The sequence below is a fragment of the Triticum urartu genome, chromosome 5A, assembly GCF_056163025.1.
Source record: "Triticum urartu cultivar PI428250 chromosome 5A, HENAU_Tu73, whole genome shotgun sequence".
Taxonomy (NCBI): domain Eukaryota; kingdom Viridiplantae; phylum Streptophyta; class Magnoliopsida; order Poales; family Poaceae; genus Triticum; species Triticum urartu.
The window spans coordinates 4,420,685-4,564,863 of NC_141877.1; the positions used below are offsets into that span (position 1 = coordinate 4,420,685).

The 144,179-nt window shown below is 42.4% G+C and overlaps 2 protein-coding genes and 3 pseudogenes across 2 annotated transcripts; 3 read left to right on the forward strand and 2 right to left on the reverse strand.

Moving 5' to 3' along the window:
- Positions 1–2,461: 2,461 nt before the first annotated feature.
- On the reverse strand, positions 2,462–3,691 carry LOC147967335 (transcription factor TEOSINTE BRANCHED 1-like). Its single transcript, XM_087522446.1, has one exon. The coding sequence runs from the start codon at positions 3,611–3,613 to the stop codon at positions 2,792–2,794; it is 822 nt and encodes a 273-aa protein (XP_087378572.1). The 5' UTR covers positions 3,614–3,691; the 3' UTR covers positions 2,462–2,791.
- Positions 3,692–25,331: 21,640 nt separating this feature from the next.
- LOC147967336 (uncharacterized) lies at positions 25,332–26,186 on the forward strand (annotated as a pseudogene).
- A 10,123-nt stretch (positions 26,187–36,309) lies between these two features.
- Positions 36,310–37,539, reverse strand: LOC125528578 (transcription factor TEOSINTE BRANCHED 1-like). Its single transcript, XM_048693027.2, has one exon. The coding sequence runs from the start codon at positions 37,459–37,461 to the stop codon at positions 36,640–36,642; it is 822 nt and encodes a 273-aa protein (XP_048548984.1). The 5' UTR covers positions 37,462–37,539; the 3' UTR covers positions 36,310–36,639.
- A 15,399-nt stretch (positions 37,540–52,938) lies between these two features.
- LOC147967337 (uncharacterized) lies at positions 52,939–54,890 on the forward strand (annotated as a pseudogene).
- A 2,735-nt stretch (positions 54,891–57,625) lies between these two features.
- On the forward strand, positions 57,626–71,046 carry LOC147967338 (uncharacterized; annotated as a pseudogene).
- Positions 71,047–144,179: the final 73,133 nt, after the last annotated feature.

A 144,179-nucleotide genomic window follows, 5' to 3' on the forward strand; every position in this document is an offset into this window, starting at 1 on the left:
CTTGCTCGCACTACAATGACATGACTAGATATGTACAGAAATCGTTTACACTGACCCCACATAGTACATCTTAATCACATGAACTCTTGAAAACAGATTATTTAGATTACATGATTTGTTTTCATATTTCTTGCAGCAAGCGAACTGTCTCCTGTGAAATTCCTTCATTCCGAACAGTTTAACAGCCGCTTATCCTTTGATGTTATTTACTATATACGTTTTATATGCATGGAAAAATTAATCGCTTTAACAATCAAGGGGCATGTCCTTCACTGCATTATCTTCTGGAAGAGACATGTGTCATGACTGGTGCAATGCAGGCCTGCAAGAGTTGTATGTGAAGGTTTGGAAAAGGCAGTGACGAAGGTTGTGAAAAGACATAGTTTTCTTTATTGTGATGAAAAAGGACACATGTGTTCTTTGTTAAAAAATAGAAATTTTTGAATGAAAAATGTGGTAACTAGAGCCCCAAATATTTGAATGCTAATTTGGGACCTAAGGGGTACCCTCTGACCCTTCTTAGTTCAACCAATGAACTAATTTTTCAGAAGTGAGGTGGATTCTGAAAATTTAGTTCATTCAGTTGAACTAAGTAGGGTCGGAGGGCATCCTTGAGGTTCCAAATTGGCATCCTAACAAATATACTATGGTACATATATATGTGGTTATACTGCCACTTGGCGCGAAAATATATAGAAATTCTTGATCTGCATGCTATGCTAGTTCCTACTCCATTGTGTAATTCAGTCTGACAGACACACTGATCTGAATCATATGTACTGAGCGTGTGGTGATTCTGCTCTCAAGAAAGATCACAGGCATAATCTAATTATTAGCCAATGGGTTAGTGTTTTTCTATTACACAACCAATTAAAGCCCCGTTTTCTGGAATTTCTGAAAAATAGCTTTCACGTAGAGCATGGCTGCTAGTTTATTAAATCAACGTATTTACTATTGGTACAGATACCTCAGTAGTATTTTGTCATGCCTGTAAGATCAGAGGTTAAGATTATGTACTAGGATTTGTGGTACTACTAGTGTACGAGTACTTTTTATGTTTCTGGGAAGTGATATGCATGCATGTCTCCATACAAAAAATATACAAGGTAATTTAAGTCACAGTTTAATGCATGATAAGAATTAGGTCAACTATAGATGTTTACTCAAGAATTATTGTTGACTGATCATTTTATGCAGAATCTGGCGAAAACAGGAAGGGCTTGAGGATACCGTATTACTACTGTATATTGGACAAACTAGTTAACTAGTATATTATTATCTACTTAATTCTTCTCAGACATTGTCAATTGTTGTGCTGATGTGTGTGAAGGTACTACTGATGAGCGCATGCATGTATAGATAAGGGTTGATGGTGTCTTTGAATGCTGTTTGACATGAAACCCAACCCATAGTAGTACATGTGCATGTGGATGACAAACTGATCTGCCAGCAACATGGACACTTTAAGCTAGTGTTGTGTTGTTATCGCCTGTCCTTGGTACTAGTTCTGTCGGCTGCTCGTACTTGCCAATCAGTTATGATGCAAATAATGGATTTTGTTTTTGCATAACAGTATAATAGTGTGTGCAATGATCTATCTTACACTGTGAATTGTACTAGTTTTGGTCTTAGCCCCTGTTTGGATGCACATGTCTTGTCGACATGTATTAATGGCCTATCTGCTGTGCAACTGCAAACAGAGCTATCCAATAGTACAACAAATAGATGTTTCTAGCAAATGAAACATATAGCATCATTTGAGAAGGACACAACATATTATGTCTTTTTCGATAATGTAACAAGGGAAACTTGCATGACACTATAAATTCCTTAATTGGTGGAATCTTGCTGTAGTATTTGGTTAAATGTGTATCCGTATGATTTTGTGATGTAAAATTCTGTTGCCAAACATTTTCATGTCATCAAAATTGTATACATCTAGCTAAGCTAACGTTAGGCGGCACTGAACATTTTTCATGTGATATGAAATGTATACAACTATACATGCTGCTTTGTTAACTATTATTTGCACACTAATTACTTGATTGAACGCAATTTTTTTTTCAAATATCTTTGGGATTAAGGATCAACTGATAGAACAAACAGGAAAATTTTGGAAAAATAGTTGATGGCAATGTAGAAAGTGAGGACATATATATCTAAGGAACTAAGGTAAACCAATGAATTATTATCATGTAATTATGTGCTGCAAACGAAACTAGGAATATCTTGTAGCCGTATTCGGGTTTGGTCCGTAATAAACATATGCTATATGTGCTGGGGGAGGGGGGGGGGGGTTGTAATATTACATTTTCCATTCTGAACTTGTTAAAAAAAACTTCCCTCCCCACAAAAAAAATAAGGGCGGTTCTCTAGAAGTGATACATATATCTGTAAACGCTAGGAAGGTAGCTCAACCAATATTACATCAATCATCTTCTTACCCATATATAGAGAAGGATTGCAAGTTAGTTATAATGGTTACAAAGTAGTAACTCACATCAAACAAATTAAAGCACCGGACGGTCGATCCTCGTTCAGAAATTAATTACTAATAAACCGTTTAGAAATTACTAATAAACAAAAGCAAGCAAAAGAGGAACATGGCATGTGATGACTGATTAATCCATTATTCATCACTGGTGGATGGATGAAGTTGTTGGATAGAAGAAAAACGGCAAGATCGAGATAGAAAAGCAATCAGTTAATGGAAACACACGTACTACGTACGATCGAAGATAGAGGAGCCTCTGCAAGTACCGATTTGGATGGCCTTTATTCGACTGGATGGTCAGTACTGGATGCGTGGTTTGGCAAAGACAACTCCTCCCAGCTCCCATGGCTCTTGCTCCCCCTCCTCGTAGTAGTTGTTGCTGCAGGTTACTGCCGGAACCACTGGCTGCCTCGCCGGCGCCGGTGCCGGAGCCTCCGACCGGAGGCGGTTCCTCTCCTTGGTCCTCTCTCTGGCCCTCTCCCTGGCCCTTGCCCTGGACGCCTTGTCTGGGAGGAGAACAGGGGCGCTGCCATTGCTGCTCTTCTTCCTTGGACTTGGAACAGCAGGAGCTGATCTTCTTTTTGCCTTGGCCGTCTGATGCTCCTGCTCCTGCTGCTTGTTTGTTTCAGCATCGGCCGCCATGGCCATGGCGTGGTCGTTGTTGTCCAGGTCCAGGAGAACAGACCCGTCCACGTCCTCCTCCGACAAGGACATGGAGGCGGACATGGAGGCGGCGAGGTGGTTGATGCCGGCGGTGGACCTGTCGAGGAGCCACTGCACCGTCTTGCTGGCCTTGTCGAAGCCCAGCTTGTCCTGGAGGGCGAAGAAGCGCCGGGCCACGTCCAGGGACAGCCGCATCCGCCGGTCCCTCATCCCACCGGCCGTGCATATCTTGCTGTGTCTGTCTTTCCTCGCCGCGGCCCTAGATCTTGACGCCCTTGACCTTGAAACTGCCGGAGGCGTTGGGTTGTCCGTCGTAGCGGCCGCGGCTGCGGCAGCGGCCAACGGAGGGTAATAGTAGTAGGAGGAGAAGGCATCTGGTACTTCTGAGGAAGGAGGAAGAGGAGGAGGGTGTTGATGGTGAGGCCAAAGAGAGTCCATCCCCATTTCCATTTCCATCACTATCTCCTGCTAGTTAGCTCCCTTCTGAGCTCGAAATAATTCACACATCATCTCATGGTCATATATACCTGCAGATGTAGGGCTGCACTGACCTGCTGGCCGCCCTTCCCCTCCTACTACAGTGCTTACTACTTGACGATCAGAGGGGCCATGCTGTTCTTCTAGTGTATGCTTGTTCAATACATACCTACACATCATACATACTGGTAGGAAACATCTTTTTTTTTTTGCTATAAGGAAAAGAATCATTACAAGGCATGGCAATTATTTGATAAAAGGAAACAAATTAATGGCCTCCAGCCAGCCGTAAAAAAATCTAGCAAATGAAGTGACAAAACATGCATGGACCAACTAAGTTGAACTTTTTTTCCTGGTAAAGGACATTTTCGTTCAAACGTTAAAAAATGTTGATAGAAGCACAATGTGTTAATGTCCGACATCTGCATAACAAGATGCACACATCCAACAACTCCAAACAAAAAACATTAAAAACATCGTTTTACAGCAATAGTACCTGGTCATATGCGCAACCGGGTAGGATGTCGTCATAATAAGATTTGTGTCCTCCAGCCTCTGTAGGATAGACCAAGTACGGAGCCAATAAGTACAAGCATGAATAACCTGCAAAGGTGGGAAACACATTTTTAAAAAAAAAAATCCACATCATTCCTGGGAAGCCACAGAGTCCAAAATATGGTTTCCGCCCCCACGAGGGTATGTGTGGAATTTATTTGTCAATCCCCTCAACAACTTACCAAAATTATTATCCACACTACATGGTGCTATAGGTTAGAAGCTACCTGAAAAATAATAGACCGTAATGTATGAGTAACCTTATACTAAAAATAGGTGTTTAATTCACATGTGATGGTGAAAAAAGACAAAACGCTTATTACCCTGCCAATGTTAGTGTGCAAGGTTGTCTCTAGTCAAGACCACACCCGATTTAAAAACCATAGGAATTCTTCACGTGCAAAGGTATTTTTGAGATTACATATTTTGTCACTGTCCATAGCGACATCACTACGGGCAAGTGACATGTACATAGAATGGACTGAGGACTAACTAAGATGAACGTGCCCAATAAGATCACCCTCAACACTCAGAAGCCTATCGGTGGGCATGCCGTCCAAACAGGGATCTAAACCGGTGATTCACTCCAACTTCTTTGTACCAAGCTCCATCATCTCAGTATGTCACACCTGTAGTAACATCCATAATTGGTAGTACATGAGAGTGGCGACTGTAGACAAGAATGAACTTTATTCATTTCAAAAGATGACATTATTTCTGCATTGCCATTTAGACCAAAACACCGCTGAAATTAAAGATCATAAAGAGTTGTCAACACACCCCGTGGCCAAGACACAAAAGTATGTGGAGTACTCCTTCAGAAAATAAGTATGTGGAATACTACAAGGAATGTGATATTAAAGGATAAATACACGGCTCATCATACAAGACATGCCAGATATCACTCAAAAAAGAAACATTGGATGGACTTTTGCTGTAATAAAATTCTGATTTATCTCTAATAAACTATTTTCTTGCTCATTTTTTCCCCAAATCTTTCTTGTCTCACTTATATCCTGTCTAGAGTGCTTTAGCCCCTAGCTGGTTTCCATAACATAAAATCTGTCTATGGAAAATACATAAAATACCAAAAAAAATTCATATACTCTATGTAGGTTGATGCGTGGATTTTTTTGTTCGCGCATATTTTTTTTGTAAAAAGAAAATTATGATACTTGAAAAAATGTAACACATTCAATATTTTAATTTTGGCACAGATAGCCATACTTTGTGTGCAAAATTTACATGCATATACTTCATCAGGTGCAAAAATACAACATGCTATAGGTTGTAAACTTGTAATACACGATTACTTTGGAAGAAACTGAGAGGGGATAGGGAGAATTGGTGCAGTGCTTAGAGATATAGGTACTTAATCATCTACACCGGTATCTGAAAGACAAGATTTTGTTTTAGAAAATAGAATATATATATATATATATATATATATATATATATATATATATATATATATATTGCCTCTAATATTTGCATCACATATGCGCACAACCAAATTTCTTACAAGCTAAAAATAATAAAATGTCCAAATCACATGATTTCAGCCAGACAATAGCCTATTATATTATGATTGCCATCTAAACAAAGACATAAATTCCTCCATAAGCCACTCCAAGTGCTTGGTCCCAGATTCCATTGCTTCATGTGTTCAATTTTGTGAGAAGCCCAATATCGCAACAAATTGATATACGAGAATAGCAGTTGCCTGAAAGAGTGAACATTTTTTTATTAAGAATGAAATCAATTCAGCACAACCAACTATCCAAAAATCGATGGTGGTGCTAATATGACTTTAAGGACGAAGACACTTCTGCACACCACATAGCCATGCACCAAAATTTTTGTGACAAGCTACATGATAGAGGTATTTAAACACACAATTTATAGCTTGCCAAGCAATTCAAGCAATTGTGCATGTATCGAAAATATAATTTAAACTGTCTCTTGCTCAAAGCAGAAGCAACATTGTGCCCCCACCTCATGTTTCTCCTTTAGTCTAATTATCCATAGTACACCATAAAAATCTTTCTTTTTTAAGCAAGTTTCAAATTTGTAGTCCCTTAAGAGAGATTTTTTTATTGAAGTTAATGAAATGCCATTCCCTTTACAAAAAATGCGAGGTGTGAACTATATATATTTGCTCCAAGTGTCCAAAACATATACCGGTGTTGGCCACACAAAAATTAATGCAAAAAATTAACATAAAACAAACATACATTTCTTATTTCCCTAGGAACAAAATATGCACAGCTTGATTAGTTGGCATGAATTTGTATGGATTGAATAATGCAATAAATTGTCAGAGGGAAAACATGCACGACCTATGATGAAATTCATGATTGGTGATGTGGCATGCTTGCATGGAGAGGAAAATTTTGTAGTGGGTTGCTAATATTTAGAAATAGATGATGCGGAAGTGCTTCGCTTCTGGGAGGATCAATTGTTAGAGGCGGCTCCACTCTACAGAACATTCCCCTCCATTTTAATATTGTGTGCAATAGACATGCCACGGTTGTTAGCATGTTGTGATCAGTACCTTTAAATGTAAAGTTTTGATAAACCCTATTGGGGTAGATGATGAGAAAACACCATTAAGTGGTATGTAAATTAGTTGAGACTACACTAACTTGGACAAGACACATTTATATGGATCCTACATGTGTCTCATGAGCTTAACTCCTGGCACAAAAAATGTACAATAGATTAGCAATCCTCTGTCTTAATCCACTCAACTATCTCTTCCCGTTCCACATCAAAAGGTTTCCATGACATATAGAGGCAAGAAATAACAGTTGCAAAGAAAACCTTTTTTCATTCGAGAAAAACGTTATTTCAATCTACCTTTTCCTTCTCTCCCTTGAAAATATAACTCAACAAAAATCCAATTGTTTACTCAACAAATCTTGCTTGTAAGCTTTTGAGATAATAGAAACATGTTACCATTTGATTCTGGCCACAAGAAACTCTTTTTCCTAATGGCAGAAAACAAAAAGTTATGTTGGTTATCTTGAAGCTATTCTAATCTCGGACAGACACAAATTTGCAATTATTCCACAAACGACAAAAATCCCTCTTTTGCCTACCTCTATGTCAATGAAAGAAGACAAAAGCTCTTTCTACTGTTTGGGTAAAAATTAAATTTTGAAAATCCTTTCAATGCAATGGAAAAAATCCAAAAGGTTTCTATTTAATGATGAAATTAAAGTGATAAATAAAAAAGGCTTTTAGAATATATGTTTGCTGAAATGTTAATAAGCAAGACATGCTTTATTCATCGAGCATATCTTTCGTTTTGTTCAAGCAAGATCAGAGGTATCTGCTTTGGATTTCTAAACAAAATTATCTTGTCATTTTTGTTCGACCTAGAATCGCATATGAAATAGACGAAGGAAGAAATTTAGCAACATGTTTCCCACAAGCAACTCTTTCTTGGATTTTTCGTTGATTATTTGCGATGGTTTGGTGAAATAACAAAAACACTAGTTCCTATATATCATTATGGATTGACGTGACATGAGCATGAAATAGGTTCAAGAATATGTTTTCTTTTTATAAGTGGTAACATCACTTATCTTTATAACCAGTCTTTCCGGTTAAGAGCTCATTCTTACACTTCACTTTCTAAGAGGGCATTTGATGCATCAATCCCCCTTCTAGTAGCCTTTTTCCCTAGAGATGGACAATTCGTCCACCCAGCTTTATTAATCATGTACTAATAAACAAGAAATATAATATATTGGCATTTCCATTCGATCATTCAACATCACTTTTTTCACATACTTTGTATAGTTTATTGTATTTCAAATGTAAATCACAAACTCTCTTATTTGCTTTGCATTAGTATTAGTTATTTTTGTAGCATCTAATTTTAACAAGTTTCCTGCAACAATGTGCGAGCTATCATCTAATTTCGGATATGAAAAGACTGAAACTAGAAAAAAATATCCTTAACCTTCGAAAAGAAGGCGAAATAGCTGGGCATACTTGCCTCGTCGAAACAATATATTTAACTTCCACGAAAATTAATTTAAAAGCATGACGGCTACTAAATGACGCTAAGAATGAGCTTCATGTTCATGGCACGCAACCACGAAAATAATGGTATCATCTGCATACCACAGGAGGAAGAAACTGTCATTATCATCAACAGGGCGGGAAATGACACCACTAACAAATTTGTCATCGTCCCGGGCTTGCTCTGTTAATTAGTACTACTAGTGTCCAAAACATATGTTTGATTGGGCAGTAGGTATTTAGAGTAACCAGTCATTAACCAAACTAAGGCCAGAGACAGTAAAGTAGTACTAGCTACTCCAGATAAGTAGGAGTTAGGTAGGGGGGAGGTGGATGGGTGATAGTGGAGCACCATATGCCGTTGCCATCGTCAGTCACAGATCCCAGCCCTTATTAGTGGAGCTGTCGGAGCACACGTTTCGGACGCCAGGCGCAAACAGCTCCTGTAGCCATGGAAAGTGACCGGCCTCCGCCCTCAGCTAGCTGTGGCTAACAAAGAGATGAGATGCACATCCGTATGTGTGATATGTGCATGCACCTGCACTGCTGTGCATCTGCATCCTATCATTCCAAGGTGGAAGTTGGGGACCAAATTAACCTCTAGCTAGGCTAGACCTGCAGCTTGACCCCAGCACTAACTGGCTGGCTACTTGAGGGTGGAGGACAATGGCTTTTAGGGGGTATCTCTTTCTCTGTCGTGTCGCTATTGGGGAGCAGTAGTGATGCTTTGGATTTATCATATTCATCTCAGTTAAGTAACCTGGTATGTAGTACCATGCATATATATGGCCCATGGTAGTACTGCCGATGGTGGTACCTGACCAAGAGCACGGGTGCACAGCTAGTTTTCCATGATGGAGGCTTTTTGTTGATGGCCCTCCCCTCTTCTTAGGGCATCTCCAACATTGTACCGTAAATCAGACTTACTATTCGTGCATCCGCGGATATGGATACGGAAACGGTCATCCAACCGCATTGCCCTAAACGTCCGTTCGTATTTCAAACCTAAATTAAGCAAACCGGACGAATTTGATGCAAACCAAACAATTTTCGTCCAAAGCAAACCTAATTCATACAAAGTTTGGAATATTACAACTAAACAGGACAAGTTCAACTAAAAATTAAAAAAAAATAGAAAAAACTAAGCGAGGTACCAGACGGTAACCTCGTATGCATGCCTGCCCTGGCCGATGGAGCCTCCGTCGCTGTTGCCGTCGGAGTCGGAGTCGTCATTGTCCTTCCAACGACTTCCGCATAGGGACTGCGGGCAGCCCTAATTGGCCGCCGCTTGCTACTCGCGGCGCAGACGGCAACACGATATCAAGTGCTAGTCAAAACATAAAAAATGCACAAAATCAAATTACTAGAAAAAGAAAAGCAACCGTGTGATCCATGGAAGGAAACACCGACCATTCCTTGATAACACATGCACTGACTTTTCTTTCTTGTAGCTCACATGCTTGGGATTATCGATCTCTTCACAGCGAGATAGGTAGCTATATGTATTTTGCTTATAACTCTCTTTTTTTCAAGTAACAAAATTCTTGCATACTAAAGAAAATTGTTAGATGTCTAAATTCGACACCATCTACTTCCACCATAGATACAATGTGCTTAGGTTTTTTTTTCTGGTTTCGTCATTTTCCATGAATAAATATAATTAAGTATTTTTCTACAAATACTATTTTTGAGGGTACTACAAATACAACAATTTCTGTTGGTAACTCAAATTTTTGATCTCGGGCCATGGGCTCCCATTCAGCAGTAGACGGGGCCAGCGACCTTACCTAGCTACCTTTTTTTTGGGTCTTTTGTAACACGAGAGAGTGCTGTTGTGTTAGGTTTCCCAATCTGACCATAGGGTATCTGCCCATATTTATTTATTTTTTGAAAAGGAGGATATACCTTGGGCCTCTGCATCTAGGCAATGCATGCATCCATTTTATTAATTATTCATAAAAACCTTACAAAGTAATACATCAGCAAGCCTGAAGCTACCATCTTAGCAACACATGTCGCTACTCTTATTCACTAGTAGAAAAGAGGGCTTTGGTTCAGGCCGGGTCAGCCCATTAGTCCTGGTTCAGTCCAGAATCGGGACCCATGGGGGCATTGGTCCCGGTTCGTGAGGCCAGGGACCTGCCGGGCCTCGTGGGGGCATTGGTCCCGGTTCATCTGGCCCCTTTGGTCCCGGTTGGTGGGACAAACCGGGACCAATGGGCCTCGCTCCTGGCCCACCATCATTGGTCCCGGTTGGTGGCTTGAACCGGGACCAAAAACTTCCCTTTAGTCCCGGTTCATGTCACGAACCGGGACCAATGAGGTGCCTATATATACCCCTCGCCCGCGAGCAGAGCACTCCACAGTGCTTTGTTTTTCTCTGGCCGGTGAGGGGAGGGCTTTGTGGTGCTCTAGCTCACCTCCAATGCACATGAGGTGTTCGATGAAATGCCCGAGCCACACTAGTTAAGCTTTCTTCTCTCGAAGCTCGACCTCAAAGCTCCATTTTCCTCAAGATTTGTCTAGGTTTAGCGACCCGTCACGTCCCATTCCCGTCTTCACCGCCGTCGATCGCCCGCGGCGATCTCGTCGCCGGCACCACCGTGGTGAGCCTCTTGTTCTTATCTTCTTTCTGAAAGAAAGAAAATTGTTACTTTAGATAGATACTTGTCTAATTTTCTTACTTTTATTATTGCTTGTTATTATATATATAGTGCGATGGTTTTGGTATCTGCCCCCGTCGGCCCTCGTCCTGGCTATGATTCGGATGTGGTATATATATTATCTTTTTATAACTATTTGGTTCATTTATTGTTTATGAAAATTATGCCGACCAACGTGACATAGTTTTTATTTATGTAGGAGGTAGTTAAACCGGAAATTCCAACCGACCCTATTGTCGAGAGGTTAAATTTAGTTGAAGAAGAAAACAATTACTTGAAGGAAAAAATAAAAAAATTGAGGAGGAGAAGATGATATTGGAGTTGCATGTTGCGGATGTCGTCGATGATCACAAGATCAAGATGAATGCAATGCGGTTGAAGATGAGAAAGATTAGAAAATATGCCATTCATACCGAGGCTTGATATCATTATGCCGTTGGATCAATTGTTACCTTGGTTGCGATTATGATCGCATTTGTTTTCGCATTGAAATGTTTTACATAGTTTCAATGTATGATTTAATTAATTAGATGCTCTGGAGAGCTATATGTTGTTAGATGAGAACTATGTATGTACTTTGGTTTTAATGTGATGATGAACTTCTATTAATTTGGTCACTTAATTATCTATTCATGATGTTCTGTAATGGTTTTTGACACACTTAATTATATATAATGTACGCAGATGAACCGGCAATGGATGTACGGTGACAGACACACCTCCGAGTACATTAAGGGCGTGCATGATTTTCTCGAAGTGGCTGAGGCAAACAAGCAGAATGGTTTTATGTGTTGTCCATTCCCTAAATGTGGGAGTACGAAGTCTTACTCTGACCGGAAAATCCTTCACACCCACCTGCTTTACAATGGTTTCATGCCACACTATAATGTTTGGGCGAGGCACGGAGAAATAGGGGTTATGATGGAAGACGGCGAAGAGGAAGAGGACGATGACAACTATGTGCCCCGTGAATACGGTGATGCTGCAACGGGGGAAGCTGCTGAAGATCAAGAGCAACCAGACGATGTGCCAATGATGCTGCAACGGGGGAAGCTGCTGAAGATCATGAGGAACCAGACGATGTGCCCGATGATGATGATCTCCACCGGGTCATTGTCGATGCAAGGATGCAATGCGAAAGTCAAAAGGAGAAGCTGATGTTCGATCGCATGTTAGAGGATCACAAAAAAGGGCTGTACCCCAATTGCGAAGATGGCAACACAAAGCTCGGTACCATACTGGAATTGCTGCAGTGGAAGGCAGAGAATGCTGTGCCTGACAAAGGATTTGAGAAGCTACTGAAAATATTGAAAAGAAGCTTCCAAAGGATAACGAATTACCCGACAGTACATACACAACAAAGAAGGTCGTATGCCCTCTAGGATTGGAGGTGCAGAAGATACATGCATGCCCTAATGACTGCATCCTCTACCGCGGTGCGTACAAGGATCTGAATGCATGCCCGGTATGCGGTGCATTGCGGTATAAGATCAGACGAGATGACCCTGGTGATGTTGACGGCGAGCCCCCCAGGAAGAGGGTTCCTGCGAAGGTGATGTGGTATGCTCCTATAATACCACGGTTGAAACGTCTGTTCAGAAACGAAGAGCATGCCAAGTTGATGCGATGGCACAGTGAGGACCGTAAGAAAGACGGGAAGTTGAGAGCACCCGCTGACGGGTCGCAGTGGAGAAAAAATTGAGAGAAAGTACTGGCCTGAGTTTGCAAGTGGCCCAAGGAACGTATGGTTTGGTTTAAGCGCGGATGGCATTAATCCTTTTAGGGAGCAGAGCAGCAATCACAGCACCTGGCCCCGTGACTCTATGTATGTATAAGCTTCCTCCTTGGATGTGCATGAAGCGGAAGTTCATTATGATGCCAATTCTCATCCAAGGCCCTAAGCAACGCGGCAATGACATTGATGTGTTCCTAAGGCCATTAGTTGAAGAACTTTTATAGCTGTGGAATGGAAACGGTGTACGTACGTGGGACGAGCACAAACGGGAGGAATTTAACCTGCACGCATTGCTTTTTGTAACCATCAACGATTGGCCCACTCTGAGTAACCTTTCAGGACATACAAACAAGGGATACCACGTATGCACGCACTGTTTAGATGAAACTGAAAGTATATACCTGGACAAATGCAGAAAGAATGTGTACCTGGGCCATCGTCGATTTCTTCCGACCAACCATCAATGTCGAAAGAAAGGCAAGCATTTCAAAGGCGAGGCAGATCACCGGAAGAAGCCCGCCATGCGTACCGGTGATCACGTACTTGCTATGGTCAATGATTTACACGTAATCTTTGGAAAGGGTCCCGGCGGACTAGCTGTTCCGAATGACGCTGAGGGACACGCACCCATGTGGAAGAAGAAATCTATATTTTGGGACCTACCCTACTGGAAAGACCTAGAGGTTCACTCTTCAATCGACGTGATGCACGTGACGAAGAACCTTTGCGTGAACCTGCTAGACTTCTTGGGCGTGTATGGGAAGACAAAAGATACACATGAGGCACAGGAGGACCTGCAACGTTTGCACAAAAAAGACGACATGCCTCCAAAGCAGTATGAAGGTCCTGCCAGCTACGCTCTTACGAAAGAAGAGAAAGAAATCTTCTTTGAATTCCTGCTCAGTATGAAGGTCACGACTGGCTTCTCGTCGAATATAAAGGGAATAATAAATATGCCAGAGAAAAAGTTCCTGAACCTAAAGTCTCATGACTGCCACGTGATTATGACGCAACTACTTCCAGTTGCATTGAGGGGGCTTCTACCGAAAAATGTCCGATTAGCCATTGTGAAGCTATGTGCATTCCTCAAAGCAATCTCTCAGAAGGTGATCGATCCAGAAATCATACCAAGGCTAAGGAGTGATGTGGCGCAATGTCTTGTCAGTTTCGAGCTGGTGTTCCCACCATCCTTCTTCAATATCATGACGCATGTCCTAGTTCATCTAGTCGATGCGATTGTCATTCTGGGGCCCGTATTTCTACACAATATGTTCCCCTTTGAGAGGTTCATGGGAGTTCTAAAGAAATATGTTCGTAACCACGCTAGGTCAGAAGGAAGCATCTCCATGGGCCATCAAACAGAGGATGTTATTGGGTTTTTTGTTGACTTCATTCTTGGCCTTAAGAAGATAGGTCTCCCTAAATCGCGGTATGAGGGGAGACTGACTGGAAAAGGCACGCTGGGAGGGGACTCAATAATATGTAGGGACGAATATTCTTGGTCTCAAGCACACTACACAGTTCTACAGAACTCTACCTTGGTGACCCCGTATGTCGATGAACACAAGATCAGTCTGCGCTACAAACACCCGGAGCAGTGCGACGAGTGGATTACATGTGAACACATCAGGGCTTTCAGCAGTTGGTTGGAAACACGTCTCGGAGGTGACAACACTGTTTGTGATGAGCTGTACTTGTTGTCCAAGGGACCATCTTTGACTGTATTGACTTACAAAGGATACGAGATAAATGGGAATACATTTTACACGATCGACGTGATGCAATCCAGACATTTTGAGTATGTGCTCACTGAAAGAACTATTTTCCTCCATCTTACAGCTGAAGAACTTGTCGGAGACTTCATATCTCTCGACCCGGGCATGAGCTTGGAAAACCATTTTCAGCTCTTCGAACATCTCATATGCTCCGTGTCTCTCAAAACGCTTTTGGAGCCCCGATTCTAAGCTGTAAAGCATGCCGCACTGAACGAGGGAGTAATCATCAGCACGTGACTGCCAAGCGTTCATAACGTCTTGGTTCTCTGGGATGGGTGCGTCACCTAGCGGTGCTTCTAGGACATAATCTTTCTTGGCAGCTATGAGGATGATCCTCAGGTTCCGGACCCAGTCCGTATAGTTGCTGCCATCATCTTTCAGCTTGGTTTTCTCTAGGAACGCGTTGAAGTTGAGGGGAACATTAGCATGGGCCATTTGATCTACAAGACATAGTGTAAAGATTTTTAGACTAATTTCATGATAATTAAGTTCATCTAATCAAATTATTCAATGAACTCCCACTCTGATAGACATCCCTCTAGTCATCTAAGTGAAACATGATCCGAGTCAACTAGGCCGTGTCCGATCATCACGTGAGACGGACTAGTCAACATCGGTGAACATCTTCATGTTGATCGTATCTTCTATACGACTCATGCTCGACCTTTCGATCTTCTGTGTTCCGAGGCCATGTTTGTACATGCTAGGCTCGTCAAGTCAACCTAAGTGTATTGCATGTGTAAATCTGGCTTACACCCGTTGTATTTGAATGTTAGAATCTATCACACCCGATCATCACGTGGTGCTTCGAAACAACGAACCTTCGCAACGGTGCATAGTTAGGGGGAACACTTTCTTGAAATTATCATGAGGGATCATCTTATTTAAGCTACCGTCGTTCTAAGCAAATAAGATGTAAAACATGATAAACATCACATGCAATCAAATAGTGACATGATATGGCCAATATCATTTGCTCCTTTTGATCTCCATCTTCGGGGCTCCATGATCATCGTTGTCACCGGCATGACACCATGATCTCCATCATCATGATCTCCATCATCGTGTCTTCTTGAAGTTGTCTCGTCATCTATTACTTCTACTACTATGGCTAATGCTTTAGCAATAAAGTAAAGTAATTACATGACGTTTATGTTGACACGCATGTCATAAATAAATAAATAAAGACAACTCCTATGGCTCCTGCCGGTTGTCATATTCATCGACATGCAAGTCGTGATTCCTATTACAAGAACATGATCAATCTCATACATCACATATATCATTCATCACATCCTTTTGGCCATATCACATCACACGGCACATGCTGCAAAAACAAGTTAGACGTCCTCTAATTGTTGTTGCAAGTTTTTACGTGGCTGCTATAGGTTTCTAGAAAGAACATTTCTTACCTACGCCAAAACCACAACGTGATATGCCAATTTCTATTTACCCTTCATAAGGACCCTTTTCATCGAATCCGATCCGACTAAAGTGGGAGAGACAGACACCCGCAGCCACCTTATGCAACTAGTGCATGTCAATCGGTGGAACCAGTCTCACATAAGCGTACGTGTAAGGTCGGTCCAGGCCGCTTCATCTCATGATGCCGCCGAATCAAGATAAGACTAGTAACGGCAAGCAAATTGACAATATCGACGCCCACAACTACTTTGTGTTCTACTCGTGCATAGAAACTACGCATAGACCTAGCTCATGATGCCACTGTTGGAGAACGTAGCAGAATTTTAAAATTTTCTACGCATCACCAAGATCAATCTATGGAGTCATCTAGCAACGAGGGAGAGAGGAGTGCATCTACATACCCATGTAGATCACGCATGGAAGCGTTCAAGAGAACGGGGTTGATGGAGTCATACTCGTCGTGATCCAAATCACCGATGACATAGCGCCGAACAGACGGCACCTCCGCGTTCAACACATGTACGGTTGGGAAGACGTCTCCTCCAACTTGATCCAGCAAGGAGGAAGTAGAGGTTGATGAAGATCCAGCAGCACGACGGCGTGGTGGTGGAAGCAACGGTGATCTCGGCAGGGCTTCGCCAAGCACAGGGAGACGGAGGAGTGTCACGGGAGGGAGAGGGAGAGGCCAGGGGCTAGGGTGCGGCTGCCCTCCCTCCCCCCACTATTTATAGGACCCCTAGGGGGGCGCCGGCCCTAGGAGATCCAATCTCCAAGGGGGTGGCTTGCCCCCCAAGGCAAGTGGGGCGCCCCTACCCCTAGGGTTTCCAACCCTAGGCGCAAGGGAGGCCCATGGGGGGAGCACTAGCCCATCTGGGGCTGGTTCCCCTCCCACTTCAGCCCATGGGGCCCTCCAGGATAGGTGGCCCCATCTGGTGGACCCCCGGGACCCTTCTGGTGGTCCCGGTACAATAACGATTACCCCTGAAATTTTCTGGATGGCCGAAACTTGACTTCCTATATATAAATCTTCACCTCCGGACCATTCCGGAACTCCTCGTGACGTCCAGGATCTCATCCGGGACTCTGAACAACTTTCGGCTTACTGTATACTAATATCTCAACAACCCTAGCGTCACCGAACCTTAAGTGTGTAGACCCTACGGGTTTGGGAGACACGTAGACATGACCGAGACGACTCTCCGGTCAATAACCAACAGTGGGATCTGGATACCCATATTGGCTCCCACATGCTCCTCGATGATCTCATCGGATGAACCACGATGTCGAGGATTCAATCAATCCGTATACGATTCCCTTTGTCAATCGGTACGTTACTTGCCCGAGACTCAATCGTCGGTATCCCAATACCTCGTTCAATCTCGTTACCGGCAAGTCACTTTACTCGTACCGTAATGCATGATCCCGTGATCAACCACTTGGTCACATTGAGCTCATTATGATGATGCATTACCGAGTGGGCCCAGAGATACCTCTCCGTCATACGGAGTGACAAATTCCAGTCTCGATTCGTGCCAACCCAACAGACACTTTCGGAGATACCTGTAGTGTACCTTTATAGTCACCCAATTATGCTGTGACGTTTGGCACACCCAAAGCACTCCTACGGTATCCGGGAGTTGCACAATCTCATGGTCTAAGGAAATGATACTTGACATTCGGAAAAGCTATAGCTAACGAACTACACGATCTTTGAGCTATGCTTAGGATTGGGTCTTGTCCATCACATCATTCTTCTAATGATGTGATCCCGTTATCAATGACATCCAATGTCCATAGTCAGGAAACCATGACTATCTTTTGATCAACGAGCTAGTCAACTAGAGGCTCACTAGGGACGTGTTGTGGTCTATGTATTCACACATGTATTACGATTTCCGGATAACACAATTATAGCATGAACAATAGACAATTATCATGAACAAAGAAATATAATAATAACCATTTTATTATTGCCTCTAGGGCATATTTCCAACAGAAGAAACTATGGAAGGCGGGTGTACCACCAACGACCAGGAATTTCGCTTGGAGACTAGCAAAGAACTCCATCCCAACTGCTGAAACCCTTGTTCGCGACCTATAGGGGACTCAGATGTATGTGAAATTTTCTACAGAGCTAGTGATACATGGAGACATGCACTCATAGAATGCCAAATGTCTAAGTAAGTTTGGTCCTTGGTAGATGAGGAACTAGTAGAACATGTTATCTCATGTCACACTGGGGATGCCAAGCTCTGGCAAGCTAGCAACGATCCAAGATTCTATGGAGGAAAAGAAGTTGGCAAAAGTACTTGTAACCATGTGGGGAATTTGGTAGGCGAGGCGTAAAGCAAAGTATGAACAGTTATTTCAAACCCCAGTTTCCACAATGCATTTTATAAACAAGTATATATATGGAGGATCTAGGGATGATTCCGAGCAGGAAATATATGGGGCCAAATCCGAAGACTAAAGTGGAAAAAATGGACGAGGGCTCTGAGGGTACTACCCAAGATCAATGTTAATGCTTCCATATCTAGGACTGAGGAGGGAGTCGCAGAGACAATGAAGAAAATTATCTGGGAGAGTCTGTGACATGCTATGAGTTGATCATCGATCCGGAAATTCTTGAAGCTTATGCTTGCTTTCTATCTAGCTGTAGATTTGAATCTCTCGAGTGTGCACATAGCTAAGCCACCGATTGTGTTGCCACCGTCAATCACTTGAAGGGCGAGTTCAAGGAGATTCAAGTGAGACGGAGGAATTACATCGAAGAAAATATTGTGCATGAAGGAAGGGACGCAAACTACGAAGTGCATGATCTTGTGAACGCGGCAACTACTCTAGCTAGGGGTTGCCATGTTTGTCTTATTACCATTCCTGACATTCTTGTATTGAGCAACAATATTAGTGCTTAAATAAAGTGGTAATTTCTCAAGAAAAAAAAATGACCAAGCCAGTCTCTGTCCATGGTGGACCAAATACGGAGAATAAATCAGCAACCAAACATGAAAGAGGCCAACTCATATGATGGAGGCGATCGGCCGTCCAAATTATGTTGTCAGATTAGCCAGGTGAAAAATGTAATCTTTAGTGGCACCAAATTGTTTCATATGGCCAATTTCATGAATGTAGGGTGTTGCGCATCATACTTTTTATCTAATTGATGCTACATTTTGAGTTAATAAAATCGCTTTTATTGAAAATTAACAAATCATACACATGGAAACTTGCAACATAGATACTAAACATGGAGACACAATAACAAATCATACACATTTCAAACATTTAAATGTACATGTATTAGAATTTGCGTTTATATTCATGTGCTTGTATTAGAATATACGTTTGAAAATTTAAATCAAATTGTACATATTTTTGTTCCCAACAAAAACACATATCATGTCATATGTATCAACAAATAAAATGACATATAATATCCATCCGGTTTTCAATAGGGAAGAATAAGTCAGAGTAATCTAGCATACGACAAAATCCCATCCGACTTTGGTACGATTAGCTGATGAACCATGTGGATGTCAATCAATGATGTAATCAACGGTGTGTATCATCCACATCATACAAAATTGGACATTTTTTATCGTATACTGACAAAAGAGAATGTCCACACCATGTCTTAAGAGAATGTTATGGGCTATGGAAAAATGATCATTATAATTTATTTTCTTAACTAATGTTTGACTTTACTGTTTCCATGTTTGCACCTAATACAATGTTCATGTTAACGCTACGGAAAATAAATGACATAACTACTCGCTTTTTTTAGTTATCTGTAATTTTATTCATACTCATAAGAATTATAGGTATACTGATTTGGATCTAAGATCCAAGAAAATACAAAGTAACCCTTATGACTAAGAATTACAATGATATCTCTTGTAAACACCTTCTTTGCGGTATCAATCTCTGCTAGAAGAAATACTCCAAGACTTAGGTAAGGACGTTGCAATTACACTGGAGCAACAATGTTGCCACTCTTTCACCCGCATGAATATTACCAATAATGGTTTTTGAAAATGCCTTGAGTCGCCCAGCCAAAAAGATTGGAAGCCTTGATCGATGACCGTACTTGGACCGGAGATGATCCCCTAAAAGTGTAGGCCGTCGGATCACAATATTTTCACCGTGGTATCGATGAAAGATTTCATCTTCACAAAGAATCAAACCAACAAAAAAAAAATGACACACGAACATACACTCATCATATTTGAATAATTGGATCAGCGAGGACAAAAACATCTCTAACCTCATGGCAGAGTCAAAAGAATGAGAGTAAATTTATTCTCACAAAATACGACGACCACTAAATGAAGACGAAGAACATAGAACTCTTAAAGATGCGACCCCCCCCTCCCCCACCTCCCAGCGCCAAGATGGCAGCAAGAGGCAGGGGACCAAAAATCCCTGGCGGCGGCTTCAACCCTAAACAAAACCCTCCCGACACCCCACAGTTGATATTCAATTCTTTTTGTTGTGTATAGGGAAGTGTACCAGTACATTTTCAAGGCCTGGCCCGGTCCAAGCGCAAGAGATGACCCGGTAGCCATCGCTATGATCCTCCTACTGGGAACTCCTATACAACGCCTTCGGCGCCAGTTGCGGCATTTGGTGGTCACGAGTCGCGGCCTTGGGCCAGCCCTACAAACACAACAGATCCTTTCGGGTAGGTCATCCTTCGGTCGCCCCTTCGATCGATTGGCTATAGATTGACTGGTCAACAGTGGACCTTATACAAGTCAACTGGTGACATAGGACAAGTTGAGACTGCCATTGACTTTCAAAGAAAAAGGTTCACAAAATGAAAAAAGTTCATCGATTTTGAAAAAGTTCATAAATTTGAAAAAAAAGTTCATCGATATTGAAAACAATGTTCAAACAAGTTGGATTTTTTTCATAGATCATGGAAAAAGTTCAAGAATTTGAAAAAAAAGGTTTTTGAAAAAAATCACGAATTTGGTATTTTTTATCAATTTTTTGAAAAAAAATGAAAAATTAAAAAATTGCATCAAATTTGAAGAAAAATAACAAATACTAGAAAAAGTTCATACATTTTGAAAGAAAGCTCATAAATGTTTACAACATTTGACGCATTTAAAAATAGAAAAAAGTAAAAGAAAGGAAAGAAAACCCATGTGGAAACGCAGAAACAAAAACGAACATAAAAGAATATGGGCTGGCCCGCTACTAGACCTAGTGTAAACTGGTGCGTGCGCATTGTACAAAATGGCCTTTAAGCGGCGGCATAGTCGCCGAACAGGTTTTGGCCCAGCGGGAGGAAATATCCTATTTGACGCGCTTTGTGTCATGGGAGCTCCTATAGGGCGCCTTATGCGCCGGCTGGCACAAGTGGTGCCCACTGCAGCTCGTCAGTGGGCCGGCCCATAAACAGCAGGGGAAGTGCAAAAAATGTATTCATGTCACAAAAAACCCAACGAAAATGATACTTCCGTGAGGATTCAAACCAAAATCACTAATTAAGGAGTGCTCGTTGCAAAGAACACTCCACTTTCTCCGGTCGCGACAAGTGACGCACATGCAACGCACCACTTGTCGCAACCTGGGAGTTTTCCCTTTTTTCGTAGATTCGTTTATTCAAAACGCTTTAATCTTTTAAACCGTGCGTTCAAAAATCTCAAATTATTTTCATCATTGGATTCCTCATGTCGAGACCTTCAAAACTAGATCCCGTGTTAATAGATTTTGACGAACTTTATTTTCACGAAAAAACCGGACGAAAAAACCGGGTGAAAAAACCGAACCGGGAGCACGGTTTTTTCCTTTCCGAAAAAGGCACACCCGTGCCTCTCGCGAAATCACACCCGTACCTCTCATGGAAGCAAAACCGTGACTCTCGTGAAAGGAAAAAAAAACAAAAAACGTGTTTTTTTCGTTTCCGAGAGGCACGGCCGTGACTCTCGTGAAAGCACAACCGTGCCTCTCACGAAAGCAATACCGTGACTCTCACTAAAGAAAAAAAAACAGAAAACACGTATTTTTTCCCTTTCTGAGAGGCACGGTCGTGACACTCGCAAAAGCACAACCGTGCCTCTCGCGGAAGCAAAATCGTGACTCCCGCGAAAGAAAAAAAAACAGAAAACACGTTTTATTTTTCCCTTTCCGAGAGGCACTGCCTTGACTCTCGCGAAAGCACAACCGTGCCTCTCGCGTAAGCAAAACCATGACTCTCGCGAAGAAAAAAAATAGAAAATACGTTTTTTTCGTTTTTGAAAGGCACGGCCGTGACTCTCGCTAAAGCACAAGCGTGCCTCTCGTGGAAAAAAACCTTGACTTTCGCGAAGAAAAAAAACGCATTTTTTCGCGCAATTTTTTTTTATTTCGAAAAGCTAAGGAAGACCGGTGAAAAACCAAAACGTCGAAAAAAGCCGAAAAAAACTGTTTAAAAAGCCGAAAATGTGTGCGGAAAAATATAAAAACAAAATTCAAAGGAAGCGCGACATGTGGTGAATGGCTGAGAGCGCACCAAATGCGCTGATCGTTGTGAGGCTCCCGAAGGAGCGCTCGTTAACTAGTTGCTCCCATATTAAGCTGTCGAACTTCTTTTCTCTTTGGAAGGCAGGAAAAACACGTAGATACGCTGGCCACTGTCGGCGCTTCACACAGGTGAGCGATCGAGCAGCGACGCGATGGGCCTACTTAGTTATATGTAGACAGTCCATTTACAACCGTAAGAAGCGAGCCGGTTTTGGTATCTTTTACAGGTTTTTCTGTTTCTTTTTTTCTGGTTTTCTATTTCTGTTTCTTTTCCTTCTTTGTTTTTCTTTCCTTTTTTCGTTTTCTGTTTCTTTTTCCCCTTTTTTCAAGCTCATTTTATCTTTTCTAACTAACGTCATGTTCGAAAATTAAACGTTTGAAATTTCAAAAAATGGTCGTTTTTCAAAATAGGTCATAAATTCGAAAAATGTCCGAATTTTTCAAAAAATATTGCGAATGTTTTAGTTTAAATTTTTCACAACTTTTCCATAAATGTTTAGGTGTACAAAAAATTGGTCCTGTTTTCAAAAATTGTTCGCAAATTGCAAAAAATGTTCATGTTTTTCGGAGTTTCAAAAATTGTCCTAGTTTCATAAATTGTCCACAAGTTTCAACAAATGTTCATGTTTTCAAATTTTGTTTGGACTTTCAAAATATGTCGGCTTCTACAAATTTTGTTTTGGAATTTTAAAAAATGTTCCCGTTTCAAAAGAATCTTTATTATTTTCAACAGAAGTTCCTGTTTTTCGAAAATGTTATATTAAAAAAAAATTGTTCAGAAATTGGGAAAGTGTTTGCGTTTTGTAGAACATTCCATTTTCTGTCTAAAACTTTTGGAACTTCAAATTTTGTTCATTCTTTTGTAATATGATCGGGGTTCAAAATTTATACATTTTTGTTAAAAAATTTGAAAAATGTGCTCTAATATTTTTTTAAATTGTTCCAAACTAAAAAAACTCCCTTATAGATTATGTTCTTGTATTTTGAAGTTCAATTTTTGAAAATCTGTTTGAGATTTCAAATTTTCTTCATGTTTTTCAATCACTACTTTGGAATTCCAAATTTTGGTCACATTTCTTGAAAATTCTTTCATGTTTTTCTGAAATGTGTTCAATTTTCAAAAATATATAAGCTGTTGTACATGCACAGAAAATAACATCCAATTGGGAATATCCCGCAACGGTACGGTCCTAAATAAGTTTGTGAGGCGTGTTTGTTCACATGTGGCCATTTCCTCTAGTGGCTAGCAGCACGCTGGAGCAGAGCGATGTCGCGTGCTCTATGCCTTGCGGCGTCTCTTTTGATTAATTTTTTTCAATTTTTACTGTTGTTGACAACTCGCGGTGCCTCTTACTGGGTAGGCCCAGTCATACGGCACATGTGTGCGTTGCGCTCCCTATTAGCCGCAAAAATGCGGCGCATAAGAGCACCCTCCTATAGGACGCACGTTGCGTTGAATGAAGTGTGCGCTGCACAGGGGGATCCATGATTGGGTCGGCCCACTGGAACAAAATCGAGTTGAATGCAAAATAGGACGACACAAAAATTCCGAAAAATAGAACTATGGGCAGGACTAGAACACGCGATCTGCTACCTTCTAACGCGCTAATGTTTCACACGTACCTTTAAGAACAGAGAGCAGCGGAAGATTTGAAACATTTATTCATTTTTCTAATACTTTCTTGAAACTATAATTTTTTATTGATATTACGACTCTTTTTAAAATCGGCAAGTAGTTTTTTATAAACACGAACAAATTTTGTAATTCCAAAAAAGTTTCGAGAAGCATAAAGAATATGAACAAAATATTAAATTATAAACATTTATTTCAATGCATAAAAATTCTGTACATTTGTGTAAAAACAAGAACAAATTTTGAAATATAAAGTTTTTATGAAAATAAGAATAAATTTCAAAGGAAGGAACAAAAATATGGAAACATGAACATGTTTTGAAGTCCGGAACATTTTTTCAGTAAGTAGACAATTTTTCAATTTTTTTATTTTTTTGAAAAATATGAACAAATTCTGGAAACACGAACATTTTCCGAGTTTGAGAACAAACTTTGTAATCACGAACATATTTTTGAATATGAGAAGAAATTTGAAATCCTGAGCAGTTTTTGAAATTCCAAACAAAATTTCAAAAATGCCAATATTTTTATAAAAATGATTTAAAAAATATATTATAATTGTTTGGAGAAGAAGCAAAAAATAGAGGAGAAAGAAAAAAAGAACAATTTCCCACATTTAAACTACTTTCAAACCTTTGATCTATCAAGGAAAATAGCACAAATATTTATCTTACAAAATTCTTTCCTTCCCTTATACAATTTTGATAAAAAATAAACTCAAAGGAAATCCTCATGACCATTGATTAAACTCTAAATTGACTTAGGTTTTAAGAATGGGTCATGTTTGATTTTCAAAAATCAAATATGCAATGAAATCATGGATGCAATGCTTCTAAATACACATCCTAAATTTAGGGAAACTTTGGGATGTGACACCTTGCCGGACGACACTGGACTTGACGCATGTCCGGCTTGGCGACGAAGAGGAACTCGCCAAGGGTGGTGCGTGCAGGAGGTTCGAAGAGCTCATCCTCCATCTCCATCGAGTCCTCGTCTCTAAGAGCATCTCCAGCCGTTGGCCCCTCCAGAACGCATAAAAATCGCCCCCTGGGGGCGAGCCGGCGACACAACCGGCGCTGTGGGCGGTTTTGCGCCCAGTCGTCGCCCCCAGGCGTCGATATTGGCCCACTTTTCAGCCCCCTTTCGGCGAATAAAGGGTCCATATGGGCGAGAATAGGCTCATATTCGGCGTGGTTCGCCGTGGCTCGTCGTTGAATTATGAACATAAATATTTTTTATCACATATTTAATCATAGAAAAATCAAATAGTTCAACAAAAAAGTACAACAACAAATAGTTCAATACAAATTATATAGTTCAATAAATAGTGCAATCCATCTTGCACTTGAAGTAGTTGTTGAACTTCCGGATGGAATTCACAATCCTTGTCGCCGTGAAGTGGAGCATCGGCGAAGTAGTCGGAGTAGAGCATGCAGTATCCTTCGAGACGATGCCGGTTCTTTGCTTTCACCCGCCCCGACGCCGAGCCACCTCGCCGCGGCTTTTCATTGCTCGCCAGCAGCTGGGCGAGGGCGGCGAGCACCATGAGATGCTCTTCTTCCTGGACGTCGGCCTCGGCTTCCTCCTCCAGCAGCGCGGCGAGCGCTTCCTCGTCATCCGAGTCCATCGCCGAGGCAGGCAAATCGCCAAACACCTTGCGCCCGGTGGGTGTGTCCCCGCCGCTAAACTGCCCCTCCGCGGCCGGAAACGGCGGCCGGAAACGCCCAGCTGCTGTTGGAGGGGCTGCCGCGGCGAAGCTCTGCTATTTTTCCGGCGTGGAATGGCTATCTAGTGGTGAAAGGCGGCGGGCGGCGCCGGGATATAGCTACTGGCGGCCGAGGGCGCGGGCGGTGGGAGGCGAGTCGGGGAAGAAAACTTGACTTTTCCCCTGACGGCGTGGGCTAGCCGCGCTTTTCCCTTGCGCCGGAGCCCCCAACTGCCCCCCAGTGCGCCGGGTTCGGTCTGTGACCGCCGGGCGGAAAAAAGGGCCGAACCGGCATTTTTCGACGTCCTGGAGGCGCGACTGGGGCGTTCTTTTGGCGCCGGCGCCGAAAAAGTGGCCTGGGGGCCTGTTGGGGACGCGGCTGGAGATGCTCTTAGCATTAAATGGTCGGTGCCCGCATCCGTGTCCACAGACAGTTCCGCCTGTCCGCGGACGGAACCCGGAGAGAATTTGCAGGTCACCATTGGAGATGCCCTTACATATTTGCTTGTAAAGCTTTGATAGCTGCTCCCTACCTTCTGGTTTATATGGCTCAAATCTCAAATCTCATCAACCAAGGCATTTTCTGAGTGGAGGAATGTATTTCATATTTTACAAAACTACCCCAAATAAACGCATGCATTAATTTGAATTAATTATAGTGCATGCATACTTAGCCACTAGATGAGTAGGAACATTACATGCATTGGTGTGTTCCTTTTTAATTCTTGCATGCAAAGATCTAATGCGCATTGAAAACTAAAAATGAAATGAAGATGAGCCCTCTAAATTGAAAAAACAAAAAAGTTGAGATAAGTCTTATAAACCGAAAAGGAGGGAGTAGATATTATCGGATGAGAAGAATATTAATTACTTGCTAGTAGTACAATTTTGGAAATGGGCATTTGTTGTGTGTGACAATAGTTTTAAGTATTAAGGAGCAATGGCCAAGCCAGCCGCTAATCTTTAAAATTATGTTCTTCATAGTGCAGTTTGCAGTTTGTGCACAGAATTGCCCCCCCCCCCCCCCCCCTCTAAAAAAAAGACACTACAAGTAAGTAGTGGAAACAGCAAATAAAGCAGAAGACAGTGGGATGCTTGAGCCGAAATGCCCCTAGTGTTCATTTACTACTAGTAGTATTAGCTGCTAAGGACAAGAAGAGATGGAATGTACTAACTAAAATTTGTTAGAGGATGGATAGGTGGATTCCTCCTCTGTTGTGTTTGGACGGCTGAAAAGGCTCCCCCTTCCCGCCTATAAATACCCTCCCAACCCCCCTCACCACCTCACTCATCTCACTCACTCATTCCTCCAGCAAGCTTCATCTCCACCTTCGGCTGCGATCTTTTTTAGATCGTTCGAGATGACGGTGGCGGTGTGCCATGTCATGCCGGCGATGGACGTCCCTCCTCCTCACACTCGCACTCGCATGCCGGCGCCGATGCCACCGTCGCAGCAGCTGGACATGTGGAGCGCCATCCAGGCCCCGGCCGACGACGACTGCGCCACCAAGGCCCCGCCCACGCCGGCCAAGGCCAAGGCGACCTACCCGATGGCGACGGTGCGGCGGTCCATGAGCCACGTGTTGGCATGCTTAAGAAAGTCTTACCATACTCACTTCGTCCCAAAATATAGTATGTACAGATTTTCTCAAATTCAGGCTTTGTAAAGTTTGGCAAGGTTATATAAAGACAAACATAACAATATCCATAATGCTCATTGAATATAATATAAACAATATTTTTACATTGTATGTAATGGTATTTATTGGGTGTTATAGATGTGTATATCCCCCCCCCCCCCCCCCCCCCCCCTATAAACTTAGTGAAGCTTTATGAAGTTTGACCTGAAAAGAAAAAAAAGCAGACTCTGCTTTTTATAATGGGAAGGAGTGACGGTGGCTAACCAAGTTGGTGAGATACTGTCCTAAATTTGACGTGGCAACCTTGGGCAAACAAAACAGTCCCTGTGATGTATTTTCCTTTGATTTTCCAGGCGGCATAGGGTTGCATATTGTTCCATTCAGAAAGGGAGAAAAAAAGGAAAATTTGCAGATTGATGGGAGAGTGCAGATGAAGGACGATGCGGTGGGACCAAAGAAAAGGTGGGCATGCAGCACGCGCTGTCACTCATCAGCCGCCTAGCTAGCCGGGCCTGGCCGGGCCGGGCCCCCCAACACTTACGTGTCAGCCAGCCAGCCATCATGGGTGTCCCACTGTGTTTTGGCTGCGCCAAACTGTTTGAGAGAGAGCGCGCGCGTAGCACGAGAAAATCTTCTTCCTGTTTGGTTTCTTTCAGGCGTCACTGCACTTGTCTGTAAACCTTGTTCAGCAATAGCGAATAGCCAGCTCATACTGTTCTAGTAGTAGTAGCTACGAGGCTAGTTTAAATCTATTTTCGGTAAAAATGTTAATATATTGTACTCCTTTTGTTCCTAAATATTTGTCAGATGTATCTAGGACACATCTAGATGTGCTCTAGTTATTGCACATCTAAGTGAGTGAATCAAGCATAAACTTGAAAAAGAAAAAAAAAGAGGAAAATATCCATACGAATCTCGATGTAAAATCAATGATATAGGATTTAGATGTGCAATACTTATGACACATCTAGATGTGCTTTAGCAAAACTGATATTTGTCTTTTTAGAGATTTCAACAAATGACTATATACGGAGCAAAAGCAATGAATCTACACTCTAAAATATGTCTATATACATCTGCATGTGGTATTCCATTTGAAATCTTTAAAAAGACAAATATTTAGGAACAGAGAAAAGACGGCCAATATGCTTTTGGTGTAATTTTATTTTCTACATGTCGTTTTGCTTCTTATTGTCCTTTGTTTGTGTTGCCTATTTTTCCCCTTGATATGAGATGCTCTTTCGGTGTCTTTTCTAAACAAAACATTCTTGCCTATTCCAACTGCGCAGTGCAAACAATTATTGGAGTTCCTATTGCTCAAGAATAGATAGCGAGCAGAGCAAGTGCATACACGGATGCATAATCTACAGAAGAGAGGAGAATTTTCCATTAAAAACCATGTCATTACTACAGTGAGGGCAACCAAATCAAGGTTGCCGCTCCCACTCTTATAACTCAGCTCAACTTGCTGGAAATACCCTTTGGTTCCTGGGTGGATATGCACTCTATATAGAAAAAAAATAATTACAAAAAACTTTAGAATTCTTTTTAAATAAACTTGACTTTCTTTTGCACTAGTATATAAATTTTTGCAAAAAAAAACCCAGCCTTGACTTCAGGGCAAAAGAAATATTATTTCCTACTATAGGTCACTATTCACACTATTTTAGCCGAAAATTTTGTTTTTAAGAAGTCGGAGAGGTTTTTTATTTTTGTGGAATTTATCTTGCAAATAAAATGGAAGATCAACTTTATTTCAGAAATATTTTCAGAATTTATTGATTTTTATTTAGTTTCCATATAGGGTGTATATATATCCATAGACCAAAAGTTCTCCTCCCTTAACATGTGATATATACTACGTAGCCAGTGGCGGAGCCAGGATTCGAGTATAGGGGGGGGGGGGGGGGGCGAGTACGTATATTGATCGAATCTTGTTGATAATTACTAGTTGCTTCTACTAAAATTGTTGATCGTTGGGGGGGGGGGGGGGGGGGGGGCAGGCCCCTGCTCGTGCCCCCTGGCTCCGCCCCTGCACGTAGCCAATTACCGTGCCCGTTGCACCGACCAAGATTGCCTTCTGTTAGAGTTACCACGAAAACAAAAGGCATGACCAGATAAAGGGTTGCTGAAGCGACCGACGACACATAAAACAAGCAAAGCCAACCATCGGCTTTGGCAACATATGAACCGTGAGAGAGTTGTTCAAAAGCAATGCCTTCAACAAGAAAACGATGCACGAACGACGTTGTTGCCGGATCAAACCACATACAGGCGCCATACTAGCCACTACCGCACTGCATCCCCGCGCCATGCTACACCACCACTCTTGTGCTCTGCTACCATGCCGCTAATGTGACTCATGCCACCTTCGTGCCTCGCTCCACGTCTGCGCATTGCATCGCCAAACGGCATGAAGCTCCACCATCGCCATCAGGCGCACACGCTTTGCTCGGCGACGGCGAGGCAGCGCAATTGAAGTAGGACACCGGATCGCGTTGCCAATTAGGCGCGGCTAGGTTAAGATGTACAGTACAAATTAATATAGCGGTGTTTAAATGCAACGACAAGATGCTGCTGCAATGCTAGGTTAAGTTTGTAAGAGGTGCTTAAATTTCACTTGACCAACACCAGCGAGCGCTAGGAGCACAAGCAGCAGGGACAAGACAGGGCAGTAAAGTAGGTTTGCGGCTAGTTTTTGGGTTGGGTCCGTTAGTACAGCTCTGTACTGTTTGCGTGCAGTGCGTGTCCTCTTTCGACCCAATCCAACCCATCCACACTGCACCGGATACATGCTTCTTTCTTTCTTTGTCTTCTCTCTTCCTGCCTCTCCCTCTTTCTCTCTCTCCCCAGTCTGCGCAAAGAGAAAGACAGAAAGAAAAGTCACAGCCCTCCCCTTCCCCATTGGCCGGCATGGCCATGGATGGATTTCCCAATCCCAGCCAGCCACATCTCCTCTCAAAACCGAACCCCACTCACACACAGACACCATTGTTTCCCTATCTAGATCCGGCACCGACCATGGACGGATGGCTCCGGCTCTGTCCTTGAGCCGAGTTGGAGTAGAAGCGTTAAGCAGCTGGGGGCAGCCATGGCCGACCAGGAGGGAGGAGATCAGTCAAGGATCCATCCATCCATCTCCAACTTTGCCGGCCAGTATATGTCAAAATGTAAGGTTAAACTGCATGCCCCTTCCGTTTCTGCCACTCCGGTTTCTACCTATTTCGGGCGTCGTTAATATATGTATGTTCTCCACGAGATCTCAATCTCATCCACCATACTGGCTAGCTAGCTCCTTCCTCTCCAGGGCTTTCATTTGCTTTACTACCTTGTGCCACACAAATCAAACCAACGGCCAAGGATACCTAAACTGACTGCCAACTTTGAGTCTGGATCTAGCTATGTGAGGATAACTCTACATTTATTTGTTTTTGCACAACTAATGTAAATATATGAGTATCTCGTTTCCGGTTGAATCCCTAGGACCTAGCTAGCTAGTTATTTTCCTGGATTCAAGTACTACATGCATATATTCCTGTAGGAGCGAGGAGTAAACCGAACCGCAGAAAAGCAAATCTTGAGATTTGACACTTTGACATACTCTCCTACAGTAAATGCCAACCAATATATCAAACTCCAACAGCTTCCCTCACTATTTTGCATTACCTTGTATACTGTGGAGTACGCTGCATCTGTACTAGTAACGAAAATTTATGTGTGCATCCTTTACACCAAAATAAAATGCCATGGATCAGTGGTAGTGATTTTCTCAGGGTAACTCGGCAAGCGGAGACTGCATTTGGTTTGTATTTGTTATTACTTACTATATTGTAAAGTTTGTGCCTATTCTAAAAAAAACATTACAAAGTCCTGTTTTTTTAAACACATACTCACGCACCAGTACTACTTATTATTTCCTTGGCACTCAACTGATGCCAATAATGACACATTTGATTTCACATTAGTGGCAAACAGTTTATTAGATTTTGGAGTCCCAAAAATGCAAGATGGATCCCGGCTCCAGTGAGCCTGTTTTTTTTTTCAAAAATCTAGAGCCCCCCCCCCCCCCCCCCCCCCCCCCCCCCCACACACACATGTAGATCTGCATTTGCGTGATATGAATCTGTTAGTAATAATCAATAAACCATTCATGTATGGGCTACACAAAAAGACAATCCTATGGATCTACAATAGATGTATTCTTTGACATTATAAATCCGCGAATATGTATTTTTGTGTCTTAATGAACTGTACATATATATGCCCACAAAAATGTATTTTTGTGTAGCCCATACATTATTTTTGGACACCTAGTTAGGGGTTCACATAGGCTAGCAGGTCATAGACCTGATGTCTTACTACCTATTATCAGGACAAAAGCTAGTACTGATTTGGTTTACATCTCTGACCTACCAGATAATTAGATTAGCCTTTTTTCTATAAAATATACTAGAAGATACCGATCTAGCAAATGAATGTGTTTAACACATATGAAGCTTCTTCCCGATATCTTTATGTAAATAGAGGCAACAAATTAACACACTGTACCAGAAAAAACCTAGTTTGCTTGTCAGAATAGTGGAAACAGTTCCTTCTGTTATTTTGAATCACATCATCTGATGAATGCCATGCATGGAACACTTGCTGACACTCTAATTTTGGCCATATCGTATGTATGCTTCAGTGAAGAAAGCATATTATTTTAATCGTGAACCATTTCAAGTATCAACCAATTGTATGAGGTAGGGAAAAAAGTGATAGACATCATGCATAAATGTTGGCCATCCTGGATATGGATTCATGCATGTTGCCAAAAGAAAATGAGCACCTACATGAAATGGCCACACATTCACGTACCCAATACGGTCTAATTTAGGTGCTTTTATATTAAGAAATGTCAAGCTACATTCTGTAAATTACTATTTTTTTATCTGGTCTCCATGACTATGTAAGAATTTTATTATCATATTTTTTTATTCGTACATGCTTGACGTCCAAGAAAGAAGGCAGCCAGGGTTCTCTAGCTTTGACTCACAATAGATAACAAAATATTTTGGAAGCTCAACTAAATATAGAGTTAAAATTTCATGATTTGTTTTTTCATAGTTCGTAATTTTCTGTGACACTAAATTAAATGTCAAAGTTGCATTTTAGGTATTATCGTCATGTCTAGCAAATAGAGGGAGTACTATATAGAAGATTTTGCTTCACTTCCATGCCATCGGTATATACTCATTGTATGCATATAAGTACTCCCTCCGACCTAAAATAAATTTCGCAGTTTAGAACTGGGGTTAGTTCAAAACTGCAACACCTATTATGGATAGGAGATAGTACTAGTTATTATTTTTTGTTTAATGTTGGTCCAGTAAGGATTGCCCTCAAATGCAATTTTACATTCAATACCTAGATAATAACCTCACAAATAGATATGCTTAGCCAATTTGAAGCATCGGTATATCTTCATGTAAACTAGAAACATCAAATTAACAAACTGAAGAAAACTGGTTTGCTTTTCAGAAAAGTGGAAACTGTTTCTTTCTTTGCGAAAATTTACGTGTTGGTATCATCTTATGAATGGCATGTGGAACACTTGCTGAAACAGTCATTGGCTATATAGCATGCATGTGCTTCACTGAACAAATAATATACTTTAGCTAGGAACAATTTCAAGTACACTCCAATTTTATGTGCTAGAAGAAATTATAGGCATCCTTCATAATTGTAGGCATTTTATGATCTGTATGCATGCACTGGCCAAAGAACTTAAATTATATGGAACCTACATGAATTTGAAACACATTTGCGTACCCAATACGGTCTAGTTTTGGTGCTCCTGTATTCAGAAATGTCAAACTACATTCTGCTGGTTGCCATCTATGTTATCTCCTCTCCATGAATATGTGTAAGAATTTTCGAATAATATGATGTATTATACTTCCATTCATAAATTCATGGTGTCCAAAGAACGTAGCCAGGGTTCTCTAACTTGGACTTATTATACATAAGTAAATAGTTTGACTGTTTAGCTAAAACATATTTAATTTTTTCATGAATTTCGTTCATAGTATCAAGTTCATCTTTTTATGTAACATTAATATTAAAAGCAAAGTTGCAAGATAGAGATTATCGTCATGTGTAGAATGACATCTATTTGTGAATAGAGGGATGCTATATAGAAGATTGTGTTCACTTCCATGCCACAGATATATTATGTGTAGAATGTGATATAAGTAGTGCTGTTTATGAATTTCTTATATTTCTGAATATTGAAATAAAAGATTTATAAAAAAGTTGGTGTTCTGTTCTATCTATGCCATTTCTATAGGCGACGGAAGTTTGGTTTATTATTTTGCCTCATCTCTTTAAACTGACGTGTCTCGCTTTATTTTTATGTTAGCGAACTAAGGAATTGATTTAGTTCTCGCTTTACTTTGCTGTTAGTGAACTCTGTTATAAAGAACAAGACATGAGCTAACTCCGAAATATTTTAATGAAACCTTTTATGTCTATGCATGCTCCGTTTTGGTTCTAGTCTCTTCTTGCTCGCACTACAATGACATGACTAGATATGTACAGAAATCGTTTACACTGACCCCACATAGTACATCTTAATCACATGAACTCTTGAAAACAGATTATTTAGATTACATGATTTGTTTTCATATTTCTTGCAGCAAGCGAACTGTCTCCTGTGAAATTCCTTCATTCCGAACAGTTTAACAGCCGCTTATCCTTTGATGTTATTTACTATATACGTTTTATATGCATGGAAAAATTAATCGCTTTAACAATCAAGGGGCATGTCCTTCACTGCATTATCTTCTGGAAGAGACATGTGTCATGACTGGTGCAATGCAGGCCTGCAAGAGTTGTATGTGAAGGTTTGGAAAAGGCAGTGACGAAGGTTGTGAAAAGACATAGTTTTCTTTATTGTGATGAAAAAGGACACATGTGTTCTTTGTTAAAAAATAGAAATTTTTGAATGAAAAATGTGGTAACTAGAGCCCCAAATATTTGAATGCTAATTTGGGACCTAAGGGGTACCCTCTGACCCTTCTTAGTTCAACCAATGAACTAATTTTTCAGAAGTGAGGTGGATTCTGAAAATTTAGTTCATTCAGTTGAACTAAGTAGGGTCGGAGGGCATCCTTGAGGTTCCAAATTGGCATCCTAACAAATATACTATGGTACATATATATGTGGTTATACTGCCACTTGGCGCGAAAATATATAGAAATTCTTGATCTGCATGCTATGCTAGTTCCTACTCCATTGTGTAATTCAGTCTGACAGACACACTGATCTGAATCATATGTACTGAGCGTGTGGTGATTCTGCTCTCAAGAAAGATCACAGGCATAATCTAATTATTAGCCAATGGGTTAGTGTTTTTCTATTACACAACCAATTAAAGCCCCGTTTTCTGGAATTTCTGAAAAATAGCTTTCACGTAGAGCATGGCTGCTAGTTTATTAAATCAACGTATTTACTATTGGTACAGATACCTCAGTAGTATTTTGTCATGCCTGTAAGATCAGAGGTTAAGATTATGTACTAGGATTTGTGGTACTACTAGTGTACGAGTACTTTTTATGTTTCTGGGAAGTGATATGCATGCATGTCTCCATACAAAAAATATACAAGGTAATTTAAGTCACAGTTTAATGCATGATAAGAATTAGGTCAACTATAGATGTTTACTCAAGAATTATTGTTGACTGATCATTTTATGCAGAATCTGGCGAAAACAGGAAGGGCTTGAGGATACCGTATTACTACTGTATATTGGACAAACTAGTTAACTAGTATATTATTATCTACTTAATTCTTCTCAGACATTGTCAATTGTTGTGCTGATGTGTGTGAAGGTACTACTGATGAGCGCATGCATGTATAGATAAGGGTTGATGGTGTCTTTGAATGCTGTTTGACATGAAACCCAACCCATAGTAGTACATGTGCATGTGGATGACAAACTGATCTGCCAGCAACATGGACACTTTAAGCTAGTGTTGTGTTGTTATCGCCTGTCCTTGGTACTAGTTCTGTCGGCTGCTCGTACTTGCCAATCAGTTATGATGCAAATAATGGATTTTGTTTTTGCATAACAGTATAATAGTGTGTGCAATGATCTATCTTACACTGTGAATTGTACTAGTTTTGGTCTTAGCCCCTGTTTGGATGCACATGTCTTGTCGACATGTATTAATGGCCTATCTGCTGTGCAACTGCAAACAGAGCTATCCAATAGTACAACAAATAGATGTTTCTAGCAAATGAAACATATAGCATCATTTGAGAAGGACACAACATATTATGTCTTTTTCGATAATGTAACAAGGGAAACTTGCATGACACTATAAATTCCTTAATTGGTGGAATCTTGCTGTAGTATTTGGTTAAATGTGTATCCGTATGATTTTGTGATGTAAAATTCTGTTGCCAAACATTTTCATGTCATCAAAATTGTATACATCTAGCTAAGCTAACGTTAGGCGGCACTGAACATTTTTCATGTGATATGAAATGTATACAACTATACATGCTGCTTTGTTAACTATTATTTGCACACTAATTACTTGATTGAACGCAATTTTTTTTTCAAATATCTTTGGGATTAAGGATCAACTGATAGAACAAACAGGAAAATTTTGGAAAAATAGTTGATGGCAATGTAGAAAGTGAGGACATATATATCTAAGGAACTAAGGTAAACCAATGAATTATTATCATGTAATTATGTGCTGCAAACGAAACTAGGAATATCTTGTAGCCGTATTCGGGTTTGGTCCGTAATAAACATATGCTATATGTGCTGGGGGAGGGGGGGGGGGGTTGTAATATTACATTTTCCATTCTGAACTTGTTAAAAAAAACTTCCCTCCCCACAAAAAAAATAAGGGCGGTTCTCTAGAAGTGATACATATATCTGTAAACGCTAGGAAGGTAGCTCAACCAATATTACATCAATCATCTTCTTACCCATATATAGAGAAGGATTGCAAGTTAGTTATAATGGTTACAAAGTAGTAACTCACATCAAACAAATTAAAGCACCGGACGGTCGATCCTCGTTCAGAAATTAATTACTAATAAACCGTTTAGAAATTACTAATAAACAAAAGCAAGCAAAAGAGGAACATGGCATGTGATGACTGATTAATCCATTATTCATCACTGGTGGATGGATGAAGTTGTTGGATAGAAGAAAAACGGCAAGATCGAGATAGAAAAGCAATCAGTTAATGGAAACACACGTACTACGTACGATCGAAGATAGAGGAGCCTCTGCAAGTACCGATTTGGATGGCCTTTATTCGACTGGATGGTCAGTACTGGATGCGTGGTTTGGCAAAGACAACTCCTCCCAGCTCCCATGGCTCTTGCTCCCCCTCCTCGTAGTAGTTGTTGCTGCAGGTTACTGCCGGAACCACTGGCTGCCTCGCCGGCGCCGGTGCCGGAGCCTCCGACCGGAGGCGGTTCCTCTCCTTGGTCCTCTCTCTGGCCCTCTCCCTGGCCCTTGCCCTGGACGCCTTGTCTGGGAGGAGAACAGGGGCGCTGCCATTGCTGCTCTTCTTCCTTGGACTTGGAACAGCAGGAGCTGATCTTCTTTTTGCCTTGGCCGTCTGATGCTCCTGCTCCTGCTGCTTGTTTGTTTCAGCATCGGCCGCCATGGCCATGGCGTGGTCGTTGTTGTCCAGGTCCAGGAGAACAGACCCGTCCACGTCCTCCTCCGACAAGGACATGGAGGCGGACATGGAGGCGGCGAGGTGGTTGATGCCGGCGGTGGACCTGTCGAGGAGCCACTGCACCGTCTTGCTGGCCTTGTCGAAGCCCAGCTTGTCCTGGAGGGCGAAGAAGCGCCGGGCCACGTCCAGGGACAGCCGCATCCGCCGGTCCCTCATCCCACCGGCCGTGCATATCTTGCTGTGTCTGTCTTTCCTCGCCGCGGCCCTAGATCTTGACGCCCTTGACCTTGAAACTGCCGGAGGCGTTGGGTTGTCCGTCGTAGCGGCCGCGGCTGCGGCAGCGGCCAACGGAGGGTAATAGTAGTAGGAGGAGAAGGCATCTGGTACTTCTGAGGAAGGAGGAAGAGGAGGAGGGTGTTGATGGTGAGGCCAAAGAGAGTCCATCCCCATTTCCATTTCCATCACTATCTCCTGCTAGTTAGCTCCCTTCTGAGCTCGAAATAATTCACACATCATCTCATGGTCATATATACCTGCAGATGTAGGGCTGCACTGACCTGCTGGCCGCCCTTCCCCTCCTACTACAGTGCTTACTACTTGACGATCAGAGGGGCCATGCTGTTCTTCTAGTGTATGCTTGTTCAATACATACCTACACATCATACATACTGGTAGGAAACATCTTTTTTTTTTTGCTATAAGGAAAAGAATCATTACAAGGCATGGCAATTATTTGATAAAAGGAAACAAATTAATGGCCTCCAGCCAGCCGTAAAAAAATCTAGCAAATGAAGTGACAAAACATGCATGGACCAACTAAGTTGAACTTTTTTTCCTGGTAAAGGACATTTTCGTTCAAACGTTAAAAAATGTTGATAGAAGCACAATGTGTTAATGTCCGACATCTGCATAACAAGATGCACACATCCAACAACTCCAAACAAAAAACATTAAAAACATCGTTTTACAGCAATAGTACCTGGTCATATGCGCAACCGGGTAGGATGTCGTCATAATAAGATTTGTGTCCTCCAGCCTCTGTAGGATAGACCAAGTACGGAGCCAATAAGTACAAGCATGAATAACCTGCAAAGGTGGGAAACACATTTTTTAAAAAAAAAATCCACATCATTCCTGGGAAGCCACAGAGTCCAAAATATGGTTTCCGCCCCCACGAGGGTATGTGTGGAATTTATTTGTCAATCCCCTCAACAACTTACCAAAATTATTATCCACACTACATGGTGCTATAGGTTAGAAGCTACCTGAAAAATAATAGACCGTAATGTATGAGTAACCTTATACTAAAAATAGGTGTTTAATTCACATGTGATGGTGAAAAAAGACAAAACGCTTATTACCCTGCCAATGTTAGTGTGCAAGGTTGTCTCTAGTCAAGACCACACCCGATTTAAAAACCATAGGAATTCTTCACGTGCAAAGGTATTTTTGAGATTACATATTTTGTCACTGTCCATAGCGACATCACTACGGGCAAGTGACATGTACATAGAATGGACTGAGGACTAACTAAGATGAACGTGCCCAATAAGATCACCCTCAACACTCAGAAGCCTATCGGTGGGCATGCCGTCCAAACAGGGATCTAAACCGGTGATTCACTCCAACTTCTTTGTACCAAGCTCCATCATCTCAGTATGTCACACCTGTAGTAACATCCATAATTGGTAGTACATGAGAGTGGCGACTGTAGACAAGAATGAACTTTATTCATTTCAAAAGATGACATTATTTCTGCATTGCCATTTAGACCAAAACACCGCTGAAATTAAAGATCATAAAGAGTTGTCAACACACCCCGTGGCCAAGACACAAAAGTATGTGGAGTACTCCTTCAGAAAATAAGTATGTGGAATACTACAAGGAATGTGATATTAAAGGATAAATACACGGCTCATCATACAAGACATGCCAGATATCACTCAAAAAAGAAACATTGGATGGACTTTTGCTGTAATAAAATTCTGATTTATCTCTAATAAACTATTTTCTTGCTCATTTTTTCCCCAAATCTTTCTTGTCTCACTTATATCCTGTCTAGAGTGCTTTAGCCCCTAGCTGGTTTCCATAACATAAAATCTGTCTATGGAAAATACATAAAATACCAAAAAAAATTCATATACTCTATGTAGGTTGATGCGTGGATTTTTTTGTTCGCGCATATTTTTTTTGTAAAAAGAAAATTATGATACTTGAAAAAATGTAACACATTCAATATTTTAATTTTGGCACAGATAGCCATACTTTGTGTGCAAAATTTACATGCATATACTTCATCAGGTGCAAAAATACAACATGCTATAGGTTGTAAACTTGTAATACACGATTACTTTGGAAGAAACTGAGAGGGGATAGGGAGAATTGGTGCAGTGCTTAGAGATATAGGTACTTAATCATCTACACCGGTATCTGAAAGACAAGATTTTGTTTTAGAAAATAGAATATATATATATATATATATATATATATATATATATATATATTGCCTCTAATATTTGCATCACATATGCGCACAACCAAATTTCTTACAAGCTAAAAATAATAAAATGTCCAAATCACATGATTTCAGCCAGACAATAGCCTATTATATTATGATTGCCATCTAAACAAAGACATAAATTCCTCCATAAGCCACTCCAAGTGCTTGGTCCCAGATTCCATTGCTTCATGTGTTCAATTTTGTGAGAAGCCCAATATCGCAACAAATTGATATACGAGAATAGCAGTTGCCTGAAAGAGTGAACATTTTTTTATTAAGAATGAAATCAATTCAGCACAACCAACTATCCAAAAATCGATGGTGGTGCTAATATGACTTTAAGGACGAAGACACTTCTGCACACCACATAGCCATGCACCAAAATTTTTGTGACAAGCTACATGATAGAGGTATTTAAACACACAATTTATAGCTTGCCAAGCAATTCAAGCAATTGTGCATGTATCGAAAATATAATTTAAACTGTCTCTTGCTCAAAGCAGAAGCAACATTGTGCCCCCACCTCATGTTTCTCCTTTAGTCTAATTATCCATAGTACACCATAAAAATCTTTCTTTTTTAAGCAAGTTTCAAATTTGTAGTCCCTTAAGAGAGATTTTTTTATTGAAGTTAATGAAATGCCATTCCCTTTACAAAAAATGCGAGGTGTGAACTATATATATTTGCTCCAAGTGTCCAAAACATATACCGGTGTTGGCCACACAAAAATTAATGCAAAAAATTAACATAAAACAAACATACATTTCTTATTTCCCTAGGAACAAAATATGCACAGCTTGATTAGTTGGCATGAATTTGTATGGATTGAATAATGCAATAAATTGTCAGAGGGAAAACATGCACGACCTATGATGAAATTCATGATTGGTGATGTGGCATGCTTGCATGGAGAGGAAAATTTTGTAGTGGGTTGCTAATATTTAGAAATAGATGATGCGGAAGTGCTTCGCTTCTGGGAGGATCAATTGTTAGAGGCGGCTCCACTCTACAGAACATTCCCCTCCATTTTAATATTGTGTGCAATAGACATGCCACGGTTGTTAGCATGTTGTGATCAGTACCTTTAAATGTAAAGTTTTGATAAACCCTATTGGGGTAGATGATGAGAAAACACCATTAAGTGGTATGTAAATTAGTTGAGACTACACTAACTTGGACAAGACACATTTATATGGATCCTACATGTGTCTCATGAGCTTAACTCCTGGCACAAAAAATGTACAATAGATTAGCAATCCTCTGTCTTAATCCACTCAACTATCTCTTCCCGTTCCACATCAAAAGGTTTCCATGACATATAGAGGCAAGAAATAACAGTTGCAAAGAAAACCTTTTTTCATTCGAGAAAAACGTTATTTCAATCTACCTTTTCCTTCTCTCCCTTGAAAATATAACTCAACAAAAATCCAATTGTTTACTCAACAAATCTTGCTTGTAAGCTTTTGAGATAATAGAAACATGTTACCATTTGATTCTGGCCACAAGAAACTCTTTTTCCTAATGGCAGAAAACAAAAAGTTATGTTGGTTATCTTGAAGCTATTCTAATCTCGGACAGACACAAATTTGCAATTATTCCACAAACGACAAAAATCCCTCTTTTGCCTACCTCTATGTCAATGAAAGAAGACAAAAGCTCTTTCTACTGTTTGGGTAAAAATTAAATTTTGAAAATCCTTTCAATGCAATGGAAAAAATCCAAAAGGTTTCTATTTAATGATGAAATTAAAGTGATAAATAAAAAAGGCTTTTAGAATATATGTTTGCTGAAATGTTAATAAGCAAGACATGCTTTATTCATCGAGCATATCTTTCGTTTTGTTCAAGCAAGATCAGAGGTATCTGCTTTGGATTTCTAAACAAAATTATCTTGTCATTTTTGTTCGACCTAGAATCGCATATGAAATAGACGAAGGAAGAAATTTAGCAACATGTTTCCCACAAGCAACTCTTTCTTGGATTTTTCGTTGATTATTTGCGATGGTTTGGTGAAATAACAAAAACACTAGTTCCTATATATCATTATGGATTGACGTGACATGAGCATGAAATAGGTTCAAGAATATGTTTTCTTTTTATAAGTGGTAACATCACTTATCTTTATAACCAGTCTTTCCGGTTAAGAGCTCATTCTTACACTTCACTTTCTAAGAGGGCATTTGATGCATCAATCCCCCTTCTAGTAGCCTTTTTCCCTAGAGATGGACAATTCGTCCACCCAGCTTTATTAATCATGTACTAATAAACAAGAAATATAATATATTGGCATTTCCATTCGATCATTCAACATCACTTTTTTCACATACTTTGTATAGTTTATTGTATTTCAAATGTAAATCACAAACTCTCTTATTTGCTTTGCATTAGTATTAGTTATTTTTGTAGCATCTAATTTTAACAAGTTTCCTGCAACAATGTGCGAGCTATCATCTAATTTCGGATATGAAAAGACTGAAACTAGAAAAAAATATCCTTAACCTTCGAAAAGAAGGCGAAATAGCTGGGCATACTTGCCTCGTCGAAACAATATATTTAACTTCCACGAAAATTAATTTAAAAGCATGACGGCTACTAAATGACGCTAAGAATGAGCTTCATGTTCATGGCACGCAACCACGAAAATAATGGTATCATCTGCATACCACAGGAGGAAGAAACTGTCATTATCATCAACAGGGCGGGAAATGACACCACTAACAAATTTGTCATCGTCCCGGGCTTGCTCTGTTAATTAGTACTACTAGTGTCCAAAACATATGTTTGATTGGGCAGTAGGTATTTAGAGTAACCAGTCATTAACCAAACTAAGGCCAGAGACAGTAAAGTAGTACTAGCTACTCCAGATAAGTAGGAGTTAGGTAGGGGGGAGGTGGATGGGTGATAGTGGAGCACCATATGCCGTTGCCATCGTCAGTCACAGATCCCAGCCCTTATTAGTGGAGCTGTCGGAGCACACGTTTCGGACGCCAGGCGCAAACAGCTCCTGTAGCCATGGAAAGTGACCGGCCTCCGCCCTCAGCTAGCTGTGGCTAACAAAGAGATGAGATGCACATCCGTATGTGTGATATGTGCATGCACCTGCACTGCTGTGCATCTGCATCCTATCATTCCAAGGTGGAAGTTGGGGACCAAATTAACCTCTAGCTAGGCTAGACCTGCAGCTTGACCCCAGCACTAACTGGCTGGCTACTTGAGGGTGGAGGACAATGGCTTTTAGGGGGTATCTCTTTCTCTGTCGTGTCGCTATTGGGGAGCAGTAGTGATGCTTTGGATTTATCATATTCATCTCAGTTAAGTAACCTGGTATGTAGTACCATGCATATATATGGCCCATGGTAGTACTGCCGATGGTGGTACCTGACCAAGAGCACGGGTGCACAGCTAGTTTTCCATGATGGAGGCTTTTTGTTGATGGCCCTCCCCTCTTCTTAGGGCATCTCCAACATTGTACCGTAAATCAGACTTACTATTCGTGCATCCGCGGATATGGATACGGAAACGGTCATCCAACCGCATTGCCCTAAACGTCCGTTCGTATTTCAAACCTAAATTAAGCAAACCGGACGAATTTGATGCAAACCAAACAATTTTCGTCCAAAGCAAACCTAATTCATACAAAGTTTGGAATATTACAACTAAACAGGACAAGTTCAACTAAAAATTAAAAAAAAATAGAAAAAACTAAGCGAGGTACCAGACGGTAACCTCGTATGCATGCCTGCCCTGGCCGATGGAGCCTCCGTCGCTGTTGCCGTCGGAGTCGGAGTCGTCATTGTCCTTCCAACGACTTCCGCATAGGGACTGCGGGCAGCCCTAATTGGCCGCCGCTTGCTACTCGCGGCGCAGACGGCAACACGATATCAAGTGCTAGTCAAAACATAAAAAATGCACAAAATCAAATTACTAGAAAAAGAAAAGCAACCGTGTGATCCATGGAAGGAAACACCGACCATTCCTTGATAACACATGCACTGACTTTTCTTTCTTGTAGCTCACATGCTTGGGATTATCGATCTCTTCACAGCGAGATAGGTAGCTATATGTATTTTGCTTATAACTCTCTTTTTTTCAAGTAACAAAATTCTTGCATACTAAAGAAAATTGTTAGATGTCTAAATTCGACACCATCTACTTCCACCATAGATACAATGTGCTTAGGTTTTTTTTTCTGGTTTCGTCATTTTCCATGAATAAATATAATTAAGTATTTTTCTACAAATACTATTTTTGAGGGTACTACAAATACAACAATTTCTGTTGGTAACTCAAATTTTTGATCTCGGGCCATGGGCTCCCATTCAGCAGTAGACGGGGCCAGCGACCTTACCTAGCTACCTTTTTTTTGGGTCTTTTGTAACACGAGAGAGTGCTGTTGTGTTAGGTTTCCCAATCTGACCATAGGGTATCTGCCCATATTTATTTATTTTTTGAAAAGGAGGATATACCTTGGGCCTCTGCATCTAGGCAATGCATGCATCCATTTTATTAATTATTCATAAAAACCTTACAAAGTAATACATCAGCAAGCCTGAAGCTACCATCTTAGCAACACATGTCGCTACTCTTATTCACTAGTAGAAAAGAGGGCTTTGGTTCAGGCCGGGTCAGCCCATTAGTCCTGGTTCAGTCCAGAATCGGGACCCATGGGGGCATTGGTCCCGGTTCGTGAGGCCAGGGACCTGCCGGGCCTCGTGGGGGCATTGGTCCCGGTTCATCTGGCCCCTTTGGTCCCGGTTGGTGGGACAAACCGGGACCAATGGGCCTCGCTCCTGGCCCACCATCATTGGTCCCGGTTGGTGGCTTGAACCGGGACCAAAAACTTCCCTTTAGTCCCGGTTCATGTCACGAACCGGGACCAATGAGGTGCCTATATATACCCCTCGCCCGCGAGCAGAGCACTCCACAGTGCTTTGTTTTTCTCTGGCCGGTGAGGGGAGGGCTTTGTGGTGCTCTAGCTCACCTCCAATGCACATGAGGTGTTCGATGAAATGCCCGAGCCACACTAGTTAAGCTTTCTTCTCTCGAAGCTCGACCTCAAAGCTCCATTTTCCTCAAGATTTGTCTAGGTTTAGCGACCCGTCACGTCCCATTCCCGTCTTCACCGCCGTCGATCGCCCGCGGCGATCTCGTCGCCGGCACCACCGTGGTGAGCCTCTTGTTCTTATCTTCTTTCTGAAAGAAAGAAAATTGTTACTTTAGATAGATACTTGTCTAATTTTCTTACTTTTATTATTGCTTGTTATTATATATATAGTGCGATGGTTTTGGTATCTGCCCCCGTCGGCCCTCGTCCTGGCTATGATTCGGATGTGGTATATATATTATCTTTTTATAACTATTTGGTTCATTTATTGTTTATGAAAATTATGCCGACCAACGTGACATAGTTTTTATTTATGTAGGAGGTAGTTAAACCGGAAATTCCAACCGACCCTATTGTCGAGAGGTTAAATTTAGTTGAAGAAGAAAACAATTACTTGAAGGAAAAAATAAAAAAATTGAGGAGGAGAAGATGATATTGGAGTTGCATGTTGCGGATGTCGTCGATGATCACAAGATCAAGATGAATGCAATGCGGTTGAAGATGAGAAAGATTAGAAAATATGCCATTCATACCGAGGCTTGATATCATTATGCCGTTGGATCAATTGTTACCTTGGTTGCGATTATGATCGCATTTGTTTTCGCATTGAAATGTTTTACATAGTTTCAATGTATGATTTAATTAATTAGATGCTCTGGAGAGCTATATGTTGTTAGATGAGAACTATGTATGTACTTTGGTTTTAATGTGATGATGAACTTCTATTAATTTGGTCACTTAATTATCTATTCATGATGTTCTGTAATGGTTTTTGACACACTTAATTATATATAATGTACGCAGATGAACCGGCAATGGATGTACGGTGACAGACACACCTCCGAGTACATTAAGGGCGTGCATGATTTTCTCGAAGTGGCTGAGGCAAACAAGCAGAATGGTTTTATGTGTTGTCCATTCCCTAAATGTGGGAGTACGAAGTCTTACTCTGACCGGAAAATCCTTCACACCCACCTGCTTTACAATGGTTTCATGCCACACTATAATGTTTGGGCGAGGCACGGAGAAATAGGGGTTATGATGGAAGACGGCGAAGAGGAAGAGGACGATGACAACTATGTGCCCCGTGAATACGGTGATGCTGCAACGGGGGAAGCTGCTGAAGATCAAGAGCAACCAGACGATGTGCCAATGATGCTGCAACGGGGGAAGCTGCTGAAGATCATGAGGAACCAGACGATGTGCCCGATGATGATGATCTCCACCGGGTCATTGTCGATGCAAGGATGCAATGCGAAAGTCAAAAGGAGAAGCTGATGTTCGATCGCATGTTAGAGGATCACAAAAAAGGGCTGTACCCCAATTGCGAAGATGGCAACACAAAGCTCGGTACCATACTGGAATTGCTGCAGTGGAAGGCAGAGAATGCTGTGCCTGACAAAGGATTTGAGAAGCTACTGAAAATATTGAAAAGAAGCTTCCAAAGGATAACGAATTACCCGACAGTACATACACAACAAAGAAGGTCGTATGCCCTCTAGGATTGGAGGTGCAGAAGATACATGCATGCCCTAATGACTGCATCCTCTACCGCGGTGCGTACAAGGATCTGAATGCATGCCCGGTATGCGGTGCATTGCGGTATAAGATCAGACGAGATGACCCTGGTGATGTTGACGGCGAGCCCCCCAGGAAGAGGGTTCCTGCGAAGGTGATGTGGTATGCTCCTATAATACCACGGTTGAAACGTCTGTTCAGAAACGAAGAGCATGCCAAGTTGATGCGATGGCACAGTGAGGACCGTAAGAAAGACGGGAAGTTGAGAGCACCCGCTGACGGGTCGCAGTGGAGAAAAAATTGAGAGAAAGTACTGGCCTGAGTTTGCAAGTGGCCCAAGGAACGTATGGTTTGGTTTAAGCGCGGATGGCATTAATCCTTTTAGGGAGCAGAGCAGCAATCACAGCACCTGGCCCCGTGACTCTATGTATGTATAAGCTTCCTCCTTGGATGTGCATGAAGCGGAAGTTCATTATGATGCCAATTCTCATCCAAGGCCCTAAGCAACGCGGCAATGACATTGATGTGTTCCTAAGGCCATTAGTTGAAGAACTTTTATAGCTGTGGAATGGAAACGGTGTACGTACGTGGGACGAGCACAAACGGGAGGAATTTAACCTGCACGCATTGCTTTTTGTAACCATCAACGATTGGCCCACTCTGAGTAACCTTTCAGGACATACAAACAAGGGATACCACGTATGCACGCACTGTTTAGATGAAACTGAAAGTATATACCTGGACAAATGCAGAAAGAATGTGTACCTGGGCCATCGTCGATTTCTTCCGACCAACCATCAATGTCGAAAGAAAGGCAAGCATTTCAAAGGCGAGGCAGATCACCGGAAGAAGCCCGCCATGCGTACCGGTGATCACGTACTTGCTATGGTCAATGATTTACACGTAATCTTTGGAAAGGGTCCCGGCGGACTAGCTGTTCCGAATGACGCTGAGGGACACGCACCCATGTGGAAGAAGAAATCTATATTTTGGGACCTACCCTACTGGAAAGACCTAGAGGTTCACTCTTCAATCGACGTGATGCACGTGACGAAGAACCTTTGCGTGAACCTGCTAGACTTCTTGGGCGTGTATGGGAAGACAAAAGATACACATGAGGCACAGGAGGACCTGCAACGTTTGCACAAAAAAGACGACATGCCTCCAAAGCAGTATGAAGGTCCTGCCAGCTACGCTCTTACGAAAGAAGAGAAAGAAATCTTCTTTGAATTCCTGCTCAGTATGAAGGTCACGACTGGCTTCTCGTCGAATATAAAGGGAATAATAAATATGCCAGAGAAAAAGTTCCTGAACCTAAAGTCTCATGACTGCCACGTGATTATGACGCAACTACTTCCAGTTGCATTGAGGGGGCTTCTACCGAAAAATGTCCGATTAGCCATTGTGAAGCTATGTGCATTCCTCAAAGCAATCTCTCAGAAGGTGATCGATCCAGAAATCATACCAAGGCTAAGGAGTGATGTGGCGCAATGTCTTGTCAGTTTCGAGCTGGTGTTCCCACCATCCTTCTTCAATATCATGACGCATGTCCTAGTTCATCTAGTCGATGCGATTGTCATTCTGGGGCCCGTATTTCTACACAATATGTTCCCCTTTGAGAGGTTCATGGGAGTTCTAAAGAAATATGTTCGTAACCACGCTAGGTCAGAAGGAAGCATCTCCATGGGCCATCAAACAGAGGATGTTATTGGGTTTTTTGTTGACTTCATTCTTGGCCTTAAGAAGATAGGTCTCCCTAAATCGCGGTATGAGGGGAGACTGACTGGAAAAGGCACGCTGGGAGGGGACTCAATAATATGTAGGGACGAATATTCTTGGTCTCAAGCACACTACACAGTTCTACAGAACTCTACCTTGGTGACCCCGTATGTCGATGAACACAAGATCAGTCTGCGCTACAAACACCCGGAGCAGTGCGACGAGTGGATTACATGTGAACACATCAGGGCTTTCAGCAGTTGGTTGGAAACACGTCTCGGAGGTGACAACACTGTTTGTGATGAGCTGTACTTGTTGTCCAAGGGACCATCTTTGACTGTATTGACTTACAAAGGATACGAGATAAATGGGAATACATTTTACACGATCGCCCAAGTTCAAAAGAGCACCAACCAAAACAGCGGTGTCTGCTTTGATGCAGCAACCGAGAGGGGAAAGGACACATATTATGGTTACATAGTGGACATATGGGAACTTGACTACGGACATGATTTTAAGGTCCCTTTGTTTAAGTGCAAATGGGCCAATCTGTCAGGAGGCGGGGTACAGGTAGACCCACAGTACGGAATGACAACAGTGGATCTGAAAAATCTTGGGTACACTGACGAACCGTTCGTCCTAGCCAATGATGTGGCACAGATTATCTATGTGAAGGACATGTCTACCAAACTGAGAAAAAGAAAAGATAAGGAAGCGAATACATCATACGATGAGCCAAAGCGCCACATAGTTCTTTCAAAAAAAGGGACATCGTGGGAGTGGAGGGCAAGACAGACATGTCTGAAGATTATGAAAAGTTTCATGAAATTCCTCCCTTCAAAGTCAAGACTGACCCAATCATCCTGATAAACGATGAAGATTATCCATGGTTACGGCGCAATAAGAAAATTACACAAGCGAAGAAAAAGTGAAGACTTTCTCCTGCAACTATTATGATGATACCATGCCAACTTTGTAACAGATGAGTATGATACTATTGTCCGTTTTGTACATGCACATGCTATGTGGGTGAAATTATGATACCATGCCAACTTTCAACTTTTTCTGACCTAATACCATTATTCAAATTTGAAAACTAATGACACTAACATAAAATTTATAATTTTTCTAAAACTAATGGCACTAATAGAAAGTTTATAATTTTTCTGATCTAAAAGCAAAAAGTATTAAAAAATAAAGCAAAAAATAAAAGAAAATAAATAATGCAAAAAACAAAACAAAAAAAAACTATTTTTATAGTAAAGATAATCAAAAACTTGTGATTCACACAAATATCAAAGAATTCAAATTTTAACTATTCAAATTTGAAAACTAATGGCACTAACAGAAAGTTTATAATTTTTGTGACCTAAAAGAAAAATAATTAAAAATAAACTTTAATAAAATAAATAAAAATAGAAATAATAAGTATTTTTTTGTAAGTAGAAACAAAACAAAATAAATAAAGCAACAAAGAAAACGAAAAAAGTGCCACCTACTGGGCCCCCACGGCCTGAATACGACTAGAAACCCTACCATGGGCCAAGATTCAGGCCCACAGGTGGCCCAGTAGGCCCACAAGCACATAGCGTATGGTTAGGCCCGAAAGCCTACAATTGAGAGGAGCTCGAGAGGGTGGGTGAAGCAGTGCTTATAGACCACTCTCGAGCTCTCTCAGCTAGCGAGGTGGTACTAAACTTTTGACGTGGGGCAGCACAAGGCCTTTGGTCCCGGTTGGTACCACCAACCGGGACTAAAGGGGGCATTGATCCTGGTTCGTGGCACCAACCGGGACCAATGCGCCTCGCCGCTGGCCCATGAACATTAGTCCCGGTTTGTGCCACAAATCGGGACTAAAGGGTTGGTCCTCGTTGCGGTTCAGAGTTTAGTCCCACCTCGCCAACCGAAGGGGGCTCACACCGGTTTATAAGCCCTTCCCTCTCTGCCTTGTTGAGCTCCTCTCAAAATGAAAATAGATGCCCTTATACAGGAAATTTGACCTAAATTCAGAGTGAATTTCTCTGAAATTCATAGAAATTTACTATGAATTTAGGTTGAATTTTCTCTATAAGCGCATCTATGCTCATTTTTTTAGTAAAGTTAATCACAAACTTGTGATTCACACAAATTTCAAAGAATTCAAATTTTAACTATTCAAATTTGAAAACTAATGGCACTAACAGAAAGTTTATAATTTTTCTAAAACTAATGGCACTAACAGAAAGTTTATAATTTTTCTGACATAAAAGCAAAAAGAATTAAAAAATAAAGCAAAAATAAAAGAAAATAAATAATGCAAAAAACAAAACAAAAAATGGAAAAAAACTATTTTTATAGTAAAGTTAATCACAAACTTGTGATTCACACAAATTTCAAAGAATTCAAATTTTAACTATTCAAATTTGAAAACTAATGGCACTAACAGAAAGTTTACAATTTTTCTGACCTCAAAGCAAAAAGAATTAAAAATAAACTTTAATAAAATAAATAAAAATAACAACCATAAGTATTTTGTTGTAAGTAGAAACAAAATAAAATAAATAAAGCAACAAAGAAATCAAAAACAAATTTGAAAACTAATGGCACTAACAGAAAGTTTATAATTTTTGTGACCTAAAAGAAAAATAATTAAAAATAAAATTTAAGAAAATAAATAAAATAGCAACAATAAGTATTTTGTTGTAAGTAGAAAAATAAAATAAAATAAATAAAGCAACAAAGAAAACAAAAAAAACAAATTTGAAAACTAATGGCACTAACAGAAAGTTTATAATTTTAGTGACCTAAAAGAAAAAATAATTAAAAATAAACTTTAATAAAATAAATAAAAATAGCAACAATAAGTATTTTGTTTTAAGTAGAAACAAAATAAAATAAATAAAGCAACAAAAAAAACAAAAAAGTGCCACCTACCGGGCCCCCACGACTTGAATACGACTAGTAACCCTACCATGGGCCAGGATTTAGGCCCACAGTAGGCCCACAGGCACACAGCGTACGGTTAGGCCCGAAAGCCTACAATTCAGAGGAGCTCGAGAGGGTGGTCGCAGCAGCGCTTATAAACCACTCTCGAGCTCTCTCAGCTAGCGAGGTGATACTAAACTTTTGACGCGGGGCAGCACAAGGCCTTTGGTCCCGGTTGGTGCCCACCAACCGGGACTAAAGGGGGGGCATTGGTCCCGGTTGGTGGCACCAACCGGGACTAAAGGCTTTGCTATATAAGATGACACTTAGGAAATTTTCACTTCTCATTCGCAGTTGCCCTCGACGACGCCGACGACATCGACGCCGCCAGGCTGCCCCGACGCCGCCCGCTGTCGCCGTCGCCCACCGTCGCCGTCGCCCGGGCCTCGCCGTGGCCCACGCCCTCGCCCGACGCCGTCGCCGCTCGCCGCCCCTGCCCTGACGCATGCTGCCCCGGCCTTGCCCTGACGCGCGCCGCCCCGGCCCGCCTCGTCGTCGCGGCCGCCCTGCCCCGCCCCCTTCGTCGTAGTCGCCCCCTGCCCCGAGCACGCGCCCCTGCCCTGTCGACGTCATCGTCGTCGCCATCCTCGCCGCCGACCCCGCGCCCCTGCCCCTCCTCTCCTTGGTCTGGCCGGCGCCCTCCCTGTCCTATGCTTGTTTTTTTTCATATATATATATATGATGTTATATATATGCTTGTTTGTTTTTCATGTATATATGCTTGTATTTTTTGTTATATATGATGATGTATATGCTTGTTATCATAATTGTTTTTGTTCATATATATGATGATTTTTATATAGAATATGATGTTTTTTTGGTTCATAGATGATCATATATATGATGTATGCATGGATGTGGATGAAATGAGATGAGATGTGTTTTCTGTTGGAGAAGAAAACATTTTGTTCCATGCAAAAGTTAAATTTTTAGAAAAGTTTTATATATCTAGCTAGGAAAGGAAGAAGAAGAAAAAGAATAAGAGGAAAAAGGAAAATAAGAAGAGGAAGAAAGGAGAAGAAGAGGAGACGAAGAAGAGGAGAAATAAATAAGAAGAAGAAAAGAGAAGAAAAATAAGAGGAGAAGAAGAAAGGAATAGAGGAGAAGAAGAGAAAATAGAATAAGAAAAAGAAGAGGAGAAGAAGAAAGGAATAGAGGAGAAGAAGAGAAAATAGAATACTATTCTATTTTCTCTTCTTCTCCTCTATTCCTTTCTTCTTCTCCTCTTTTTTTCTTCAATCTTCTCCTCTATTAATATCTTCTTCTCCTCTTTTTATTTCTTCTTCGTCTTTTTATTTTTTATCGGATATGTCGTTGTCGATATACCCCGTGTCCCGATAACTTCAACACGAGGGGGGGGGTCGACCTACCCCTCCCCGATAACATTATTTTCCCATGTATGTATGCAAAAGTTACATTTTTAGAAACGTTTTATATATCTAGCTAGGAAAGGAAGAAGAAGAAAAAGAATGAGAGGAAAATGGAAAATAAGAAGAGGAAGAAAGGAGAAGAAGAGGAGATGAAGAAGAGGATAAATAAATAAGAAGAAGAAAAAAGAAGAAAAAGAAGAGGAGAAGAAGAAAGGAATAGAGGAGAAGAAGAGAAAATTGAATATTCTTCTTCTCCTCTATTCCTTTCTTCTTCTCCTCTTTCTTCTTCTTTTTTTATTCTTTTTTCTTCAATCTTCTCCTCTATTAATATCTTCTTCTCCTCTTTTTATTTCTTCTTCGTCCTCTTATTTTTTATCGGATATGTCATTGTCGATATACCCCGTGTCCCGATAACTTCAACACGAGGGGGGGGGGGGTTCGACCTACCCCCTCCTCGATAACATTATTTTCCCATGTATGTATGTCGTCGTTGTCGATATAACCCCCTCCCGGATAACTTCGACCGTGATAACTTATACCACGGGAGCACCCCTCGGCCCTCTCGCTCGACCAAAACTCTCGAGGACACCCAAACCCTAGAAAAAACGATGTCGGTCTCCTACCCCCTCCCGCCGCCCCCTACCCTTGAAGCGTTGCCGAGGCCACCCCAAACCAGGAATAAGCTAGGTCTATGTTTGCCACTAATATGTCCACATGCTGTCATGTTTGTGTAATAATTGCTATGTTGTAATATTTGCAGGAACAATGGAGCACGGACGAGACGAGGAAGCAGAACAGGTGTTGGGGGACATAATATTAGCCGGAGGTGATGTCTCGTCGTATCTTAACGACAATGATGGTCTGGAAGAACAGGGTGAAGAAGAAGCAGGCTACAGTGATCGAAGAATGGAGGAGGAAAGACATGATTATGATGGCTCTGGTGACCCAATGCTGGTGCAAGAAGGAGCCCGTGGTGACGGCTCCGGTGACCGAACAGAGTCCGGCCAGGTAAATATATTAGTTAAGCCTGTGATGACTAGCTAATTGATGCATTCATTGTTTTGGTATGTACACATATTAATTAACTCTTGTCTAATTCTTCTTTTTTCTAGCCCTCTAGATCGAGCACAACTTCAGTAAAGAGACGAGGCCCAAAGAAAAAGTTGCGCTCGGATGAAAGGTTTGAGATCACAGCAATCACACGCGATGGCATGCCGATTGAACCCATCCGGACAAAGGAAGCATTTGCTGCTCAGTGCGGGGTTCTTGTTAGGGACAAGATCCCGATCAGCATCCAGCAATGGTATAAGCCTAAGAACGAAGACCCTGAGGTGTCTTATGTCAATGATATGCAGAAAGATGATCTTTGGACTGAGCTGAAGGCAAATTTCACCCTACCGCCAGAGGAGGATCTGGAGAAGCCAGTTAAAGAGCAATTAATCAAGTCTCATGCTCTTAAGAAGATGACAGACCTATTCAGGAGGTGGAAGGATGAGCTGAAAACGTTTGTCGACAAAGAAGAGACACCAGAATTCATCGGCAGATATGAGAAGATTAGAGATCACTGGCCCGCATTTGTGGCCTACAAGACATCGGAAAAGAGTAAGAAGATGTCGGCGACAAACAAGAAAAATGTTGCAAAGAAGAAGCTTCACCATCGCACGGGGTCAGGTGGCTACCTCAAAGCCCGACCTAAGTGGGCCAAGGTTGAGAATGATCTGCTTGATAAAGGGATCGAACCAGAGACAATGAACTGGCCAGACTGTTGCCGGACTTGGTTCTTCGGGGCTGGCGGAACCTTGGACCCTTTATCAGGGAAATGCGTTTGGACGGACGAGCAAATGAACATACCAGTCAAGAGGCTTAAGCACTATATCGATGCAGCGCAGCAAGGGACGTTCGTTGTAGACAGAGAGAACGACGAGCTCACAATGGCCCTCGGGAATCCTGAGCACCCTGGACGGACACGAGGCACGCCAGGCTCCGTTCCGTGGAAGGCTGGTTTTCTGGACGCAAGCGGTTACAAATGCCAGGAGAGGAGGAAAAAAGTGGAGCATGCCCAAATTCAGACGCTGCACGAAAGGGTTCAAGCGCTAGAGGAACGAGAAGTAGCTCGCAGCAAGCGACCTGCCAAAACTACCCCCGAAGCTACCCCGCCATCTCAGCGGAGAAGCAGCGTGGCTTCCACCGAGCTGCTTCAGCCAGAGCATGTCTTGACAGCTCCTGCTAGCTACCCCGTGGATGCTATCACGGAGTCTCAACATTGCCACCTTATGACGCAATGGCAGAACTTCAAAGTCAAGGCGGCTGTCAGCTCTGTTCGACCTCCTGAACCTGGCGCAACTTTTCATTGTAGTCCGATTCCAGAAGGATATGGCAGGGTGATGGTGGATGAAATAACTGAGGGATTTGAGGACCTCCAGCTTGACTACCCTACCGGTGAAGGGGAGACTCGGCTGGGTTCTTGTCTATTGACTCCATGCCTATGGCGGAAGGAGCTCATCAAGCTTCTGAACTGGACGCCTCCGCCTCCTCCTCCTCCTCCGGCGAGTTAGTGCACTCCGCCTCCTCCTCCGGCGAGTGATCAGGGCACTCAGCCTCCTTCTCCGGCGCGTGGCGGCACTCCGCCTCCTTCTCCGCCTGTGCCGGCGCGCCCGAGCAGCCATCCTCCTCCTTCTTCGCCTCGTCAGCAAGGGAGTTTAATCATTTCATTTTGATCACAAAAATAGCACCTGGAGTTACCAACCCAATTCCTTTTCACCAAGTTATCTTTGGTTAGAATGACTTCTTTATGGACGAACCACATAAAGATTTTATTTTGAAGCGTAACTTTAATCTTCCAAATGTGCAAAGACCTCGACAATGGCCCAAAATCAATTAGGTCCGAATACATGGATTTCACTGAGAAGATTCCATTTGTGGTTAACTTTCAGCGAATTGTATCCGCCTGATCGGACATGTGAACATCCATCAACCTACGGACCAGGTGCAACCAAGTATTCCAACGTTCCCCTACTAGGGATCTCCTTATTTGGATATTAAACTGTATCGAGTTTAATATTGTGGCGACATAATCCTCCTTACGTTGCACAATATTATATAAGGAGGGATATTGCAAAGCCAAAGGCATCTCCCCTAGCCATGTATCCTCCCAGAATCTAGTAGTGGTACCATTACCAACTAGGAACTTCATCCGTTGGAAGAAAGCTACTTTCGTCCTCATTAACCCCTTCCAAAAGGGTGATTCTGTTGGCCTAGCAGTCACTTGGGCCAAAGTCTTAGAGTGTAGGTACTTATTCTGCAAGATTTGTACCCACATATCCTCGGTCTCAACAGATAATCTATATAGCCATTTGCTAAGCAGACATCTATTCTTACCTCTAAATTTTTGATCCCTAACCCGCCATGGTCTTTTGGTCTACAAATGATATCCCATCTAGCCAATATGCAGTATTTCTTCTTGGCCTCATCACTTAATTTGCCAAAAGAATCGAGATCTATAGAAGTCTAGTCTTTTCCGTACCCCTAGCGCTACTTCAAAGAAAGATAGAAGGAACATCCGCAGACTCGTCAAAATTGAATTTATCAAAACTAGCCGACCTCCATAAGACATTAGCTGGCCCTTCCAGCAGCTTAGTTTCTTTTCAAATCTATCTTCTATACATTTCCTTTCCTTGTTCGTTAAACGTCTATGATGTATTGGGATCCCTAGATAACTAAAAGGTAAGGATCCCATTTCACAACCAAACAAATTTCTCTAGTCATCTTGTTCCTCTTTGGCTGTCCCAAAGCAAAACAATTCGCTTTTATTGAAGTTGATTTTGGGCCGAGACAATTGCTCAAAAAGACATAATACAAGCTTCATATTCCTAGCTTTTGCAAGATCGTGTTCCATGAATATAATAGTATCATCCGCGTATTGTAGAACGGAGACATCCCCCTCCCCCCCTCTACAAGGTGGGGGACGAGTCCTCCTACTTGGCCACTCTCTTTGGCCCGACCAATAAATACTGCCAACATATCCGCTACAATGTTAAACAACATAGGAGACATGGAGTCTCCTTGTCGTAATCCCTTACATGCCTGGAAATAATGTCCGGTATCATCATTAACTTTTGCATCTCGATGTCTTGACTAGATCCTTGTATCATGTTGGCGCGGAGGCCATATGTAACTGATATATTCTTTGTATTAATATATTCCTTCGTCAAAAAGGAATAAATTGTACTATGACATTTGCTTCCATCTGGTTACTTCAAAGTTAGGGGCTTTTCAGCCGCGAGTAAAAGCAGGCCAACATCACACTAAAAGTGCATGGAGATATGGCTATAAAAGAAAGGAAGACAGGTCAAACGAATAAACAACAATGTTCTATCCTCACTTACTTTCATGCTAAAAAAGGAATATAACCACTTACTTCATTCATCCTTTTTCATCATTCTAGATGCAAATAGATTTAATCCAATAATATATTTAACATCAGTGTTGGTCTTGTTTGACTTGTGAATCATGAGGTCACATCTCGCTTTGAAGGGAATTAGTGGCATGTTAAATCCTTGAAAGGTTATTTGATTCACATTGAACTGAGTGGCGTATTACACCACTTTTGTGAACCCGCCCCTACAAATAGAATCTATATAAACTAGGTGATTTCCCCATGCGTTGCTGCGGGAGCTTGAAGATTAATTTTGGACACATTATATATGAATGAAATGGCCTAAATCGAAAGCTATTACTTTTGAAAGTAATTATATGTGAACAAAGGGTATGCATGTATGTTGGACTATTAGAGATGGAACAATTAAATTGGCGTATGTATGTCCTACAAAATAGTCCTAATGGATGATGAGGTGGCATATTTGATGATGTGGAGGACTACATGTTGAGAGAATTAGACTTAGTGGAGATCAACTATATTTATGTATTAGAGATAAATTGGACGATGCAATGGAAAGGCCTACAAACAATACGACACGATATGATTTGCGAAATATGTAGGGGAGAACAGGCTTCATGTGGGCTTAACCGTGGGCGAACGATGGGTTGTTGATTAGTTGGAGCCTCTGTAGGCAAGATCTAGGACGATGTTGGTAAGATCGATGGTGGAGAGAAATAGGGTGCAGGTAGACCTACGACAACACTGGCTCGGTTAGAGCATCTTCAATAGAAAATGTAGATGCAAAAAAACCTAACTTTTACATCTCTAAAGCCCTAAAACCCCTCTCCAGCAAATGATGTAAATACAAAAAAATTACTTCTCCATCTCCCGACGATGTAAAATACAATATCTTGCAGTGCGAATTTGCATCTCCACCGACCGTAGATGTAAAAAGGGCAGTCACGTGCCAACTGCCTATCTGCCTTCCGTTTCCTTCTGCGCGACAGGCCGCCGCCCGTCCAACTCCGCTGCCGGCTTATTTCAGCAAAAATCGACGCCGTTGCCACCCGCCTGATGGCTGGAGGCCCCACCGCAACTTCACCCCTGTCCCCTGCCGCCCGCAGCCGCCAATTTCCTTTCGGCCGCCGCTTCGAATCAAAGCTTCTCCGGCGGTCCGGCTGCTGTAATGCCTTCCACGGCGAGGTCTTTCATGGGCTAGACTTCTTCCTAGCCAAGAACCCCCCCCCCCCCGGCGGAGGTAGGGGAGGTGTGCGACGCCTCCCGGGCGGACATTCTTCTGGCTGCACGAAGCCGGCTGCCTGCAGCACTAAGCTCCCATGTTCTTCTCTGTCAAGCTGCGGCCATCTCCTCTCCCAAGCCGTCGCCACCGCCCACACCCGCCGCCGCCGAACGGCTGCGCAACCCGCAGCCGGCCGATTTTGTCCACCCCGCAAGTCCGCAAGCAAGGTGTTCGACAAAATTCCCCAAGGTAAAAAATCAATGAAACTTGACGGGTTTTTATTGGGGTCGGAGTGGTAGTTCGACAGTGATTTTCCACATTGACGAGCTCGTGTGACTCCTCTTTCATGGACAATTCCTCATCCAATGAGGAATTTGATTTTAACAAAGAAGAGGAAATTGCTATGCTAGTGGTGATGCACAAGAGGAAGAAGCCGAAACACGGTGGTTCCATGTATGGATGTGCGTTCATTCGGAGAGAACGGGTTGAGGCGCACAAGAGGCTAATGCATCCGCAACTATTTTGGTTCACCACCCGTTTTTCCGAAGAGGTACTTCTGACGCCGGTTCAGAATGTCCAAAGACTTGTTCATCCACCTTTGAAATTCCGTGCAGAAGCATGATCGATTATTTGTGCACAGGAGGAATTGTGCCAGCTTTCTTGGACATAGCACCGAACAGAAGGTCACTGTAGCTTTGTGCATGATGGCCTACGGTGTTTTAGCAGACTACATTGGTGACAACTTGGTGATGGCAGAGAGCGCTTCTATTTCTATGTCAAACAATTTGCGAAGACTATGGTAGAGGCTGTTGGATATGAACAAAGCTCGTGGCTTTCCAGGTATGTTAGGGTCCGTTGATTGCATGCATTGGAAATGGAAAAATTGCCCAAAAGCATGGCATGGACAGTTGAAGGGTTGTAGGAAGGATGCCACTAGCATTCTTGAGGCCGTTGCCGATCAAGAAACATGGTTTTGGCATTCATATTTTGGGATGTCTAGATATTTCAATGACATCAGCGTGCTCGACGGGTCACCTCTTTTTGCCAAGTTAGCAAATGGAGAAGCACCACCGGCGACCTTCAAAGCAAATGGTTGCACATACAACTATGTGTACTATCTTGCGGATGGGATCTGTAACACCCCGAGAATCATGCTACAGTAACTCCACACTAATGATGCCAAGTCATCATCATCATGCCCTACCAAAAATAGTTAAGAATACTTCAACCTCATTTTTAAATTTAAAATGCAAGTCAAATATTTATTTCTTCAAGCAGTAAAACAAAAATGTTCACATTGTCCTATAAATTCCCCTGACCATTTTCATGTTGGAGCCAGACTCTTTTGAATTCCCAAAATCCCACTGGGAATTAATTTATTGCTACATCAGCAATTCAATTGGCCTTTTCAATTTCTAATGATGGTTAGACAACTCCTTTGACTCCAAACTTTTTGTTCCATCTCAAGATATTGTGCTAGAATTATGTGACAAGTTTTGTTCAAAACAAAACTCAATTGGTACTAAGATTTTTTTTGCAAAACAGAGCAAATAAAAGAAAACAGAAAGAAAAAGGAAAAGCAGGAGAGAGAGAAAGCCCCTCTGCCCCCTGGGCCTTAGCCCGATTGCACTGGCCCGACCCACCTTACCCTCCTTTTCTTTTTTCCCTCCCCACTGTATGAGCGACCGCGCACGCGCTTCTCCACCGGACCCCCCCTCACCGGCTCTGATGAGGGGATAAGGTAGGTCGTGCCCCCTCGATCCCCTCTCCCACTCCCCCACTCACCTACCCCCTGGTCCTCTCTCTCGCCCGCGCTCTCTCTCCCTCCAGATCCATCGCCACCCAGTGTCATCTCCGCCGAGCACCGCGCTCCACCGCGGCCACCGGTGCCCATTCCTCCCTTCGAGGTGTCCAGGAGGTCCATGGTGGACTGCTCCTTCCTCCTCGTCACCAGATCGAGCCCGAGGAGCGCCACCGACGTCGCTCGTGTCTTCTTCCCCAATTGCGGCCACCGCTACGCCGCCATTCGATCCGCCTCGAGTCTGCAGCTACTAAACCACCAAGGGCCACCGTGTGTGTTGCTCGGTGAGCCCCTCATCTTCTCCCCTCGCTCCCATGGCATCTTGCGCTCCCGTAGCCACCGCGCCGCCATGGCCGAGCTCGGCTCCACCAAGTAGCTCACCGCCGTCGTTGTGGGCATCGTCATGCTCACCCGAGCACACGAGCGTGCTCAGGACCGCTCGCTGAAGCCGCCCGTGCCACTTGCTTCCCTTCCCGTGCCCCTTAGCACCTGCCTCGATGAGCGCCTGAAAGCGTCGCCACCTCCGCTCGCCACCAGCGTGCTATCGGTGACCAAATGGTCATGGGATCGCGACCGTTGGCCTCGCCACAACGCGTACACCTTGCCCAGCCTCTCAATTTGCTCGCTAGCGCGCCCGCATCGCCAATCGTCATCTCTCCCGAGCGCCGTAGTCCGCTGATGAGCTCACCGTCGTCGCTACGGTGCTCCTCCGGCCACACCACCGCCGCGGATCACCTCTCCGTTGCACACTCTTTCCAACGCACCCACGCGCGACCCTCCCCGTGCTCTGTGCGCGATTTCTGGTGATGTCCGATGTGCGCCACCGCGTGAAATGGTCGTCGGCGTTGCTCCGGCATCGGCGCTGACCTGGCACCGATAGGGCCCACCTCTGGGTCGCTGCCCGTGGGCCCTCTGGACCCAGTTGACCATGTTGACCGTGGTCAACTTTGCTGACTAGGCACTCAGTGCCACTAACACGTGGGCCCCCCGCATAGTTAAACTAATTAAAACATTTTCCTAAATAAAAATAATTAGGTAAACTAATGAGTCACTGACAGGTGGGGTCCAGTCACTAATTACTCTGTTTAAATTAAAATGAACTGTTGTTAGCCCAGTACCAATGATAGGTGGGCCCCACTGGTCAGGTTTGACCTGGTCAGTGCGGCTGTTCACTGCTGACGTCATCCCCATGCAATGTTGACATCATAATTAATTTCTTTTTTAATAAATCTAGAAAATGTTGAAATCTTTTAAAATTCATAGAAAATAAACCCTAGCTCAGATGAAAATGTTTTCTACATGAAAGTTGCTCAGAAAAATCCTACGAACCCGTATACGCTACCCAGATACCTGTCAGATGCCTCTAACTATCTGAACATGGAACATTCCCCTCCGGTCATCTGTCTGACACAGGTTCGGAACCCGGAAAACATTCCCGGTTGTTTCCCCCTTTACCTATATCGTGTAGCCATACGTTAGGTCACACCCGGCACAACATATTGCCATGTTATGATTTGTGATGCTTTTTTGCTTTATATTTATTGTTTCTTCCCCCTCTTTTCTTCGGTAGATCCCGAGACCGATGCCGCGTCTGTGATCGACTCCGTCGACGACGACACTTCTTCCTTTACAGCAGAGCTTCCAGGCAAGCCCCCCTTTGATCATCACGATATCGCCCATTTCATTCTCTCATGCTTGCATTAGATTTTGCTACTGTTATTGTTTGCTCCTATTCTGACGCATAGCTTGCTTTTGTAACCTGCTTTTTGTTACCTTACCTGCTTATCCTAAATTGCTTAGTATAGGTTGGTTAGTGATCCATCAGTGACCCCCACCTTGTCCCAGTTGCCCCGCTTTATGTTCGATGACTCGATCAACGTGATCGACTTCCAGGCCCCAACACCGCACATCACCCCCTAGTTGTACGACTCTGCAGAGTTACTATCGAGTGCCGAGGGTGACACCTCATACATCACTCCTGATGAGATCTCTATAGTGTAGATATTCGGTCGTGGTCATCAAGGGTGATTTCCTCCTTAACCACTTTCGATACGACTCTGTCGTGCAACCCCTCAAGTGTGAACCTCGAGGTTGGTTCCTCTTATGTTCACCTTGATGATTACATCGAGTGGAATCCATCGAGGGTGGTTCCTCAGGGTTCCCCTTGGTGTTAGAAACACGATTACTATGGTTACTATGACTTTACCCTGAACCAGGTTACTAAAGACAGGTCGGCCTTAAGGGGTACCCGCGCGAGCTTAATTGCGAGTGATGTGGAGTCAGGTTGACCCGGAGGGTGCCCGCGAGATAATTACGAGGCGTGTCCGGGCATTCTTAGCCCTTGCCACAAGTCCTCGAGACGAGGCGATGGGGTCACAAATTTCATGAGTCTCTGCTTGTTACCGCACGTTCCTAATCCACTATGATTTGGATATTTGATCCGAGGCGCCTCTGGCCTGATAGAACTAACCATCACGTGGGCATTGAATGGGCGTTCTGCGTCGTATGCATCAGCTGAAGCTTATTAGACGTCAGCGACTGAGCGGCGCGCACTGGGTTGGACCGGTAAGCTCCTGCCTTTTTAAGGAGGTAGCTAGGTCTGCTCCACTGGCCGCTCACGCAACGTGCATGAGTTCCCGGGGCGATGGCCCATAACCCCTGGGGGCATAGGTTTAGTCCGGCGTGCTGACCTCTCTATTAAGCCTAGGTCGGCTTGCGGCTTATTGTTTGGCCGAGGCCGGGCATGACCCAGGAAAGTGTGTCCGGCCGGAGTTAATCGTGCGTGGTGGGTAAGTTGGTGCACCCCTGTAGGGAAGAAAACATCTATCGATAGCCTTTCCTACAGTAACTGACACTTGGAGTTGTATGCCAATCGATACAACTAGAACTGGATACTTGAGGTGATAACTGGATAGTACGGCTCTGGGATTGCTTTCTCGCAGGGGGTCGAGGAAGGATCTCTGGGCGAGGTTGATGACACTACTACTACTTTACCTTATGTCAATCTGCACTCTTCTAATGCCGCAAGACCGCTAAATATGTTGAAGATGCTAGTCTTCGATAGGACTAGGCTCTCCCCTCTATTCTGGCATTTCTGCAGCCCAGTCCACATATATAGCCTTCCTTTGATAATGTTGCATATGTAGTGTAGAACCTTGCTTGCGAGTTATTTGGATGAGTACTCACGATTGCTTTGCTCCCCCTTTCCCCCTTTCTTCTTCTTTCCGGTTGATGCAACCAGATGTCGGAGCCCAGGAGCCAGATGCCACTGCCGATGCCTACTACTACGTGGAGACCACCGACGACCAGGAGTAGTTAGGAGGCTCCCAGGCAGGAGGCCTTGCCTTTTCGACCGTAGATGCTTTTGTGCTGGCCTTCTTAAGGCAAACTTGTTTAACTCATGTTTGTACTCAGATAATGTTGCTTCCGCTGACTCGTTTGTATTCGAGCTTATGTATTCGAGCCCTCGAGGCCCCTGGCTTGTAATATAAAGCTTGTATTATTTTTAATTTGTGTCTAGAGTTGTGTTGTGATATCTTCCCGTGAGTCCCCGATCTTGGTCGTACACATGTACGTGTATGATTAGTGTACGATTGAATCGGGGGCAACACAGGATCTACCCGAGGTGGGGTACTTTTGTTAAACCAATTGCGAAACCCCAAGGAAACAAAGAACTCATCTTTCACAATGCACAAGGGGCATCTAGGAAAGATGTTGAGAGGGCTTTTGGAATTTTGCAATCCCAACACTAGTAGAAAATGGGCCTTTAGTCCCGGTTCCAAAGGGCCTTAATTTAGCCCCGATTTTGGAACCGGGACAAAAAGGTCGGGACTAAAGCCCAAAACCTTTAGTCCCGGTTCGCTTACGAACTGGGACTAAAAGGGGCTCCATGTGGCCGCTGTCTGGAGCTCCACCTTTAGTCCCGGTTGGTAACACCAACCAGGACTAAAGGATTTTTTTTTGAAAAAATTGATTTTTTTTATTTTTTCCTGATTTTCAAATTTCCAAATTATTTGACAATTTAATCTATAATAACCCCTCATCACTGCGCAGGTGTGGAGCACTCATTCCAATTCATCTAACTTCCCGTCCGATCACCCATCCTCTCACTACTCCAGTCTGAGCATGCTTAACTTCCGAGTTCTATTCCCCCTCGTTTCCAAGTCTGCACTTGTTGTTTTCTTGACAATAGTAAGCTATCAATCCTATTAACCCTTAGGAGTTGAACTTGAGCTTGAAGTCACACGTTTCACCGTTTGAGTTTTGAAACTATTATTCTAAAAACCAATAATTATTTAGTAACATAAATTTGAGGATAACTTTTTTTCCTTTCAGAATTTTAGGATTCTAAAAATTTGCAAAACGGCCTACAGCCGTCGAAATCGGAACTGGCTTTTCGTGGTGAACATTTTGATATATTATAATTTTTTCTCAACATCGTATGCAAAAGTTATAGCCGTTTTACTTTTTCATAACACTTTTTTGCAAAACATGTCCAAAATTAAGTTTTTAAATTTTCCTAACTACTAGATGTAGTAACATAACTACATCTTGTAGGATTTTAATTTTTGAAGTTTTTTTCATTTTTTCTTGTTTTTTTTCAAAACTGTATGGCCATACATGGGGGGGGGGTAGAGTTTGAACCCCTTTAGTCCGGGATGGTTTCCATCCAATCCTACCGTCGACTACATCTGCTAGCACCATCCCAGCCAGAGTCATAACTAAGGTTAACCAAGCCAGAGTCACGTTCTATTAAAACGGCAAAAGAATTACTTTTTAATAAAGCAAAACTTATTCTATCAACTATCATTAAAGGCTAAATAACTATTAATACAAAATAGTAGCAAAATTAATATTAATTAACTATAAAAAATCATCTACTGTTGTCTAACAGAAGCATACTACAACATGTTAAAATCTATAGAAAGAACTAACTAAAAATAATTGAAAACAACAATTAAAGGAGTAAAACAACTATATAAGCAAAGTTGTATTGTTTTAATTAAAATCCTAATTTAAATTATTCTAAAAATAACAAAATAAATCTTACTATGACAACAATCTAACATGTGACTAGGAGCAAAAATAATTTAATTAAAAACTATTTTTAAACTTAAATTATTCACAATCTTGGGTTTGAAGTAAATTTGAACAAATTCGTATTTAAATCACCCCAATTTGAAAACTAATGGCATAAACAGAAACTAGACAAAATTTTGAATCTAATGAAAAAAGAATCACTCAAAAACATCAAATATCCTAAAAGATATAAGCAATTAAAAACAGAAACTAAAAACAAAAAAACAAATTTTAGAACCCCTTTAGTCCTAGTTTGAGACACGAACCGGGACTAAAGGTCATCGCACCCTTTAGTTCCGGTTCGTGTCACAAACCGGGACTAAAGGCCTCCCTTTAGTCCCGGTTCATGTCTCAAACCAGGACTAAAGGTCCCATTTGAACCGGGACTAATGCCTTCCCGACGCCCTAGCCGCTCGAACCGGGACTAATGCTCATTTCAGTCCCGGTTCGTAATGCAACCGAGACTAATGTGTACATTGAGCTTGGTCCAAAGACCTGTTTTCTACTAGTGCAATTTTCTATTGTGCGAGGACCATCCAAATTATGGGATCAAAAAACCCTTCGGTATATCATGACTACTTGCGTGATCATGCATAATATGATCATTGAGAATGAGCATGGATAGGATTTAGATTACACCTTCTATCACTTGATGGGAGTACGCGTTATGCTGATAAGAAGAGAGGAGCAAATCAAACGCTTCATGAAGGTATACCATTAATTAGAGACTCCTATGCACACGATCAACTTCGGAAGGATTTGATGAAGGAGTACTGGAAATGGCATGGCAAAAGAGCCGCCTAGTTTCATTATTTGTTTGTTGTATTATGCAAAACTATGTTGTATGTGTGTTGCATTTGATCTTGTGGATTTGATGAATTATGTAACATTTTGAGATTGTGGACATGTGAAAGTCTGAAGTTATTTTCTGGATGTTTATTTCAATTTCTATGACTGAACAACAGATGTACAGCAGATTCTACTTCTCTAGTTTGCATATTCTCTTGCAGTTGCTTTTTTACATATCTGTTTTGCATCATCTGTTTGAGTTGGCTATTTTTTGGAGATGCAAAAGGCACTTTTCCAAGATGTAAATTTTTACATGTCTTTTTTTACATCTTCAAATTTGCATTTTCTATTGGAGATGCTCTTATGGTGGAAACAAGAAATGAAGTGGTTGGAAGAGGTGGCGATGATGGAGGAGGACATGTGGGATGAAGCATGATTAAGAGGGGAGAGAAAAAAAGTTTATTTGAATCTGCAGCAGGAGAGAAAGAGATACAAGCAACATGAGGAGCATTAAAGTCAGATAGGTCGAAGAATCAAAGAGTGTCGCCTCTTAAAACTATATCGGTGGCACAACGTCTAGGCAATGTCAAAGTCCACCGACCTCTTGCATATTTAGAATTTGAGAGACTCAAGCTATATGTCTTGGGTTTTTTTAGGTTGGAAAAGAGAGATCTGGAAAATTCATAAACTTGGGGAATTTTTTTAAGTCAATGACCACGTCACAAATGAGCGAAAAACAACAAGATGCATGAAACCAACATGAACAGAAACAAATGACAAATTGCTGACGTGCTTAAACTTTGTGATCATGCTAGCTAAGCAAAAGAAATAGTTAGTGGTTGTGGGTTATATTTTTTTTCTAGAAAAGGAGGTTAAACCCCCAGCCTCTGTATCAATCGATGCATGCAACCATCTTTATTAATTATTCCACAAAGGTCTGACAAGAACATATATCAATCCACCCGAAGCCACCACTCATACCACTAGTAGAAAACATGGCTTTGGTCCAGGCCTAAAAAGGGCATTAATCCCGGTTCCCCTATGAACCGGGACTAATGGGTGCATCAGTCCAGGTTCGTAAGGCCAGGGCATCGGCCGGGCCTCGGGGGCCATTGGTCCCGGTTCACCTAACCCTTTTGGTCCTAGTTCCAGACACGAACCGGGACCAATGCCCCTCGCTCCTGGCCCACAGCCTTTAGTCCCGGTTGGTGGCTGGAACTGGGACCAAATGGGGTCCTTTAGTCCCGGTTCTAGCCACAAACCAGGACAAAAGAGAGGCCTATATATACCCCCTGCCCGCGAGCAGAGCAGTGCACTACTCTATTTTTATCCGGTCGTGGGAGAGCTTTGTGGTGCTCTAGCTCACCTCCTATGCATATGAGGGTTCGATGAAATGCCCGAGCCACACTTACGCTTTCTCCTCTCGAAGATCCTTGTCGAAACTCCATTTTCCTCAAGATTTGTCCAGGTTTGGCAGTCCGTCCTCACCGCCGTCGATCGCTCGTGCCGATCTCGTCGCCGGCACCACCGTGATGAGCCTTTTGTTCTTATCTTCTTTCTAAAAGAAAAAGGTATTACTTGTATGATTCAGATAGATACTTGTATAATTTTCTTACTTTTATTATTGTCTTTTATTATATAGTGCGATGGTTTTGGTATGCGCCTCCGTCGGCCCTCGTCCTGTCTATGATTCGGATGTGGTATACATATTATATTTTATAACTATTTGATCCATTTAGTGTTTATGACAATTATGCCGACCAACTTAACATAGATGTTTTTACCTAGGAGGTATGTGAATCGGAAATTCCAATCGACCCTGTTGTGGAGAGGTTAAATTTAGTTGAAGAAGAAAACAATTACCTGAAGAAAAAATTGAGAAGAATTGAGGAGGAGAAGATGAGATTGGAGTTGCATGTTGCGGATGTCGTCGATGATCACAAGATCAAGATGGATGCAATGCGCTTGAAGATTAGAAAGATTAGAAAATATGCCATTCATACCGAGGCTTGGTATCATTATGCCATTGGATCAATTATTACCTTACTTGCGATTATGATCGCATTTGTTGTTGCATTGAAATGTTTTACATAGTTTCAATGTATGGTTTAATTAGATGCTCTAGAGAGCTATATATGTGTTGTTCAATGAGAACTGTATATGTATGAACTTTATGTTTTATTTTTTAGTAATAACATTTGATCACTACTATAATTTGGTTTTAATCTGATGATGAACTTCCGTTAATTTGGTCACTTCTCTGTTCATGATGTTCTGTAATGGTTTTTGACACACTTAATTATATATAATGCATGCAGATGAACCGGCAATGGATGTACGGTGACAGACGCACCTCCGAGTACATTAAGGGCGTGCATAATTTTCTCGAAGTGGCTGAGGCAAACAAGCAGAATGGTTTTATGGGTTGTCCATGCCCTATATGTGGGAATACGAAGTCTTACTCTGACCGGAAAATCCTTCACACCCACCTGCTTATGATGGGTTTCATGCCACACTATATTGTTTGGACCAAGCACGGAGAAAGATGGGTTATGATCGAAGACAACGAAAAAGAAGAGGATGATGACAACTATGTGCCTCCTGAATACGGTGATGCTAAAACGGGGGAAGCTGAAGATCAAGAGGAACCATACGATGTGCCCGATGATGATCTTTGCTGGGTCATTGTTGATGCAAAGAGACAATGCGAAAGTGAAAAGGAGAAGTTGAAATTCGATCGCATGTTAGAGGATCACAAAAAAGGGTTGTACACAAATTGTGAAGGTGGCAACAAAAAGCTCGGTACCACATTGGAATTGTTGCAGTGGAAGGCAGCCAATGGTGTATCTGACAACAGATTTGAGAAGCTATTGAAAATATTGAAGAAGAAGCTTCCAAAGGATAACGAATTGCCCGATAGTACATACGAAGCAAAGAAGGTTATATGCCCTCTAGGATTGGATGTGAAGAAGATACATGCATCCCCTAATGACTACATCCTCTACCGCGGTGCGTACGAGGATTTGAATGCATTGCAGTATAAGATCAGACGAGATGACCCTGGTGATGTTGAGGGCGAGCGCCCCGGGAAGAGGGTTCCTGCCAAGGTGATGTGTTATGCTCCTATAATACCACGGTTGAAACATCTTTTCAGAAACTAAGAGCATGCCAAGTTGATGCGATGGCACAAAGAGGACGGTAAGAAAGATGGGAAGTTGAGAGCACCCGCTGATGGGTTGCAGCGGAGAAAAATCGAGAGAAAGTGGGGGGACTTTGTAGGTGATGCAAGGAACGTATGGTTTGGTTTAAGCGCGGATGGCATTAATCCTTTTGGGCAGCAAAGCAACAATCATAGCACCTGGCCCATGACTCTATGTATCTATAACCTTCCTCCTTGGTTGTGCATGAAGCAGAAGTTCATAATGATGCCAGTTCTCATCCAAGGCCCTAAGCAACCCGGCAACGACATTTATGTGTACCTAAGGCCATTAGTTGAAGAACTTTTACAGCTGTGGAATGGAAAAGGTGTACGTGTATGGGATGAGCGAGACCAACACGAATTTGACCTACATGCGTTGCTGTTTGTAAAGATCAATGATTGGCCTGCTGTCAGTAACCTTTTCAGGACAGGCAAACCATGGATACCCCGCATGCACGCACTGTTTAGATGACACCGAAAGTATATATTTGGACAAATGCAAGAATAGTGTGTACCTGGGGCATCGTCAATTTCTTCCGACCAACCATCAATGTCGAAAGAAAGGCAAGTATTTCAAAGGCGAGGAAGATCACCGGAGGAAGCCCTCCGTCCGTACTTGTGATCACATACTTGCTATGGTCAATGGTTTACAAGTAATCTTTGGAAAGGGTCCCGGTGGACTATCTGTTCCGAATGACGTTGAGGGACGCGCACCCATGTGGAAGAAGAAATCTATATTTTAGGACTTACCCTATTGGAAAGACCTAGAGGTCCACTCTACAATCGACGTGATGCACATGACGAAGAATCTTTGCGTGAACCTTCTAGGCTTCTTGGGCTTGTATGGGAAGACAAAAGATACACCGGAGGCATGATAGGACCAACAACATGTGCACGAAAAAGACGGCATCCCTCCAAAGTAGTATGAAGGTCTTACCAAAGACGAGAAGGAAATCTTCTTTGAATGCCTGTTGAGTATGAAGGCCCCGTCTGGATTCTCGTCCAATATAAAGGGAATAATAAATATGGCAGAGAAAAAGTTCCAGAACCTAAAGTCTCATGACTGCCACGTGATTATGACGCAGCTGCTTTTGGTTGCATTGAGGGGGCTTCTACGGGAAAACGTTCGACTAGCCATTGTGAAGCTATGTGCATTCCTCAATGCAATCTCTTAGAAGGTGATCGATCCAGACATCCTACCAAGGTTAAGGAGTGATTTGGCGCAATGTCTTGTCAGTTTCGAACTGGTGTTCCCACCATCCTTATTCAATATCATGACGCACGTCCTAGTTCATCTAGTCGACGAGATTGCCATTCTGGGCCCTGTATTTCTACAAAATATGTTCCCCTTTGAGAGGTTCATGGGATTCTTAAAGAAATATGTTCGTAACCATGCTAGGCCAGTAGGAAGCATCTCGATGGGCCATCAAACAGACGAGGTCATTGGATTTTGTGTTGACTTCATTCCTGACTTTAAGAAGATTGGTCTCCCTCAATCGCGGTATGAGGGGAGACTAACTTGAAAAGGCACGCTAGGAGCGGACTCAATAATATGTAGGGACGGGCATTCTTGGTCTCAAACACACTACACAGTTCTATAGAATTCTACCTTGGTGACCTTGTATGTCAATGAACACAAGAATATTCTACGCTCCAAACACCCGGAGCAGTGTGACGACTGGATTACATGTGAACACATTAGGACTTTCAACAGTTGGTTGCAAACAAGTCTCATGGGTGACCACACTGTTTCTGATGAGCTGTACTCGTTGGCTAGGGGACCATCTTTCACTGTATTGACTTACAAAGGGTACGAGATAAATGAGCATACATTTTAAACGATCGTCCAAGATCAAAAGAGCACCAACCAAAACAGTGGTATCCGCTTTGATGCAGCAACCAAGAGGGGAAATGACACATATTATGGTTAGATAGTGAACATATGGGAACTTGACTATGTACATGATTTTAAGGTCCCTTTGTTTCAGTGCAAATGGGTCAATCTGTCAGGAGGCGGGGTATAGGTAGACCCACAGTACAAAATGACAGCAGTGGATCTGAACAATCTTGGGTACACAGATGAACCATTCATCCAAGCCAATGATGTGGCACAAGTTTTCTATGTGAAGGACATGTCTACCAAACCGAGAAAAAGAAAAGATAAGGAAGCGAATACATCATACGATGAGCCAAGGCGCCACATAGTTCTTTTAGGAAAAAGAGACATCATGGGAGTGGAGGACAAGACAAACATGTCTGAAGATTATGAAAAGTTCCATGAAATTCCTCCCTTCAAAGTCAAGGCTGATCCAAGCACCCTATTAAACGACGAAGATTATCCATGGTTACGGTGCAATAAGCAAAGGACACAAGCGAAGAAAAAGTGAAGACTTTCTCTCCACAACTATTATGATGATGCCTTTTGTTACAGATGAGTTTTTGTATGAAACCCTGATACTTTGAAAGAGATTGTCTGTTTTGTACACGAAGTGCATCTACGTTTTGCTGCCCGTAACCCTCTCAAATTTTTAGCACATGCTATGTGGGTGAAATGATGATACCATGCCAACTTTCAACCTTTTCAGAGTTTGTTTGAAGTGCTTTTCAATTTCAGGGTCATTTAGCTCAAAAAATATCAGTAAATGCATGAAAAATACCAAATGAAGTGAGAAAGGATTGAAAATTGATGATGTCACTTTGAATGGTGCATTTTGAACACACAAAAAGTCCGGAGTTCAAATAAGTTCAAAAAAATGAAATCCCTTTGTAACATATGAGTTTTCGTCCAAAACCCTGATACTTCGAAAGTGATTGTCCATTTTGTACACGAAGTGCATCCAGTTTTTGTCGTAACCCTCTCAACTTTTTAGCACATGCTATGTGGGTGAAATGATGATGCCATGCCAACTTTCAACCGTTCCACAGTTCATTTGAAGTGCTTTTCAATTTCAGGGCCATTTAGCATAAAAAAATCAGTAAATGCATGAAAAGTACCAAATGAAGTCAGAAAGGGTTGAAAATTGAAGATGTGGCTTTGAATGGTGCATTTTGAACATACAACAAGTCTGGAGTTCAAACAAGTTCAAAAAATCCCTTTGTAACAGATGAGTTTTCGTGCGAAACCCTGATACTTCAAAAGAGAATGTGCATTTTGTACACGAACTCCATCTAGTTTCTGCCGTACACTGGTGCGAGTCGGTCCTAAACAAACGGTTTAAAACCCCTTTTCGCGACGAAATGTGGAACCATTGCCAAGTGAGTGTGGGCGATAGGGGGTTCCTTTCCACACGACCCAGAAACCGTCTGGAATATGCCATCCTGGCACACACGTTTGGCAAAATGAGGTTGTGTGCGACCGGAGAGCACTCAAATACGGAAATACGTACAGTAGAGCTAAAAAATATAATTATACGACGAAATTGTTTCCGGCCACAAGTACATCCCACACAGTCACTCCCCGCTAAACGTTTTCGTTCGTATGCACATCCCATACAGTCACACCAAGGAAAACGTTTCCGTTCACAGGTACATCACACAAATTTTTCCCGTTAAATCGTCTGCGTTATTGAATGTATCACACACGTTCCGTAGAAGAAACTGTGTGGCAAAGGCTGTCCATCACACACAGCTTTTATGTGGCAAACGTTTGCGCAAGGTGGTCTAACACAAAAAGTTTTCAAGAGAAAGTCGTGTGTGATTGTTCATTGATCTAACACGGTTTATTCCTAGATACTCCGGTATTTTTCAAACAACCGTTTGCAATAGCAAAACACAATTAGCAGGCTAATTCACCATTAGCAGGCTAATTATCCGGTTATTCATAATCCATTCATTAATCTAATTGAAATTTCATATTAAGCACACAATATATTTCATTTCATATTAAGGAAGTAGAATTTCATAATTGAAATACATCAGAGTACAACATGATATAGCTTCAGCACTCAGCAACCCCATTACAGAACTGCACCAGCAGCAAGTTCCACACGCAACATGCAGAACCTTTCGAAATTAGCATCATAGACGGTATATAGACAGATGCATCTCATCTGGAAAACTGCTGAAGTGGAAGGCGAATATTGAGCCTTCATTCATGTTGAAGGTCTTCGTAACTTTAGGCCAGTGCCTATGGATGATTGACCGTCCGTCTTTCTTCCTCTTCAGGAACACTTCAATATTGAACCGTGGGTGTTGTATGAAAACCTTCCTCGCCTCTTGACCATAGAGGTGGTTTGAGAGGTAATCATCAATGAACTGCTTTGGAAAGGCCTAAAAACAAGGACGTGCATAAATATCTTCTATATATTGGAAATGGGGCAAAGGAATAAAAAAAAGGCAAGGTATAATAGTTAGTACCATCTTGTAGTGAAATGATGTCTTCTTCATTGTGCAGACAAAGATCTTGTTATTTTTTGTCACTAATTTATTTATCCTAACAATCCTTCTGAGTTTCTTGATTTGATTGATATTCATGGACAACTCATTTCCCCATATGCAAAAAGGGTCGAATAGTGGGTCAAAACCTCTGACAGCAGGACCTACATGTGCAAGACTAAATTGTTAAAAGCCAAAATATTAGAATGGTTCCTGCAATTGCGCAACAATGTGCTATTAGACAACGGACCATGCACGTGCTAACCTCGATTGTAAACCTCAGCGCTTCCCATTGTTTCCTTGCAACACATATAAGGTAGTTAGTCATCAGGTTAAGTAAGGGTTCACATGCTATTAGTAAAATATCTTGATGAAAACTAAGCACATTGCAGATTCATCATATTAATTGAAGCCACACGGAAAACCCATTTACCCAAACCAAGCATGATTAAGAACTAGGAAATATAGCACTTGTATATGTTTCTCATGTATTAAGTGCAGCCAAATTCGATTTATTCCTCACATGCACAACAATACAAAATTCTACCCACGACAATTGGACATTGCATTGCAGAATTGAACCAAGCAGTTAACTAAACACTACAACAAATGAACCAAGCATTAACTGAGCACCACATTGCACAATATAACATACTCCTAATAGAAGATCAGAGAGTTAACCAAATAGTTAACTAAAGCCAATTGTAGCAATTGTATTTGTTTCTCATGTATTTACTACAACCAAATTCAATTTATTCCTCACATGGTATACAATAACAGAATGCACCCACAATTTTGTAAAGATAAATTCGATTTATTTCTCACATGGAAGACAATACAAAATTGCAGCCTGAAGAATTGAACATCACATTTGCAGAATTGAACCAAACAGTTAACTGAAGACGACAACTAATTAACAAAATGGTTAACAAGTGAGCACCACACTGCATGACATATATAACATGTACACTAGAGCAACAGATTGCATGGTGAAATTAGATAGCATAATTCACTAGAATTTGTGAAGGAAAGGCAGGAGCAGCACACGCAACGGGTAAACCGACCATGCTTAACCAGTGTAGCTAGAAATTGGCAAGGTGCTCCTTCAAGATCTGGGGGTCGCCACGAATGGCAGCCATCGCGACCTCGTCCGCGCGTGCGGCCGCGATTTGCTTCTCCGCTGCCAAATGCTCCCTGAGGTCCTGGCTATATTGTGTGCACCATGGCTTAGGCCAGCGATTTTTTGGTGGAGGGGTCAGTGATTTGGGTGGAAGGTGTCGCGCTCGCGCCGGCGGTCGGGGCATGTGGGATGTGGAAGGAGGAGGAGGATGGGGGTCAGGTGTGGATTACCTGCCTGGATAGAGGAGGCCGAGCAGCGTGAAGGAGCATCGCCGGTGAGGAGGCGGCGGCGCTGCAAGCAAGGAGTGAAGGTTTCAACTTGGAAAGGAAAGCGGAAAGAGGGGAAATGTTGCTTTTGGTAAGGGGGAGGGGGCGGGGAGGTAGATATTTTTGTGGAAGCTAAAAATTTGGAATCACTTCAGCCAAAAAACTGGCGCGCAAAGTGTCATCAGACACGGTCCCTTATTCGGAACTGTGTATGATATGTAGACATCACAAATGATTCAGATAGCTTAACCCGTGTGTGATGAGTTTGAACGTCAAACGTTTTGGTTCGAATTTCCATGGTTATAGTGGTCATCCACATCATTGCATAAGTTGGGTACACAAAGGATACTACAGCACACCCACACTTCCTAATCGAGCAAGTTCAGCAATTAAACCGAGATAGCTGACCTAAACATTACCCTCACAAATTAAAGACCACCACTATAAATTAAACAAAACAAAGAGTACTACTACGGCTGGTTCTCGTCGATCTCCGCCGCTGCCTCCATGTCCAGCTCGCGCTCGACGGTCTCCTGGGGAAGGGGCTCCATGGCATCCATCGCACCATACTCGTCAAGAATCTCGCCATCCGCGTCCGCCATCTCTTTGGAAAAGGCCGCCATGAGCTGGGCGTGGGCGGACGCGATCTGGGCTTGGATGGGCTCCGTCGTTGCAAGGTATGCGGTGGAGGAACGGACGGCTGCTCGAACGCTCTCGGCGATTGCCAGCTCTTCGGCTGTGGGTTGCCGACCATTGTCGGAGAAGCTTCGTTTGATTTGTGCGGTGATCGTCAGGAGCTGGGCGTTGGCGGCCTCGACTAGGCGGCCTCCATCAGGGCTAAGGCCGCCTTTGCGGAACGGACAGCTGCTGTGCCGCTCTCGCCAGTTGCTATCCCCGAGGCAGATGTTGCTGCCGCCACCTGAGAAGCAACAACAGCCGTTTGGGCTGCCTTTGCCGCCTGGTCGCAGATTGCGGCCGCGCTCATGCACCTTGTTAGCACGCGCAAGGCGGCTGCGGCCGCGCTCTTGCTGGAGTGGGCCACCAAAGTTGCCCTCACGACGTGGCCACGTGCCCATCTTTCACCAGCGACGATTGAACATTAAATGATATTTGGGGAGCGAGCTAGAGTTCTTGAGACGCCGGCTGTGGACTATAGACGACGCACCATCTCGCGTAAGCCATAGGCGTACTATACACCGACAATGCTCCAAGATATTTTGTACTACATCTCACATGGTTGCTGATAATAAACTGTGTGCGAACTACTTGATTTTTCATCTTGATTTGAATTACATAATGGGGTCACAGCGGCAATGGACGGTGTTTGAATTGCTAGACCTTTTATCTAGAGTGAACATGCAACTATATGTTTGTCGTAAAAGAATTGGAATTATTCGGGGTTCATTTGAACATTTTATACATTAAAATGGTTTTCTAGCCATTTCAGGTGAACAATTCAAATTTGAACTACATGCACATGCTCCAGTGCATATAAATTGGTTGAAAAATCAAATCTGTGTCCTTGGGTGCATGCTTAGGTCCCATGCAAGAAATGGGAATGAATTTCAAACACCGGGGCAGCGTTGATTGCCGGCAAAACATTAAGATGCCTGGTTTTTAAATTCTAGTAAATCCAAAACTCATCTGAAATTCATGAAACTTGGCATGCTATCATGGAGCGGCATCAACATGCCGTGGTACAAATTTTGTCCCATTTGGGCAGGTTTCGGTATATGCTTCTCACAAACCGCATCTTCTCACAACAAGCTTGATGGTTTTCGGTAGGGAACGTCCCACGTTTGGGGACGAAATGATATCCATTCCCTCTTATTGCTTTCAAGTTTTTCTCTCGTGTCAACATAGAACAACAGGAGTGTTGTGTGAATTTTTGTGATTTTCGGGGTTCCTTTGGACATTTTTATGCATTAACTGAGTTTTCAATGCATTTTATGTGCATAATTAAAATTTGAACTACATGCACATGCTCCAGTGCATATAAATTGCTTGAAAAATCAAATATGTGTCCTTGGGTGCATGCTTAGATCCCATGCAAGAAATGGGAATGAATTTCAAACACCGGGGCACCGTTGATTGCCGGCAAAACATTAAGATGCCTGGTTTTTAAATTCTAGTAAATCCAAAATTCATCTGAAATTCATGAAACTTGGCATGCTATCATGGAGCGGCATCAACATGCCGTGGTACAAATTTTGTCCCATTTGGGGCAGGTTTGGGTATATGCTTCTCACAAACCGGAGCTTCTCACAACAAGCATGATGGTTTTCGGTAGGGAACGTCCCACCTTTGGGGACGACACGATATCCATTGCCTCTTATTGCTTTCAAGTTTTTTTCTCATGTCAACAGAGAACAACAGGAGTGTTGTTTGAATTTTTGTGATTTTTCAGGGTTCGTTTGCACATTTTTATGCATTAACTGAGTTTGCAATGCATTTTATGTGCATAATTCAAATTTGAACTACATGCACATGCTCTAGTGCATATAAATTGGTTGAAAAATCAAATAACTGTCCTTCGGTGCATGCTTAGGTCCCATGCAAGAAATGCGAATGAATTTCAAACACCGGGGCACCATTGATTGCCGGTAAAACATTGAGATGCCATGTTTTTAAATTCTAGTAAATCCAAAACTCGTCTGAAATTCATGAAACATGGCATGCTTTCATGGAGCGGCATCAACGTGTCGTGGTAGAAATTTTGTCCCATTTGGGGCAAGTTTGGGTATATGCTTCTCACAAAATGGAGCTTCTCACAACAAGCATGATGGTTTTCGGTAGGGAACGTCCCACCTTTGGGGACGAAACGATATCCATTGCCTCTTATTGCTTTCAAGTTTTTTTTGAAGGAAATATGCCCTAGAGGAAACAATAATGTTATTATTTTATTTCCTTATATCATGATAAATGTTTATTATTCATGCTAGAATCGTATTATCCGGAAACATAATACTTGTGTGAATACATAGACAAACTAAACGTCACTAGTATGCCTCTACTTGACTAGCTTGTTAATCAAAGATGGTTATGTTTCCTAACCATAGACATGTGCTGTCATCTGATCAATAGGATCACATTATTAGAAGAATGATGTGATTGACATGACCCATTCCATTAGCTTAGCACCCGATCGTTTAGTATGTTGCTATTGCTTTCTTCATGACTTATACATGTTCCTATGACTATGAGATTATGCAACTCCCGTTTGCCGGAGGAACACTTTGTGTGCTACCAAATGTCACAACATAACTGGGTGATTATAAAGGAGCTCTACAGGTGTCTCCAAAGGTAAATGTTGGGTTGGCGTATTTCGAGATTAGGATTTGTCACTCCGATTGTCGGAGAGGTATCTCTGGGCCCTCTCGGTAATGCACATCACATAAGCCTTGCAAGCATTGCAACTAATGAGTTGGTTGTGAGATGATGTATTACGAAACGAGTAAAGAGACTTGACGGTAACGAGATTGAACTAGGTATTGAGATACCGACGATCGAATCTCGAGCAAGTAACATACCGATGACAAAGGGAACAACGTATGTTGTTATTCGGTCTGACCGATAAAGATCTTCGTAGAATATGTGGGAGCCAATATGAGCATCCAGGTTCCGCTATTGGTTATTGACCGGAGACATGTCTCGGTCATGTCTACATTGTTCTCGAACCCGTAGGGTCCGCACGCTTAAGGTTTCGATGACAGTTATATTGTGAGTTTATGAGTTTTGATGTACCGAAGTTAGTTCGGAGTCCCGGATGTGATCACGGACATAACGAGGAGTCTCGAAATGGTCGAGACATAAAGATTGATATATTGGATGACTATATTTGGACACAGGAAGTGTTCCGGGTGATTTCGGAGAAAACCGGAGAGCCGGAGGGTTACCGAAACCCTACCGGGAGTAGTAATGGGCCATATGGGCCTTAGTGGAGAGAGAGAAGGGCGCCAGGGTGGGCCGCGCGCCTCCTCCCCCCCTTGGTCCGAATTGGACTAGGAGAGGGGGGCGGCGCCCCCTTTCCTTCTCCCTCCCCACTTCTTTCCCCCTCCTAGTAGGAGTCCTACTCCTACTAGGAGGAGGACTCCTCCTAGCGCGCCTATAGGGGCCGGCCGGCCTCCTCCCCTTGCTCCTTTATATACGGGGGCAGGGGGCACCCCTCGACACACAAGTTGATCCACGTGATCATATTCTTAGCCGTGTGCGGTGCCCTCTTCCACCATAATCCTCGATAATATTGTAGCGGTGCTTAGGCGAAGCCCTGCGACAGTAGTACATCAAGATCGTCACCACACCGTCGTGCTGACGGAACTCTTCCCCGACACTTTGCTGGATCGGAGTCCGGGGATCGTCATCGAGCTGAACGTGTGCTAGAACTCGGAGGTGCCGTAGTTTCGGTGCTTGATCGGTCGGGCCATGAAGACGTACGACTACATCAACCGCGTTGTGCTAACACTTCCGCTGTCGGTCTACAAGAGTACGTAGATCACACTCTCCCCTCTCGTTGCTATGCATCACCATGATCTTGCGTGTGCGTAGGAATTTTTTTGAAATTACTACGTTCCCCAATAGTGGCATCAGAGCCTAGGTTTTATGTGCTGATGTTATATGCACGAGTAGAACACAAGTGAGTTGTGGGCGATATAAGTCATACTGCTTACCAGCATGTCATACTTTGGTTCGGTGGTATTGTTGGACGAAGCGGCCTGGACCGACATTACACGTACGCTTACGCGAGACCGGTTCTCCCGACGTGCTTTGCACAAAGGTGGCTAGCGGGTGACAGTTTCTCCAACTTTAGTTGAACCGAGTGTGGCTACGTCCTGTCCTTGCGAAGGTTAAAACAGCACCAACTTGACAAACTATCATTGTGGTTTTGATGCGTAGGTAAGATTGGTTCTTGCTTAAGCCCGTAGCAGCCACGTAAAACTTGCAACAACAAAGTAGAGGACGTCTAACTTGTTTTTGCGGGGCATGTTGTGATGTGATATGGTCAAGGCATGATGCTAAATTTTATTGTATGAGATGATCATGTTTTGTAACCAAGTTATCGGCAACTGGCAGGAGCCATATGGTTGTCGCTTTATTGTATGCAATGCAATTGCGCTGTAATGCTTTACTTTATCACTAAACGGTAGTGATAGTCATGGAAGCATAAGATTGGCGAGACGACAACGATGCTACGATGGTGATCAAGGTGTCACGCCGGTGACGATGGTGATCATGACGGTGTTTCGAAGATCGAGATCACAAGCACAAGATGATGATGGCCATATCATATCACTTATATTGATTGCACGTGATGTTTATCTTTTATGCATCTTATCTTGCTTTGTTTGACGGTAGCATTTTAAGATGATCTCTCACTAATTATCAAGAAGTGTTCTCCCTGAGTATGCACCGTTGCGAAAGTTCTTCGTGCTGAGACACGACATGATGATCGGGTGTGATAGGCTGTACGTTCAAATACAACGGGTGCAAAATAGTTGCACACACGAAATACTCAGGTTATACTTGACGAGCCAAGCATATACAGATATGGCCTCGGAACACGGAGACCGAAAGGTCGAGCGTGAATCATATAGTAGATATGATCAACATAGTGATGTTCACCATTGAAACTACTCCATCTCACGTGATGATCGGACATGGTTTAGTTGATTTGGATCACGTGATCACTTAGAGGATTAGAGGGATGTATATCTAAGTGGGAGTTCTTAAGTAATATGATTAATTGAACTTTAATTTATCATGAACTTAGTCCTGGTAGTATTAGCATATCTATGTTGTAGATCAATAGCTCGCGTTGTTGTTTTCATATGTTTATTTTGATATGTTCCTAGAGAAAATTGTGTTGAAAGATGTTAGTAGCAATGATGCGGATTGGATCCGTGATCTGAGGTTTATCCTCATTGCTGCACAGAAGAATTATGTCCTTGATGAACCGCTAGGTGACAGACCTATTGCAGGAGCATATGCAGATGTTATGAACGTTTGGCTAGCTCAATATGAAGACTACTTGATAGTTTAGTGCACCATATTTAACGGCTTAGAATCGGGACTTCAAAGACGTTTTGAACGTCATGGACCCTATGAGATGTTCCAGGAGTTGAAGTTAATATTTCAAGCAAATACCTGAGTTGAGAGATATGAAGTCTCCAACAAAGTTCTATAGCTAAAAGATGGAGGAGAATCGCTCAACTAGTGAGCATGTGCTCAGATTGTCTGGGTACTACAATCGCTTGAATCAAGTGGGAGTTAATCTTCTAGATAAAATAGTGATTGACAGAATTCTCTAGTCACCATCACCAAGTTAGTAGAACTTCGTGATGAACTATAATATGCAAGGGATAACGGAAACGATTCCCAAGCTCTTCATGATGTTAAAATCGACGAAGGTAGAAATCAAGAAAAACATCAAGTGTTGATGGTAGACAAGACCACTAGTTTCAAGAAAAGGGCAAAAGGAAGAAGGGGAACTTCAAGAAGAACGGCAAGCAAGTTGCTGCACAAGTGAAGAAGCCCAAGTCTGGTCCTAAGCTTGAGACTAAGTGCTTCTACTTCAAAGGGACTGATCACTGGAAGCGGAACTACCCCAAGTGATTGGCGGATAAGAAGGATGGCAAAGTGAACATAAGTATATTTGATATACATGTTATTGATGTGTGATTTACTAGTATTTAATAACAACCCCTTAGTATTTGATACTACTTCAGTTACTATGATTAGTAACTCGAAATGGGAGTTGCAGAATAAACAGGGACTAGTTAAGGGTGAAGTGACGATGTGTGTTGGAAGTAGTTCCAAGATTGATATGATCATCATCGCACACTCCCTATACTTTCGGGATTAGTGTTAAACCTAAATAAGTGTTATTTGGTGTTTGCGTTGAGCATGAATATGATTTTATCATGTTTATTGCATTACGGTTATTCATTTAAGTTAGAGAATAATTGTTGTTCTGTTTACATGAATAAAACCTTATATGGTTACACACCCAATGAAAATGGTTCATTGGATCTCAATCGTAGTGATACACATATTCATAATATTGAAGACAAAAGATGCAAAGTTAATAATGATAGTGCAACTTATTTGTGGCACTACTGTTTAGGTCATATTGGTGTAAAGCGCATGAAGAAACTCCATGCTGATGGGATTTTGGAATAACTTGATTATGAATCACTTGATGCTTGCGAACCATGCCTTATGGGCAAGATGACTAAGACTCCGTTCTTCGGAACAATGGAGCGAGCAACTGACTTATTGGAAATAATACATACCGATGTATGTGATCTGATGAGTGTTGGAGCTCGCGGCGGGTATCGTTATTTTCTGACCTTCACAGATGATTTGAGCAGATATGGGTATATCTACTTGATGAAACATAAGTCTGAAACATTTGAAAAGTTCATATAATTTCAGAGTGAAGTGGAAAATCATCGTAATAAGAAAATAAAGTTTCTACGATCTGATCATGGAGAAGAGTATTTGAGTTACGAGTTTGGTCTTCAGTTAAAACAATGTGAAATAGTTTCACTACTCATGCCACCTGGAACACCACAGCATAATGGTGTGTCCGAACGTCGTAACCTTCTTACCGATTTACCAACATCGTTTTGGGGTTATGCATTGAAGACAACTGCATTCACGTTTAAAAGGGCACCATCTAAGTCCGTTGAGACGACACAATCTGAACTATGGTTTGGCAAGAAACCAAAGTTGTCGTTTCTTAAAGTTTGGGATTGTGATGCTTATATGAAAAAGTTTCATCCTGATAAGCTCAAACCCAAATCGGAGAAATATGTCTTCATAGGATACCCAAACGAATTTGTTGGGTACACCTTCTATCACAGATCCGAAGGCAAATTCGTTGCTGAGAATGGATCCTTTCCAGAGAAGGAGTTTCTCTCGAAAGAAGTGAGTGGAAAACTTGATAAGGTAATTGTACCTGCTCCCTTATTGGAAAGTAGTTCATCACAGAAATCCGTTCCTGTGACTACTAGACCGATTAGTGAGGAAGCTAAAGATGATGATCATGTAACTTTGGATCAAGTTACTACCAAACCTCGTAGGTAAACCAGAGTGAGATCCGCACCGGAGTGGTACGGTAATCCAGTTCTGGAGGTCATGTTACTTGACCATGACGAGCCTACGAACTATGAGGAAGCGATGATGAGCCCAGATTCCACGAAATGGCTTGAGGCCATGAAATCTGAGATGAGATCCATGTCTTGCCCATTAATCGGCGAGCCATTGAGATTAAATGGATCTTCAAGAGGAAGACGGACACTGATAGTAGTGTTACTATCTACAAAGCTAGACTTGTCGAAAAAGGTTTTTGACAAAGTTCACGGTGTTGACTACGATGAGATTTTCTCACTTGTACCGATGCTTAAAGTCTGTCCGAATCATGTTAGCAATTGCCGCATTTTATGAAATCTGGCAAATGGATAACAAAACTGCAATCCTTAATGGATTTCTTAAAGAAGAGTTGTATATGATGCAACCAGAAGGTTTTGTCAATCCTAAAGGTGTTAACAAAATATGCAAGCTCCAACGACCCATCTATGGACTAGTGCAAGCATCTCGGAGTTGGAATATACGCTTTGATAAGTTGATCAAAGCATATAGTTTTATACAGACTTGCGGTGAAGCCTGTATTTACAAGAAAGTGAGTGGGAGCACTACATCATTTCTGATAAGTATATGTGAATGGCATATTGTTGATCGGAAATAATGTAGAATTATTCTGCAAAGCATAAAGGAGTATTTTGAAAGAAGTTTTTCAAAGAAAGACCTCGGTAAAGCTGCTTACATATTAAGCATCAAGATCTATAGAGATAGATCAAGACGCATGATAAGTTTTTTCAATGAGTACATACCTTGACAATATTTTGAAGTAGTTCAAAAATGGAACAGTCAAAGAAAGAGTTCTTGGCTGTGTTACAAGGTGTGAAATTGAGTAAGACTCAAAGCCCGACCACGACAGAAGATAGAAACAGAATGAAAGTCATTCCCTATGCCTCAGCCATAGGTTCTAGAAAGTATGCCATGCTGTGTACCAGATCTATTGTATACCCTACACTGTGTTAAGCAAGGGAGTACAATAGTGATATAAGAGTAGATTACTAGATAGCGGTCAAAATTATCCTTAGTGGAATAAGGAAATATTTCTCAATTATGGAGGTGACAAAAGGTTCGTCGTAAAAAGTTACGTCGATGCAAGTTTTGACACAGATCTGGATGACTCTAAGTCTCGATCTAGATACATATTGAAAGTGGGAGCAATTAGCTAGAGTACCTCCGTGCAGAGCATTGTAGACATAGAATTTGCAAAATACTTACGGATCTGTATGTGACAGACCCGTTGACTAACATTATCTCACAAGCAAAACATGATCACACCTTAGTACTCTTTGGGTGTTAATCACATAAACGATGTGAACTAGATTATTGACTCTAGTAAACCCTTTGGGTATAGGTCACATGACGATGTGAACTATGGGTGTTAATCACATGGTGATGTGAACTATTAGTGTTGAATCACATGGCGATGTGAACTAGATTATTGACTCTAGTGCAAGTGGGAGACTGAAGGAAATATGCCCTAGAGGCAATAATAATGTTATTATTTTATTTCCTTATCATGATAAATGTTTATTATTCATGCTAGAATTGTATTATCCGGAAACATAATACTTGTGTGAATACATAGACAAACTAAGCGTCACTAGTATGCCTCTACTTGACTAGCTCGTTAATCAAAGATGGTTATGTTTCCTAACCATAGACATGTGTTGTCATCTGATCAACGGGATCACATTATTAGAAGAATGATGTGATTGACATGACCCATTCCATTAGCTTAGCACCCGATCGTTTAGTATGTTGCTATTGCTTTCTTCATGACTTATACATGTTCCTATGACTATGAGATTATGCAACTCCCGTTTGCCGGAGGAACACTTTGTGTGCTACCAAACGTCATAACGTAACTGGGTGATTATAAAGGAGCTCTACAGGTGTCTCCAAAGGTAAATGTTGGGTTGGCGTATTTCGAGATTAGGATTTGTCACTCCGATTGTCGGAGAGGTATCTCTGGGCCCTCTCGGTAATGCACATCACATAAGACTTGCAAGCATTGCAACTAATGAGTTGGTTGCGAGATGATGTATTACGAAATGAGTAAATAGACTTGCCGGTAACGAGATTGAACTAGGTATTGAGATAGCGACGATCGAATCTCGGGCAAGTAACATACCGATGACAAAGGGAACAACGTATGTTGTTATGCGGTCTGACCGATAAAGATCTTCGTAGAATATGTGGGAGCCAATATGAGCATCCAGGTTCCGCTATTGGTTATTGACCGGAGACATGTCTCGGTCATGTCTACATTGTTCTCGAACCCGTAGGGTCCGCACGCTTAAGGTTTCGATGATAGTTATATTATGAGTTTATGAGTTTTGATGTACCGAAGTTAGTTCGGAGTCCCGGATGTGATCACGGACATAACGAGGAGTCTCGAAATGGTCGAGACATAAAGATTGATATATTGGATGACTATATTTGGACACGGGAAGTGTTCCGGGTGATTTCGGAGAAAACCGGAGAGCCGGAGGGTTACCGAAACCCTACCGGGAGTAGTAATGGGCCATATGGGCCTTAGTGGAGAGAGAGAAGGGCGCCAGGGTGGGCCGCGCGCCTCCTCCCCCCTTGGTCTGAATTGGACTAGGAGAGGGGGGGCGGCGCCCCCCTTTCCTTCTCCCTCCCCACTTCTTTCCCCCTCCTAGTAGGAGTCCTACTCCTACTAGGAGGAGGAATCCTCTTGGCGCGCCTATAGGGGCCGGCCGGCCTCCTCCCCTTGCTCCTTTATATACGGGGGCAGGGGGCACCCCTAGACACACAAGTTGATCCACGTGATCATATTCTTAGCCGTGTGCGGTGCCCCCTTCCACCATAATCCTCGATAATATTGTAGCGATGCTTAGGCGAAGCCCTGCGACAGTAGTACATCAAGATCTTCACCACGCCGTCGTGCAGACGGAACTCTTCCCCGACACTTTGCTGGATCGGAGTCCGGGGATCGTCATCGAGCTGAAGGTGTGCTAGAACTCGGAGGTGCCGTAGTTTCGGTGCTTGATCGGTCGGGCCATGAAGACGTACGACTACATCAACCGCGTTGTGCTAACGCTTCCGCTGTCGGTCTACAAGGGTACGTAGATCACACTCTCCCCTCTCGTTGCTATGCATCACCATGATCTTGCGTGTGCGTAGGAATTTTTTTGAAATTACTACGTTCCCCAACATTTTTCTCGTGTCAACATAGAACAACAGGAGTGTTGTGTGGATTTTTATGATTATTTGGGGTTCGTTTGGACAGTTTTATGCATTAACTGAGTTTTCAATGCATTTTATATGCATAATTCAAATTTGAACTACATGCACATGCTCGAGTGCATATAAATTGGTTGAAAAATCAAATATGTGTCCTTGGGTGCATGCTTAGGTCCCATGCAAGAAATGGGAATGAATTTCAAACACCGGGGCACCATTGATTGCCAGCAAAACATTGATATGTCTGGTTTTTTAATTCTAGTAAATCCAAAACTCGTCTGAAATTCATGAAACTTGGCATGCTATCATGGAGCGGCATCAACATGCCGTGGTACAAATTTTGTCCCATTTGGGCCAGGTTTGGGTATATGCTTCTCACAAACCGGAGCTTCTCACAACAAGCATGATGGTTTTCGGTAGGGAGCGTCCTACCTTTAGGGACGAAACGATATCCATTGCCTCCTATTGCTTTCAATTTTTTGTCGTGTCAACATAGAACAACATGAGTGTTGTGTGAATTTTTGTGATTTTTTGGGGTTCGTTTGGACATTTTTATGCATTAACTGAGTTTTCAATGCATTTATGTGCATAATTCGAATTTGAACTACACGCACATGCTCCAGTGCATATAAATTGGTTGAAAAATAAAATATGTGTCCTTGGGTGCATGCTTAGGTCCCATGCAAGAAATGGGAATGAATTTCAAACACCAGGGCACCGTTGACTGCCGGCAAAACATTGAGATGCCTGTTTTTTAAATTCTAGTAAATCCAAAATTCTATTAACCATTAACGTGACGCCACATGTCTTGGTTTTAATGGCTGTAGGAGGTGCCGTGCCGTGCGGATTTCTACAGCTCTTGATCGCAAACGTTTTAGATAGAACACCCGTATGCAAACTGAGAGCAGCACATGATTTGTGCATCCCATCAACGCAAACGGTTGTTTTGGATGACCTGTGTGCAACCACGTACAAACAATTTTGTAACATTTCTCAATCCTTGTAACACTGTGATTTGTGAAAATATGAACCTAAAATCACTAGCAGCATCTAATTTTTGCAACTAAAATTCAGTAATTAAGCATAGATTTCATTCATAGATTAAGCAGTCCTTCTTAATTTATACAAACAGTTCAACTCGACAGCTAGTTCAACTATATATACTAGCTAATTTTAAGTACGTTGTACAGTTCCACCACATCTATAGTCAGATGAACTGAACAAAATAGCCCCTAAATACTACTACTACTACTACTACCGCGGAGGGGCTTTGTACTACTTCCGGCTGCCTCTCCTCTACCGAGCGCGCTCAGTAAGAGGCGGAGGAGCCTACTGATGAGCTAGGCAACCGCAATGCGGTGCCTGCCGCTAATGCAGCTTCAGCGACGCTCAACTCGAACACCCTTTGCCGCTCGAGACGACCCCTCTCGAAGTGGTGTTTCTCCTCATAGATCTCCTGATTCCTCGCCTCTGAGGGGGCGTGTGCCGCGGCCACTATGGCGGTAAGGCTCTTCGCGTGCTCGACAAGGCGCTCCTCCTCCTCCCGCAGGAACTCGGTGTAGCGCGCAAGGTCGCTGTCGCACGTGCGGGCATCCACCTCCGCCTCCCGCCTTCGGGCGGCGGTGGTGGAGCAGGTGATGACCACGGCGGTCGACGGTGGGCTGGCGGCCACGGCGGCCGACGACGGGGTGGCGGCCACGACCACCACCTCCCGCCTTCGGGCCACGGTGGCCGAGCGGGTGATGGCCACATTGGCCGGCAATGGGGTGGCGGCCACGACGACCATCTCCCACCTTCGGGCGACGGCGGTGGAGCGGGCAATGGCCCTGGCTTTCGACGGTGGTGTGGCAGCAACGGTGGCCGGCAACAGCTGCCGATGGGCACCGGCGGCGGAGCGTGTGTTGGGTGTTCCGCGCATACCCAACAAGGACGCCACGTGCACTACACTACGCCGGGGACTGCTGCGCTGATACGTCTCCAACATATCTATATTTTTTGATTGTTCCATGCTATTATATTATCTGTTTTGGATGTTTAATGGGCTTTAATATACATTTTTATTATTTTTGGGACTAACCTATTAACCAAAGGCCAACTGCAAATTACTGTTTTTTGGCCTATTTCAGTGTTTCACAGAAAAGGAATATCAAATGGAATCCAAACGGAATGAAACCTTCGGGAGAGTTATTTTTGGAACAAACGTGACCCAGGAGACTTGGAGTCTATGTCAAGAAAGAAGCGAGGAGGCCACGAGGGAGGAGGGTGCGCCCAGGGGGTAGGCGCGCCCCCCACCCTCGTGGGCCCCTCACATCTCCACCGACATACTTCTTCCTCATATATATACCCATATACCCCGAAAACATCCAGGAGCACCACAAAACCCTATTTCCACCGTCGCAACCTTCTGTACCCGTGAGATCCCATCTTGGGGCCTTTTTCGGCGCTCCACCAGAGGGGGAATCGAACACGGAGGGCTTCTACATCAACACCATAGCCTCTCTGATGATGTGTGAGTAGTTTACCATAGACCTTTGAGTCCATAGTTATTAGCTAGATGGCTTCTTCTCTCTCTTTGGATCTCAATACAAAGTTCTCCTCAATTCTCTTGGAGATCTATTCGTTGTAATTCTTTTTGCGGTGTGTTTGTCGAGATCCGATGAATTGTGGGTTTATGATTAAGATTATCTATGAACAATATTTGATTCTTCTCTGAATTCTTTTATGCATGATTTAATATCTTTGCAAGTCTCTTGGAATTATCAGTTTGGTTTGGCCTACTAGATTGATCTTTCTTGCAATGGGAGAAGTGCTTAGCTTTGGGTTCAATCTTGCGGTGTCCTTTCCTAGTGGCAGCAGGGGCAGCAAGGAACGTATTGTATTGTTGCCATAGAGGATAAAAAGATGGGGTTTATATCATACTGCTTGAGTTTATCCCTCTACATCATGTCATCTTGCCTAATGCGTTACTCTGTTCTTATGAACTTAATACTCTAGATGCATGCTGGATAGCGATTGATGTGTGGAGTAATAGTAGTAGATGCAGAATCGTTTCGGTCTACTTGTCGCGGATGTGATGCCTATATATATGATCATGCCTAGATATTCTTATAATTATTCACTTTACTATCAATTGATCGACAGTAATTTGTTCACCCACCGTAGAATATGCTATCTTGAGAGAAGCCACTAGTGAAACCTATGGCCCCCGGGTCTATCTTCCATCATATTATTTTCCTATCTATTTTCTATTTCCATAGTTGTTTACTTTGCAATCTTTATTTTCCAATCTATACCATAAAAATACCAAAAATATTTATCTTATTATCTCTATCGGATCTCACTTTCGTAAGTGACCGTGAAGGGATTGATAACCCCTTTATTGTGTTGGTTGCGAAGTTCTTGTTTGTTTGTGCAGGTACTAGGTGACTTGAGTGTTACCTCCCACTGGATTGATACCTTGGATCTCAAAACTGAGGGAAATACTTACGCTACTTTGCTACATCACCCTTTCCTCTTCAAGGGAAAAACCAATGCAAGCTCAAGAGGTAGCAAGAAGGATTTCTGGCGCCATTGCCGGGGAGGTTTACGCACAAGTCAAGACATACCAAGTACCCATCACAAACTCTTATCCTTCACATTAAATTATTTTCCATTTGACTCTCATTTTCCTATCCCCACTTCACCCTTGCCGTTTTATTCACCTCTTTCCCATTTGTTTATTCTTGCGCCATGGCCGATTCAAAAAGGGTTAGGGGTTCTCTTCTGGGTTTTACTTTGGATAGTCCCTCTATCATCTCTAAGCTCATAAATAATGATGCTATGGAAAGACCTACTGGGTTATCAATGAGGGTTTGAATAATTTCGATGAAGATGATCCTGGAATTTTTCGTTATTTACTTGATGAGTCTTTGAAAGATGCTTGGGATAGGCTATTAAGGATCCGAGCTAGCTATGTGCCCCAATATCAAATTGAGATATACCTGAAAAGCTTTTATGTTGGCTTACCTTCTTCGTTCAAGCAAGTTCTAGATTCTATTTTTGAAGAAGGTTTTCTTGAGGGGGATCCCATAGATACCTATGAAAAGATGATAACTATATTTGGGCACCCCATGAGTGAAAAGATTGAATCTACCTCTCTTTTGTGCTTTTACCAAAATGAAATTATCAAAGAAATGAAGGCTAGCTTAGATGCAAATTTCCATAGCGTGCTTAATCTTTAGTCTACCATTAATGGCCACGTGCTTTCTCAAAATAGAAAGATAAACTCTATAGATAAGAATTTTTCTCTTTTCTTTCCCAACACCAAATATGGCAATACCTAGGTTTATTCTTGGTTTTATGCCTAGCTAGGGGCGTTAAACGATAGCGCTTGTTGGGAGGCAACCCAATTTTATTTTTGTTTCTTGTTTTTTTTGTTCCTGTTTAATAATAAATAATTCATCTAACTTCTGTTATAATTGTGTTTTTATGTTTTAATTAGTGTTTGTGCCAAGTAGAACCTTCGGGAAGACTTGGGGGAAGTCTTTGCGATCTTGCTGTAAAAAACAGAAACTTTAGCGATCACGAGATTTGCTGCCATGTTTTACTGGAGAGTGCGATTAGGTTGATTATTTTTGCAGATGATTAATAGACAAATTCCTCACGTCCAACAATTTATTTAAGAATTTTTGGGGTTACAGAAGTATTCGAAACCTACATATTAGTACAGACTGTTCTGTTTTTGACAGATTCTGTTTTTCGTGTGTTGTTTGCTTACTTTGATGAATCTATGGCTAGTATCGGGGGGTATGAACCATAGAGAGGTTGTAATACAGTAGGTTTAACACCAATATAAATAAAGAACAAGTTCATTACAGTACCTTGAAGTGGTGGTTCATTTTCTTATACTAACGAAGCTCATGAGATTTTCTATTGAGTTTTGTGTTGTGAAGTTTTCAAGATTTGGGTAAAGATTTGATGGATTTTGGAACAAGGAGTGGCAAGAGCCTGAGATTGGGGATGACCAAGGCACCCCAAGGTAAAATTCAAGGACAACCAAAAGCCTAAGCTTGGGGTTGCCCCGGAAGGCATCCCCTCTTTCGTCTTCTTCTATCGGTAACTTTACTTGAGGCTATATTTTTATTCACCGCATGATATGTGTGTTGCTTGGAGCGTTTTGTATGATTTGAGTCTTTGCTTTTTAGTTCAACACAATCATCCTTGCTGTACACACCTTTTGGGAGAGACACACATGAATCGGAATTTATTAGAATACTCTATGTGCTTCAGTTATATCTTTTGAGCCAGATAGTTTTGCTCTAGTGCTTCACTTATATCTTTTAGAGCATGGTGGTGGTTTTATTTTATAGAAATCATTGATCTCTCATGCTTCACTTATATTATTTTGAGAGTCTTTTAGAACAGCATGGTAATTTTCCTTGGCTATAAAATTAGTCCTAATATGACAGGCATCCAAGATGGGTATAATAAAAACTTTCATAAAAAGTGCATTGAATACTATGAGAAGTTTGACACTTGATGATTGTTTTGAGATATGAAGATGGTGATATTAGAGTCATGCTATCTTAGTAGTTGTGAATTTGATAAATACTTGTTCTAAAGTTTGTGATTCCCGTAGCATGCATGTATGGTGAACCATTATGTGATGAAGTCGGAGCATGATTTATTTATTGATTGTCTTCCTTATGAGTGGCAGTCGGGGACGAGCGATGGTCTTTTCCTACCAATCTACCCCCCTAGGAGCATGTGTGTAGTACTTTGTTTCGATAACTAATATATTTTTGCAATAAGTATGTGAGTTCTTTATGACTAATGTTGAGTCCATGGATTATACGCACTCTCACCCTTCCACCATTGCTAGCCTCTCTAGTACCGCGCAACTTTCGCCGGTACCATAAACCCACCATATACCTTCCTCAAAACAGCCACCATACCTACCTATTATGGCATTTCCATAGCCATTCCGAGATATATTGCCATGCAACTTTCCACCGCTCCGTTCATTATGACACGCTTCATCATTGTCATATTGCTTTGCATGATCATGTAGTTGACATCGTATTTGTGGCAAATCCACCGTTCATAATTCTTTCATACATGTCACTCATGAGTCATTGCACATCCCGGTACACCGACGGAGGCATTCACATAGAGTCATATTTTGTTCTAAGAATCGAGTTGTAATTTTTGAGTTGTAAGTAAATAAAAGTGTGGTGATTTTCATTATTAGAGCATTGTCCCATGTGAGGAAAGTATGATGGAGACTATGATTCCCCCACAAGTCGGGATGAGACACCGGACCAAAAAAAGAAAAAGAAGCCATAAAAAAGAATAGAAAAGGCCCAAATAAAAAAATAATGAGAGAAAAGAGAGAAGGGACAATGTTACTATCCTTTTACCACACTTGTGCTTCAAAGTAGCACCATGATCTTCATGATAGAGTCTCCTATGTTGTCACTTTCATATACTAGTGATAATTTTACATTATAGAACTTGGCTTGTATATTCCAGTGATGGGCTTCCTCAAAATGCCCTAGGTCTTCGTGAGCAAGCGAGTTGGATGCACACCCACTTAGTTTCTTTTCTTGAGCTTTCATACACTTATAGCTCTAGTGCATCCATTGCATGGCAATCCCTACTCACTCACATTGATATCTATTGATGGGCATCTCCATAGCCCGTTGATACGCCTAGTTGATGTGAGACTATCTTCTCCTTTTTATCTTCTCCACAACCACCATTCTATTCCACCTATAGTGCTATATCCATGGCTCACGCTCATGTATTGCATGAACATTGAAAAAGTTTGAGAACATCAAAACTATGAAACAATTGCTTGGCTTGTCATCGGGGTTGTGCATGATTTAAATATTTTGTGTGGTGAAGATAGAGCATAGCCAGACTATATGATTTTGTAGGGATAACTTTCTTTGGGCATGTTATTTTGAGAAGACATGATTGCTTTGTTAGTATGCTTGAAGTATTATTATTTTTATGTCAATATTAAACTTTTGTCTTGAATCTTTCGGATCTGAACATTCATGCTACAATAAAGAAAATTACAATGAGAATTATGCTAGGTAGCATTCGAGATAAAAAAATTCTATTTTTATCATTTACCTACTCGAGGACGAGCAAGAATTAAGCTTGGGGATGCTTGATACGTCTCCAATGTATCTATAATTTTTTATTTTTCCATGCTATTATATTATCTGTTTTGAATGTTTAATGGGCTTTAATATACCTTTTTATTATTTTTGGGACTAACCTATTAACCAAAGGCCTAGTGAAAATTGTTGTTTTTTTTGCCTATTTCAGTGTTTCGTAGAAAAGGAATATAGATGGAATCCAAATGGAATGAAACCTTCCGGAGAGTTATTTTTGGCACAAACGTGATCCAGGAGACTTGGAGTCTACGTCAAGAAAGGAGCGAGGAGGCCACAAGGAAGGAGGGTGCGCCCAGGGGGGTAGGCGCGCCCCCACGCTCGTGGAACCCTCGCAGCTCCACTGATGTACTTCTTCCTCCTATATATACCCATATACCCCGAAAACATCCAGGAGCAGGACAAAACCCCATTTCCACCACCGCAACCTTCTGTACCCGTGAGATCCCATCTTAGGGCCTTTTCCGGCGCTCCGCCGGAGGGGAAATCGATCACGGAGGGCTTCTACATCAACACCATAGGCTCTTCGATGATGTGTGAGTAGTTTACCACTGACCTTCCGGTCCATAGTTATTAGCTAGATGGCTCTTCTCTCTCTTTGGATCTTAATACAAAGTTCTCATCGATTCTCTTGGAGATTTATTCGATGTAATTCTTTTTGCGGTGTGTTTGTCGAGATCCGACGAATTGTGGGTTTATGATTAAGATTATCTATGAACAATATTTGATTCTTTTCTGAATTCTTTTATGCATGATTTAATATATTTGCAAGTCTCTTCGAATTATCAGTTTGGTTTGGCCTACTAGATTGATCTTTCTTGCAATGGAGAAGTGCTTAGCTTTGGGTTTAATCTTGCGGTGTCCTTTCCCAGTGACAGCAGGGTCAGCAAGGCACGTATTGTATTGTTGCCATCGAGGATAAAAAGATGGGGTTTATATCATATTGCTTGAGTTAATCCCTCTACATCATATCATCTTGCCTAATGCGTTACTCTGTTCTTATGAACTTAATACTCTAGATGCATGCTGGAGCGGTCGATGTGTGGAGTAATAGTAGTAGATGCAGAATTGTTTTGGTCTACTTGTCGCGGATGTGATGCCTATATACATGATCATGCCTAGATATTCTCATAATTATTCGCTTTTCTATGAATTGCTCGACTGTAATTTGTTCACTCACCGTAGAATATGCTATCTTGAGAGAAGCCACTAGTGAAACCTATGCCCCCCGGGTCTATCTTCCATCATATTATTTTCCTATCTATTTGCTATTTCCATAGTTGTTTACTTTGCAATCTTTATTTTCCAATCTATACCATAAAAATACCAAAAATATTTATCTTATTATCTCTATCAGATCTCACTTTCATAAGTGGCCGTGAAGGGATTGACAACCCCTTTATTGTGTTGGTTGCGAAGTTCTTGTTTGTTTGTGCAGGTACTAGGTGACTTGAGTGTTACCTCCTAATGGATTGATACCTTGGTTCTCAAAACTGAGGGAAATACTTACGCTACTTTGCTGCATCACCCTTTCCTCTTCAAGGGAAAAACCAACGCAAGCTCAAGAGGTACCAGCCGCCGCTGCGGTGTTGCCTCCCAGCTAGAGCTGTCCTCTAAAGACGGCGGAGTGGCCGAGCGACGACGACGAACCAGTGACATTGGCGAATGTGGGAGAAGTAGACGAGATAAGCTACATGGATGGAGGGGAAAATGCGACGCAGGACTCTCCAGCCATGAGGGTTTTTATAGCAGGCCAGTAAGCCTTGGGATTTTGGGGGATTTCACCGAGTCAGGCGGGAAGCTTGCACGGGAACCTGCGAGATTGCTCAGGAATGTGCTCACCGATGATTCATTGGCGCCTCCATTTGTCAAAAAGAACGCCCCTGCGTGCTGCGCAAGCTTGCGCTCTAAGCCGTCTGCGGCAGTGGGTTGACAAGACGTGTGAGAGGAGGACGAAAGGCCACGTACACATACGGTTAATAAAAAACGTTTGCTATTTAATTACCAACTATACCACCATCCTGGTTTATAAGTATGATTTAACTAATAAAATACGAATGCTTGTCGCCAAAGATTATATAGTTGGATTTGTATTTGAACCTAGTTTCCAATTATATAATTTTTAAAACATTCATTAACATTTTGTTGGTTAAATTTGAGGGCAAAGTATGGTATGGAATATAAAGGAGACTATAGACTAGACGGAGGTGGTACCACACGGCCGCTCTCTACGTAGCAATGCAACTGGCGGCCGGCTTGTAGACGACCATTTCCTGCATGTTCAACTGCTCTATGCGTGTGGTTGCTTGCGGTTCAGGCGTCCATGACGCCCTCTGCTCACGTCCCTCTGGGTGCTCTGCCCTCTTCCCTTCACACACGCTGCCAGTGTTTTGGGCTGGCGCATGATCACTCACGTTCGTGTGCAAGCGGTTGCGCCGGGCGCGACGCGATGATGTAGTTACCCGCTGCAAAAACTGCCATGCGGACACGCCGAGAAACCACGCTGCCCGCCCCCTTTAATTCCTGCGGCCATTTAGCTTCATCTCTCGTCTCACACGCCACAATAAGCACACCCACGAGGACACATACAGAGAGGACATCCAGCGGTTCCAATGGCGCTCCCTATGGCTCCAATGATGCTCCCAGCAGTCGCCGACGACAACGGCGGGCAGTTCACCACACATCACATAGTGGACAGACACGTGAGGGGGAAGGCCCTCTCAGTGGTGTACACGAATGATCCGGTCTCGGTGGAGAGCTCCATCCAAACTTTGGAGCAGTTCCTTGCTGAGGACAAGTACCGAGTGGTCGGCTTCGACCTCGAGTACACCATCGGTCGTGCCGGGCAAGATCAGAAGGTTGCCGTCGCCCAGTTGTGCATGCGACATGGCGTCCTCGCCTACCACTTCCACCTTGCCACAAGGCCTTGCGAGCGTTTCTCCAGGTTTATCAACAGCTCCGACTACAGTTTCGCTATGGTCGACACCACCAACGATCTAAAAGCGCCCTAGGTTAGTGACTTGAAATGCCCGAATCTTATCAACATCCAGCACCACTACAAGGTCTGGGGCAGTGACAAAAGCGAACCGAACTCCCTGGTTGACCTCGCCTCGTCCATCATCGACCCCTACTATGCAAAGATGAAGAAAGAGAGCAATAAGGACAGAAACGCCTGACACAACGTGTAGCATAAGAGACTGGATGAACAACATGTCAAGTACGCGGCCATGGACGTGTACACAAGCTATGAGATGTACAGGCGGATCATTGACATGAGGAACTGTCTTCTTCCTGACCCAAACGAGGGATCGAGCCACATAGAAGTGGCGGGAGCATCACAAGAAGTAGATGACTAGACGATCATTTCTCCTACTTTAGAATGCATGCAATTGTTTATTGAGGTGTGTGCGAATGATCTGTATGGTCACTTATGTAATTGGATGTTTATTTCAGTTATATATATACATGTTATTCTACTATAGACAGATAAATTCACATGACTTATTAGCAGCAATCGTCTGTGTTATTATTGGTCTTCGCACACATTTCAGATTACGGACCTGTTTGCCGCATATCACACACATCTTGTTCATTTGAACCATTTCCATTGTGTTGCCTAATCACACAGTTCATCCCAGTGAACTGTATGCTGTATATCGCACATGCCTTCATCTGGCTGCTCGTTTCTTTTGAGCTTCCTCATCCCAAATAGTTAATTGAGATGAACCGTATTCCCTACATCGCACACACAACAAAATTCAGAACTGTGTTTGATGCATCTGTCATCGCAAACGTTTTGCACCTTTTTGATGGTTTTTACACCACCGTTTGCGATTATGGCATCGCACACAGTTTCGTCGAAGGGTCTCTGATCGTAGTGTCGCGTTTGGACCATCCTGCAGTAGTGGTAACCCTCTCAACTTTTTAGCACATGTTATGTGGGTGAAATGATGATACCATGCCAACTTTCAACCTTTTCGCAGTTCATTTGAAGTGCTTTTCAATTTGAGGGCCACTTAGCTCAAAGAATGAACTAATAGCAAAAAGAATGAACTAGAGAACTTTTATGAAACTCTAATAGCAAAAGAATCAACTAAAAAAATCAATTAATATATTCTGTTATGATCAACTAAAACAAAACTATAATATTCTTCAATAGCAAAAAGAATCAACTAAAATACTTTTACAAAACTCTAATAGCAAAAGGAATCAACTAAAAAGCTTTTATGAACTTCTAGTATTTTTGAAACTAAAATTACAAAAAAATTATGCAACTAAAATTATCAAAATATTTTTTGTTCAAAACATTAATAGCAAAAAGAATTATCAAAGGAATTTTTTGTTAGAAACTTTAATAGCAAACTAAAATAAAAAAATATGTTTATGAATATAATGATAAAACATAGTAATATTGAATAGCAAGAAAAAGAATCACTCAAAATCTATTTTTAAAGTAAAGTTATTCACAAACTAGTGATTCACACAAATTTCAAAGAATTCAAGTTTAAACTATTCCAATTTGAAAACTAATGGCACTAACAGAAAGTTTATAATTTTTGTGACCTAACAGCAAAAAGAATTTAAAAAATAAAGCAGAAAAAAAAAGAAAATAAATAATGCAAAAAACAAAACAAAAAACTAAAAAATAAAGAAAAATGCCGCCTACTGGGCCACCATGGCCTGAATACGACTAGAAACCCAACCAGCCAGTTGGGCAGGAATCAGGCCCGAAGAAGGCACAGTAGGCCCATAGGCAGATACAGAGTGGTTAGGCCTGTAAGCCTGCTTTAGAGAGGAGCTCGAAGGCTCAGGTGCACTGCGCCTTATAAACAGGTGCGCCACTCTCTCAACTAGCGAGGTGGCACTAAACTCCCACAATGCCGCTGTGCAAGGCCATTGGTCCCGGTTGGACCCTAAAACAGGGGAGTGTCATTGGACGGACGAGCTACTTGCAATACCCATCAAGAAGCTTCAGGATTATATCACCACAACGCAGGAAGGGACGTTCATTCCTGATAGAGAGAAGGACGAGCTGACTGAGGCCCTCGGGAATTCTGAGCACCCTAGATGAACACGAGGCACACCAGGCTCCATTCCGTCGGTGGTTGGGTTTCCCGGCGCAGGCGGTTATAGAAGCCAAGAGAGAAAGGGGAAAGCGAAGCTGAGCGAAATGTAGAATCTCAATGCATGACTAGTAAAGCTAGAGGAACTTGCAGCTGCCGGCCAACCATCTCAGCGGCAGGAAGCTACCCCACCATCTCAGCGGAGAAGCAGCGTGGCTTCCATGGAGCTCGTTCAGCCTGAATTCATCTCTCCTCGCTACCCCGTGGATACTATCACAGAGGCTCAACATTGCCAGCTTATGACAAAATACCAGAACCTCACTTTGAAGGCGGCTGTCAGCTCTGTTGCACCTCCTCAACCTGACGGAACTTTTCACTGCCATCTGATTCCATATGGCTATGCTGTTGTGACAGTGGATGGAATAATGGAGGGATTTGAAGAGCTGGAGCTTGACCACCCTACAGGTGAAGGGGAGAATCAGCTGGTTAATGCTTTGAGGAGTACATGTCTATGGAGGAAGGAGTACAACAAGCTTCCAAACTGGACACCTCCTCCTCCTCCTCCGGCGAGTTAGGGTACTCTGCCTCCTTCTCTCACTCCTTCGGCACATGAGGGCACTCCGCCGCCTCCTTCTCCTCCTCCGGCACGTCGGAGCAGTCCGCCTCGTCAACAACGGCAGAAGATAGATGCCGCCGCTCCAGCTCCTCCAGCGCGTCAGAGAGTCTGCCTCCTTCTCTGCCTCGTCAGCAACGATGGAAGAGAGACACTGCCGCTCCGGCGGCTAGCAGTACAAGCAGAGGCCAGAGGCAATTCAGATATGGTACATCTCTCAAGGCTCCGGAAAAGTTACCATATTAGAGGACCGAGAAGGAAAACGAGGAGATCTGTGCTGCCCAAGTGAGGGACTTTTTTGCAAAGAAACCTCCACCTCCGAATGAGACGATAGATCTAGTAAAAGCGAAGCACACTATCGATGCCCTGAAGCGACCACCACTGCTGGATTCCAACTATGTCCGCTGTCTTAAAAAGACATATCAAGATGCACGGCGGTCGGGAAGTACTTCCAGTGATGCCAGGTTAGCAGAACGAAGAATTGGGAAAAAATTCCCATCTCGGCGAACAGGCGAACCAATCGTGCCCCCCGCTCAAGGTGTCTAGCGATATTGTCACTAATCATTCGGGGATGGTGCCCGATACCAATCCTGCTGATTACCTGACCAATGATGTAGAGTTTGAAACAATGGAGGTGGACGATTCAGATACCAGTACGGCAGCCTCTCGTCAAACTTGATCATCCTCCTCCTCTAAGAACAATGATGCGAAGATTCCATGAATGGTACATGAAAACCTGGAGCGAGTCTGGGAAGGATACTTTGACGATGAATTAAAGAGGAGCACGACCTCGTTGGAACTGATCTGTTGTCTGTTGAATTAGACGAGTTATTCCAGTTATACAATCAAAAGGCCCTCGACAAAACACTCGTGACTTGCTACTGTCTGTAAGTACTACTTCTGTAATTAAGTCTCTATATATAGCTCAGCTCTTTCATTTCATGTATATATAATTAACCTCACTATATTATGCAAATTGAAGATCGTCGAATGTAGAAAAACACAAATCTAAGACATTGGGTTCATTAACCCAAATATCATACATGAATGGATGATTAAAAACAGAGTCACAGATACCGAGGAAAACTTGCTACAATAATTGCATAAAAATCAAAACAAAGAGAAAATACTCTTTCATTACAACTTCAATCGAGTGTTACTGTCTTGTGCATATTCGGATTCCCTTACTCGAGGTTATAGTAATGTAATTGATGAGTTATGCATGCGTGCGCATCTTCCACTTTATTCTGCTAGAGATTAAGGTTGAGCGGGAAGTAGTAACTATCTTAGACTCGAGACGAAAAGATCCCGAGGACTATGCGGACATGACTGAAATGCTCCAGAAGTAAGTTCAATGGATCATTATCGCAACATATCGGCAACTTTGTTCATTTCCTGATATCAAGTAATTATTTTCTTTGTCTGGCAGGGTTTGGAAAGAGTTCACCGGAATTGTTCCGGGACTGCCGAGGGAGCTGCGATTTACACACCCAAAAGTAAGTACTACTAGCTAGTTCCACGCATCTCCCATTTATTCTAGTTTCATCAATACCATTTATCATGCTTGATTATCAGTTTGATTGAACTCTATTTCTCGTAAAGTGCTTGTGGTAGGAAGCCGGGAATGATTTTTGTGGACACTACGTTTGTGAGTTCATCTACAACATGACGATCTCTAAGCGGGGCTACTCTAAAAAACAATATGAAGTGCGTAAGCAACAATATTCACAATTTTATTTTATTACCATCATTTGTGTTGAGTTTCATTCATATATATGTATTGACCCCCTTCTTCAAATTAGATCTAGCGGATGCAGGATGAAATACTACCACATGATCGCATACGAGCAATTCAAGAGGATCTTTCTTGACCAGGTCATACATAAAGCCGGAGAATGCCATGTGGATATTCATATAGACAAGAGATGTTAGGGATTGTAAGAGATCTTATATTGTATATATGTAGCTAGTAGCATCAGATAGATATACAAAAACTTGTTGTTTGACCAATCTCTCGGAGAAAGAGAGCTCAGTCCTCTCTGTATATGTTCATGACGATCTTGTGTAATTAATGGTTCCTTCATTTGCTTACTAGCTAGTGTGTCGAGTTCTCTCTATATGTATAGTAGCTAGCGTCGACCAAGCACTGAGAAAGAGAGGACACTTCTCTCTATTAGCTAGCTAACACAATATGAAACCCCTAAATTAACCCTCCAAAACCCCCTAAACCCCCTTCCAAAAAATAAAAACCCCAGCTCATGTTGGATGCTTTCGCATGGATGCCTTTTGGTCCTGGTTGGTGTTACCAACCGGGACTAAAGGTCCTCCTGCCTGGGCGCCTCGCAGCGGCCTGATACGTCCATTTGTCATCATGGTTTTATATCGATATTTATTGCATTATGGGCTGTTATTACACATTATGTCACAATACTTATGCCTTTTCTCTCTTATTTTACAAGGTTTACATGAAGAGGGAGAATGCCGACAGTTGGAATTCTGGGATGGAAAAGGAGCAAATATTAGGGACCTATTCTGCACAACTCCAAAAGTCCTGAAACTCCATGAAAGTAAGTTTTGGAATATATAAAAAAATATTGGGCGAAGAAAGCACCAGAGGGGGGCCACCCACCGTCCACAAGGGTGGGGGCGTGCCCTACCCCTGGGCACGCCCCCTACCTCGTGGGCCCCCTGGCAGGCCTCTGGTGCCCATCTTTTGCTATATGAAGTCTTTCACCCTGAAAAAATAAGGAGGAAGCTTTTGGGACGAAGTGCCGCCGTCTCGAGGCGAAACCTTGGCGGAACCAATCTAGGGCTCCGGCGGAGCTGTTCTGCCGGGGAAACATCCCTCCGGGAGGGGGAAATCTTCACCATAGATCCTCTCATCGGGAGGGGGTCAATCTCCATCAACATCTTCACCAGCACCATCTCCTCTCAAACCCTAGTTCATCTCTTGTATCCGATCTTTGTCTCAAAACCTCAGATTGGTACCTGTGGGTTTCTAGTAGTGTTGATTACTCCTTGTAGTTGATGCTAGTTGGTTTATTTGGTGGAATATCATATGTTCAGATCTTTTATGCATATTAATACCCCTCTGATTATGAACATGAATATGATTTGTGAGTAGTTACGTTTGTTCCTGAGGATATGGGAGAAGTCTTGTTATAAGTAGTCATGTGAATTTGGTATTCGTTCAATATTTTGATGAGATATATGTTGTCTTTCCTCTAGTGGTTTTATGTGAACGTCGGCTACATGACACTTCACCATTGTTTGTTCCTAGAGGAGGGCATTGGAAAGTAATAAGTTGATGATGGGTTGCTAGAGTGACAGAAGCTTAAACCCTAGTTTATGCGTTGCTTCGTAAGGGGCTGATTTGGATCCATTTGTTTCATGCTATGGTTAGGTTTACCTTAATACTTATTTTGTAGTTGCGGATGCTTGCAAGAGGGGTTAATCATAAGTGGGATGCTTGTCCAAGGAAGGGCAGTACCCAATCACTGGTCCACCCACATATCAAATTACCAAAGTAATGAATGTGAATCGTATGAGCATGATGAAAACTAGCTTGACAATAACTCCCATGTGTCCTCGGGAGCGTTTTCCTTTATATAAGAGTTTGTCCAGGTTTTTACTTTTCTACAAAAAGGATTGGGCTACCTTGCTGCACCTTGTTTACTTTTGTTACTTGTTACCCGTTACGGACTACCTTATCCTAAAACTATCTGTTACCGATAATTTCAGTGCTTGCAGAGAATACCTTACTGAAAACTGCTTGTCATTTCCTTTTGCTCCTCGTTGGGTTAGACACTCTTACTTATCAAAAGGACTAGATAGATCCCCTATACTTGTGGGTCATCAAGACTCTTTTTTGTCGCCATTGCCGGGGAGTGAAGCGCCTTTGGTAAGGAAAATATTATATAATGTGCTGAAATTTTCTGTCACTTGTTACTATGGAAAGTAATCCTTTGAGGGGCTTGTTCGGGGTATATCACCTCGACCAGTAGAGCAAAGAGTTGCTCCTCAACCTACTAAACCTACTGAAAATGTTTACTTTGAAATTCCTTCGGGTATGATAGAGAAACTGCTAGCTAATCCTTTTATAGGAGATGGAACATTACATCCCAATTTGCACCTAATCTATGTGGATGAAGTTTGTGGATTATTTAAGCTTGCAGGTATGCCCGAGGACGTTATCAAGAAGAAGGTCTTCCCTTTATATTTGAAGGGAAAGGCATTGACATGGTTTAGGCTATGTGATGATATTGGATCATGGAACTACAACCAATTGAAATTGGAATTTCACCATAAGTTTTATCCTATGCATCTGGTTCATCGAGATCATAATTATATATAATTTTTGGCCTCACGAAGGAGAAAGTATCGCTCAAGCTTGTGGGAGGCTTAAGTCAATGTTATATTCATGCCCCAATCATGAGCTCTCAAGAGAAATTATTATTCAAAAATTTTATGCTCAACTTTCTCGCAATAATCGCTCCATGCATGCTCGATACTTCTTGTACTGGTTCTTTTATGATGAAGACTATTGAATTCAAATGGGATTTATTGGAAAGAATTAAATGCAACTCTGGAGATTGGGAACTCAATGAAGGTAAGGAGTCAGGTATAACACCTAAGTTTGATTGTGTTAAATCTTTTGTGGATACCGGTGTTTTTCGTGAATTTAGCACTAAATATGGACTTGACTCTAAGATAGTAGATTCTTTCTGTGAATCATTTGTTACTCATGTTGATCTCCATAAGGAGAAGTGGTTTAAATATCATCCTCCCATTTAATTAAAAGTAGTTGAACCTATTAAAGTTGAAGAAAAGACTATCACTTATAATGTTGATCCTATTGTTCCTACCGCTTATATTGAGAAACCACGTTTCCCTGCTAGAATAAACGATCATGCTAAAGCTTCAATAGTGGTTCATAAGAGTAATACTAGAACACCTAAACCTTCTGAGCAAATTAAAGTTGAACCTAGTATCGCTATGGTTAAAGATCTCTTGGTCGATAATATTGATGGGCATGTTATTTACTTCTGTGATGAAGCTGCTAGAATTGCTAGACCCGATACTAAAAATAAACATAGACCTGTTGTAGGCATACCTATTGTTTCTGTTAAAATAGGAGATCATTGTTATCATGGCTTATGTGATATGGGTGCTAGTGCGAGTGCAATACCTCATTCCTTATACGAAGAAATTATGCATGATATTGCACCTGCTGAGATAGGAGATATTGATGTTACAATTAAGCTTGCCAATAGAGATACTATTTCACCAATTGTGATTGTTAGAGATGTTGAAGTCTTGTGCAGGAAAGTTAAATATCCTACTGATTTTCTTGTTCTTGGTTCCCACAAGATGACTTTTGTCCCATTATATTTGGTAGACCCTTATTGAACACTGTTAATGCTAAGATAGATTGCAAAAAGGATATTGTTACTATTGGTCTAGGGGATATGTCTCATAATTTTAATTTTGCTAAATTTCGTAGACAACCCCATGTTAAATAATTGCCTAGTAAAGATGAAATTATTGGTATTGCTTCTATTGCCGTGCCTCCTAATGATCCTTTAGAACAATATTTGCTAGACCATGAAAATGATATGTTTATGCATGAAAGAAGGGAAATAGATGAAGTATTCTTTAAACAGGGACCTATTTTGAAACACAACTTGCCTGTTGCAATTCTAGGGGATCCTCCTCCACCCAAGGGTGATCCCGTGTTTGAGCTTAAACCATTACCTGATACTCTTAAATATGCTTATCTTGAAAAAGAAGATATATCCTATTATTAGTGCTAAACTTTCAGAGCAGGAAGAAGAGAAATTATTGAAAACTCTGAAGAAGCACCATGCTGCTATAGGATATACTGTTAGTGATCTTAAGGGCATTAGTCCCACTCTATGCCAGCACAAAATAAAATTGGAGAAGGACGCTAAACTGGTTGTTGATCACCAATGACGGTTAAATCCTAAGATGAAAGAAGTGGTAAGAAAAGAAATACTAAAGCTTCTGGAGGCAGGTATAATATATCATGTTGCTGATAGTCAGTGGGTAAGTCATGTCCATTGTGTCCCTAAGAAGGGAGGTATTACTATTGTTCCTAATGATAAAGATGAATTGATCCCACAAAGAATTGTTACAGGTTATAGAATGGTAATTTACTTCCGCAAATTAAATAAAGCTACTAAAAAGTATCATTACCCTTTACCTTTTATTGATCAAATGCTAGAAAGATTATCCAAACATACACATTTTTGCTTTCTATACGGTTATTCTGGTTTCTCTCAAATACCTGTGTCAAAAGAGAATCAAGAAAAGACAACTTTTACTTGCCCTTTCGGTACCTTTGCTTATAGACGTATGCCTTTTGGTGTATGCAATGCACCTGCTACCTTTCAAAGATGTATGACTGCTATATTCTCTGACTTTTATGAGAAGATTGTTGAGGTTTTCATGGATGATTTTTCCGTATATGGAACTTCTTTTGATGATTGCTTAAGAAACCTTGATCGAGTTTTTCAGAGATGCGAAGAAACTAATCTTTTCTTGAATTGGCAGAAGTGCCACTTTATGGTTAATGAAGGTATTGTCTTGGGGCATAAAATTTCTGAAAGAGGTATTGAAGTTGATAAAGCTAAAATTGATGCTATTGAAAAGATGCAATGTCGTAAAGACATTAAAGGTATAAGAAGTTTCCTTGGTCATGCTAGTTTTTATAGGAGGTTCATTAAGGACATCTCAAAAATTTCTAGGCCTCTGACTAATCTCTTACAAAAAGATGTTCATTTTGTCTTTGATGATGATTGTGTAGAAGCATTTGAAATACTTATGAAAGCCTTAATTTCTACACCTATTGTTCAGCCTCCTGATCGGAATTTACCCTTTGAAATTATTTGTGATGCTAGTGATTATGCTGTAGGTGCTGTTCTAGGACAAAGAGTTGATAAGAAATTAAATGTTATCCAATATGCTAGTAAACTCTAGACAGTGCCCAGAGAAATTCTGTGATTTAAGACATTACTTCTGGGATGATCCACACCTTTATAAAGAAGGAGTAGATGGTGTTATTAGACGTTGTGTACCTGAGCATGAATAGGAACAGATCCTACGCAAGTGTCACTCCGAGGCTTATGGAGGACACCACGCTGGAGATAGAACTGCACATAAGGTATTGCAATCCGGTATTTATTGGCCTACTCTTTTCAAGGATGCCCGTAAGTTTATCTTGTCTTGTGATGAATGTCAAAGAATTGGTAATATCAGTAGACGTCAAGAAATGCCTATGAATTATTCACTTGTTATTGAACCATTTGATGTTTGGGGTTTTGCTTATATGGGACCGTTTCCTTCCTCTAATGGGTATACACATATTTTAGTTGTTGTTGATTACATTACTAAGTGGGTAGAAGCTATTCCAACTTGGAGTGCTGATCATAACGCCTCTATTAAGATGCTTAAAGAAGTTATTTTTTTGAGGTTTGGAGTCCCCAGATACTTAATGACTGATGGTAGTTCACAATTTATTCATGGTGCTTTTCGTAAAATCACTACTGCAGGAGACTGCTAACGCGACACTACGATCAGAGACCCTTTGCCGAAACTGTGTGCGATGCAATAATCGCAAACGGTGGTGTAAAAAACAGGTCAAAAAGATGCAAGACATTTGCGATGATGGATGCATAAAAACGGTTAAGATTTTAGTTGCATGTGCGATGGAGGGCATACGGTTAATCCATTCAAACTGTCTGCGATGAGGCAGAAACATAGAAACAGGCAGCCATAACAATGTGTGTGCGATGCACGACACACGGTTAATCCATTCGAACTGTTTGCGATGAGGTAGAACAACAGAAACGGGCAGCCATATGAATGTGTGTGTGATATATGACATACGGTTAACTCGGACGAACTGATTTTGATTAGGGAACACAACAGAAACGGTTCAACTTAGCAATATGTGTGTGATATGTAGCATACAATTCACATGGATGAACTGTTTGCGATGAGCCAAAAGAACACAAACGAGTCGTGTAAACAAGATGTGTGTGATACGTGGCAAACAGCCGACTCGTATGAACTGATTGCGATGAGAAGTTACAATACAGATGGTTAATATCGTTACTTAGTGTGTGATTATGTGTGTACAAAAAACTATGAAAAATGCAAACTAGTTTCTTGCGGTGGCTAGGAGTATCGCACACGATGCGTCTGCGAGTACTCGTGTGCGATGATTAGTATGTTAGACATACGTTTCCTTATGTGAACATGTGTGTGAATTTGCAATATGGACAGTTAATAAGAAAATGCCTTCTGGACATCGGACACACGCTTAAACACAATGAACTGTGTACGATACTAATACTTTCCATGAAAATTTATGAACTTGGGTAACAACATTTGAGTAACATATATATATTGGTTACACTATTTGACAAAAGGAGGATCTTCGTAACACGGTTTTGACAACCATATGGTCCATATCTACATACTTAACATAGTAACAAATATCACATTTTAAGAGGCTAAGGGCCAACAACCATATGGTCCATATCTACATACTTAACATATATAGTAACAACTAGCACATTTTAAGAGGCTAAGGGCCAAAAACCACAACTATCCACTGGAAGCAGTTTGATCACGGCGACTCGGCATCTCGTCAATGAAAAGGAAGAGCCCTCCTGTGCCTTGGTAGAGCAGGAGTAGAACAGTGTCCCCAATTTTCCAATATGGATGCATTGCCACGAGAAGCGAGAACTTGTTAATTTGAATGGTTCCATTTTTGCGGGAAATGCAGTACCTTGCAATCACTTTGGAGTTATTAGCAGGCACAAGTGTAATTCGACCACGCCGGGAACTCGATCCAGGAACGGCTATAGGGGGCAATTTCTGTTGACATGTAGAATAAAAAACAATTGTAACATATCATTGAAGATATATATAGTTTATGAGCATCAACATTAAAATAAGACTTTTTACCAGCGCTTTGCGCACACAATTGGTCTTGTTCAGTGTGTGCACCATAGGTCTAATTAATCTCATCCAAAATCCAGCATTCATATGCTGTGCTATCTCTGTCAAATTATCAACAAAGTTTATGACATGCTTCAAGTCCTTCCAGTGAAATTTGGTACGCTTAGTAACATATAGATCGTTCACTATGCATCCAACATATCCTCCTTAAAAGGTGGAAAGGTATTATTTATTCAGAACATGGCAGAATAATATATAGTGTGCATAAATTGGTAAACAGAATTTGTTACTGTCTAGAAACGGAGTTAGAATATGATATCACAATTGGTTGCTTAAATAGTGATCAATTGGTTGCTTAAATAGTCATATGACAGCATGGAGAAAGTTGAAAGGACACTAACCGTGATCAGACTTTTATTGGCTAATGACGTTGGGGAAGTAAACATCCATGTTAATTAGACCAGGCTTTGGTGCACGCACTAGAATTTTATTGCCAGCTTTCAGTTCATAACACTTAGACATTTTTCTCCAAAGGACCATATTAAAATAGGAGTGACCATCTTTATCAAGTTTTACGCTAACTGTCATTGTAAATCCATGTGGCGTTGTCAATATGACATCCTGGGAGTCATCAGCAAAGTAAAGCCCAAGATTTCCTTCTACTCCTGTTCTTGCAAAGCAAGGGATGTACTGCTTGAAATGAAAATTAAGATCGTAAATTAGATATATTGAAATAACCGAGCAAGATGAAAATATGGGAGTAACTAATAGAACATATCCATATATAGATGCAAGCAAAGTACAAAAATATAGAATTAAAAATAGATAATGTAACAAAGATTTTGTGCAAATATATAGATAATGTAGCAATAGACGGTATATGTTCACAAATTTAGGCCATGCCGACCGTGGTAGGTTGAGATTGAACATACTGAGCGCTCCCTGAAGTCATCCGGAATGGTGAGATAGAACTTCGTTTCTGACTAGCCATGACCACAGTTACCCGATTTGTGCTCACACTATGCACACATGAATGAACACACACGGATCAGCTAGAACAAAAATGATTCCACGGCGATTTCCGCCGGTTGATTAACAAAGACAGATGAACTGCGATAAGAGATGAGTGAATATTTTGCTACTTAAGTTGATTACCTTCTCCATGAGAAAAATCCCCGGCCCAATCCCGCAGAAACCCCAATCGACCAGAGTGTACAATGTCGGTGCAGATAGGCGGTGGAAAGCGGTGGAGGCGAAATCCAGTGCCGTTTGGAGCGCGACCTACGCCCGCTGCCAACAGCCGTTGAGCTTAGGGTGCAGAGTTGTGGAGGAGTCTGCGGCGAGCGAGTGGGGACGGAGTGGGCGAGGGTTTTCTTTTCCTTTTGCATGTGTGAGTGAAAACACACGGTTCGCAGAGGCGACGGAGATGAATCGTGTGCGATAGTAAATCACCGAGATTGAATGGGAATCCAAATTTCCTTTGTCCTTCATCCATGAGTTTTTTTCTATGATGAACATAAACCCTGCTAATCACCGTGTTCAAATTTGACACTTTTCCGAGTTCATTTACAATATTTAGGGGATTATGTGCATTTTGTAGGCATTAATGCACATAATTCAAATTCAAAAAATTGGTGCATGAAAGGGTGCACAAGAACGGTCTGGAAAAACCATACTCATGGTATTTAGTAATTTCTCAAGCCTTTTACAAGGAATGGGCAGAGATTTCAATGGAATGCGTGGCAATAGTCAACCACAAACGCGTCATTTACTGGGTTATCGACTATCAAACAATGAAATATGTGCTTGAAAAACATGACGGCTGGCATGGTGCCATGGTATGGTGTCGGTGAGAAACGACACCTCTGGGGTCACTTGGATCCCTTCTACGGTTGGCGGGCGCGGGGTTGTGCGAAGAGCGGGTCTGGCGGTCAGCACACAAGTCGTTTACCTAGGTTCGGGCCGCGGAGACACGTAAAACCCTAGTCCTGCTTTGATGTGTATTTAGGTGTTCTTGTGTTCTTGAACTAGCTGCAGTAGCTCCCTAGTCCAAAAGATCTGAATCCCCCTCCCATATGCCTCGGGCCTCCTTTTAGAGACAAAAAGGGGTTGCCACAATGGCACACAAGAGGTGGAAAGGTGTACAGAGGCTGAGTCTATCCCCTGGCATCGTTGGACAAACTCATTTAATGCGTTGCTGACGTGCCCCTCTTGCTTTATCGGGGACATCAAAGAAGCTCGTCCCAGCTGTCGTCGCCTCGCCTGGCTCCGATGCGTTCAAGCTGACGAGGCATCGTAACAGCACGTTGGCTAGCTGCTGGGCTGGCGCGGTGGTGGAGCCTTCACGAAGATCTGCATGCCACCATGAAGGTGCTTACTGAGTTGGTGTAGCCGCGCGTTGCCGCGCCGAGGCCTTCTTAGCTGGTCGAGCTGGCAGCTACATGGGAGCGGCGGTGGAGGCTTTGGCAGATGCGGGCCTGGCCGTGGCCCCGCGGGCATCTTCGGCAAGGGTCTTGCCGAGGGCCTGGCAAGGGTCTCACTGCGGCACCACGGTCGTCCCTGGCAAGGGTCTTGCCGGGGGTCTTGTGGATCTCCTTGGCAAGGATCTTGCCAAGGGTCGTCGTCTTCTGGTTCTCATCTGATCTTGTGTATCTATGATCTCTACAAAGATCTGCATGCCACCACGGAGGTGCCGGGGGAGTCCACCTCGCCCTCTTGCTCTCTTTGCGTCTCTGGTCTTGGCGTTGCTCTGGTCGTCTTGTGCTCCGGCATCCCTCCTCTACCCTGCTTAGTGTGGTCGTGGGCGCGGCTCTGACTGCCCGTGCACAAGTAAAGGGGTGCAAAAGGAGAACCCCTACTTTTGTACACCGATAGGAGCCCCCGGGCCTGGGCCACACATAAGCGCGATGCATTGTTGGGCTAGGCCCAGAACGGTGCGTGGGCAGGTGGGGTGGATTTTTACCGCAGTAATTTCCCGTCCGTTGCGCTTCCCCACGACCCGCGTTGAACGCGCGATGTGGAGGGTCATGCGTGACGTGGGGGTTGTGCGTGGGGCGGTTTCCGCATGCATGCGTCACATCATGGTAAAGAGGTGGCCCGCACCTTCCTCAGAAAAGGGAACAACCACGGGCACGCTGCTCATTTACCCTCTGTGTCTTCTCCAATCTCGAAACCACCGTCCCCTCCTTCTTCCTCAAGCTTTCGCTCTGGCTCGCCGCCGCCGCGTTTTCGCTGCCCATTCTCCTCCACCTCTCGCAGCCGCCATGGCACCCAAGGCTAGCAAGAGCAAAGGAGTGGCCAGGGATGCTGAGGGGACAGAGCCACCGGAGAGCGAGTCGGCGGCGCGGCGGACGCAGCTCGCTTACTTCCCCTCGACGGTCAACGCGGTCCATCTCCGGAACAACTTCAGGCCCCTGTGGGGGTGCAAGATGTGGGGAGAGACGACGGGGCATCCGGCCACGCGGTTCATCCCCGCCAGTTGCGCCAAGGCCGCCCCGAATCGGTACCCATTCTTCGTCGACTACTTTTCCTGCGGCCTCTGCCCCCCTTTCTCTGATTTCATCAACGACATCATGCACACCTACGGCTTCCATCTTCTAGATTGTACTCCAAATGCCGTGGCGTGCTTGGCTCTTTTTGCCCATCTCTGCGAGGGCTTCGCCGGAGTGCTTCCCAGCACGGCGCTCTTCCGCCACTACTTTTATCCTCGGATCCAGAAGGGAGGCGCCATCTCTGGTTGTGCCACTTGGATCCCAAGTACCCTGGAGAAGGGGACGTATCCACAGGGCGCCTAGAAGGAGATGTGGGATGAATGACGGAGCCGGTGGTGTCCTACGGCGGGCCGTCTCTGGTGAGTCGGTCCGGCCCGGCAGGGCCGCACAACCGCAACAACCTCCGGAGGCGCTCATGCGCCAGACGAGGGCCGCGGTGGCGGGGAAGGCATTGAAGGTTGCGGTGGCGAAGAAGAAAGCAGCTGCCTCTTCTTCGTCCAAGCATCCCCCAACTCCACCTGCCCCCCCTCCTCCCACAGATGACGACATGAAGGTCTTCTTCGACCTCGGGTCTCTTAGCCCGAGGAGGAAGAGGAAGGCCGCGGAAGGAGAGGCGGAGGATGAGTAAGTGTCTTGTCTTATGTCATCTCTGTCCCCTGCTACGTCTTGAGCTTGCGTTGGTTTTCCCCGAAGAGGAAGGGATGATGCAGCAGAGTAGCGTAAGTATTTCCCTCAGCTTTTGAGAACCAAGGTATCAATCCAGTAGGAGGCCACACTCAAGTCCCTCGTACCTGCACAAAACGATAGCTACTCGCAACCAACGCGATTAGGGGTTGTCAAGCCCTTCACGGTCACTTACGAGAGTGAGATCTGATAGATAGAATATTTTTGGTATTTTTGGTATAAAGATGCAAAGTAAAAAAGCAAAACAATATAAAAGTGATGGAGATTGATATGATGAGAATAGACCCGGGGGCCATAGGTTTCACTAGTGGCTTCTCTCAAGAGCATAAGTATTCTATGGTGGGTGAACAAATTACTATTAAGCAATTGATAGAATTGAGCATAATTATGAGAATATCTAGGCAAGATCATGTATATAGGCATCACTTCCGTGACAAGTAGATCGAAACAATTCTGCATCTACAACTATTACTCCACTCATCGACCGCTATCCAGCATGCATCTAGAGTATTAAGTTAAACACAGAGTGACGCCTTAAGCAAGATGACATGATGTAGAGAGATAAATTCTTGCAATATGAAATAAACCCCATCTTTTTATCCTCGATGGCAACGATACAATACGTGCCTTGCTGCCCCTTCTGCCACTAGGTAAGGACACCGCAAGATCGAACCCAAAGCTAAGCACTTCTCCCATGGCAAGAACTACCAATCTAGTTGGCCAAACCAAATGGATAATTCGAAGAGACTTGCAAAGATAACCAATCATACATAAAATAATTCAGAGAAGATTCAAATATTATTCATAGAGAGACTTGATCATAAACCCACAATTCATCGGTCTCAACAAACACACCGCAAAAAAGAAGATTACATCGAATATATCTCCACAAGAGAGGGGGAGAACTTTGTATTGAGATTCAAAGAGAGAGAAGAAGCCATCTAGCTACTAACTATGGACCCGAAGGTCTGAGGTAAACTACTCACACTTCATCGGAGGGGCTAGGATGATGTAGAAGCCCTCCATGATGAGGCCCTCTTCCGGCGGAGCTCAGGAATAGGCCCTAAGATGGGATCTCGTGGATACAGAAAGTTGCGGTGGTGGAATTAGGTTTTTGGCTCCTGTTCTGATTGTTTGGGGGTACGTGTGTATATATAGGAGGAAGGAGTATGTCGGTGGAGCACCGAGGGGCCCACAAGGCAGGGGCGCGCCCTAGGGGGGCGCCCCCCACCCTCGTGACCACCTCTTTGATCCCTTGCAGTAGGGTCTGATGAAGCTATGTACCTAGGGTAGGGTCATGGACCTGTCCCAGCTGCCCTACCCAAGGACATCTCAAGAAGAAATCACCTTTCAATCGACTTGGAGGTGTTTCACTCGACAGACTCGAAGACACTCGACCAAGAAGCAATCACTCGACCAAGGTCCAATCACTCGGCGGCCAGGAGACCTAAAGGCACTCCGCACGCTAACGGTCGGTTATTAAGTAGCTTTTATGGTCATCATAGCACTTTATTAGAGGTGTTACCAGTAACGCCTCACCTTAATGTATTTAAAACCCTGCACAACTGAGGGCCGGAGGGGTCCGGCGGACTCTATATAAGCCACCCCCCTCCTCAGTGTAAAGGGTTCGCACCCTTATAACTCATAAACGCATAATCCAGTCGACCGCCTCCGGGCTCCGAGACGTAGGGCTATTACTTCCTCCAAGAAGGGCCTGAACTCGTAAACCTCGTGTGCTTACAACTTCTCCATAGCTAAGATCTTGTCTCTCCATACCTACCCCCCTACATTACTGTCAGACTTAGAACCATGACAGGGTCCAAGTCTCCTGGATAACCTTCGGTGAGAAAATCACGTTTCCGAAGATTTTATTCCATTTGGACTCCGTTTGATATTCTGTTTATCTGAAACACTGAAATAGGCAAAAAACAACAATTCTGGGTTGGGCCTCCGGTTAATAGGTTAGTCCCAAAAATAATATAAAAGTAGAAAATAAAGCCCAATATAGTCCAAAACAGTAGATAATATAGCATGGAGCAATCAAAAATTATAGATACAGTGGAGACGTATCAGGCATCCCCAAGCTTAATTCCTGCTCGTCCTCGAGTAGGTAAATGATAAAAAGAGATTTTTTGATGCGGAGTGCTACTTGGCATAATTTCAATGCAAATCTTCTTAATTGTGGTATGAATATTCCGATTAGAAAGATTCAAGACAAAGGTTTATATTGACATAAGAAATAATAATACTTCAAGCATACTAACAAAGCAATTATGTCTTCTCAAAATAACATGGCCAAAGAAAGTTATCCCTACAAAATTATATAGTATGGCTATGCTCCATCTTCCCAACACAAAGTATTTAAATCATGTAGAACCCCGATGACAAGCCAAGCAATTGTTTCATACTCTAACTTTTTCAAAACTTTTTCAATCTTCACGCAATACATGAGTGTGAGCCATGGATATAGCACTATAGGTGGAATAGAATGGTGGTTGTGGAGAAGACAAAAAGGAGAAGATAGTCTCACATCAACTAGGCGTATCAACGGGCTATGGAGATGCCCATCAATAGATATCAATGTGAGTGAGTAGGGATTGCCATGCAACGGATGCACTAGAGCTATAAATGTATGAAAGCTCAACAAAAGAAACTAGTGGGTGTGCATCCAACTTGCTTGCTCACGAAGACCTAGGGCAATTTGAGGAAGCCCATCATTGGAATATACAAGCCAAGTTCTATAACGTAAAATTCCCACTAGTATATGAAAGTGACAACATATCAGACTCTCTATATGAAGAACATGGTTCTACTTTGAAGCACAATATATGAGACTCGCTATATCATGGTGCTACTTTGAAGCACAAGTGTGGAAAAAAGGATAGTAGCATTGTCCCTTTTTTATTTACTTATATTTTTGTGGGCCTTCTTTTTTTTCTTTGGCCTTTCTCTCTATTTTTTAGGACAATGCTCTATTGAATGATGATCATCACACTTCTATTTATTTACAACTCAATGATTACAACTCGATACTAAAACAAAGTATGACTCTATATGAATGCCTCCGGCGGTGTACCGGGATATGCAATGAATCAAGAGTGACAAGTATGAAAGAATTATGAATGGTAGCTTTGCCACAAATACTATGTCAACTACATGATCATGCTAAGCAATATGACAATGATGGATGTGTCATGATGAACTAGATGGTGGAAAGTTGCATGGCAATATATCTCGGAATGGCTATGGAAATGCCATAATAGGTAGGTATGGTGGCTGTTTTGAGGAAGGTATATGGTAGGTGTATGATACCGGCGAAAGTTGCGCGGTATGAGAGAGGCTAGCAAAGGTGGAAGGGTGAGAGTGCGTATAATCCATGGACTCAACATTTGTCATAAAGAACTCATATACTTATTGTAAAAATTTAGAAGTTATCAAAGCAAAGTATTACGCGCATGCTCCTAGGGGGATAGATTGGTAGGAAAAGACCATCACTTGTCCCCGACCGCCACTCATAAGGAAGATAATCAATAAATAAATCATGCTCCGACTTCATCACATAACGGTTCACCATACGTGCATGCTACGGGAATCACAAACTTCAACACAAGTATTCTTTAAATTCACAACTACTCAACTAGCATGACTTTAATATTATCACCTCCATATCTCAAAACAATTATCATGCTTCAATCTTTTCTTAGTATTCAACACACTCAAAAGAAAGTTTCACAAATCTTGAATACCAAGCATATTATTATTAGGCAAATTACCATGCTATTAAGAGACTCTCAAAATAATTTAAGTGAAGCATGAGAGATCAATAGTTTCTTTAAAACGAATCCACCACCGTGCTCTAAAAAGATCTAAGTGAAGCACACAGAGCAAAATTATATAGCTCAAAAGATATAAGTGAAGCACATAGAGCAAAATTATCTAGCTCAAAATATATAAGTGAAGCACATAGAGAAAAATTATCTAGCTCAAAAGATATAAGTGAAGCACATAGAGCAAAATTATCTAGCTCAAAGGATATAAGTGAAGCACATAGAGTATTCTATCAAATTTTAATTCATGTATGGCTCTCTCAAAAGGTGTGTACAGCAAGGATGATTGTGGCATACTAACAAGCAAAGACACAAATAACACAAGACGCTCCAAGCAAAACACATATCATGTTGGTGAATAAAAATATAGCTCCAAGTAAATCACCGATGGAAGTGGACGAAAAGAGGGGATGCCTTCTAGGGCATCCCCAAGCTTTGACTTTTTGGTGTCCTTGGATTATCTTGGGGGTGCCATCGGCATCCCCAAGCTTAGGCTCTTGCCACTCCTTGTTCCATGATCCATCAAAAGAATTCACCCAAAACTTGAAAACTTCACAACACAAAACTCAAAATAGAAAACTCGTGAGCTCCGTTAGCGAAAGAAAACAAAAGACCACTTCAAGGTACTGTAATGAACTCATTATTTATTTATATTGGTGTTAAACCTACTGTATTCCAACTTCTCTATGGATTATAAACTATTTTACTAGCCATAGATTCATCAAAATAAGCAAACAACACACGAAAAACAGAATCTGTCAAAAACAGAACAGTCTGTAGTAATATGTAGCTAGCGCAAGATCTGGAACCCCAAAAATTCTAAAATAAATTGCTGGTCGTGAGGAATTTATCTATTAATCATCTGCAAAAATAATTAACTAAATAGCACTCTTCATATAAAAATGACAGCAGTTCTTGTGAGCGCTAAAGTTTATGTTTTTTACAGCAAGTTCAACAAGACTTTCCCCAAGTCTTCCCAACGGTTCTACATGTCACAAACACTAATTAAACACAAAAAACACAACCAAAACAGAGGCTAAATAATTTATTTATTACTAAACAGGAGCAAAAGGCAAGGAATAAAAATAAAATTGGGTTGCCTCCCAACAAGCGCTATCATTTAACGCCCCTAGCTAGCCATAACGAGCAAGAATAGATCTAGGTATTGCCATCTTTGGTACGTAATCCATAAGTGGCTCTCATGATAGTTTAATATGGTAATTTTATTTTATTTCTTGGAAAGTGTTCCATGCCCTTTTTTAGTGGAAATTGAAATGTAATATTTCCTTCCTTCATATCAATAATCGCACCAACCGTTCTAAGGAAAGGTCTACCAAGAATAATAGGGCAAGAAGGATTGCAATCTATATCAAGAACAATGAAATCTACGGGCACATAATTCCTATTTGCAACAATAAGAACATCATTAATTCTTCCCATAGGTTTCTTAATAGTGGAATCCGCAAGATGCAAGTCTAGAGAGCAATCATCAAAATTACGGAAATCTAGTAAATCACACAAAGTCTTGGGAATAGTAGAGACACTAGCACCCAAATCACACAAAGCATAAAACTCATGATCTTTAATTTTAATTTTAATAGTTGGTTCCCACTCATCATAGAGTTTTCTAGGGATAGAAACTTTCAACTCAAGTTTTTCTTCATAAGATTGCATCAAGGCATCAACAATATGTTCGGTGAAGGCTTTATTTCAACTATAAGCATGTGGAGAATTTAGCACAGATTACAACAAGGAAATACAATCAATTAAAGAGAAACTTTCATAATTAAATTCCTTGAAATCCAATATAGTGGGTTTAGCAACATCTAGATTTTTATTTCTTTCCATCCCACTTTCATCAATTTCATCATTAAGATCTAAACACTCCGAATTTTTAGAACGCCTTCTAGGTAAAGGAAGATCATATTCAGTTTCATCAAGATTCATATTGCAAAATAAAGATTTAATGGGGGACACATCAATAACTTTTAGATCTTCATCTTGATTTTCATAGGAATTGGAAGAACACGCTTTAATAAAGGCATCTTTGGAAGCACGCATCCTAGCGGTTCTTTCTTTACACTCATCAATTGAAATTCTTATGGATTTTAGAGACTCATTAATATCATGCTTAGGTGGAATAGATCTAAGTTTTAAAGCATCAACATCAAGAGCAATTCTATCAACGTTCCTAGCCAAATCATCAATCTTAAGCAATTTTTCTTCAATCATAGCATTAAAATTCTTTTGCGAAGAAATAAATTCTTTAATATTAGATTCAAAATAATAGGGCATCTTATTATAATTTCCATAAGCGTTGTTGTAGGAATTCCCATAATTATTAGAAGGATTACTAGGATATGGCCTAGGATTAAAATTCCCTCTATAAGCGTTGTTACCAAAATTATTCCTACCAACAAAATTCACATCCATAGATTCATTGTTATTCTCAATCAAAGTAGACAAAGGCATATCATTAGGATCAGAAGAAACACTCTTAGTAGCAAATAATTTCATAAGTTCATCCATCTTTTCACTCAACACATTAATTTCTTCTATCGCATGCACCTTTTTATTAGAAGTTCTTTCAGTATGCCATTTAGAATAATTAACCATAATATTATCTAGGAGTTCAGTAGCATCTCCTAAAGTGATCCCCATAAAAGTGCCTCCCGCGGCTGAATCTAAAAGATTTCTAGAAGCAAAATTCAATCCGGCATAAAAATTTTGTATAATCATCCACAAATTCAAATCATGAGTAGGGAAATTACGTATCATTAATTTCATTCTCTCCCAAGCTTGTGCAACATGTTCATGATCAAGTTGTTTAAAGTTCATTATATCGTTTCTAAGAGAGATGATCTTAGCGGGAGGAAAATACTTAGAGATAAAAGCATCTTTGCACTTGTTCCATGAATGAATACTATTCTTAGGCAAAGACGAAAACCAAGCTTTAGCACGATCTCTAAGCGAAAAAGGAAATAGCTTCAATTTAACGACATCATTATTGACATCTTTTTTCTTTTGCATATCACATAAATCGACGAAGCTATTCAGATGAGTAGTGGCATCTTCACTAGGAAGGCCGGCGAATTGATCTTTCATAACAAGATTCAACAAAGGAGTATTAATTTCACAAGATTCAGCATCGGTAAGAGGAGCAATCGGAGTGCTAAGGAAATCATTATTGGTATTGGTGAAGTCACACAATTTAGTAGTATCTTCAGCCATCGCGACAAACAAGCAATCTAACACACGAGCAAACAAAAAGCAAGCGGACAAAAGAGGCAAATAGAGAGGGAGGATAGAGAGAGAGAGCAGATAAAACGGCAAGGGTGAATTGGGGGGGGGAGGAAAACGAGAGGCAAATGGCAAATAATGTAATGCGAGAGATAGGGATTGTGATGGGTACTTGGTATATTGACTTTTTGCATAGACTCCCCGGCAACGGCGCCAGAAATCCTTCTTGCTACGTCTTGAGCTTGCGTTGGTTTTCCCCGAAGAGGAAGGGATGATGCAACAGACTAGCGTAAGTATTTCCCTCAGTTTTTGAGAACTAAGGTATCAATCCAGTAGGAGGCCACGCTCAAGTCCCTCGTACCTGCACAAAACGATAGCTACTCACAACCAACGCGATTAGGGGTTGTCAAGCCCTTCACGGTCACTTACGAGAGTGAGATCTGATAGATAGAATATTTTTGGTATTTTTGGTATAAAGATGCAAAGTAAAAAGTAAAGGCAAAGTAAAAAAGCAAAACAATATAAAAGTGATGGAGATTGATATGATGAGAATATACCCGGGGGCCATAGGTTTAACTAGTGGCTTCTCTCAAGAGCACAAGTATTCTACGGTGGGTGAACAAATTCTTGTTGAGCAATTGATTGAATTGAGCATAATTATGAGAATATCTAGGCATGATCATGTATATAGGCATCACGTCCATGACAAGTAGATCGAAACGATTCTGCATCTACTACTATTACTCCACTCATCGACCGCTATCCAACATGCATCTAGAGTATTAAGTTAAAAACAGAGTAACGCCTTAAGCAAGATGACATGATGTAGAGAGATAAATTCATGCAATATGAAATAAACCCCATCTTGTTATCCTCGATGGCAACGATACAATATGTGCCTTGCTGCCCCTTTTGTCACTGGGTAAGGACGCCGCAATATCGAACCCAAAGCGAAGCACTTCTCCCATGGCAAGAACTACCAATCTAGTTGGCCAAACCAAACGGATAATTCGAAGAGACTTGCAAAGATAACCAATCATACATAAAAGAATTCAGAGAAGATTCAAATATTATTCATAGATAGACTTGATCATAAACCCACAATTCATCGGTCTCAACAAACACACCGCAAAAAAGAAGATTACATCGAATAGATCTCCACAAGAGAGGGGGAGAACTTTGTATTGAGATTCAAAGAGAGAGAAGAAGCCATCTAGCTACTAACTATGGACCTGAAGGTCTGAGGTAAACTACTCACACTTCATCGGAGGGGCTAGGATGATGTAGAAGCCCTCCGTGATGATGGCCCTCTTCCGATGGAGCTCCGAAACAGGCCCTAAGATGGGATCTCGTGGATACAGAAAGTTTCGGCGGTGGAATTAGGTTTTTGGCTCCTGTTCTGAACGTTTGGGGGTATGTGTGTATATATAGGATGAAGGAGTACGTCGGTGGAGCACCGAGGGGCCCACGAGGCAGGGGGCGCGCCCTAGGGGGGGCACCCTCGTGACCACCTCTTTGATCCGTTGCAGTAGGGTCCAAGTCTCCTGGATCATGTTCGGTGAGAAAATCACGTTTCCAAAGACTTTATTCTGTTTGGACTCCGTTTGATATTCTGTTTATCCGAAACACTGAAATAGGCAAAAAACAGCAATTCTGGGCTGGGCCTTCGGTTAATAGGTTAGTCCCAAAAATAATATAAAAGTGGAAAATAAAGCCCAATATAGTCCAAAACAGTAGATAATATAGCATGGAGCAATCAAAAATTATAGATACGTTGGAGACGTATCATCCCCTCGTGCCGTGCCACTTTTCTTTACTTTTCTTCATCTTTGCAGGGATAGGGAGACGCTGGCCCAGAGGGTGGCGAAGGGGGCCAAGGCCTCAGCGGGCGGCCAGCCCCCGGCGGGCACCTCGAGTACGCCGCTGGTGGTGGTGGAGAGCAGCCCTAGGCGCAGCCTCCAGCGTTCGTTCATCACTCACTCCCCACTGATGTGCGCTAGGGCATGATTTCTTGGTGCTGACCTTGCCGTGGTTGCAGGAGGAGAACGATAGCAGGAGGAGCCACTGAGGGCCACCCTCAAAATGCCGCCCCCATTAACCACGCAACCCCGAGGGGGTCCCCAGCAAGGGCACCAAGCAATGAGCCCATGAGCACGGAGGAGGAGGAGGTGAACCCAGGCGCCGGTGAGGGAGTCCTGGATTAGGGGGTCTCCGGACAGCCGGACTATATTCTTTGGCCGGACTGTTGGACTATGAAGATACAAGATTGAAGACTTTGTCCCGTGTCTGGATGGGACTCTCCTTGGCATGGAAGGCAAGCTTGGCAATACGGATATGTAGATCTCCTCCCTTGTAACCGACTCTGTGTAACCCTAGCCCCCTCCGGTGTCTATATAAACCGGAGGGTTTAGTCCGTAGGACAACAACAATCAGACCATCGGCTAGCTTCTAGGGTTTAGCCTCTATGATCTCGTGATAGATCAACTCTTGTAATACTCATGGACGTAGGGTATTACCTCCATCGAGAGGGCCCGAACCTGGGTAAACATCATGTCCCCTGCCTCCTGTTACCATCCGCCTTAGACGCACAATTCGGGACCCCCTACCCGAGATCCACCGGTTTTGACACCAACAGCCGGTGGCTCCGTCCCGGCACCGAATGCCAGTGGGGAGGGGGCCACTTCGTCCCAGCTTGGCGCAGGTAAGTTGTTTGCCTCCTGTTCCCACTTGTTTTTCTTCTTTTAGATTTTGATCTTAGCTTCGCCTCATTCTCCTTCTTGGTACCCAAATCCTTCCTCGACAGACCGGGAGGACGTGGACACCATCATCGGAGATGTCGCCAGAGAGGCCGTGGCCGAGGCCGACAAGATCGCCGCTAAGGAGGCCGCCAAGGATGTTGCTCAGGACGCTGCTGAGGGGCCTGCCGGGGAGCCCGGCGAGGCCGCTGCTGAGGAGGCCGGCAAGGGGCCTGCCAGGGAGGCCAGCAAGGCCACGCCGAGGAGGAGGAGGTGGTCGGCGACCAGCCTTCCTCCTCCGCCGCTTCTGGCTCGGGCAAATACCTGAAGGTGGGCGACAACTTGTTCGTCCACCTCCCATGGACGGCGAGCACCAGGGCGCCCGCCGAGGGGGGAGGTGTTCGATGATGAGGTGCATGGCACCGCCGGGCTCGAGGTCGTCGACGGACCGAGCGTCGGCAGCGGTGGTTCCCAGGAAGTGCGGCACCTCCAAAGCATGAGCGCCAGCTTCCACAAGCTTCAGCCGCTCCACCGTGCCCGCCTGGACAAGGTCAAGTCCAGGATGGCAGTGGTGGACAAGGCGGAGGCGGACCTAGAAGGGCGCGTTGCCGAGGCGTGGGCTTGGTTCCGCCAGGACTGTGAGGAATTCAAGGCCACTCAGGACCAGCTGGCCGAGCACAAGCTGGAGCTTGACATGAAGCAGGCCGACATCGAGAAGGCTCAGGAGATGGCGAGTCACCAGACCACCAAGGAGGAGGCCGCTCGGCTCCAGCACCAGGTCGAGCTGAACTCCCAGGAGGAGGACCTTGCCGCTCGCGAGGAGAAGCTCACCGCGACACTCCACGGCAAGGATGAGGAGGTCCAGGAGCTCGTCGTGCAGCGGACCTGGGAACTGGAGCAGAGGCATGAGGAGGCCCTCAATGCTCAGGCCCAGGCCCATGCCGGCAAGGTGAACGAGCTGGAGGCGGAGCGTGACAGGCTGAAGCGGCAGGTCCAAGAGCTGACGGGGGAGAGGGACACGGCCAAGGGCGCTTTGGATGACTCGCAGGCCGCAGTCCTCGAGAAGGCCGAGCTACTCTCCACGGCCAACGAGTCCATCAAGGACCTGAAGCTGAAGCTGGAGAGTCTTGAAGGGATGTGATGACCCACAAGTATAGGGGATCTATCGTAGTCCTTTCGATAAGTAAGAGTGTCGAACCCAACGAGGAGCAGAAGGAAATGATAAACGGTTTTCAGCAAGGTATTTTCTGCAAGTACTGAAATAAGTGGTAACAGATAGTTTTGTGATGAGATAATTTGTAACGACCAACAAGTAACAAAAGTAAATAAAGTGCAGCAAGGTGGCCCAATCCTTTTTGTAGCAAAGGACAAGCCTGGACAAACTCTTATATAAGGAAAAGCGCTCCCGGGGACACATGGGAATATCGTCAAGCTAGTTTTCATCACGTTCATATGATTCGCGTTCGGTACTTTGATAATTTGACAAGTGGGTGGACCGGTGCTTGGGTGCTGTTCTTACTTGAACAAGCATCCCACTTATGATTAACCTCTATTGCAAGCATCCACAACTACAACAAAAGTATTAAGGTAAACCTAACCATAGCATGAAACATATGGATCCAAATCAGCCCCTTACGAAGCAACGCATAAACTAGGGTTTAAGCTTCTGTCACTCTAGCAACCCATCATCTACTTATTACTTCCCAATGCCTTCCTCTAGGCCCAAATAATGGTGAAGTGTTATGTAGTCGACGTTCATATAACACCACTAGAGGCTAGACAACATACATCTCATCAAGATATCGAACGAATACCAAATTCACATGACTACTAATAGCAAGAATTCTCCCTTATCCTCAGGAACAAACGTAACTACTCACAAAGCATATTCATGTTCATAATCAGAGGGGTAATAATATGCATAAAGCATCTGAACATATGATCTTCCACCAATTAAACCAACTAGCATCAACTACGAGTAATTAACACTAGTAGCAACCTACTAGCACTAATCCCGGACATGGAGACAAGAATTGGATACAAGAGATGAACTAGGGTTTTGAGATGAGATGGTGCTGATGAAGATGTTGATGGAGATTGCCCTCTCCCGATGAGAGGAGCGTTGGTGATGATGATGGTGATGATTTCCCCCTCCGGGAGGGAAGTTTCCCCAGCAGAACAGCTCTGCCGGAGCTCTAGATTGGATCCGGCAAGGTTCCGCCTCGTGGCGGCGGAGTTTCGTCCTGAAAGGTTGCTTCTTATTTTTTTCTCGGCGAAAGACTTCATATAGGAGAAGATGGTCATCGGAGAGCCACCAGGGGGCCCACGAGGTAGGGGGCACGCTCTAGGGGGGTGGGCGCGCCCCCACCCTCGTGAGCAGGGTGTGGGCCCCCTGGTCTTCATCTTTGGCGAGGATTTTTCATTATTTATTATAAGGTATTCCGTGGAGTTTCAGGACTTTTGGAGTTGTGCAGAATAGGTCTCTAATATTTGCTCCTCTTCCAGCCCAGAATTCCAGCTGCCGGCATTCTCCCTCCTTATGTAAACCTTGTAAAATAAGAGAGAATGGCCATAAGTATTGTGACATAATGTGAAATAACAGCCCATAATGCAATAAATATTGATATAAAAGCATGATGCAAAATTGACGTATCAACTCCCCCAAGCTTAGACCTCGCTTGTCCTCAAGCGAAAGCCGATAACAATAAATATGTCCCCATGTTTAGAGGTAGAGGCATCGATAAAAATAAAATACGGACATGAGGACATCATGATTATTCTCATAACAGCAACATATATAGATATTGTCATATGATTACTTATGTTCAAGTGATGATCTATTCACAATGCAAAAGTATGAATCAGAAACCTTATTGAGAACCAACAAACTATAACCTCATTCATTGAAGCAATTGCAATTTATCATAACATCAGAAAGAGTCTATGTCAGAGCTAAAAAGCAAGTCCACATACTCAACTATCATCTAGTCCTTCATAATTGCTAACACTCGCGCAATACTTGTGGTTACAGAGTTTTAATCGGACACAGAGAAAGATAGGGGCTTATAGTTTCGCCCCACAACCTTTTACCTCAAGGGTAATGTCAACAATAATAACTCATGCCCCCCTACATCCAATTAGATATATATATCAGGTTCTTTCCAACATGCTGGGCTTTCCAAAGGATAAAATGAAAAAGGGAGAGGTGAAGATCACCATGACACTTGCATAAGGTAGAAGATAATAATAAAAGATAGGCCCTTCGCAGAGGGAAGCAGAGGTTGCCATGCGCTTTTATGGTTGGATGCACAAAATCTTAATGCGAAAGAACGTCACTTTATATTGCCCCTTGTGATATGAACCTTTATTATGCAGTCCGTTGCTTTTATTACTTCCACATCACAAGATCGTATAAAGCTTATTTCTCCCACACTAATTATACATATTTAGAGCAATTTTTATTGCTTTGCACCGATGACAACTTACTTGAAGGATCTTACTCAATCCATAGGTAGATATGGTGAACTCACATAGCAAAACAGGTTTAAGGGTATTTGGAAGCACAAGTAGTATCTCTACTTGGTGCTGAGAATTGGCTAGCATGAGGGGGAAAGGCAAGCTCAACATGTTGGATGATCCGTGACAACATACTTTATCTCGGATATAAGAAAACACAAGCCATTATGTTGTCTTCCTTGTCTAACATCAACTCTTTAGCATGTCATATTTTGATGAGTGCTCCCAATCATAAAAGATGTCAATAATAGTATATTTATATGTGAAACCTCTCTTTCCTTATTACTTCCTATTAATTGCAACGATGACCAAAGCTATGTCTGCCAACTCCCAACAACTTTTAATCATCACACTCTTTCTATGTGAAGTCATTACTATCAATAAGATCAATATGAACTTTTGTTTCTTCTTATTCTTTTTCTCTTTTTTTTCTTTTATTTGGGATCATGACAAAAATAAACAAGCCCTTGACTCAATCACTAATCTTTATTATATAGCTCAAGAACTCGATTACATAGAAGGATAATAAAGGAAAACTCATGACTAGATCTTGCCATAAACTTTTATTCTACTAGATCAAAATATTACCAAAAGGATCGAACTAAGAAAAATAGTAAAGATAAAAGTGATGGTGATACGATACCGGGACACTCCCCCAAGCTTGGCAGTTGCCAAGTGGAGTGCCCATACCAGATACTCAATTCTTCTTTGTTCGAGGAGACGGTGGTGATTTTGTTGATGGCGTAGGCTTCTTCCTTAATTTGCATTTGAGGACAGAATTTTGGTCCCTTAGGTCCTCGATCTCCTGTTCCAGGCTCAGTATCTTTTTGCATAGTTCCTGCTTGTTTTCCTGCAAGAGTCGAAAAGGGATAAACTCGATCTTAGGTTTCTTTACCCTATCCGGGAGGCTTGACTTTTTGAACTCCACATGCATGTCCCCAGGTTGAGGTAGTGGGACTTCATCTTCATCTGAGCTCGTCTCCTCCTTTCCCTTGGGTTCATAGTCTTCTTCTTCTTCCGTGGTCCAACCATAATGCTCCACCTCTCCATAGACCTTAGGGTCTGCAAGGTAATCAGCCACATAGCTTTCTCCTTCCGAATCCTGGGACGACATGTTGCTCTGTCTGTAACAGGACGGCTCAAAACAAAGACAAGAGGTTTTTGCGTGATACGGGAGTCAAAACCCCCGGGAGATTATATAATGATTTTTTATCGACCAAAATACGTATCGTGCAAGAAAACGGAGTCCGGAAGGCACACGAGGGGCTCATGAGGTAGGGGGCGCGCCCAGGGGGTAGGGCACGCCCTCCACCCTCGTGGGGCCCTCGTGTCCTTCCCGGACTGCTACTTAATTTTCTATTTTTCTAAATATTCCAAAACAGAGAAATATTGCCTTAAAAATTGTTTTGGAGTCGGTTTACTTACCGTACCACATACCTATTCCTTTTCGGAGTCTGAAACATTCTGGAAAGTGTCTCTTATGTATTCCTCCGGGGTTATGGTTTCAATAATATTGGTTTCAACATTTATGGGATTACCTGAGATATAATGTTTAATTCTCTGACCGTTTACCACCTTCGGATTTGTGCCTTCGAAGTTGTTGATTTTTATGGCACCGGAACGATAGACCTCCTCGATAACATAGGGGCCTTCCCATTTAGAGAGAAGTTTCCCTGCAAGAAATCTTAAACGAGAGTTGTAAAGGAATACATAATCACCTACATTAAACTCACGCTTTTGTATCCTTTTGTCATGCCATCTTTTAACCTTTTCTTTAAACAACCTGGCATTTTCATAAGCTTGGGTTCTCCATTCATCAAGTGAGATAATATCAAATAACCTCTTTTCACCGGCAAGTTTAAAATCATAGTTGAGCTCTTTAATAGCCCAATATGCCTTATGTTCTAGTTCGAGAGGTAAGTGACATGCTTTTCCATATACCATTTTATACGGAGACATACCCATTGGATTTTTATATGCAGTTCTATAGGCCCATAATGCATCATCAAGTTTCTTGGACCAATTCTTTCTAGACCTATTGACAGTCTTTTGCAAAATTAATTTGAGTTCTCTATTACTCAATTCTACTTGATCACTAGACTGTGGGTGATACGGAGATGCAATTCTATGATTGACGTCATATTTAGCAAGCATTTTACGGAAAGCACCATGAATAAAATGTGAACCACCATCAGTCATTAAATATCTAGGGACTCCAAACCTCGGAAAAATAACTTCTTTAAGCATTTTAATAGAAGTGTTATGATCATCACTACTAGTTGGAATAGCTTCTACCCACTTAGTAACGTAATCAACAGCAACTAAAATATGTATATATCTATTAGAGGCAGGAAAAGGTCCCATATAATCAAATCCCCAAACATCAAACAGTTCAATAACAAGTGAATAATTCATAGGCATTTCTTGACGTCTACTAATATTACCAATTCTTTGACATTCATCACAAGATAGGATAAACTTACGGGAATCCTTGAAGAGAGTAGGCCAATAAAAACCGGATTACAATACCTTATGTGCAGTTCTATCTCCCGCGTGGTGTCCTCCATAAGTTTCGGAGTGGCACTTGCATAGGATCTGTTCCTGTTCATGCTCAGGTACACAACGTCTAATAACACCATCTACTCCTTCTTTACAAAGATGTGGGTCATCCCAAAAGTAATGTCTCAAATCATAGAAGAACTTTTTCTTTTGTTGGTATGTGAAGCTAGGTGGTATAAATTTAGCAACTATGTAATTAGCATAATCAGCATACCAAGGGGTACTACGAGAAGTACTTATGACATTTAATTGTTCATCGGGAAAGCTATCATCAATAGGTAGTGGGTTATCAAGAACATTCTCTAACCTAGATAAGTTGTCTGCAACGGGGTTCTCGGCTCCTTTTCTATCAACAATATGCAAATCAAAATTTTGTAGCAAGAGAACCCATCTAATAAGTCTAGGTTTAGCATCTTTCTTCTCCATAAGATATTTAATAGCAGCATGATCAGTGTGGACAGTTACTTTAGAATCAACAATATAAGGTCTGAACTTATCACAAGCAAATACAACTGCTAAAAGTTCTTTTTCAGTAGTAGCATAATTTCTTTGAGCATTGTCTAGAGTCTTACTAGCATAATGGATAACATTTAATTTCTTATCAACTCTTTGCCCTAGAACAGCACCTACAGCATAATCGCTAGCATCACACATAATTTCAAAGGGTGAATTCCAATCAGGTGGTTGAACAATAGGTGCAGAGACTAATGCTTTCTTAAGTATTTCAAATGCTTCTACACAATCATCATCAAAGACAAATGGTATATCTTTTTGTAATAAATTAGTCAGAGGCCGAGAAATTTTTGAGAAGTCCTTAATGAACCTCCTATAAAATCCGGCATGACCAAGGAAACTTCTTATACCTTTGATGTCCCTGGGACACGGCATCTTTTCAATAGCATCAACCTTCGCTTTATCAACTTCAATACCTCTTTCAGAAACTTTATGCCCTAAGACAATACCTTCATTAACCATAAAGTGGCACCTTTCCCAATTCAAGACAAGATTAGTTTCTTCACATCTCTGCAAAACTCGATCAAGATTGCTCAAGCAATCATCAAAAGAAGATCCATAGACGGAAAAATCGTCCATGAAAACCTCACAAATCTTTTCACAAAAGTCAGAGAATATAGCCATCATGCATCTTAGCAGGTGCATTACATAAACCAAAAGGCATACGTCTATAAGAAAAAGTACCAAAAGGGCATGTAAAAGTAGTTTTTGATTGATCTTTAGCCGACACAAGTATTTGAGAGAAACCAGAATAACCATCTAGAAAACAGTGATGTGTATGTTTGCATAATCTTTCTAGCATTTGATCGATAAAAGGTAAGGGGTAATGATCTTTCTTAGTAGCCTTATTTAATTTGTGGAAATCAATTACCATCCTATAACCTGTAATAATTTTTTGTGGAATCAGTTCATCTTTATCATTAGGAACAACAGTAATACCTCCCTTCTTAGGGACACAATGAACAGGACTTACCCACTGACTATCAGCAACGGGATAAATTATACCTGCCTCCAGAAGCTTTAGTATTTCTTTTCTTACCACTTCTTACATTTTAGGATTCAGACGTCGTTGAGGATCATGAACTGGTTTGGCATCTGCTTCCAAATTTATTTTATGTTGACATAGAGTGGGACTAATGCCCTTAAGATCATCAAGAGTATATCCAATAGCAGCACGGTGCTTCTTCAGAGTTTTCAATAATCTTTCTTCTTCATGCTCTGAAAGGTTAGCACTAATAATAACAGGATATATCTTCTTTTCATCAAGATAAGCATATTTAAGATTAGCAGGCAACGGTTTAAGCTCAAACACGGGATCACCCTTAGGTGGAGGGGTATCTCCTAGGATTTCAATAGGAAAATTGTGTTTCAGCATAGGTTCCTTTTTAAAGAATACTTCATCTATTTCCCTTCTTTCATTCATAAACATATCATTCTCATGGTCTAGCAAATATTGTTCTAAAGGATCATTAGGAGGTACGGCAATAGAAGCAAGACCAATAATTTCATCCTTACTAGGCAATTCTTCTTCATGGTGTTGTTTACTAATTTTAGAGAAATTAAATTCATGAGTCATATCATCTAAGCCAATAGTAACAACATTCTTTTCGCAGTCTATCTTAGCATTAACAGTATTTAAGAAGGGTCTACCTAATATAATGGGAAAAAGCTATCTTGTGGGGAACCAAGAACAAGAAAATCAGCAGGATATTTAGTTTTCCCACACAAGACTTCAACATCCCTCACGATTCCCATTGGTGAAATAGTATCTCTATTAGCAAGTTTAATTGTGACATCAATATCTTCTAACTCAATAGGTGCAATGTCATGCATAATTTCATTGTATAAGTCAATAGGTATTGCAATAGCACTATCACCCATATCACATAAGCCATGATAACAATGATCTCCTATTTTAACAGAAATAACAGGCATGCCTATCACAGGTCTAGGTTTATCTGTATCACGGGGTTTAGCAATTCTAGCAGTTTCATCACAGAAATAAATAACATGCCCATCTATATTATCTGACAAGATATCTTTAACAATAGCAATATTAGGTTCAACTTTAACTTGCTCTGGAGGTGTATATGTTTTAATATTGCTTTTATGAACCATAGTTGAAGCTTTAGCATGATCCTTTATCCTAACAGGGAAAGGTGGTTTCTCAACATAAGAAGTAGGAACAATAGGATCATTATAAGTGATAGTCTTTTCTTCAACTTTAATAGGTGCAGCCAATTTTACTTATATGGGAGGATGATATTTAAACCACTTCTCCTTAGGGAGATCAACATAAGTAGCAAAAGATTCACAGAAAGAAGCTACTATCTCAGAATCAAGTCTATATTTAGTTCTAAACTTACGGAAAATATCGGTATCCATAAAATATTTCACACAATCAAACTTAGGTGTCATACCTGACTCCTTACCATTGTCGAGGTCCCAATCTTCAGAGTTGCATTTAATTCTATCCAATAAATCCCATCTATATCCAATAGTCTTCATCATAAAAGAGCCAGCACAAGAAGTATCAAGCATGGTGCGATTATTTTCAGAAAGTCGAGCATAATTTTTTTTGAAGAATTGTTTCTCTTGGAAGCTCATGATTGGGGCATGAATATAACATTGATTTAAGCCTCCCCCAAGCTTGAGCGATGCTTTCTCCTTCACGAGGCCAAAAATTATATATATAATTGCGATCACGATGAACAAGATGCATAGGGTAATACTTTTGATGAAATTCCAATTTCAATCTTCTATAGTTCCATGATCTCGTATCATCACATCACTACTAGGGAAAACCCTAGCAGTAGCGCTGGTTTTGTGCTCACTAGTAGCGCGGGTAGGCGCGCTACTAATAAGGCGCTACAGCTATTGCTTAGCAGTAACGCGTGCCGCACGCGCTATTGCTAGGACAAATAGCTGCAGCGCTTGTTCACTCCCACGCTGCTGCTAATGTAACTACTGGCAGCGTGTTTTCTTTCCATCGCTACTAGTATTATTTTTTTTAGTGTATTTATGCGCCATCGTACAAATATTGGTACAATACCAGTTATGAGGTTTACATCATTATGTCCATAACAGTGTGTCAAATGAAGGTGGATTAGGTTCAAGTGGAGGCAATATGTGGTGCATGTCAAAAGTATACTACTAATCCAAACTTGATCTAGTTTGGACTAGTAGTACTTTCGATGTGCACCACATGTTGCCTCCACTTGAATCTAATCCGCCAGCACAAGCTATTTAATCATCATCATAATCATTAGCACCAACAATATTTATTTAATCACCACTAACACTAGCTAATAATAATCATCAGTCATTACCACCAACACTAGCTATTTTATCATCATAGTAATAGTGTAGCACATCATCATCCTCAAACTCATTTCTAGCTAATCACTCCTGCTGCTCTCTCTTAGGTAAAACAACATAAAACATGTGTAGCTCTGCTCCTTGATCAAGTTGGAGCATGCAGATGAACCTGTCTCCTAATTTTGGGTAGCACATCTGTTTGCTGCCCCCTAGTACTTGTCTGCGCTCCCCCATCACATATCTGGTCCAGTCTTGCACTATTAAGCATTCATCGCTGATCTTGAATGCACTAAAGTAACATGTAGGATATCTTGGCCATAAGCTAATAATACTCATGGTACCTTTAGTCTCGATCCCATAAGGCACAACATTCATCGGGAGTCCCTGTTGAAGAACATCGTATGGTCACATACTTAGCAATGAAGTTTAGCTTCACAAATAATGTATGGAAAAGATGCACTGAGGACAAATAGTAAAAATCTTACCATCCTTCCTAAATAGATGTGACCGTAGTTCATGACGAACACTATTCGTCGCACGTTTTCAGTACTAAGATTTCTAAGTCCAGGAAGAAAATTTGTCTTGACGGTATCAAGATCCTCAAGCCCTGAAACATAATGACTTAGTTCCTCGCAGTTTAGTTCAGCCCCGGGACAGTAGTAGGTCCTGTCTACCAAGCGCTGGACATGTTTCTTGCACCGAAATAAGCTGACAATAAAAATTAGTTGTCAACTATTTTTGAATAAACAATATCAAAGACATAAATATGGTTGAGAAACTTACATTTTGGTGTAACTGGAGGCGTCTGCACATCGACCCAGATGTCGGTATTACCTTCAATATCATCTTCCGGATGAATATCAAAGGTGATAACCATATCAGGCAGAAATGCATAAGTCTTGCATAGTGCTCGCCATGTTTTGCATCCAAAATAGGTGTAGTCGTCTGAATTGTATAATTTTGCATGGAAAATATAACCATGCTCGGTCTTCAAATAAACTTTCTTTACCTCCATAGTATGACTGAAACCTATCTTATCCAATACAAAAACTCTTGCATGGCAGGGGATACGCTAGTAGAATAGTAAAAAAATATAAAGTTGAAGCAAATGAAGTAGATGTCATGCTTAATTACGAAAAAAGACTTTTCGTTGTGACTTACTGTATCCACTTCGAAGTTCTCGTCCAGCTTGATGCTGAAGCGCCTATCATCATCTAGGAAGATTCCGTCGCACAGGCCGCGCTCGTCTTTGCAGTATTTGCAAATACCGAAATCCTTTTTGTCGTCAGACATTTCCTATGTTCATAGTTAAAACATTAATTGAAAATCGATAAAAGACAACTACCAGGATACTCAACACACAAATCCGGGGCACTCGATATTTCCTACATATTCTGGCAAAAGTCATGCCAAAATTCACGGAAAAATCCGGCATGACCTTTGCTAAAATAGGATATATCGAGCGCCTGAAATTTGCTGAAACGGAAATGAATCAACACTCCGGCAAAACATAGGCCACTCGGAGGTGTAACCTGCAAACATGACCGGCCACTTGGATATTGAGCAACACAAGATATACATTTCAAAATATCTTATAAGACTCAAATTAGCATGCATTCAATAAGCAAACGTAAATCATCTCGTGCGTCTGTACATCGTCGAATATTATCACTAATACATCCCGAATAGTGTCATACATATAACATCACTAGTACAACTAAAACCCTAGCACACGACGGGTATCAGCGCGGGCGGTGGACACCCACAGAGAAGGAACCATCACGAGATCATAGCTCCATTGAGATCCCTGGAGAACCTGCCAGGTATTGGAGAACCTGTGCTCCAATGCAAACAAGTAGCGACGGACGTGCGCGTCCTCCTCACTGACACGGTGATGCACCACCTCCGCGGAGTCCTCGAGCCTCTGGACCGTCATTGGCCCACGCGACCGCCACCAAAGAAGGTTCAGGTCAACGACAGGCTGCCTCCTCACCAACCTGCACCCCCCGGTAGGTAGCGCCTCCCAGTACCACCTCGGCGGAGCCCAGTCCCGGACATGGCCCATCTGGTCAAGCAAGTGTCGTCCTCCGCCGACTCGACGACGAGGATGCGGGATAGGCATCGTCCACGTCGATGCGGGAAAATTCCTTTAACTAAAAAAATAGCAACAAGTTCTTACTAACTAGTTCTATTAATTCAACTAGTTCTTACTAAAAATAAACTTACTAATAAATAAAAATATTCTAGTACCTAATTAGTACCTAGTTCTTACTAACTAATTAGTACCTAAGAACTACTGCCCTAATTACCATCTAATTTGATGAACCTATAGGGGTGGAAAGTGGTAGCGGATATTCCAATTATCCAACTATAAAGTGAAATAAGTGGTCAAATTTTACTCGTTTTATGATTCATCTTAGAAATTTGATTCGTTTCCACCCTTACATGAACCCTAACTCATTTGAGCCGCATCCGCATCCGATTCGTTTCCACCCTAACTAATTTGATGGAGGTAGAAACCCTAGGCAGAGGTAGGGGGAGGGAGGAGCAGGCGTGCTCACCTCGGGTGCCTGCGACGAGGGAGGGGCAGGCGGCGTCGAGGTCATGGTCGGGGCTCCGGGACGGCGTTGAGGTCGGGGGGGCGGGGGCGGCGTCCGGGGCGGCGTTCACTACAAGAAATATGTCAATTTATGACCTTCTGTCAGTGATCCTCGAAGAATTGGTCATAAATTTATGACCATTTTAAACCAATTGGTCAAAAGCTGTTCAGGTGGCTCCAAACCCTAAACCATTGCGACCATTTTGGTCAGAAAGGTCGTAATTTCCTTACACGAAATGGTGACAAAGCAAACAGTGCTAGTCCGCTGCCTTATTTCTAGTTGTTAATGACCAATATAGATGGTCATAGCCTTGTAGATTGTGGTGGTTGTGATGACTAGGCGCCATCTCATCAGTTTTGTCTATGTGTCATGTCCATGTGGCAGTTTTTGCCCTAGGTTGTGAAGCAACCTATATTTCTATCATTCCCAAAATTCCCAAAAAAATCTCATAAATTCTTTGGGGCATATCTTCATCAAATATGTAAAAATCCTTCCTTGCCTAGTTCAAAACTAATTCAACAATATTCATTTTCCTATTATGTTCACAACAACACTTTATGAAGGAAGTGCTATTTATATATTCTTGATTGCCCTCGGAATTTTTGGGCACTCTTTCCTATCCAAATCACTACCGCATGACAAAATTCAGCTCCATTTGCCTAGCAAATCTTCCTCGGCAAATTTCCAAATTTTTGTCCACCTAGAAGCATTGTGAAGGAAGTACCTTTTTTATATCTCTAAATGACATGAAATTTATACAGTTCCTTCATATGCCCAAATTATCACCCTCCTCCAAATTGCAGCTCAGTCAAATCATCTATGTGAGCCCAGGTTCAATTTATATTTTATGGCCAAATTGGCACATTGCAAAGCAAGTGTTATATAGACCCCTCCTGTTACCCTCAAACTTTTCGGGCACTCTTCCATACCAAAATCATTGCCACATGATAATATTCAGCTCAATTTTCCTAGTAAATCTTTCTTGGGAAATTTCCAAAGTTTCTACCTCGAGAGAAGCTTTGTGAAGTAAGTACTAGCTAGGCTTACCCAAATGATCTGAAAATTTACCAGTGCATGACCATACCTAAGTAACTTACCTACACCAATTTTGAGCTCATTTCATTCATCCAATCTCTCTCACTAGTTTTCCCAAGTTTCTATCCATAGAAGAGCATTGTGAAGGAAGTACTACTTTGGCATGTCCAAATGGTATCAATTTTCTACAATGCTTTCCTATGCCCAAATAACCATCCTCCACAAAATTTCAGCTCACTCCATTCATTATTTTGAGCCCAGCTTCAACATTCATATTTTTGTCCAGCGTGGTACTTTGCAAAGAAAGTACCACCTAGGATCCTCCTTTTGAGCTAAAAATTTGTGAAGACATTCTCCTTAGTAGATGATCATCCTCAGCCAAAACTCACGCCCATTGGCCATGTGCATTTCCTGTACCGCTAATCAAACACTTGGCTGCTAATTCATGTTTGAGCATCGATCGGTCTCCTCGTGAGAATCTTATGTTGTAATTTTCTTCCTAGAACCAACCTGGGGAGTGCCCAACCCACTAGACATGCCTAGGCCACCCAGAACACATGGCAACATTACGGTCACGCGGTGACCACACGACGGGCATGCGAGTTTACGCGCTCTAGAGTTGGGGCCCTCGGCTACCGCCCAAACCTCGACGTATCGCCACCAAACCATGTATTTATGATTAAATAGGTCCTTATGTAACTAGAAATGATTTTTGAAAAAATAAATAGCAAACTATGAGGCAGCTGCGGTTCAAATTTGACCCGCTTCCAGCTAAATCGGCGGAAATTTGTCGGGGTCGTTGTCCCGGGCGGCATCGGGGGCGGCGTCCCGGGCAGCGTTGAGGTCGGGGGCGGGGCCAGCGTTGAATCTGGGGTCGGGGGCGGCGTGGGGAGAGCGCGCGGCGGCCGAGGGGCGACGGCGGCGGCGAGAGTGGAGTTGATTTGGGGGATGAAGTGGCCGTGGGGAAGGACGAACCGCGTGGTTAAGTCAGAAGTACCAGCAGCGCGTTCCAAAAAGGGCGCTACTGCTACGTTAGCTACAGTGTGTTCTGGAATACACGCTGCAGCTAAGGAGATTAGCAGTAGCGCTGGGCCATTATACGCGCTACTGCTAGGTTGGGCTAGCCATGTGCGCCCAGTTCAAACGTAGCAGCAGCGCTTTTCGCTAGTACGCGCTACTGCTAAAGTCATAGCAGTAGTGCGGTTTATTTACGCGCGCTGCTACTAATAGCAGCAGCGCTTGATTTTGTACAGCTCTACCGGTAAAATTCTGTGTATAGGCTTTTCCCTAGTAGTGCATAGCCTATACCATGTCAATGTGTCTCCCTTCAAAGATAAAGGGAAGACCTTCTTCTTAGCAACATCATCGGGTATACATGCAAGCTTAAATAATCCATAAACTTCATCCACATATATTAGGTGTTCATCAGGATGCTTTGTTCCATCTTCTGTAAAAGGATTAGCTAGCAGTTTTTCTATCATACTCGAAGGATACTCATAAGGAATTTCATTTTCATATTCATTTTCAATAGGTTCAGTAGGTTGAGGAGCAACTCTTTGCTCTACTAGTCGGGGTGAAGATACCCCAAAGAAGCCCCTCAGAGGATTACTTTCCATAGTAACAAGTGACAGTAAATTTCAGCACACTATATAAATTTTTCCTTACCAAATTCCACCGACCAAAGGCGCTTCACTCCCCGCTAACGGCGCCAGAAAAGAGTCTTGATGACCCACAAGTATAGGAGATCTATCGTAGTCCTTCCGATAAGTAAGAGTGTCGAACCCAACGAGGAGCAGAAGGAAATGATAAACGGTTTTCAGCAAGGTATTCTCTGCAAGTACTGAAATAAGTGGTAACAGATAGTTTTATGATGAGATAATTTGTAACGAGCAACAAGTAACAAAAGTAAATAAAGTGCAGCAAGGTGGCCCAATCCTTTTTGTAGCAAAGGACAAGCTTGGACAAACTCTTATATAAGGAAAAGCGCTCCCGAGGGCACATGGGAATATCATCAAGCTAGTTTTCATCACGTTCATATGATTCACGTTCGGTACTTTGATAATTTGACATGTGGGTGGACCGGTGCTTGGGTGTTGTTCTTACTTGAACAAGAATCCCACTTATGATTAACCTCTATTGCAAGCATCCGCAACTACAACAAAAGTATTAAGGTAAACCTAACCATAGCATGAAACATATGGATCCAAATCAGCCCCTACGAAGCAATGCATAAACTAGGGTTTAAGCTTCTGTCACTCTAGCAACCCATCATCTACTTATTACTTCCCAATGCCTTCCTCTAGGCCCAAATGATGGTGAAGTGTTATGTAGTCGACGTTCACATAACACCACTAGAGGCTAGACAACATACATCTCATCAAGATATCGAACGAATACCAGATTCACATGACTACTAATAGCAAGACTTCTCCCTTGTCCTCAGGAACAAATGTAACTACTCACAAAGCATATTCATGTTCATAATCAGAGGGGTAATAATATGCATAAAGGATCTGAATATATGATCTTCCATCAATTAAACCAACTAGCATCAACTACAAGGAGTAATTAACACTACTAGCAACCTACCAGCACCAATCCCGGACATGGAGACAAGAATTGGATGCAAGAGATGAACTAGGGTTTTGAGATGAGATGGTGCTGATGAAGATGTTGATGGAGATTGCCCTCTCCCGATGAGAGGAGCGTTGGTGATGACGATGGCGATGATTTCCCCCTCCGGGAGGGAAGTTTCCCTAGCAGAACAGCTCTGCCGGAGCTCTAGATTGGATCTGCCAAGGTTCCGCCTCGTGGCGGCAGAGTTTCATCCCGAAAGGTTGCTTCTTATTTGTTTCTCGACGAAAGACCTCATATAGGAGAAGATGGTCATTGGAGAGCCACCAGGGGGGCCACGAGGTAGGGGGCGCGCCCTAGGGGGGCGCCCCCCACCCTCGTGAGTAGGGTGTGGGCCCCCTGGTCTTCATCTTTGGCGAGGATTTTTCATTATTTATTATAAGGTATTCCGTGGAGTTTCAGGACTTTTGGAGTTGTGCAGAATAGGTCTCTAATATTTGCTCCTTTTCCAGCCCAGAATTCCAGCTACCGGCATTCTCCCTCCTTATGTAAACCTTGTAAAATAAGAGAGAATAGCCATAAGTATTGTGACATAATGTGAAATAACAACCCATAATGCAATAAATATCGATATAAAAGCATGATGCAAAATGGACGTATCAGCATGCTCTCGGAGGTCAGGGCTCGGGAGGGGACCCTGACCAATAATCTGGAGGAGGAGAGGCAGCTACGGAAGAACGACGTCGCGAGCCACGCAGAGTTCGTGGCTGGCGAGAAGCTCTGGATCAGCCGCCTCGCCGATGTCGCCGGCAGGATTACCACGCAACTGGCTACCATGGCGATGCCAAACGTGAGGTACGTCCCGGAGCCAAACGTGAGTCCTAACGCCAGGCTGAATCTATTTTTCGAGGGTGTTCTCGGGGTCTTGGAGCGGTTCCACTCACAAACACTTAGCAATTTCTTGTCCTCAAACTTGGTGAAAAGTTTTTGTTGCTCTCTGGATAGTTTTTCCCAGGAGTGTAACGCCCCAGAGCTAAACTTCTCACCAAGTTTGAGGCCAAAAAATCACTAAGTGTTTGTGTGGCGCCTAATGTCTAGGCGCCGCACTGAATGGTGCAGCACCTACATCCCAGGCGCTGCACTGTGGGTGTGGCGCCTTGTCCTTAATTAGGCGCCATGGCTCTGTTAACCGCAAAATTATAAGATGCAGTGTTGCATACATTGCAGTCACATTTTCAATAATTATAGATAACTTGCATCACAGAAAAAGCAGTAATGATCATAATTATGATATTTTCAACATCACTTCAAATTCAACAAAGACAGCAAGTTCAACATTACTAAGACTTACCATCACTTCAAGTTCAACATTACTAAGAGTTACCGTCACTTCAAGTTCAACGACATAACAAGTTCGACATAAGAAAATGACCACTAGTCGAGTTACATAAGAAAAAGAGGATGCCGACTAGTTCCTTCCGTGCTTACTGACGCCTCTTCCCCTCCTGGCGGATATCTTCTTCTTCCTAGAACGAGCAACCGGCTCTGGCTCCAGTTCCTCCTCCTCCACCTCGTCCACATAGTGATCCAAGGCCGCCATCCGTGAGGTGCCGACCGTCTTCTTGCTTTCTTCGGTGAAGTCTTCGGGTGTGTATTTATTGATTCCCCTCCTGGGATTTAATATGTATGCTTACCGAACTTGATAGTTCTCCAAGGTCATGTCATCATCAACCTATTATAAAAAAATGATATGGAAAAGAACATGCGTGAGGATGAAGTTAGCAATGCATCAAGAAATGAACATTGGCATACCTTTTGGGTGACCACAACCACATCCTCCTCCTCCAAAGGAGCCCCATGGTCAGAAGTGGGATCTGATGGTGTAGCTGACCTAGACTGCTGAGGTGATACATATTCGGGGTCACGACAACCGACAAGGTTCGATAACAGCCTTAACCTTTTGGCACTGAAGCTGCAACATGTACAAGTGAATGAGATACTGAACGTAGCAAGACATGTAACATTGAAAGTTGAAAGAGATGTGTGCCTTAATGAATGCTCGAAGTGCACCTTCCCCATCTCTTTTTCCAACCGGGGTTGTCTCCAGAATAGTCTGACTTTCATCGGCTGCTCTTTTTATCTCGGTACACTGTGAACAGAAATGACATAAACGTGTTAGGCAAGCAAATATGCGAATAGGGCAAACGGAAAAGCACAGAGGGGAAGTCTTTACCACAAAGTTCATCACTAGAGCTGAAGGGACTCGGGTGCCTTCCCTGACAAGTTTGTTGTACTGGTGCGGGGTTAGCTCATCAAAGACGGTGGGATCTTCCAAAATCTCCTCATTATACACCGGCTTGCATATGTCCACATGAGTACTTGCAAGAAACCATGTGAGATAGTTGTGGAACATGATCAGGTAGTGCTCACGAAGCTTGGATTCTTTTCCAGCCTTAGCTTGCTGCACACTAAGCGTGAACTATATGACATACTTCCTGAGATGCTTGGCCCAGTCCTTGATCTTGCGCTGCTTTCTCCTATCCAACCTGCATGTTAGAAAACAAAATATTAGCACCATCGAAACCGCTGAGAAGTTTCTAAGTGCACAGGGTTCATTCTCTCTTACCCGTGTAGCAACTTGTCTGTGTCCTCCGACACCGACGGGTGAAGCTGGAACAAACCAAACTGGCAGAACACCCAATGTGGCATGTGAAGCTCAACCTCCCAGTTGCATATGAGTGGGCACCGCATATGCCAAACATCCCTATCACTAAGGCACATCAGATTCAGCACGAAATCTCCAGGGTTACCAAATCTATCCCCTTTTCCATGCGGCTCCCATTCCACCTGCAACATAGCATAAAACAAGGCATCATTGATGTCGAGTTACGATGAAAGCATGAGAATGACTGATGCAATGTCAAGTCACCTTCTCAGCCGTAATCGTGTCCAAGTCGCTCGTGTACTGCTTCTACATGACCGAGGGATCATCCATCGTCTCATTTAATACATCCCACTTGTAAGCCCAAGTGGAGAACCATAGTGGGTCGTCTTTGTCGTGCCATTCCTCGTACTTCACGGTCTTCGGTCATCCAACCAGCAATCGCTCCCAGCTCCATATAGAAAGTACGAGCATACAACCACCAATACATCTGTCCTTTGAGGTCCTACAACAGGCTTCATCCAACTGCACATAAAAGAAAACATGGTTGAGTTAACAGGAAGATCGCATTGATAATGTAGCAATGAAGTGAAAAGAAACAACTGCCGACCTGTCTATATAAGTAAGCCAGTGTCGCCGAACCCCAACTCCATTTGCTATCGAAGACGGTCAACGCCTTCAGCCACATCCATGGAGCATTCATGCTTGTGCCATTAGCAAACATAGTCCTCGATATAACGTACCACATGTAGACACGAGCATATGTCTTGACCTCATCATCATTAGCATCCTCGGGGCAATTCCCAATGTTCCATGCAATCCAGATGAAAGGAGCACCGGCTGCGACTCTTTCCCTCTTCTTGTCTCCATGTGCTGGCGCCACCCATCAGACTGGGTGCTCATACAAAGAGCATTCCCCTCGATAGGAAGGCTGGCGATCATAGCAATATCCTGGAGCGTCACGGTCATCTTCCCGGTCTAAAGATGGAAACTCTGTGTCTCTGGCCTCCAACGATCAACACGCGCGGTGATTGCTGCAGCATTGAGGTTCGGCGTCGACCGGCTGACCAACTGAATGAAAGGGAGGAGTCCTGTCTCCCTTATGTATGATGTGTACCGCTCATCATAGCGCATCCCCCAAAGGCTGACCGCGTGAGACCAAATCTTCAGATGTTGAAGCTCCTACAAACTAGCAGATCAGAATATTACATATGGGGCATTTGTGTTTGAAATAAACACAAAATTCATAATACCGGTCACTTTCATTATTACTCGCTGCTCCACCGACATAAAGTAGGCCCAGTGTCGAGTGTCATAGTGATCATCGAGAAGCCAAACCATCCTACAAATTTCAAACAATAAACATACATTAGCTAACTCCCTATGCTTCCTAATCAAAGCATGCCAACAATCAACACAAAACACATGCCTATAATCGGTATAAACTAAAAGGAAAATTGAATAAAAATGTAATATCTACAATCAAAGCATGCCAACAATCATCACAAAAACATATGTATCCTAAACAATATAGGGTTCTATAATGGTTTCATGTAAATAACATCTCAACATATGTATCCAAAGCATTCTTGTCAATACGATTTCATCTAACTCATCTAGAAAAACATCAACACGAACATCTAGAAATGTATAGGGTTCATCTGAACAATCTAGGTTTTCAACATAGAAGCATATCTTTTCAATAGAAATAAACTAAACTAGGGTTACAAAATAATTACAAATCATCTACAAATCTTAAATCCCACAAATCTATATACAAAATATTCAAATCTAATCCAATCAAACAAGGGTTCCACAAATATTCAAAATAAGATACATTTTCTGGATAGAAAGAAGGGGATCGAAGGAGAGTACCTTTTAGGATGGATTGGTGAAGAAATCCATGGACCAAATCGTCATATGTGAAGAATTTAGGAGAGAGGATTGAGAGGGGAAGAGGAGGAAGCCACCGGCGCGTTCGTTCTGTAACTGAGGTTGGATGGGGAGAGGGCTAGGCGCAGCTGCCTGTAAGTCACAGTGCAGCGCCTACGAGCTAGGCGTTGCACTTCACAGGTGTGGCGCCTAGCCCTGAGGCGCTGCACTGCTGGATGCGGGGCCCGGCGATGCCACGTTGGCTAGGCCTGCAACGCCTGAGAGCAAGGTGTTGCACAGTAGGGTGTGGCGCCTGCGTGTCGGGCACCACACAAAATGGTGAGCTGAGTGAAAAAATTTCCGAACCAATTCACTTTGTGAATTGTTTTCGGGTGAAAATTGTCAAATTTGCCTCTCTATATAGATGGATCGATCTGTCACAGCACTATCCTCTCCCTAGCTTTTGCCCCCAAAAGTAAAGCCGCCGCCTCCGTAGATCGGTCGCTCGAAGTGTACGTGCACCCTACAACTACAAAGCTGCTAGCTCAGACAGCTCAAACATGGCATGTACGAGATGCTCGCTGGTGCACGTGCTAGCTGCTGGATGGAGCTGCCAAGCGTACACTACAGCGATGTGTTTGTTTGTTTGTGCCCTAGCTACATGCGTGCATAACAGCAGATGCATGGTCTTATCCTCCTTTCGAAATACTACTAGTCACCAGCCAGCGGCAATGTGACACGTGCCCACACGCTGTCGCAGTCCCAAGGTCATGAGTCATGACGCAGACTAGCTACCCTCCACTATTTTGCTCATCTTTTCTGTTTTCAGAATGAAACAACGTGCCCATTCAACAGTACTTAATAAAACCAGTTTTATTGGAACCCAAAAGCTTGTAAAAACAACGGCGAAGAAGCCATCGATTTAGACCAAAATATGTCGGCGACCGCGTTCTAGCAAAATCGTCATCTTGCAGACACTAACACCGAGGAGGGCCCAATGATAGTCCCAACTCCAGACAGACAGCGGAGAGGGACACAAACCTCACAAGTACTCTGATGAAGCCCGTATGTTATCTGGCTAAGCTTCCTATGATGAAGAGATGGAACTGGAGGAAAAAAACACGTTCCAACATCGTCCCCTCCTTAGGCCGCCGCCTCTGTTGACAATTGTTAAACACGTCAAACTTAATGTCTAGTGGTCAACATCGTCCTCTGACTCGTTGACATGCCTCCAAGAAAGTCCATCGACATGGCAAATGTCCAGGAGTCATTATTCGAAACACCACCGATGCCCCAGAATCTGACAACATAACTCAAGACCTACAAAACACAAACCAGATACATGGATATGGGGTTCCCCAGTCCCCACCCACCGGTTGCAGTAGCGGCCCACAGTGAGCAGGTGAACCCGCGGTTTGCGCCGGCTGGTGGAGAGGAGAAGAGTCGCCGCCTCTTGGTTGCACGTACTAAGCTAACCTTTAATACGTGTCTTACTAGGAAAATTGTCCGTGCATTGCAACAGAAGAAAAAAAATATCCCTCACATATCCGCTAAAAGAACATAAAGTGCAAGGTGCAAGAAGAACACACCAGGCTACACAAAAGTGACGAGATAAAAGAACTTCCAAGACTTGATTCACTGGCATGTATAAGCTAGAATAATGGAGAAATTCAAAATTGATTGAAAAATAAAAAGAAGCATAGTTTGATAGCAATTAGTAAATTGGTTTGAATTAAAGTTTAGTTTTAGACATGCACCGATTTATTAAATCATCTCTCATTAATTGACCCTCCTTAACCTCTCCGTGTATATCGCCCGCTTTTTTTTGAGGGAGTGTATATTGCCCGCTTAATTAGGTCGCTCTACCACTAATTCCATAGTTTTCTCCCGACGGATCCAATCCTTCCCGATTCTCTGAGCGGCTTATTGATATTAACTGGTAGTTGTATATAAATCAGTCG

Bases quoted from the DNA above. Each gene is read 5' to 3' on its own strand.
- LOC125528578 (XM_048693027.2), bottom strand. From the start codon at position 37,461: ATGGAAATGGAAATGGGGATGGACTCTCTTTGGCCTCACCATCAACAC.
- LOC147967335 (XM_087522446.1), bottom strand. From the start codon at position 3,613: ATGGAAATGGAAATGGGGATGGACTCTCTTTGGCCTCACCATCAACAC.